The sequence below is a fragment of the Phyllobates terribilis genome, unplaced genomic scaffold (assembly GCF_046119375.1).
Source record: "Phyllobates terribilis strain yellow unplaced genomic scaffold, ASM4611937v1 Scaffold_14__1_contigs__length_39327217, whole genome shotgun sequence".
NCBI lineage: Eukaryota > Metazoa > Chordata > Amphibia > Anura > Dendrobatidae > Phyllobates > Phyllobates terribilis.
This window is the reverse complement of record NW_027362774.1, coordinates 36,932,881-37,077,059: the sequence shown is the minus strand read 5'-3', so window position 1 is coordinate 37,077,059 and position 144,179 is coordinate 36,932,881. Positions and strand designations below refer to the sequence as shown.

General features: G+C 46.0%; 1 long non-coding RNA gene across 1 annotated transcript; it reads left to right on the top strand.

Moving 5' to 3' along the window:
- The first annotated feature begins 30,832 nt into the window (after positions 1-30,832).
- On the top strand, positions 30,833-89,394 carry LOC141175975 (uncharacterized). Its single transcript, XR_012253079.1, has 4 exons — positions 30,833-30,947; positions 32,069-32,158; positions 86,746-86,824; positions 87,488-89,394. It is a non-coding gene; the product is annotated as an uncharacterized lncRNA (long non-coding RNA).
- Positions 89,395-144,179: the final 54,785 nt, after the last annotated feature.

The following is a 144,179-nucleotide window of genomic DNA, read 5'->3' as shown; positions in this document are numbered from 1 at the left end:
ACTGGTGTACGGTATATACTGGTGTATGGTGTATACTGGTGTATGGTATATACTGGTGTACGGTATATACTGGTGTATGGTGTATACTGGTGTACGGTATATACTGGTGTATGGTGTATACTGGTGTATGGTATATACTGGTGTATGGTGTATACTGGTGTACGGTATATACTGGTGAATGGTGTATACTGGTGTATGGTATATACTGGTGTACGGTATATACTGGTGTATGGTGTATACTGGTGTATGGTATATACTGGTGTATGGTGTATACTGGTGTATGGTATATACTGGTGTATGGTGTATACTGGTGTATGGTATATACTGGTGTATGGTGTATACTGGTGTATGGTGTATATTGGTGTACGGTATATACTGGTGTATGGTGTATACTGGTGTATGGTATATACTGGTGTATGGTGTATACTGGTGTATGGTATATACTGGTGTATGGTGTATACTGGTGTATGGTATATACTGGTGTATGGTGTATACTGGTGTACGGTGTATACTGGTGTACGGTATATACTGGTGAATGGTGTATACTGGTGTATGGTATATACTGGTGTACGGTATATACTGGTGTATGGTATATACTGGTGTATGGTGTATACTGGTGTATGGTATATACTGGTGTACGGTATATACTGGTGTATGGTGTATACTGGTGTACGGTATATACTGGTGTACGGTATATACTGGTGTATGGTGTATACTGGTGTATGGTGTATACTGGTGTACGGTATATACTGGTGTATGGTGTATACTGGTGTATGGTGTATACTGGTGTACGGTATATACTGGTGTATGGTGTATACTGGTGTATGGTGTATACTGGTGTACGGTATATACTGGTGTATGGTGTATACTGGTGTATGGTGTATACTGGTGTACGGTATATACTGGTGTACGGTATATACTGGTGTATGGTGTATACTGGTGCACGGTATATACTGGTGTATGGTGTATACTGGTGTATAGTGTATACTGGTGTATGGTATATACTGGTGTATGGTGTATACTGGTGTACGGTATATACTGGTGTATGGTATATACTGGTGTATGGTATATACTGGTGTATGGTATATACTGGTGTATGGTATATACTGGTGTATGGTATATACTGGTGTATGGTATATACTGGTGTATGGTGTATACTGGTGTATGGTGTATACTGGTGTATGGTATATACTGGTGTATGGTGTATACTGGTGTATGGTGTATACTGGTGTATGGTGTATACTGGTGTACGGTATATACTGGTGTATGGTATATACTGGTGTATGGTGTATACTGGTGTACGGTGTATACTGGTGTATGGTGTATACTGGTGTATGGTATATACTGGTGTATGGTGTATACTGGTGTATGGTGTATACTGGTGTATGGTGTATACTGGTGTACGGTATATACTGGTGTATGGTATATACTGGTGTATGGTGTATACTGGTGTACGGTATATACTGGTGTATGGTGTATACTGGTGTATGGTGTATACTGGTGTATGGTGTATACTGGTGTATGGTGTATACTGGTGTATGGTATATACTGGTGTATGGTATATACTGGTGTATGGTGTATACTGGTGTACGGTATATACTGGTGTATGGTATATACTGGTGTATGGTGTATACTGGTGTATGGTGTATACTGGTGTATGGTATATACTGGTGTACGGTATATACTGGTGTATGGTGTATATTGGTGTACGGTATATACTGGTGTATGGTATATACTGGTGTATGGTGTATACTGGTGTATGGTGTATACTGGTGTACGGTATATACTGGTGTATGGTGTATACTGGTGTATGGTATATACTGGTGTATGGTGTATACTGGTGTATGGTGTATACTGGTGTACGGTATATACTGGTGTATGGTGTATACTGGTGTATGGTATATACTGGTGTACGGTATATACTGGTGTATGGTGTATACTGGTGTACGGTATATACTGGTGAATGGTATATACTGGTGTATGGTATATACTGGTGTATGGTGTATACTGGTGTACGGTATATACTGGTGTATGGTGTATACTGGTGTATGGTGTATACTGGTGTATGGTATATACTGGTGTATGGTGTATACTGGTGTATGGTATATACTGGTGTACGGTATATACTGGTGAATGGTATATACTGGTGTATGGTGTATACTGGTGTATGGTGTATACTGGTGTACGGTATATACTGGTGAATGGTATATACTGGTGTATGGTATATACTGGTGTATGGTGTATACTGGTGTACGGTATATACTGGTGTATGGTGTATACTGGTGTATGGTATATACTGGTGTACGGTATATACTGGTGTATGGTGTATACTGGTGTACGGTATATACTGGTGTATGGTGTATACTGGTGTATGGTGTATACTGGTGTACGGTGTATACTGGTGTATGGTGTATACTGGTGTACGGTATATACTGGTGTATGGTGTATACTGGTGTACGGTATATACTGGTGTATGGTGTATACTGGTGTACGGTATATACTGGTGTATGGTATATACTGGTGTATGGTGTATACTGGTGTACGGTATATACTGGTGTATGGTGTATACTGGTGTACGGTATATACTGGTGTATGGTGTATACTGGTGTACGGTATATACTGGTGTATGGTATATACTGGTGTATGGTGTATACTGGTGTACGGTATATACTGGTGTACGGTATATACTGGTGTATGGTGTATACTGGTGTATGGTGTATACTGGTGTACGGTATATACTGGTGTATGGTATATACTGGTGTATGGTGTATACTGGTGTACGGTATATACTGGTGTATGGTATATACTGGTGTACGGTGTATACTGGTGTATGGTGTATACTGGTGTACGGTATATACTGGTGTATGGTGTATACTGGTGTACGGTATATACTGGTGTATGGTGTATACTGGTGTACGGTATATACTGGTGTATGGTATATACTGGTGTACGGTGTATACTGGTGTATGGTGTATACTGGTGTACGGTATATACTGGTGTATGGTGTATACTGGTGTATGGTGTATACTGGTGTACGGTATATACTGGTGTATGGTGTATACTGGTGTACGGTATATACTGGTGTATGGTGTATACTGGTGTACGGTATATACTGGTGTATGGTGTATACTGGTGTACGGTATATACTGGTGTATGGTGTATACTGGTGTACGGTATATACTGGTGTATGGTATATACTGGTGTATGGTGTATACTGGTGTACGGTATATACTGGTGTATGGTGTATACTGGTGTACGGTATATACTGGTGTATGGTGTATACTGGTGTACGGTATATATTGGTGTATGGTATATACTGGTGTATGGTGTATACTGGTGTACGGTATATACTGGTGTACGGTATATACTGGTGTATGGTGTATACTGGTGTATGGTGTATACTGGTGTACGGTATATACTGGTGTATGGTATATACTGGTGTATGGTGTATACTGGTGTACGGTGTATACTGGTGTATGGTGTATACTGGTGTACGGTATATACTGGTGTATGGTATATACTGGTGTATGGTGTATACTGGTGTACGGTATATACTGGTGTATGGTATATACTGGTGTATGGTGTATACTGGTGTATGATATATACTGGTGTACGGTATATACTGGTGTATGGTGTATACTGGTGTATGGTATACACTGGTGTATGGTGTATACTGGTGTATGGTATATACTGGTGTATGGTGTATACTGGTGTATGGTATATACTGGTGTACGGTATATACTGGTGTATGGTGTATACTGGTGTATGGTGTATACTGGTGTACGGTATATACTGGTGTATGGTGTATACTGGTGTATGGTATATACTGGTGTATGGTGTATACTGGTGTACGGTATATACTGGTGTATGGTATATACTGGTGTACGGTATATACTGGTGTATGGTGTATACTGGTGTATGGTATATACTGGTGAATGGTGTATACTGGTGTACGGTATATACTGGTGTATGGTATATACTGGTGTATGGTGTATACTGGTGTATGGTATATACTGGTGTACGGTATATACTGGTGTATGGTGTATACTGGTGTACGGTATATACTGGTGTATGGTATATACTGGTGTATGGTGTATACTGGTGTATGGTATATACTGGTGTACGGTATATACTGGTGTATGGTGTATACTGGTGTATGGTGTATACTGGTGTACGGTATATACTGGTGTATGGTGTATACTGGTGTATGGTGTATACTGGTGTACGGTACATACTGGTGTACGGTATATACTGGTGTATGGTGTATACTGGTGTATGGTGTATACTGGTGTATGGTATATACTGGTGTATGGTGTATACTGGTGTACGGTATATACTGGTGTATGGTGTATACTGGTGTATGGTATATACTGGTGTATGGTGTATACTGGTGTATGGTGTATACTGGTGTATGGTATATACTGGTGTACGGTATATACTGGTGAATGGTATATACTGGTGTACGGTATATACTGGTGTACGGTGTATACTGGTGTATGGTGTATACTGGTGTATGGTGTATACTGGTGTACGGTATATACTGGTGTATGGTATATACTGGTGTATGGTGTATACTGGTGTATGGTGTATTCTGATGTACGGTATATACTGGTGTATGGTGTATACTGGTGTATGGTATATACTGGTGTATGGTATATACTGGTGTACGGTATATACTGGTGTATGGTGTATACTGGTGTATGGTGTATACTGGTGTACGGTATATACTGGTGTATGGTATATACTGGTGTATGGTGTATACTGGTGTATGGTGTATACTGGTGTACGGTATATACTGGTGTATGGTATATACTGGTGTATGGTATATACTGGTGTATGGTGTATACTGGTGTACGGTGTATACTGGTGTATGGTGTATTCTGGTGTACGGTATATACTGGTGTGTGGTGTATACTGGTGTATGGTATATACTGGTGTATGGTATATACTGGTGTATGGTGTATACTGGTGAACGGTATATACTGGTGTATGGTATATACTGGTGTATGGTGTATACTGGTGAATGGTGTATTCTGGTGTACGGTATATACTGGTGTATGGTGTATACTGGTGTATGGTATATACTGGTGTATGGTGTATACTGGTGTATGGTGTATTCTGGTGTATGGTATATACTGGTGTATGGTGTATACTGGTGTATGGTATATACTGGTGTATGGTATATACTGGTGTATGGTGTATACTGGTGTACGGTATATACTGGTGTACGGTATATACTGGTGTGTGGTGTATACTGGTGTATGGTATATACTGGTGTATGGTATATACTGGTGTATGGTGTATACTGGTGAACGGTATATACTGGTGTATGGTATATACTGGTGTATGGTGTATACTGGTGTATGGTGTATACTGGTGTATGGTATATACTGGTGTATGGTGTATACTGGTGTATGGTATATACTGGTGTATGGTGTATACTGGTGTACGGTATATACTGGTGTATGGTATATACTGGTGTACGGGATATACTGGTGTACGGGAGATACTGGTGTATGGTGTATACTGGTGTATGGTGTATACTGGTGTATGGTATATACTGGTGTATGGTGTATACTGGTGTATGGTATATACTGGTGTATGGTGTATACTGGTGTACGGTATATACTGGTGTACGGTATATACTGGTGTATGGTATATACTGGTGTATGGTGTATACTGGTGTACGGTATATACTGGTGTACGGTATATACTGGTGTATGGTATATACTGGTGTATGGTGTATACTGGTGTATGGTATATACTGGTGTACGGTATATACTGGTGTATGGTATATACTGGTGTATGGTGTATACTGGTGTATGGTGTATACTGGTGTATGGTATATACTGGTGTACGGTATATACTGGTGTATGGTGTATATTGGTGTACGGTATATACTGGTGTATGGTATATACTGGTGTATGGTGTATACTGGTGTATGGTGTATACTGGTGTATGGTATATACTGGTGTATGGTGTATACTGGTGTATGGTGTATACTGGTGTATGGTATATACTGGTGTACGGTATATACTGGTGTATGGTGTATATTGGTGTACGGTATATACTGGTGTACGGTATATACTGGTGTATGGTGTATACTGGTGTATGGTATATACTGGTGTATGGTGTATACTGGTGTATGATGTATACTGGTGTATGGTATATACTGGTGTATGGTGTATACTGGTGTATGGTATATACTGGTGTGTGGTGTATACTGGTGTATGGTGTATACTGGTGTATGGTGTATACTGGTGTACGGTATATACTGGTGTATGGTGTATACTGGTGTATGGTATATACTGGTGTATGGTGTATACTGGTGTACGGTATATACTGGTGTATGGTGTATACTGGTGTATGGTGTATACTGGGGTATGGTATATACTGGTGTATGGTGTATACTGGTGTATGGTGTATACTGGTGTATGGTATATACTGGTGTACGGTATATACTGGTGAATGGTATATACTGGTGTATGGTGTATACTGGTGTATGGTGTATACTGGTGTATGGTATATACTGGTGTATGGTGTATACTGGTGTATGGTGTATACTGGTGTATGGTATATACTGGTGTATGGTGTATACTGGTGTATGGTGTATACTGGTGTATGGTATATACTGGTGTATGGTATATACTGGTGTATGGTATATACTGGTGTATGGTGTATACTGGTGTACGGTATATACTGGTGTATGGTATATACTGGTGTATGGTGTATACTGGTGTACGGTATATACTGGTGTATGGTGTATACTGGTGTATGGTGTATACTGGTGTATGGTGTATACTGGTGTATGGTGTATACTGGTGTACGGTATATACTGGTGAATGGTATATACTGGTGTATGGTGTATACTGGTGTACGGTGTATACTGGTGTATGGTGTATACTGGTGTATGGTATATACTGGTGTACGGTGTATACTGGTGTATGGTGTATACTGGTGAATGGTATATACTGGTGTATGGTATATACTGGTGTATGGTGTATACTGGTGTACGGTATATACTGGTGTATGGTGTATACTGGTGTATGGTATATACTGGTGTACGGTATATACTGGTGTATGGTGTATACTGGTGTACGGTATATACTGGTGTATGGTATATACTGGTGTATGGTATATACTGGTGTACGGTGTATACTGGTGTATGGTATATACTGGTGTATGGTATATACTGGTGTATGGTGTATACTGGTGTACGGTATATACTGGTGTATGGTGTATACTGGTGTACGGTATATACTGGTGTATGGTGTATACTGGTGTACGGTATATACTGGTGTATGGTGTATACTGGTGTACGGTATATACTGGTGTATGGTATATACTGGTGTATGGTATATACTGGTGTACGGTGTATACTGGTGTATGGTGTATACTGGTGAATGGTATATACTGGTGTATGGTATATACTGGTGTATGGTGTATACTGGTGTACGGTATATACTGGTGTATGGTGTATACTGGTGTACGGTATATACTGGTGTATGGTGTATACTGGTGTACGGTGTATACTGGTGTACGGTGTATACTGGTGTATGGTGTATACTGGTGTACGGTATATACTGGTGTATGGTGTATACTGGTGTACGGTGTATACTGGTGTACGGTATATACTGGTGTATGGTGTATACTGGTGTACGGTATATACTGGTGTACGGTATATACTGGTGTATGGTGTATACTGGTGTACGGTATATACTGGTGTATGGTGTATACTGGTGTATGGTATATACTGGTGTATGGTATATACTGGTGTATGGTGTATACTGGTGTACGGTATATACTGGTGTATGGTGTATACTGGTGTACGGTATATACTGGTGTATGGTATATACTGGTGTATGGTGTATACTGGTGTACGGTATATTCTGGTGTATGGTATATACTGGTGTATGGTATATACTGGTGTATGGTGTATACTGGTGTATGGTGTATACTGGTGTATGGTATATACTGGTGTACAGTATATACTGGTGTACGGTATATACTGGTGTATGGTGTATACTGGTGTACGGTATATACTGGTGTATGGTATATACTGGTGTATGGTGTATACTGGTGTACGGTGTATACTGGTGTATGGTATATACTGGTGTATGGTATATACTGGTGTATGGTGTATACTGGTGTACGGTATATACTGGTGTATGGTGTATACTGGTGTATGGTGTATACTGGTGTACGGTATATACTGGTGTATGGTGTATACTGGTGTATGGTGTATACTGGTGAACGGTATATACTGGTGTATGGTATATACTGGTGTATGGTGTATACTGGTGTACGGTATATACTGGTGTACGGTATATACTGGTGTATGGTGTATACTGGTGTACGGTATATACTGGTGTATGGTGTATACTGGTGTATGGTGTATACTGGTGTACGGTATATACTGGTGTATGGTGTATACTGGTGTATGGTATATACTGGTGTATGGTGTATACTGGTGTATGGTGTATACTGGTGTACGGTATATACTGGTGTATGGTGTATACTGGTGTACGGTATATACTGGTGTACGGTATATACTGGTGTACGGTGTATACTGGTGTATGGTGTATACTGGTGTACGGTGTATACTGGTGTACGGTATATACTGGTGTATGGTGTATACTGGTGTACGGTATATACTGGTGTACGGTATATACTGGTGTATGGTGTATACTAGTGTATGGTGTATACTGGTGTATGGTATATACTGGTGCATGGTGTATACTGGTGTACGGTATAATCTGGTGTATGGTGTATACTGGTGTACGGTATATACTGGTGTATGGTATATACTGGTGTATGGTATATACTGGTGTATGGTGTATACTGGTGTATGGTGTATACTGGTGTATGGTATATACTGGTGTATGGAGTATACTGGTGTACGGTATAATCTGGTGTATGGTGTATACTGGTGTACGGTATATACTGGTGTATGGTATATACTGGTGTATGGTGTATACTGGTGTATGGTGTATACTGGTGTGTGGTACATACTGGTGTATGGTATATACTGGTGTATGGTATATACTAGTGTATGGTGTATACTGGTGTATGGTATATACTGGTGTATGGTGTATACTGGTGTACGGTATAATCTGGTGTATGGTGTATACTGGTGTACGGTATATACTGGTGTATGGTATATACTGGTGTATGGTGTATACTGGTGTATGGTGTATACTGGTGTGTGGTATATACTGGTGTATGGTATATACTGGTGTACGGTATATACTGGTGTATGGTATATACTGGTGTATGGTATATACTGGTGTATGGTGTATACTGGTGTACGGTATATACTGGTGTATGGTATATACTGGTGTATGGTATATACTGGTGTATGGTGTATACTGGTGTACGGTATATACTGGTGTGTGGTATATACTGGTGTATGGTATATACTGGTGTACGGTATATACTGGTGTATGGTATATACTGGTGTACGGTATATACTGGTGTATGGTATATACTGGTGTATGGTGTATACTGGTGTACGGTATATACTGGTGTATGGTATATACTGGTGTATGGTGTATACTGGTGTATGGTGTATACTGGTGTATGGTATATACTGGTGTACGGTATATACTGGTGTATGGTATATACTGGTGTATGGTATATACTAGTGTATGGTGTATTCTGGTGTATGGTATATACTGGTGTATGGTATATACTGGTGTATGGTGTATACTGGTGTACGGTATATACTGGTGTATGGTATATACTGTTGTATGGTGTATACTGGTGTACGGTATATACTGGTGTACGGTATATACTGGTGTATGGTATATACTGGTGTATGGTGTATACTGGTGTACGGTATATACTGGTGTATGGTATATACTGGTGTATGGTGTATACTGGTGTATGGTATATACTGGTGTACGGTATATACTGGAGTATGGAGTATACTGGTGTACGGTATATACTGGTGTATGGTATATACTAGTGTATGGTGTATTCTGGTGTATGGTATATACTGGTGTATGGTATATACTGGTGTATGGTGTATACTGGTGTACGGTATATACTGGTGTATGGTATATACTGTTGTATGGTGTATACTGGTGTGTGGTGTATACTGGTGTATGGTATATACTGGTGTACGGTATATACTGGTGTATGGTATATACTGGTGTATGGTGTATACTGGTGTACGGTGTATACTGGTGTATGGTATATACTGGTGTATGGTGTATACTGGTGTACGGTGTATACTGGTGTACGGTGTATACTGGTGTATGGTGTATACTGGTGTACGGTATATACTGGTGTATGGTGTATACTGGTGTACGGTGTATACTGGTGTACGGTATATACTGGTGTATGGTGTATACTGGTGTACGGTATATACTGGTGTACGGTATATACTGGTGTATGGTGTATACTGGTGTACGGTGTATACTGGTGTACGGTATATACTGGTGTATGGTATATACTGGTGTATGGTATATACTGGTGTATGGTGTATACTGGTGTACGGTGTATACTGGTGTACGGTGTATACTGGTGTATGGTGTATACTGGTGTACGGTGTATACTGGTGTACGGTGTATACTGGTGTACGGTATATACTGGTGTACGGTATATACTGGTGTATGGTATATACTGGTGTATGGTATATACTGGTGTATGGTGTATACTGGTGTACGGTGTATACTGGTGTATGGTGTATACTGGTGTACGGTATATACTGGTGTACGGTATATACTGGTGTATGGTGTATACTGGTGTACGGTATATACTGGTGTATGGTATATACTGGTGTATGGTGTATACTGGTGTACGGTATATACTGGTGTATGGTATATACTGGTGTATGGTATATACTGGTGTATGGTGTATACTGGTGTACGGTATATACTGGTGTATGGTATATACTGGTGTATGGTATATACTGGTGTACGGTATATACTGGTGTATGGTGTATACTGGTGTATGGTGTATACTGGTGTACGGTATATACTGGTGTGTGGTATATACTGGTGTATGGTATATACTGGTGTACGGTATATACTGGTGTATGGTATATACTGGTGTACGGTATATACTGGTGTATGGTATATACTGGTGTATGGTGTATACTGGTGTACGGTATATACTGGTGTATGGTATATACTGGTGTACGGTATATACTGGTGTATGGTGTATACTGGTGTATGGTGTATACTGGTGTATGGTATATACTGGTGTACGGTATATACTGGTGTATGGTATATACTGGTGTATGGTATATACTAGTGTATGGTGTATTCTGGTGTATGGTATATACTGGTGTATGGTATATACTGGTGTATGGTGTATACTGGTGTATGGTATATACTGGTGTATGGTATATACTAGTGTATGGTGTATTCTGGTGTATGGTATATACTGGTGTATGGTATATACTGGTGTACGGTATATACTGGTGTACGGTATATACTGGTGTATGGTATATACTGGTGTACGGTATATACTGGTGTATGGTATATACTGGTGTATGGTGTATACTGGTGTATGGTATATACTGGTGTATGGTATATACTGGTGTACGGTATATACTGGTGTATGGTGTATACTGGTGTATGGTGTATACTGGTGTATGGTATATACTGGTGTACGGTATATACTGGTGTATGGTATATACTGGTGTATGGTATATACTAGTGTATGGTGTATTCTGGTGTATGGTATATACTGGTGTATGGTATATACTGGTGTATGGTGTATACTGGTGTACGGTATATACTGGTGTATGGTATATACTGTTGTATGGTGTATACTGGTGTACGGTATATACTGGTGTACGGTATATACTGGTGTATGGTATATACTGGTGTATGGTGTATACTGGTGTACGGTATATACTGGTGTATGGTATATACTGGTGTATGGTGTATACTGGTGTATGGTATATACTGGTGTACGGTATATACTGGAGTATGGAGTATACTGGTGTACGGTATATACTGGTGTATGGTATATACTAGTGTATGGTGTATTCTGGTGTATGGTATATACTGGTGTATGGTATATACTGGTGTATGGTGTATACTGGTGTACGGTATATACTGGTGTATGGTATATACTGTTGTATGGTGTATACTGGTGTGTGGTGTATACTGGTGTATGATATATACTGGTGTACGGTATATACTGGTGTATGGTATATTCTGGTGTATGGTGTATACTGGTGTATGGTATATACTGGTGTATGGTATATACTGGTGTATGGTATATACTGGTGTACGGTATATACTGGTGTATGGTATATACTGGTGTATGGTGTATACTGGTGTACGGTATATACTGGTGTATGGTATATACTGGTGTATGGTGTATACTGGAGTACGGTATATACTGGTGTATGGTATATACTGGTGTATGGTGTATACTGGTGTATGGTGTATACTGGTGTATGGTATATACTGGAGTATGGAGTATACTGGTGTACGGTATATACTGGTGTATGGTATATACTAGTGTATGGTGTATTCTGGTGTATGGTATATACTGGTGTATGGTATATACTGGTGTATGGTGTATACTGGTGTACGGTATATACTGGTGTATGGTATATACTGTTGTATGGTGTATACTGGTGTACGGTATATACTGGTGTACGGTATATACTGGTGTATGGTATATACTGGTGTATGGTATATACTGTTGTATGGTGTATACTGGTGTACGGTATATTCTGGTGTATGGTATATACTGGTGTATGGTGTATACTGGTGTATGGTATATACTGGTGTATGGTGTATACTGGTGTACGGTGTATACTGGTGTATGGTATATACTGGTGTATGGTGTATACTGGTGTATGGTATATACTGGTGTATGGTGTATACTGTTGTACGGTATATACTGGTGTATGGTGTATACTGGTGTACGGTATATACTGGTGTACGGTATATACTGGTGTATGGTGTATACTGGTGTACGGTGTATACTGGTGTACGGTATATACTGGTGTACGGTATATACTGGTGTATGGTATATACTGGTGTATGGTGTATACTGGTGTACGGTATATACTGGTGTATGGTATATACTGGTGTATGGTGTATACTGGTGTATGGTATATACTGGTGTACGGTATATACTGGTGTACGGTATATACTGGTGTATGGTGTATACTGGTGTATGGTATATACTGGTGTACGGTATAAACTGGTGTATGGTATATACTGGTGTATGGTGTATACTGGTGTACGGTATATACTTGTGTATGGTATATACTGGTGTATGGTGTATACTGGTGTATGGTATATACTGGTGTATGGTATATACTGGTGTACGGTATATACTGGTGTACGGTATATACTGGTGTATGGTGTATACTGGTGTACGGTATATACTGGTGTATGGTATATACTGGTGTATGGTGTATACTGGTGTACGGTATATACTGGTGTACGGTATATACTGGTGTATGGTATATACTGGTGTATGGTGTATACTGGTGTATGGTGTATACTGGTGTACGGTATATACTGGTGTATGGTGTATACTGGTGTATGGTATATACTGGTGTACGGTATATACTGGTGTATGGTATATACTGGTGTATGGTGTATACTGGTGTACGGTATATACTTGTGTATGGTATATACTGGTGTATGGTGTATACTGGTGTATGGTATATACTGGTGTACGGTATATACTGGTGTACGGTATATACTGGTGTATGGTGTATACTGGTGTATGGTGTATACTGGTGTATGGTATATACTGGTGTATGGTGTATACTGGTGTACGGTATATACTGGTGTATGGTATATACTGGTGTATGGTGTATACTGGTGTACGGTATATACTTGTGTATGGTATATACTGGTGTATGGTGTATACTGGTGTATGGTATATACTGGTGTACGGTATATACTGGTGTATGGTGTATACTGGTGTATGGTGTATACTGGTGTATGGTGTATACTGGTGTATGGTATATACTGGTGTACGGTATATACTGGTGTACGGTATATACTGGTGTATGGTGTATACTGGTGTATGGTATATACTGGTGTACGGTATATACTGGTGTACGGTGTATACTGGTGTACGGTGTATACTGGTGTATGGTGTATACTGGTGTATGGTGTATACTGGTGTACGGTATATACTGGTGTATGGTGTATACTGGTGTACGGTATATACTGGTGTATGGTGTATACTGGTGTATGGTGTATACTGGTGTATGGTGTATACTGGTGTACGGTATATACTGGTGTATGGTGTATACTGGTGTATGGTATATACTGGTGTATGGTGTATACTGGTGTATGGTGTATACTGGTGTACGGTATATACAGGTGTATGGTGTATACTTGTGTACGGTATATACTGGTGTATGGTATATACTGGTGTATGGTGTATACTGGTGTATGGTGTATACTGGTGTACGGTATATACTGGTGTATGGTGTATACTGGTGTATGGTGTATACTGGTGTATGGTGTATACTGGTGTACGGTATATACTGGTGTATGGTATATACTGGTGTATGGTGTATACTGGTGTATGGTGTATACTGGTGTACGGTATATACAGGTGTATGGTGTATACTTGTGTACGGTATATACTGGTGTATGGTATATACTGGTGTATGGTGTATACTGGTGTATGGTGTATACTGGTGTACGGTATATACTGGTGTATGGTGTATACTGGTGTATGGTGTATACTGGTGTACGGTATATACTGGTGTATGGTGTATACTGGTGTATGGTGTACACTGGTGTACGGTATATACTGGTGTATGGTGTATACTGGTATATGGTGTATACTGGTGTATGGTATATACTGGTGTATGGTGTATACTGGTGAATGGTGTATACTGGTGTACGGTATATACTGGTGTATGGTATATACTGGTGTATGGTGTATACTGGTGAATGGTGTATACTGGTGTATGGTGTATACTGGTGTATGGTATATACTGGTGTATGGTGTATACTGGTGAATGGTGTATACTGGTGTACGGTATATACTGGTGTATGGTATATACTGGTGTATGGTGTATACTGGTGAATGGTGTATACTGGTGTATGGTGTATACTGGTGTATGGTATATACTGGTGTATGGTGTATACTGGTGAATGGTGTATACTGGTGTACGGTATATACTGGTGTATGGTATATACTGGTGTATGGTGTATACTGGTGTACGGTATATACTGGTGTATGGTGTATACTGGTGTATGGTGTATACTGGTGTATGGTATATACTGGTGTACGGTATATACTGGTGTATGGTGTATACTGGTGTACGGTATATACTGGTGTATGGTATATACTGGTTTATGGTGTATACTGGTGTACGGTGTATACTGGTGTACGGTATATACTGGTGTGTGGTGTATACTGGTGTACGGTATATACTGGTGTATGGTATATACTGGTGTATGGTGTATACTGGTGTACGGTATATATTGGTGTGTGGTGTATACTGGTGTATGGTGTATACTGGTGTATGGTGTATACTGGTGTACGGTATATACTGGTGTGTGGTATATACTGGTGTATGGTGTATACTGGTGTACGGTATATACTGGTGTGTGGTGTATACTGGTGTATGGTGTATACTGGTGTATGGTGTATACTGGTGTACGGTATATACTGGTGTGTGGTGTATACTGGTGTATGGTGTATACTGGTGTACGGTATATACTGGTGTGTGGTGTATACTGGTGTATGGTGTATACTGGTGTACGGTATATACTGGTGTGTGGTGTATACTGGTGTACGGTATATACTGGTGTATGGTGTATACTGGTGTACGGTATATACTGGTGTATGGTGTATACTGGTGTACGGTATATACTGGTGTATGGTGTATACTGGTGTACGGTATATACTGGTGTATGGTGTATACTGGTGTACGGTATATACTGGTGTATGGTGTATACTGGTGAACGGTATATACTGGTGTATGGTATATACTGGTGTATGGTGTATACTGGTGTACGGTATATACTGGTGTACGGTATATACTGGTGTATGGTGTATACTGGTGTACGGTATATACTGGTGTATGGTGTATACTGGTGTATGGTGTATACTGGTGTACGGTATATACTGGTGTATGGTGTATACTGGTGTATGGTGTATACTGGTGTATGGTATATACTGGTGTATGGTGTATACTGGTGTACGGTATATACTGGTGTATGGTGTATACTGGTGTACGGTATATACTGGTGTACGGTATATACTGGTGTACGGTGTATACTGGTGTATGGTGTATACTGGTGTACAGTGTATACTGGTGTACGGTATATACTGGTGTATGGTGTATACTGGTGTACGGTATATACTGGTGTACGGTATATACTGGTGTATGGTGTATACTAGTGTATGGTGTATACTGGTGTACGGTATATACTGGTGTATGGTATATACTGGTGCATGGTGTATACTGGTGTACGGTATAATCTGGTGTATGGTGTATACTGGTGTACGGTATATACTGGTGTATGGTATATACTGGTGTATGGTGTATACTGGTGTATGGTGTATACTGGTGTATGGTATATACTGGTGTATGGAGTATACTGGTGTACGGTATATACTGGTGTATGGTATATACTGGTGTTTGGTGTATACTGGTGTACGGTATATACTGGTGTACGGTATATACTGGTGTATGGTATATACTAGTGTATGGTGTATACTGGTGTACGGTATATACTGGTGTATGGTGTATACTGGTGTATGGTATATACTGGTGTATGGTGTATACTGGTGTACGGTATAATCTGGTGTATGGTGTATACTGGTGTACGGTATATACTGGTGTATGGTATATACTGGTGTATGGTGTATAGTGGTGTATGGTGTATACTGGTGTGTGGTACATACTGGTGTATGGTATATACTGGTGTATGGTGTATACTGGTGTACGGTATATACTGGTGTATGGTATATACTGGTGTATGGTATATACTGGTGTATGGTATATACTGGTGTACGGTGTATACTGGTGTACGGTATATACTGGTGTATGGTATATACTGGTGTATGGTATATACTGGTGTACGGTATATACTGGTGTATGGTATATACTGGTGTACGGTATATACTGGTGTATGGTATATACTGGTGTATGGTGTATACTGGTGTACGGTATATACTGGTGTATGGTATATACTGGTGTATGGTGTATACTGGTGTATGGTGTATACTGGTGTATGGTATATACTGGTGTATGGTATATACTGGAGTATGGAGTATACTGGTGTACGGTATATACTGGTGTATGGTATATACTAGTGTATGGTGTATTCTGGTGTATGGTATATACTGGTGTATGGTATATACTGGTGTATGGTGTATACTGGTGTACGGTATATACTGGTGAATGGTATATACTGGTGTACGGTATATACTGGTGTACGGTATATACTGGTGTATGGTATATACTGGTGTATGGTGTATACTGGTGTACGGTATATACTGGTGTATGGTATATACTGGTGTATGGTGTATACTGGTGTATGGTATATACTGGTGTACGGTATATACTGGTGTATGGTGTATACTGGTGTATGGTGTATTCTGGTGTATGGTATATACTGGTGTATGGTATATACTGGTGTATGGTGTATACTGGTGTACGGTATATACTGGTGTACGGTATATACTGGTGTATGGTATATACTGGTGTACGGTATATACTGGTGTATGGTATATACTGGTGTATGGTGTATACTGGAGTACGGTATATACTGGTGTATGGTATATACTGGTGTATGGTGTATACTGGTGTATGGTGTATACTGGTGTATGGTATATACTGGAGTATGGAGTATACTGGTGTACGGTATATACTGGTGTATGGTATATACTAGTGTATGGTGTATTCTGGTGTACGGTATATACTGGTGTATGGTATATACTGTTGTATGGTGTATACTGGTGTACGGTATATACTGGTGTACGGTATATACTGGTGTATGGTATATACTGGTGTACGGTATATACTGGTGTATGGTATATACTGGTGTATGGTGTATACTGGAGTACGGTATATACTGGTGTATGGTATATACTGGTGTATGGTGTATACTGGTGTATGGTGTATACTGGTGTACGGTATATACTGGAGTATGGAGTATACTGGTGTACGGTATATACTGGTGTATGGTATATACTAGTGTATGGTGTATTCTGGTGTACGGTATATACTGGTGTATGGTATATACTAGTGTATGGTGTATTCTGGTGTATGGTGTATACTGGTGTATGGTATATACTAGTGTATGGTGTATTCTGGTGTATGGTGTATACTGGTGTATGGTATATACTGGAGTATGGAGTATACTGGTGTATGGTATATACTGGTGTATGGTATATACTGGTGTATGGTGTATACTGGTGTACGGTATATACTGGTGTATGGTATATACTGTTGTATGGTGTATACTGGTGTACGGTATATACTGGTGTACGGTATATACTGGTGTATGGTATATACTGGTGTATGGTATATACTGTTGTATGGTGTATACTGGTGTACGGTATATTCTGGTGTATGGTATATACTGGTGTATGGTGTATACTGGTGTATGGTATATACTGGTGTATGGTGTATACTGGTGTATGGTATATACTGGTGTATGGTGTATACTGTTGTACGGTATATACTGGTGTATGGTGTATACTGGTGTACGGTATATACTGGTGTACGGTATATACTGGTGTATGGTGTATACTGGTGTATGGTGTATACTGGTGTACGGTATATACTGGTGTACGGTATATACTGGTGTATGGTATATACTGGTGTATGGTGTATACTGGTGTACGGTATATACTGGTGTACGGTATATACTGGTGTATGGTATATACTGGTGTATGGTGTATACTGGTGTATGGTGTATACTGGTGTACGGTATATACTGGTGTATGGTGTATACTGGTGTATGGTATATACTGGTGTACGGTATATACTGGTGTATGGTATATACTGGTGTATGGTGTATACTGGTGTACGGTATATACTTGTGTATGGTATATACTGGTGTATGGTGTATACTGGTGTATGGTATATACTGGTGTATGGTATATACTGGTGTATGGTGTATACTGGTGTACGGTATATACTGGTGTACGGTATATACTGGTGTATGGTGTATACTGGTGTACGGTATATACTGGTGTACGGTATATACTGGTGTATGGTATATACTGGTGTATGGTGTATACTGGTGTACGGTATATACTGGTGTACGGTATATACTGGTGTATGGTATATACTGGTGTATGGTGTATACTGGTGTATGGTGTATACTGGTGTACGGTGTATACTGGTGTACGGTATATACTGGTGTATGGTGTATACTGGTGTATGGTATATACTGGTGTACGGTATATACTGGTGTATGGTATATACTGGTGTATGGTGTATACTGGTGTACGGTATATACTTGTGTATGGTATATACTGGTGTATGGTGTATACTGGTGTATGGTGTATACTGGTGTATGGTATATACTGGTGTATGGTGTATACTGGTGTATGGTATATACTGGTGTATGGTGTATACTGGTGTATGGTGTATACTGGTGTACGGTATATACTGGTGTATGGTGTATACTGGTGTATGGTATATACTGGTGTACGGTATATACTGGTGTATGGTATATACTGGTGTATGGTGTATACTGGTGTACGGTATATACTTGTGTATGGTATATACTGGTGTATGGTGTATACTGGTGTATGGTATATACTGGTGTACGGTATATACTGGTGTACGGTATATACTGGTGTATGGTGTATACTGGTGTATGGTGTATACTGGTGTATGGTATATACTGGTGTATGGTGTATACTGGTGTACGGTATATACTGGTGTATGGTATATACTGGTGTATGGTGTATACTGGTGTATGGTGTATACTGGTGTACGGTATATACTGGTGTATGGTGTATACTGGTGTATGGTGTATACTGGTGTACGGTATATACTGGTGTATGGTGTATACTGGTGTACGGTATATACTGGTGTATGGTGTATACTGGTGTACGGTATATACTGGTGTATGGTGTATACTGGTGTATGGTATATACTGGTGTATGGTGTATACTGGTGTACGGTATATACTGGTGTATGGTATATACTGGTGTATGGTGTATACTGGTGTATGGTGTATACTGGTGTACGGTATATACTGGTGTATGGTGTATACTTGTGTACGGTATATACTGGTGTATGGTGTATACTGGTGTATGGTGTATACTGGTGTACGGTATATACTGGTGTATGGTGTATACTGGTGTATGGTGTACACTGGTGTACGGTATATACTGGTGTATGGTGTATACTGGTGTATGGTGTATACTGGTGTATGGTATATACTGGTGTATGGTGTATACTGGTGTGTGGTATATACTGGTGTATGGTGTATACTGGTGTATGGTATATACTGGTGTATGGTATATACTGGTGTATGGTGTATACTGGTGTATGGTATATACTGGTGTATGGTGTATACTGGTGTATGGTATATACTGGTGTATGGTGTATACTGGTGTACGGTATATACTGGTGTATGGTGTATACTGGTGAATGGTGTATACTGGTGTACGGTATATACTGGTGTATGGTGTATACTGGTGTATGGTGTATACTGGTGTATGGTATATACTGGTGTATGGTGTATACTGGTGTATGGTATATACTGGTGTATGGTGTATACTGGTGTATGGTATATACTGGTGTATGGTGTATACTGGTGTATGGTGTATACTGGTGTATGGTATATACTGGTGTATGGTGTATACTGGTGTATGGTATATACTGGTGTATGGTGTATACTGGTGTATGGTATATACTGGTGTATGGTGTATACTGGTGTACGGTATATACTGGTGTATGGTGTATACTGGTGAATGGTGTATACTGGTGTACGGTATATACTGGTGTATGGTGTATACTGGTGTATGGTGTATACTGGTGTATGGTATATACTGGTGTATGGTGTATACTGGTGTATGGTGTATACTGGTGTACGGTATATACTGGTGTATGGTGTATACTGGTGTATGGTGTATACTGGTGTATGGTGTATACTGGTGTATGGTATATACTGGTGTATGGTATATACTGGTGTACGGTATATACTGGTGTATGGTATATACTGGTGTATGGTGTATACTGGTGTATGGTGTATACTGGTGTATGGTATATACTGGTGTATGGTATATACTGGTGTATGGTATATACTGGTGTATGGTATATACTGGTGTATGGTGTATACTGGTGTACGGTATATACTGGTGTATGGTGTATACTGGTGTATGGTATATACTGGTGTATGGTGTATACTGGTGTATGGTATATACTGGTGTATGGTATATACTGGTGTATGGTGTATACTGGTGTACGGTATATACTGGTGTATGGTGTATACTGGTGTATGGTATATACTGGTGTATGGTGTATACTGGTGTACGGTATATACTGGTGTATGGTGTATACTGGTGTATGGTATATACTGGTGTATGGTGTATACTGGTGTATGGTGTATACTGGTGTATGGTGTATACTGGTGTATGGTGTACACTGGTGTACGGTATATACTGGTGTATGGTGTATACTGGTGTATGGTGTATACTGGTGTATGGTATATACTGGTGTATGGTGTATACTGGTGAATGGTGTATACTGGTGTACGGTATATACTGGTGTATGGTATATACTGGTGTATGGTGTATACTGGTGTACGGTATATACTGGTGTATGGTGTATACTGGTGTATGGTGTATACTGGTGTATGGTATATACTGGTGTACGGTATATACTGGTGTATGGTGTATACTGGTGTACGGTATATACTGGTGTATGGTATATACTGGTGTATGGTGTATACTGGTGTACGGTGTATACTGGTGTACGGCATATACTGGTGTGTGGTATATACTGGTGTATGGTGTATACTGGTGTACGGTATATACTGGTGTGTGGTGTATACTGGTGTATGGTGTATACTGGTGTACGGTATATACTGGTGTGTGGTGTATACTGGTGTATGGTGTATACTGGTGTATGGTGTATACTGGTGTACGGTATATACTGGTGTGTGGTGTATACTGGTGTATGGTGTATACTGGTGTATGGTGTATACTGGTGTACGGTATATACTGGTGTGTGGTGTATACTGGTGTATGGTGTATACTGGTGTACGGTATATACTGGTGTATGGTGTATACTGGTGTATGGTATATACTGGTGTATGGTGTATACTGGTGTATGGTGTATACTGGTGTACGGTATATACTGGTGTGTGGTGTATACTGGTGTATGGTGTATACTGGTGTACGGTATATACTGGTGTGTGGTGTATACTGGTGTACGGTATATACTGGTGTATGGTGTATACTGGTGTACGGTATATACTGGTGTATGGTGTATACTGGTGTATGGTGTATACTGGTGTACGGTATATACTGGTGTATGGTGTATACTGGTGTACGGTATATACCGGTGTATGGTATATACTGGTGTATGGTGTATACTGGTGTACGGTGTATACTGGTGTATGGTGTATACTGGTGTATGGTATATACTGGTGTATGGTGTATACTGGTGTACGGTGTATACTGGTGTATGGTGTATACTGGTGTATGGTATATACTGGTGTATGGTGTATACTGGTGTATGGTGTATACTGGTGTACGGTGTATACTGGTGTATGGTGTATACTGGTGTGTGGTGTATACTGGTGTACGGTATATACTGGTGTATGGTGTATACTGGTGTATGGTATATAGTGGTGTATGGTATATACTGGTGTACGGTATATACTGGTGTACGGTGTATACTGGTGTATGGTATATACTGGTGTACGGTATATACTGGTGTATGGTATATACTGGTGTATGGTGTATACTGGTGTATGGTGTATACTGGTGTACGGTATATCCTGGTGTATGGTGTATACTGGTGTATGGTGTATACTGGTGTACGGTATATACTGGTGTATGGTGTATACTGGTGTATGGTGTATACTGGTGTACGGTATATACTGGTGTATGGTGTATACTGGTGTACGGTATATACTGGTGTATGGTGTATACTGGTGTATGGTATATACTGGTGTACGGTATATACTGGTGTATGGTATATACTGGTGTATGGTGTATACTGGTGTATGGTGTATACTGGTGTACGGTATATACTGGTGTATGGTGTATACTGGTGTATGGTATATACTGGTGTACGGTATATACTGGTGTACGGTATATACTGGTGTACGGTATATACTGGTGTATGGTGTATACTGGTGTATGGTATATACTGGTGTACGGTATATACTGGTGTATGGTATATACTGGTGTATGGTGTATACTGGTGTATGGTATATACTGGTGTACGGTGTATACTGGTGTATGGTGTATACTGGTGTATGGTGTATATTGGTGTACGGTATATACTGGTGTATGGTGTATACTGGTGTACGGTATATACTGGTGTATGGTGTATACTGGTATATGGTGTATATTGGTGTACGGTATATACTGGTGTATGGTGTATACTGGTGTACGGTATATACTGGTGTATGATGTATACTGGTGTACGGTATATACTGGTGTACGGTATATACTGGTGTATGGTATATACTGGTATATGGTGTATATTGGTGTACGGTATATACTGGTGTATGGTATATACTGGTGTATGGTGTATACTGGTGTATGGTGTATACTGGTGTATGGTATATACTGGTGTATGGTGTATACTGGTGTATGGTGTATACTGGTATATGGTGTATATTGGTGTACGGTATATACTGGTGTATGGTGTATACTGGTGTATGGTGTATACTGGTGTATGGTGTATATTGGTGTACGGTATATACTGGTGTATGGTGTATACTGGTGTACGGTATATACTAGTGTATGGTATATACTGGTGTATGGTGTATACTGGTGTATGGTGTATATTGGTGTACGGTATATACTGGTGTATGGTGTATACTGGTGTACGGTATATACTGGTGTATGGTGTATACTGGTGTACGGTATATACTGGTGTATGGTATATACTGGTGTATGGTATATACTGGTGTACGGTATATACTAGTGTATGGTATATACTGGTGTATGGTATATACTGGTGTACGGTATATACTGGTGTATGGTGTATACTGGTGTACGGTATATACTGGTGTATGGTGTATACTGGTGTGCGGTATATACTGGTGTACGGTATATACTGGTGTATGGTATATACTGGTATATGGTGTATATTGGTGTACGGTATATACTGGTGTATGGTATATACTGGTGTATGGTGTATACTGGTGTATGGTGTATACTGGTGTACGGTATATACTGGTGTATGGTGTATACTGGTGTATGGTATATACTGGTGTATGGTGTATACTGGTGTACGGTATATACTGGTGTATGGTGTATACTGGTGTATGGTGTATACTGGTGTATGGTATATACTGGTGTATGGTGTATACTGGTGTACGGTATATACTGGTGTATGGTATATACTGGTGTACGGTATATACTGGTGTACGGTATATACTGGTGTACGGTATATACTGGTGTATGGTATATACTGGTGTATGGTGTATACTGGTGTATGGTGTATACTGGTGTATGGTGTATACTGGTGTATGGTGTATACTGGTGTATGGTATATACTGGTGTATGGTGTATACTGGTGTACGGTATATACTGGTGTATGGTATATACTGGTGTATGGTGTATACTGGTGTATGGTATATACTGGTGTATGGTGTATACTGGTGTATGGTATATACTGGTGTACGGTATATACTGGTGTACGGTATATACTGGTGTATGGTATATACTGGTGTACGGTATATACTGGTGTATGGTATATACTGGTGTATGGTGTATACTGGTATATGGTGTATATTGGTGTACGGTATATACTGGTGTACGGTATATACTGGTGTACGGTATATACTGGTGTATGGTGTATACTGGTGTACGGTATATACTGGTGTATGGTGTATACTGGTGTACGGTATATACTGGTGTATGGTATATACTGGTGTATGGTGTATACTGGTGTACGGTATATACTGATGTACGGTATATACTGGTGTATGGTGTATATTGGTGTACGGTATATACTGGTGTATGGTGTATACTGGTGTATGGTATATACTGGTGTATGGTGTATACTGGTGTATGGTATATACTGGTGTATGGTGTATACTGGTGTACGGTATTTACTGGTGTATGGTATATACTGGTGTATGGTGTATACTGGTGTACGGTATATACTGGTGTACGGTATATACTGGTGTATGGTGTATACTGGTGTATGGTGTATATTGGTGTACGGTATATACTGGTGTACGGTATATACTGGTGTATGGTGTATATTGGTGTACGGTATATACTGGTGTATGGTGTATACTGGTGTATGGTGTATACTGGTGTACGGTATATACTGGTGTATGGTGTATATTGGTGTACGGTATATACTGGTGTATGGTGTATATTGGTGTACGGTATATACTGGTGTATGGTATATACTGGTGTATGGTGTATACTGGTGTATGGTGTATACTGGTGTACGGTATATACTGGTGTACGGTATATACTGGTGTATGGTGTATACTGGTGTATGGTATATACTGGTGTATGGTATATACTGGTGTATGGTGTATATTGGTGTACGGTATATACTGGTGTATGGTGTATATTGGTGTACGGTATATACTGGTGTATGGTATATACTGGTGTATGGTGTATATTGGTGTACGGTATATACTGGTGTATGGTATATACTGGTGTACGGTATATACTGGTGTATGGTGTATACTGTTGTATGGTGTATACTGGTGTACGGTATATACTGGTGTATGGTGTATATTGGTGTACGGTATATACTGGTGTATGGTGTATATTGGTGTACGGTGTATACTGGTGTATGGTGTATACTGGTGTATGGTGTATACTGGTGTATGGTGTATATTGGTGTACGGTATATACTGGTGTACGGTATATACTGGTGTATGGTGTATATTGGTGTACGGTATATACTGGTGTACGGTATATACTGGTGTATGGTGTATACTGGTGTATGGTGTATACTGGTGTACGGTATATACTGGTGTACGGTATATACTGGTGTATGGTGTATATTGGTGTACGGTATATACTGGTGTACGGTATATACTGGTGTATGGTATATACTGGTGTATGGTGTATACTGGTGTACGGTATATACAGGTGTATGGTATATACTGGTGTACGGTATATACTGGTGTACGGTATATACTGGTGTATGGTGTATACTGGTGTATGGTATATACTGGTGTACGGTATATACTGGTGTACGGTATATACTGGTGTATGGTGTATACTGGTGTACGGTATATACTGGTGTATGGTGTATACTGGTGTACGGTGTATACTGGTGTACGGTATATATTGGTGTATGGTATATACTGGTGTATGGTGTATATTGGTGTACGGTATATACTGGTGTACGGTATATACTGGTGTATGGTGTATACTGGTGTACGGTATATACTGGTGTATGGTATATACTGGTGTACGGTATATACTGGTGTATGGTGTATACTGGTGTATGGTATATACTGGTGTACGGTATATACTGGTGTATGGTATATACTGGTGTATGGTGTATACTGGTGTACGGTATATACTGGTGTATGGTGTATACTGGTGTACGGTATATATTGGTGTACGGTATATACTGGTGTATGGTGTATACTGGTGTATGGTGTATACTGGTGTACGGTATATACTGGTGTATGGTGTATACTGGTGTATGGTGTATACTGGTGTACGGTATATACTGGTGTATGGTATATACTGGTGTATGGTGTATACTGGTGTACGGTATATACTGGTGTATGGTGTATACTGGTGTACGGTATATATTGGTGTACGGTATATACTGGTGTACGGTATATACTGGTGTATGGTATATACTGGTGTATGGTGTATATTGGTGTACGGTATATACTGGTGTACGGTATATACTGGTGTATGGTATATACTGGTGTATGGTGTATATTGGTGTACGGTATATACTGGTGTACGGTATATACTGGTGTATGGTATATACTGGTGTATGGTGTATACTGGTGTATGGTGTATACTGGTGTACGGTATATACTGGTGTATGGTATATACTGGTGTATGGTGTATATTGGTGTACGGTATATACTGGTGTACGGTATATACTGGTGTATGGTATATACTGGTGTATGGTGTATACTGGTGTACGGTATATACTGGTGTATGGTATATACTGGTGTACGGTATATACTGGTGTATGGTGTATACTGGTGTATGGTATATACTGGTGTACGGTATATACTGGTGTATGGTATATACTGGTGTATGGTGTATACTGGTGTACGGTATATACTGGTGTATGGTGTATACTGGTGTACGGTATATATTGGTGTACGGTATATACTGGTGTATGGTGTATACTGGTGTACGGTATATACTGGTGTATGGTATATACTGGTGTATGGTGTATACTGGTGTACGGTATATACTGGTGTATGGTGTATACTGGTGTACGGTATATACTGGTGTATGGTGTATACTGGTGTACGGTATATACTGGTGTATGGTGTATACTGGTGTATGGTATATACTGGTGTACGGTATATACTGGTGTATGGTGTATACTGGTGTATGGTATATACTGGTGTACGGTATATACTGGTGTATGGTGTATACTGGTGTATGGTGTATACTGGTGTACGGTATATACTGGTGTATGGTATATATTGGTGTACGGTATATACTGGTGTACGGTATATACTGGTGTATGGTGTATACTGGTGTACGGTATATACTGGTGTATGGTGTATACTGGTGTACGGTATATACTGGTGTATGGTGTATACTGGTGTACGGTATATACTGGTGTATGGTGTATACTGGTGTATGGTATATACTGGTGTATGGTGTATACTGGTGTACGGTATATACTGGTGTACGGTATATACTGGTGTATGGTGTATACTGGTGTACGGTATATACTGGTGTACGGTATATACTGGTGTACGGTGTATACTGGTGTATGGTGTATACTGGTGTATGGTGTATACTGGTGTACGGTATATACTGGTGTATGGTGTATACTGGTGTATGGTATATACTGGTGTATGGTGTATACTGGTGTACGGTATATACTGGTGTACGGTATATACTGGTGTATGGTATACACTGGTGTATGGTGTATACTGGTGTACGGTATATACTGGTGTACGGTATATACTGGTGTACGGTGTATACTGGTGTACGGTATATACTGGTGTATGGTGTATACTGGTGTATGGTGTATACTGGTGTACGGTATATACTGGTGTACGGTATATACTGGTGTATGGTGTATACTGGTGTATGGTGTATACTGGTGTACGGTATATACTGGTGTATGGTGTATACTGGTGTATGGTGTATACTGGTGTACGGTATATACTGGTGTATGGTGTATACTGGTGTACGGTATATACTGGTGTATGGTGTATACTGGTGTACGGTATATACTGGTGTATGGTATATACTGGTGTATGGTATATACTGGTGTACGGTATATACTGGTGTATGGTGTATACTGGTGTACAGTATATACTGGTGTATGGTATATACTGGTGTATGGTGTATACTGGTGTACGGTATATACTGGTGTACGGTATATACTGGTGTATGGTGTATACTGGTGTATGGTGTATACTGGTGTACGGTATATACTGGTGTACGGTATATACTGGTGTATGGTGTATACTGGTGTATGGTATATACTGGTGTATGGTGTATACTGGTGTACGGTGTATACTGGTGTACGGTATATACTGGTGTATGGTTTATACTGGTGTATGGTATATACTGGTGTACGGTATATACTGGTGTACGGTATATACTGGTGTATGGTGTATACTGGTGTATGGTATATACTGGTGTACGGTATATACTGGTGTACGGTGTATACTGGTGTATGGTATATACTGGTGTATGGTATATACTGGTGTACGGTATATACTGGTGTATGGTGTATACTGGTGTATGGTGTATACTGGTGTACGGTATATACTGGTGTACGGTATATACTGGTGTACGGTGTATACTGGTGTACGGTATATACTGGTGTACGGTGTATACTGGTGTACGGTATATACTGGTGTACGGTATATACTGGTGTACGGTATATACTGGTGTATGGTGTATTCTGGTGTATGGTATATACTGGTGTACGGTATATACTGGTGTATGGTGTATACTGGTGTACGGTATATACTGGTGTATGGTATATACTGGTGTATGGTGTATACTGGTGTACGGTATATACTGGTGTATGGTATATACTGGTGTATGGTGTATTCTGGTGTATGGTATATACTGGTGTACGGTATATACTGGTGTATGGTGTATACTGGTGTACGGTATATACTGGTGTATGGTATATACTGGTGTATGGTGTATACTGGTGTATGGTGTATACTGGTGTATGGTATATACTGGTGTATGGTGTATACTGGTGTACGGTATATACTGGTGTATGGTGTATACTGGTGTATGGTGTATACTGGTGTACGGTATGTACTGGTGTACGGTATATACTGGTGTATGGTGTATACTGGTGTATGGTGTATACTGGTGTACGGTGTATACTGGTGTACGGTATATACTGGTGTATGGTGTATACTGGTGTACGGTATATACTGGTGTATGGTATATACTGGTGTATGGTGTATACTGATGTACGGTGTATACTGGTGTACGATATATACTGGTGTATGGTATATACTGGTGTACGGTATATACTGGTGTACGGTATATACTGGTGTATGGTGTATACTGGTGTATGGTGTATACTGGTGTATGGTATATACTGGTGTATGGTGTATACTGGTGTATGGTATATACTGGTATATGGTGTATATTGGTGTACGGTATATACTGGTGTATGGTGTATACTGGTGTACGGTATATACTGGTGTATGGTATATACTGGTGTATGGTGTATACTGGTGTATGGTATATACTGGTGTACGGTATATACTGGTGTATGGTATATACTGGTGTATGGTGTATACTGGTGTATGGTGTATACTGGTGTACGGTATATACTGGTGTATGGTGTATACTGGTGTATGGTGTATACTGGTGTACGGTATATACTGGTGTATGGTATATACTGGTGTATGGTATATACTGGTGTATGGTGTATACTGGTGTACGGTATATACTGGTGTATGGTATATACTGGTGTATGGTGTATACTGGTGTACAGTATATACTGGTGTATGGTATATACTGGTGTATGGTATATACTGGTGTACGGTATATACTGGTGTATGGTGTATACTGGTGTATGGTGTATACTGGTGTACGCAGGGCCGGCCTTTGGGGCGTGCCAGCTGTGCAACTGCACAGGGCGCCTCAAACTTGAGAGTGAAGGGGGGCGCTGCGCTGGCTCCCTCCCCGTCGGTATTTTTCTTATGGAAGAGCAGAGAGGGAGCGCCCAGCGTTTCTTCTGTGCTCAGGCGCCGGCGCCCCCTCTCTGCTCTGAAATGTCCGGCCGGGACCCGGGCGCGCTGCACTCTCTCCTCCTCACACACAGGGGCGGAACTACCGCCCGTGCAGCCGGTTCATTGAACGGGGGCCCCGAGGGAGAGGGGGCCCCTTCAGCCTCCAGCAGGGCCGCCATCAGGGCATGACTGCCCTGACTCCAGTATGGGGCCCGGCCGGTAGGGGCCCCCTTGGGGGCCCCCCTCTTGTGTGTCTCTCTCCTCATGGGGCCCCCGGCCCCATGCTAAGCGCCGGGGCCGGAACATCTCTGTCATGATTTCTCTGACTTCCGGTCATGTGACGGCACCGTCACATGACCGGAAGTCAGGAGAACCTGGTGTCATCGATTTGGACGAGGATTCTGCAGGGATCGCATGGGGGTAAGTATAACAAGTTTTTTTTTTTTTTTAAATACAATTTACTAGGAGTGGGGGGAATGGGAGGTGCACATGTGGGGGAGGGGAATGAGAGAGGTGCACATGTGGGGGAGGGGGATGAGAGAGGTGCACATGTGGGGGAGGGGGATGAGAGGTGTGCACATGTGGGGGAGGGGGATGAGAGAGGTGCACATGTGGGGGAGGGGAATGAGAGAGGTGCACATGTGGGGGAGGGGGATGAGAGAGGTGCACATGTGGGGGAGGGGGATGAGAGGTGTGCACATGTGGGGGAGGGGGATGAGAGAGGTGCACATGTGGGGGAGGGGAATGAGAGAGGTGCACATGTGGGGGAGGGGGATGAGAGAGGTGCACATGTGGGGGAGGGGGATGAGAGGTGTGCACATGTGGGGGAGGGGGATGAGAGAGGTGCACATGTGGGGGAGGGGGATGAGAGAGGTGCACATGTGGGGGAGGGGGATGAGAGATGTGCACATGGGGGGGATGAGAGAGGTGCACATGTGGGGGAGGGGGATGAGAGAGGTGCACATGTGGGGGAGGGGGATGAGAGAGGTGCACATGTGGGGGAGTGGGATGAGAGAGGTGCACATGTGGGGGAGGGGGATGAGAGAGGGGCACATGTGGGGGAGGGGGATGAGAGATGTGCACATGGGGGGGTGAGAGCTGCACATGGGGGAATTGGGAGAAAATGAGCTGCACATGGGGGAATTGGGAGTAGGGGGATAATGAGCTGCACATAATGAATGTGGGGTGGGGGACAGTAAATGATGATGGGGTGGGGAGAGCAGGACATGATATAATGAATTGGGGCAGGGGGTGCATGTAAATAATGAATGCGGGGAGCAGGAAGTATAGAGTAGGGGGCGTTGCGGATGCAGGAGTGTAACTGGTAACAAATTGGCGGAAAGAGTAGAGGTTCTAATTAAATTATATATTAAGTGCCTATTTACAGTTAATGGGGGCACCGTGGTGGATTACAATTTATATTTGGAATGGTAGGTTGTATAATAACTAACCATATATTGATGGTGGATACACGTCTGTATTCAGCTGCGTAATGTAGAAGTTGGGGAATGTGCTCTAGATAACTGTGTTATTTTATGCAGAGACGAGTCCTGGCTGGAAGACGTAATGGCGGTCTGTGCTGGATGAAGGAGAAAAGCGTAGCTGAAGGACTTCACCTAGAGACGTCACCAGTGAGTCAGTGTATTACATGTACACTTACACTATATACTATGTACCGGGCTCCTGTGTATAATGTCACTGGTGATCACTGTATTACCTGTACACTGACACTATATACAGAGCTCCTGTGTATAATGTCACTGATGATCACTGTATTACCTGTACACTGACACTATATACAGAGCTCCTGTGTATAATGTCACTGGTGATCACTAGATTACCTGGACACTTACATTATACATACCATGTATAGAGCTCCCGTGCATAATGACACTTATGGTAATATTAGTAATGTGGTGGTAATATTAGTAATGTGGTGGTAATATGTGGTCTGGTCATGGTGTGGCAGTTTTTCCCCCTTCTGTGTGGTATTATTCGGTCACTATGTTGTGGTAATATGTGGTCTGGTCATGGTGTGGCAGTATTCCCTGTATGTGGTATTATTGGTCATTTTTAAAAAAAAATGTATATGACACATTCCCTTAAAGAAAACTAAATAAAAATATATCTAAAAAGAGTATTGGATATTTTAAGAAAATTTTAATAGGTTAGAGTAGGGCCCTGCCAGAAGAGTCTACCTTATCGTGGTGGCGGCTTTAAAACTTTTCAACTTTTGTTGCTTGTTATTACTTGATCATTTGATTAATAAAAAATGCACTTGTTGTTTTCACCTACATGAGTTTAATTTTTTTTCTTTGGGGGGGGGCGCCAAGAGGGATTTCGCACAGGGCGCCATATACCCTAAGGCCGGCCCTGGGTGTACGGTATGTACTGGTGTACGGTATATACTGGTGTATGGTGTATACTGGTGTATGGTGTATACTGGTGTACGGTATATACTGGTGTATGGTATATACTGGTGTATGGTGTATACTGGTGTACGGTGTATACTGGTGTACGGTATATACTGGTGTATGGTGTATACTGGTGTACGGTATATACTGGTGTACGGTATATACTGGTGTATGGTGTATACTGGTGTACGGTGTATACTGGTGTATGGTATATACTGGTGTACGGTATATACTGGTGTATGGTATATACTGGTGTATGGTGTATACTGGTGTACGGTATATACTGGTGTACGGTATATACTGGTGTATGGTGTATACTGGTGTATGGTGTATACTGGTGTATGGTGTATACTGGTGTATGGTATATACTGGTGTATGGTGTATACTGGTATATGGTGTATTCTGGTGTATGGTATATACTGGTGTATGGTGTATACTGGTGTACGGTATATACTGGTGTACGGTATATACTGGTGTATGGTGTATACTGGTGTATGGTGTATATTGGTGTACGGTATATACTGGTGTATGGTGTATACTGGTGTACGGTATATACTGGTGTATGGTATATACTGGTGTATGGTGTATACTGGTGTATGGTGTATATTGGTGTACGGTATATACTGGTGTATGGTGTATACTGGTGTACGGTATATACTGGTGTACGGTATATACTGGTGTATGGTGTATACTGGTGTATGGTATATATTGGTGTACGGTATATACTGGTGTATGGTGTATACTGGTGTACGGTATATACTGGTGTACGGTGTATACTGGTGTATGGTATATACTGGTGTACGGTATATACTGGTGTATGGTATATACTGGTGTATGGTGTATACTGGTGTACGGTATATACTGGTGTACGGTATATACTGGTGTATGGTGTATACTGGTGTATGGTGTATACTGGTGTATGGTATATACTGGTGTATGGTGTATACTGGTATATGGTGTATTCTGGTGTATGGTATATACTGGTGTATGGTGTATACTGGTGTACGGTATATACTGGTGTACGGTATATACTGGTGTATGGTGTATACTGGTGTATGGTGTATATTGGTGTACGGTATATACTGGTGTATGGTGTATACTGGTGTACGGTATATACTGGTGTATGGTATATACTGGTGTATGGTGTATACTGGTGTACGGTATATACTGGTGTATGGTATATACTGGTGTATGGTGTATACTGGTGTATGGTATATACTGGTGTACGGTATATACTGGTGAATGGTGTATACTGGTATATGGTGTATTCTGGTGTACGGTATATACTGGTCTATGGTGTATACTGGTATATGGTGTATATTGGTGTACGGTATATACTGGTGTATGGTGTATACTGGTGTATGGTATATACTGGTGTATGGTGTATACTGGTGTACGGTATATACTGGTGTACGGTATATACTGGTGTATGGTATATACTGGTGTATGGTGTATACTGGTGTATGGTATATACTGGTGTATGGTGTATTCTGGTGTACGGTATATACTGGTCTATGGTGTATACTGGTATATGGTGTATACTGGTGTACGGTATATACTGGTGTACGGTATATACTGGTGTACGGTATATACTGGTGTATGGTGTATACTGGTGTATGGTATATACTGGTGTATGGTGTATACTGGTGTATGGTATATACTGGTGTATGGTGTATACTGGTGTATGGTATATACTGGTGTATGGTGTATACTGGTGTATGGTGTATACTGGTGTATGGTATATACTGGTGTACGGTATATACTGGTGTATGGTGTATACTGGTGTGTGGTGTATACTGGTGTGTGGTGTATACTGGTGTAAGGTATATACTGGTGTACGGAATATACTGGTGTACGGTATATACTGGTGTATGGTATATACTGGTGTACGGTATATACTGGTGTATGGTGTATACTGGTGTATGGTGTATACTGGTGTATGGTATATACTGGTGTATGGTATATACTGGTGTACGGTATATACTGGTGTATGGTGTATACTGGTGTATGGTATATACTGGTGTATGGTATATACTGGTGTATGGTGTATACTGGTGTATGGTATATACTGGTGTACGGTATATACTGGTGTATGGTGTATACTGGTGTATGGTGTATACTGGTGAATGGTGTATACTGGTGTACGGTATATACTGGTGTATGGTGTATACTGGTGTGTGGTGTATACTGGTGTGTGGTGTATACTGGTGTACGGTATATACTGGTGTACGGTATATACTGGTGTATGGTGTATACTGGTGTACGGTATATACTGGTGTATGGTGTATACTGGTGTGTGGTGTATACTGGTGTATGGTATATACTGGTGTATGGTATATACTGGTGTATGGTATATACTGGTGTACGGTATATACTGGTGTATGGTGTATACTGGTGTGTGGTGTATACTGGTGTGTGGTGTATACTGGTGTAAGGTATATACTGGTGTACGGTATATACTGGTGTACGGTATATACTGGTGTATGGTGTATACTGGTGTATGGTGTATACTGGTGTATGGTATATACTGGTGTACGGTATATACTGGTGTATGGTGTATACTAGTGTATGGTATATACTGGTGTATGGTATATACTGGTGTACGGTGTATACTGGTGTATGGTGTATACTGGTGTATGGTGTATACTGGTGTACGGTATATACTGGTGTATGGTGTATACTGGTGTACGGTATATACTGGTGTACGGTATATACTGGTGTATGGTGTATACTGGTGTATGGTGTATACTGGTGTACGGTATATACTGGTGTACGGTATATACTGGTGTATGGTATATACTGGTGTACGGTATATACTGGTGTATGGTGTATACTGGTGTACGGTATATACTGGTGTATGGTATATACTGGTGTACGGTATATACTGGTGTATGGTGTATACTGGTGTATGGTATATACTGGTGTATGGTGTATTCTGGTGTACGGTATATACTGGTGTATGGTGTATACTGGTGTATGGTGTATACTGGTGTATGGTATATACTGGTGTATGGTGTATACTGGTGTATGGTATATACTGGTGTACGGTATATACTGGTGTATGGTGTATACTGGTGTACGGTATATACTGGTGTATGGTGTATACTGGTGTACGGTATATACTGGTGTATGGTGTATACTGGTGTATGGTGTATACTGGTGTACGGTATATACTGGTGTACGGTATATACTGGTGTATGGTGTATACTGGTGTACGGTATATACTGGTGTATGGTGTATACTGGTGTACGGTATATACTGGTGTATGGTGTATACTGGTGTATGGTATATACTGGTGTATGGTGTATACTGGTGTACGGTATATACTGGTGTACGGTATATACTGGTGTATGGTGTATACTGGTGTATGGTATATACTGGTGTATGGTGTATACTGGTGTACGGTGTATACTGGTGTACGGTATATACTGGTGTACGGTATATACTGGTGTATGGTGTATACTGGTGTATGGTATATACTGGTGTATGGTATATACTGGTGTATGGTGTATACTGGTGTATGGTATATACTGGTGTATGGTGTATACTGGTGTATGGTATATACTGGTGTATGGTGTATACTGGTGTATGGTGTATACTGGTGTATGGTATATACTGGTGCATGGTATATACTGGTGTATGGTGTATACTGGTGTATGGTGTATACTGGTGTACGGTATATACTGGTGTATGGTATATACTGGTGTATGGTGTATACTGGTGTACGGTATATACTGGTGTACGGTATATACTGGTGTATGGTATATACTGGTGTATGGTGTATACTGGTGTATGGTATATACTGGTGTATGGTGTATACTGGTGTATGGTATATACTGGTGTACGGTATATACTGGTGTATGGTATATACTGGTGTATGGTGTATACTGGTGTATGGTATATACTGGTGTATGGTGTATACTGGTGTATGGTATATACTGGTGTATGGTGTATACTGGTGTATGGTATATACTGGTGTATGGTGTATACTGGTGTATGGTATATACTGGTGTATGGTGTATACTGGTGTATGGTATATACTGGTGTATGGTATATACTGGTGTATGGTGTATACTGGTGTATGGTATATACTGGTGTATGGTGTATACTGGTGTATGGTATATACTGGTGTACGGTATATACTGGTGTATGGTGTATACTGGTGTATGGTATATACTGGTGTATGGTGTATACTGGTGTACGGTATATACTGGTGTATGGTATATACTGGTGTACGGTATATACTGGTGTATGGTGTATACTGGTGTATGGTGTATACTGGTGTACGGTATATACTGGTGTACGGTATATACTGGTGTATGGTATATTCTGGTGTATGGTATATACTAGTGTATGGTGTATACTGGTATATGGTGTATATTGGTGTACGGTATATACTGGTGTATGGTGTATACTGGTGTATGGTATATACTGGTGTATGGTGTATACTGGTGTACGGTATATACTGGTGTACGGTATATACTGGTGAATGGTGTATACTGGTATATGGTGTATACTGGTGTATGGTATATACTGGTCTATGGTGTATACTGGTATATGGTGTATACTGGTGAATGGTGTATACTGGTCTATGGTGTATACTGGTGTATGGTATATACTGGTCTATGGTGTATACTGGTATATGGTGTATATTGGTGTACGGTATATACTGGTGTATGGTGTATACTGGTGTATGGTATATACTGGTGTGTGGTGTATACTGGTGTACGGTATATACTGGTCTATGGTGTATACTGGTGTATGGTATATACTGGTCTATGGTGTATACTGGTATATGGTGTATATTGGTGTACGGTATATACTGGTGTATGGTGTATACTGGTGTATGGTATATACTGGTGTATGGTGTATACTGGTGTATGGTGTATACTGGTGTATGGTATATACTGGTGTATGGTATATACTGGTGTATGGTGTATACTGGTGTATGGTATATACTGGTGAATGGTGTATACTGGTATATGGTGTATACTGGTGTATGGTATATACTGGTCTATGGTGTATACTGGTATATGGTGTATACTGGTGAATGGTGTATACTGGTCTATGGTGTATACTGGTGTATGGTATATACTGGTCTATGGTGTATACTGGTATATGGTGTATATTGGTGTACGGTATATACTGGTGTATGGTGTATACTGGTGTATGGTGTATACTGGTGTATGGTGTATACTGGTGTATGGTGTATACTGGTGTATGGTGTATACTGGTGTATGGTGTATACTGGTGTATGGTGTATACTGGTGTATGGTATATACTGGTGTATGGTGTATACTGGTGTATGGTGTATACTGGTGTATGGTGTATACTGGTGTATGGTATATACTGGTGTATGGTGTATACTGGTGTATGGTGTATACTGGTGTATGGTATATACTGGTGAATGGTGTATACTGGTATATGGTGTATACTGGTGTATGGTATATACTGGTCTATGGTGTATACTGGTATATGGTGTATACTGGTGAATGGTGTATACTGGTCTATGGTGTATACTGGTGTATGGTATATACTGGTCTATGGTGTATACTGGTATATGGTGTATATTGGTGTACGGTATATACTGGTGTATGGTGTATACTGGTGTATGGTGTATACTGGTGTATGGTGTATACTGGTGTACGGTATATACTGGTCTATGGTGTATACTGGTGTATGGTATATACTGGTCTATGGTGTATACTGGTATATGGTGTATATTGGTGTACGGTATATACTGGTGTATGGTGTATACTGGTGTATGGTATATACTGGTGTATGGTGTATACTGGTGTATGGTGTATACTGGTGTATGGTATATACTGGTGTATGGTGTATACTGGTGTATGGTATATACTGGTGTATGGTGTATTCTGGTGTACGGTATATACTGGTCTATGGTGTATACTGGTGTATGGTATATACTGGTCTATGGTGTATACTGGTATATGGTGTATATTGGTGTACGGTATATACTGGTGTATGGTGTATACTGGTGTATGGTATATACTGGTGTATGGTGTATACTGGTGTATGGTGTATACTGGTGTATGGTGTATACTGGTGTATGGTATATACTGGTGTATGGTGTATACTGGTGTATGGTATATACTGGTGTATGGTGTATTCTGGTGTACGGTATATACTGGTCTATGGTGTATACTGGTGTATGGTATATACTGGTCTATGGTGTATACTGGTATATGGTGTATACTGGTGTACGGTATATACTGGTGTATGGTGTATACTGGTGTATGGTATATACTGGTGTATGGTGTATACTGGTGTACGGTATATACTGGTGTACGGTATATACTGGTGTATGGTATATACTGGTCTATGGTGTATACTGGTGTACGGTATATACTGGTGTATGGTGTATACTGGTGTATGGTATATACTGGTGTATGGTGTATACTGGTGTACGGTATATACTGGTGTACGGTATATACTGGTGTATGGTATATACTGGTCTATGGTGTATACTGGTATATGGTGTATACTGGTGTACGGTATATACTGGTGTACGGTATATACTGGTGTACGGTATATACTGGTCTATGGTGTATACTGGTATATGGTGTATATTGGTGTATGGTATATACTGGTGTATGGTGTATACTGGTGTATGGTATATACTGGTGTACGGTATATACTGGTGTATGGTGTATACTGGTGTATGGTATATACTGGTGTATGGTGTATACTGGTGTACGGTATATACTGGTGTACGGTATATACTGGTGTATGGTATATACTGGTCTATGGTGTATACTGGTATATGGTGTATACTGGTGTACGGTATATACTGGTCTATGGTGTATACTGGTATATGGTGTATATTGGTGTACGGTATATACTGGTGTATGGTGTATACTGGTGTATGGTATATACTGGTGTACGGTATATACTGGTGTATGGTATATACTGGTGTATGGTGTATACTGGTATATGGTGTATATTGGTGTACGGTATATACTGGTGTACGGTGTATACTGGTGTACGGTATATACTGGTGTACGGTATATACTGGTGTATGGTATATACTGGTGTATGGTGTATACTGGTGTATGGTGTATATTGGTGTACGGTATATACTGGTGTATGGTGTATACTGGTGTATGGTATATACTGGTGTATGGTGTATACTGGTGTACGGTATATACTGGTGAATGGTGTATACTGGTCTATGGTGTATACTGGTATATGGTGTATACTGGTGTACGGTATATACTGGTATATGGTGTATACTGGTGTACGGTATATACTGGTCTATGGTGTATATTGGTGTACGGTATATACTGGTGTACGGTGTATACTGGTGTATGGTATATACTGGTGTATGGTGTATACTGGTGTACGGTATATACTGGTGAATGGTGTATACTGGTCTATGGTGTATACTGGTGTACGGTATATACTGGTCTATGGTGTATACTGGTATATGGTGTATATTGGTGTACGGTATATACTGGTGTATGGTGTATACTGGTGTATGGTATATACTGGTGTATGGTGTATACTGGTGTACGGTATATACTGGTGTACGGTATATACTGGTGTATGGTATATACTGGTGTATGGTATATACTGGTGTATGGTGTATACTGGTATATGGTGTATTCTGGTGTACGGTATATACTGGTCTATGGTGTATACTGGTATATGGTGTATATTGGTGTACGGTATATACTGGTGTATGGTGTATACTGGTGTACGGTATATACTGGTGTACGGTATATACTGGTGTATGGTGTATACTGGTGTATGGTATATACTGGTGTATGGTGTATACTGGTGTATGGTATATACTGGTGTATGGTGTATACTGGTGTATGGTATATACTGGTGTATGGTGTATACTGGTGAATGGTGTATACTGGTGTATGGTGTATACTGGTGTACGGTATATACTGGTGTATGGTGTATACTGGTGTACGGTATATACTGGTGTATGGTGTATACTGGTGAATGGTGTATACTGGTGTATGGTGTATACTGGTGTATGGTGTATTCTGGTGTATGGTATATACTGGTGTACGGTATATACTGGTGTATGGTGTATACTGGTGTATGGTGTATACTGGTGTACGGTATATACTGGTGTATGGTGTATACTGGTGTACGGTATATACTGGTGTATGGTGTATACTGGTGTACGGTGTATACTGGTGTATGGTGTATACTGGTGTATGGTATATACTGGTGTACGGTATATACTGGTGTATGGTGTATACTGGTGTACGGTGTATACTGGTGTATGGTATATACTGGTGTACGGTATATACTGGTGTATGGTGTATACTGGTGTATGGTATATACTGGTGTATGGTGTATACTGGTGTATGGTATATACTGGTGTATGGTGTATACTGGTGTACGGTATATACTGGTGTATGGTGTATACTGGTGTACGGTATATACTGGTGTATGGTGTATACTGGTGAATGGTGTATACTGGTGTATGGTGTATACTGGTGTACGGTATATACTGGTGTATGGTGTATACTGGTGTACGGTATATACTGGTGTATGGTGTATACTGGTGAATGGTGTATACTGGTGTATGGTGTATACTGGTGTATGGTGTATTCTGGTGTATGGTATATACTGGTGTACGGTATATACTGGTGTATGGTATATACTGTTGTATGGTATATACTGGTGTACGGTATATACTGGTGTATGGTGTATACTGGTGTATGGTATATACTGGTGTATGGTGTATACTGGTGAATGGTGTATACTGGTGTATGGTGTATACTGGTGTACGGTATATACTGGTGTATGGTGTATACTGGTGTACGGTATATACTGGTGTATGGTGTATACTGGTGAATGGTGTATACTGGTGTATGGTGTATACTGGTGTATGGTATATACTGGTGTACGGTATATACTGGTGTATGGTGTATACTGGTGTACGGTATATACTGGTGTATGGTGTATACTGGTGAATGGTGTATACTGGTGTATGGTGTATACTGGTGTATGGTATATACTGGTGTACGGTATATACTGGTGTATGGTGTATACTGGTGTATGGTGTATACTGGTGTACGGTATATACTGGTGTATGGTGTATACTGGTGTACGGTATATACTGGTGTATGGTGTATACTGGTGTACGGTGTATACTGGTGTATGGTGTATACTGGTGTATGGTATATACTGGTGTACGGTATATACTGGTGTATGGTGTATACTGGTGTACGGTGTATACTGGTGTATGGTGTATACTGGTGTATGGTATATACTGGTGTACGGTATATACTGGTGTATGGTATATACTGGTGTGTGGTGTATACTGGTGTACGGTATATACTGGTGTATGGTGTATACTGGTGTATGGTGTATACTGGTGTACGGTATATACTGGTGTATGTTGTATACTGGTGTGTGGTGTATACTGGTGTGTGGTGTATACTGGTGTATGGTATATACTGGTGTATGGTATATACTGGTGTACGGTATATACTGGTGTGTGGTGTATACTGGTGTGTGGTGTATACTGGTGTATGGTGTATACTGGTGTACGGTATATACTGGTGTATGGTGTATACTGGTGTGTGGTGTATACTGGTGTGTGGTGTATACTGGTGTATGGTGTATACTGGTGTACGGTATATACTGGTGTATGGTATATACTGGTGTATGGTGTATACTGGTGTGTGGTGTATACTGGTGTACGGTATATACTGGTGTACGGTATATACTGGTGTATGGTGTATACTGGTGTACGGTATATACTGGTGTATGGTATATACTGGTGTATGGTGTATACTGGTGTGTGGTGTATACTGGTGTACGGTATATACTGGTGTATGGTGTATACTGGTGTACGGTATATACTGGTGTATGGTGTATACTGGTGTATGGTGTATACTGGTGTGTGGTGTATACTGGTGTACGGTATATACTGGTGTACGGTATATACTGGTGTATGGTGTATACTGGTGTGTGGTGTATACTGGTGTGTGGTGTATACTGGTGTAAGGTATATACTGGTGTACGGTATATACTGGTGTACGGTATATACTGGTGTATGGTGTATACTGGTGTATGGTGTATACTGGTGTACGGTATATACTGGTGTATGGTGTATACTGGTGTATGGTATATACTGGTGTATGGTGTATACTGGTGTATGGTATATTCTGGTGTATGGTGTATACTGGTGTATGGTGTATACTGGTGTACGGTATATACTGGTGTATGGTGTATACTGGTGTATGGTGTATACTGGTGTATGGTGTATACTGGTGTACGGTATATACTGGTGTATGGTGTATACTGGTGTACGGTATATACTGGTGTATGGTGTATACTGGTGTATGGTATATACTGGTGTATGGTGTATACTGGTGTATGGTGTATACTGGTGTATGGTATATACTGGTGTATGGTATATACTGGTGTATGGTGTATACTGGTGTATGGTGTATACTGGTGTACGGTATATACTGGTGTATGGTGTATACTGGTGTATGGTGTATACTGGTGTATGGTGTATACTGGTGTATGGTATATACTGGTGTATGGTGTATACTGGTGTATGGTGTATACTGGTGTACGGTATATACTGGTGTATGGTGTATACTGGTGTATGGTGTATACTGGTGTACGGTATATACTGGTGTATGGTGTATACTGGTGTATGGTGTATACTGGTGTATGGTATATACTGGTGTATGGTGTATACTGGTGTACGGTATATACTGGTGTATGGTGTATACTGGTGTATGGTGTATACTGGTGTATGGTATATACTGGTGTATGGTGTATACTGGTGTACGGTATATACTGGTGTACGGTATATACTGGTGTATGGTATATACTGGTGTATGGTATATACTGGTGTATGGTATATACTGGTGTATGGTATATACTGGTGTATGGTATATACTGGTGTATGGTATATACTGGTGTATGGTATATTCTGGTGTATGGTATATACTGGTGTATGGTGTATACTGGTGTATGGTGTATACTGGTGTATGGTATATTCTGGTGTATGGTATATTCTGGTGTATGGTGTATACTGGTGTACGGTATATTCTGGTGTATGGTGTATACTGGTGTATGGTGTATACTGGTGTATGGTGTATACTGGTGTATGGTATATACTGGTGTATGGTGTATACTGGTGTATGGTATATACTGGTGTATGGTGTATACTGGTGTACGGTATATACTGGTGTATGGTATATTCTGGTGTATGGTGTATACTGGTGTATGGTGTATGCTGGTGTATGGTATATACTGGTGTATGGTGTATACTGGTGTACGGTGTATACTGGTGTATGGTATATACTGGTGTATGGTGTATACTGGTGTACGGTATATACTGGTGTATGGTATATACTGGTGTATGGTATATACTGGTGTATGGTATATACTGGTGTATGGTATATTCTGGTGTATGGTGTATACTGGTGTACGGTATATACTGGTGTATGGTGTATACTGGTGTACGGTATATACTGGTGTATGGTATATACTGGTGTATGGTATATACTGGTGTATGGTGTATACTGGTGTATGGTATATACTGGTGTATGGTGTATACTGGTGTACGGTGTATACTGGTGTATGGTATATACTGGTGTATGGTGTATACTGGTGTACGGTATATACTGGTGTATGGTATATACTGGTGTATGGTATATACTGGTGTATGGTGTATACTGGTGTATGGTATATACTGGTGTACGGTGTATACTGGTGTATGGTATATACTGGTGTATGGTGTATACTGGTGTACGGTATATACTGGTGTATGGTATATACTGGTGTATGGTATATACTGGTGTATGGTATATTCTGGTGTATGGTGTATACTGGTGTACGGTATATACTGGTGTATGGTATATTCTGGTGTATGGTGTATACTGGTGTATGGTGTATACTGGTGTATGGTATATACTGGTGTATGGTATATACTGGTGTATGGTGTATACTGGTGTATGGTATATACTGGTGTATGGTGTATACTGGTGTACGGTATATACTGGTGTATGGTATATTCTGGTGTATGGTGTATACTGGTGTATGGTGTATACTGGTGTATGGTATATACTGGTGTATGGTGTATACTGGTGTATGGTGTATACTGGTGTATGGTATATACTGGTGTATGGTGTATACTGGTGTACGGTATATACTGGTGTATGGTATATTCTGGTGTATGGTGTATACTGGTGTATGGTGTATACTGGTGTATGGTATATACTGGTGTATGGTGTATACTGGTGTACGGTATATACTGGTGTATGGTGTATACTGGTGTACGGTATATTCTGGTGTATGGTATATACTGGTGTATGGTGTATACTGGTGTATGGTGTATACTGGTGTATGGTATATACTAGTGTATGGTATATACTGGTGTATGGTGTATACTGGTGTATGGTGTATACTGGTGTACGGTATATACTGGTGTATGGTATATTCTGGTGTATGGTGTATACTGGTGTATGGTGTATACTGGTGTATGGTATATACTGGTGTACGGTATATACTGGTGTATGGTGTATACTGGTGTACGGTATATACTGGTGTACGGTATATTCTGGTGTATGGTGTATACTGGTGTACGGTATATACTGGTGTATGGTGTATACTGGTGTACGGTATATACTGGTGTACGGTATATTCTGGTGTATGGTGTATACTGGTGTACGGTATATACTGGTGTATGGTATATTCTGGTGTATGGTGTATACTGGTGTATGGTGTATACTGGTGTATGGTATATACCGGTGTATGGTATATACTGGTGTATGGTGTATACTGGTGTATGGTGTATACTGGTGTATGGTATATACTGGTGTATGGTGTATACTGGTGTATGGTGTATACTGGTGTATGGTATATACTGGTGTATGGTGTATACTGGTGTACGGTATATACTGGTGTATGGTATATTCTGGTGTATGGTGTATACTGGTGTATGGTGTATACTGGTGTACGGTATATACTGGTGTATGGTATATTCTGGTGTACGGTGTATACTGGTGTACGGTATATACTGGTGTATGGTATATTCTGGTGTATGGTGTATACTGGTGTATGGTGTATACTGGTGTACGGTATATACTGGTGTATGGTATATACTGGTGTATGGTGTATACTGGTGTATGGTGTATACTGGTGTATGGTATATACTGGTGTATGGTGTATACTGGTGTACGGTGTATACTGGTGTATGGTATATACTGGTGTATGGTGTATACTGGTGTATGGTGTATACTGGTGTATGGTATATACTGGTGTATGGTGTATACTGGTGTATGGTATATACTGGTGTATGGTGTATACTGGTGTATGGTGTATACTGGTGTATGGTATATACTGGTGTATGGTGTATACTGGTGTATGGTATATACTGGTGTATGGTGTATACTGGTGTACGGTATATACTGGTGTATGGTATATTCTGGTGTATGGTGTATACTGGTGTATGGTGTATACTGGTGTATGGTATATACTGGTGTATGGTATATTCTGGTGTATGGTGTATACTGGTGTATGGTGTATACTGGTGTACGGTATATACTGGTGTACGGTATATACTGGTGTATGGTGTATACTGGTGTACGGTATATACTGGTGTATGGTGTATACTGGTGTATGGTGTATACTGGTGTACGGTATATACTGGTGTATGGTGTATACTGGTGTATGGTGTATACTGGTGTACGGTATATACTGGTGTACGGTATATACTGGTGTATGGTGTATACTGGTGTATGGTATATACTGGTGTATGGTGTATACTGGTGTACGGTATATACTGGTGTATGGTATATTCTGGTGTATGGTGTATACTGGTGTATGGTATATACTGGTGTATGGTGTATACTGGTGTACGGTATATACTGGTGTATGGTATATACTGGTGTACGGTATATACTGGTGTATGGTATATACTGGTGTATGGTGTATACTGGTGTATGGTGTATACTGGTGTATGGTGTATACTGGTGTATGGTATATACTAGTGTATGGTATATACTGGTGTATGGTGTATACTGGTGTATGGTATATACTAGTGTATGGTATATACTGGTGTATGGTGTATACTGGTGTATGGTATATACTAGTGTATGGTATATACTGGTGTATGGTGTATACTGGTGTATGGTGTATACTGGTGTACGGCCGCCCCCTGCACCGGCCCCTGCGCTGCCTCCTCTCTCCTGATGTGGCCCCCAGTGTGCACTTGTTGTTGGGAGGTTGGAGATTTGCCAGACCCCAGGACACAATCCCACCCTTACCAGATGGGGGGTCCGTCCGCCGCTCCCTTTGGAGCCGCAGTTATTGGACATTGGACTCCACGCTGCGGTTTCCGCCGGGGCCATTTTGGCCTCTTTTGGTGCTTTTGGCAGTGAACACGGCGGCGTTGCTGCAGTACACGGAACGAGCTGATGACGGAGCCAGTTGAGGCGTCAGCGCGGAGACAGCAGCGACATCCGGGGCGGCCATGACTCCTCTGACTGCTCGCAGCCGCGGACAGTGATTTACTGCAGACATTTCCCGTCTTCCTCTGGTAATTTTTCTTTTCTGGGTGGCCAATGAGATGTGAATGGAGCCGACCAGGAAAAGCGGCAAGATGGCGGCCCCCGCGGTCTGAGAGCGACGCTCACATCTGGCTTTCATATTAGGGATAATTAATCGTCGCGCTCAGTGCGTGGCAGCCCCTAATTACTGGGCGAGGATGAGGGGCCGCTGCCTATGTGGCCGTCATTATGCTACCTGCGAGCCACCGCGCTGCCCCCACACTCCACAGCACAGATACAGTTTCAGCTTCATTACATTTTCCAGGATAGACCAGACTGTGTGTATATGGAGTGTATATATATATATATATATATATATATATATATATACCGGGGGAACAGCGTATAGACAGCTACACATTATACGGGGGGCAACATCATAATAATGACCCCACCAGAAGGAAAGTTATATAGCACGGAAATCCCCCTCTGGCCACAGCAAAGCCGCTGCCCCTATGCTTTATACTGCTGCTCTGCTCCATTAGTGCATGTTACTGATCCGGGTGGTGGAACCTCTGTGCTGGGATGCAAGAAGGGACCAGAGGGGCGTAACTAAGTACCTACTCGGACCGATCCAGGTCGCACGGCGGCTCAGTCGACTCCGTGAACCAGGGAGGAACCGGGCAGGTGAACCAGGAGCCACTCCGGCACCGACCTTGTGTGAGAGCAGGCGACTCCCACGGGTCAGGTGGCAGGAACTGACAGGTACAGCGGTTGAGCACGGCAGGCAGGCTGACGGGTGGTCCGGATAGATCAGCAGGCAGGTACGGCTGATAGCCAGACGGGTGCTCCGGGTAGGCGAGCAGGTGGGCACGGCGGATAGCCAGATGGGTGCTTCGGGTAGGCGAGCAGGCAGGTACAGCTGATAGCCAGACGGGTGCTCCGGATAGGCGAGCAGGCGGGTACGGCAGGTAACTGGCAGGTGCTCCAAGTAAGCAGGCTGGCGGGCATGACTGATAGACAGACTGGCGGGCAGGACTGACAGGCAGCGGGACCTGAGAGCTCAGGAAAGTGTTAGCACACAAAACAACAACTTTCCACAGGCACCTCCATATTGCAGGAGGTGCCTTATAAGGGGGAAGTCCTCCGGCCATTGGCCGGGGACTCTTTAGGACGACGCACGAGACCCCTTTAAGAGGGAGGGAGTGCGCTCCCTAAGCACAGAGCCCGGGAAGCTGCACGTGGTGCGCGCCACAGCAGCAGGGTGAGCAGGAAGACGCCGGACCAGGACAGCGGCGGTGAGGGGAACGGCGTTTCCTCCGGGCAGGAGGCAGAGACGCCGATGCTACAGTACCCCCCCCCTTTACGGCCCCTCTTCTTTAGGCCCGCAAGAAATTTAAGAAAATGAGGGGCATGGATGTTCTCCCGGGGCTCCCAAGTCCTCTCCTCCGGGCCAAACTGCTTCCAATCCACAAGAAAGAAAGTCTTTCCTCTTACCCTCTTGGTGGCCAGAATGTTCTCTACCTCATAGACGTCCTCAGCGGAGACCGGAGCAGGGGAGGTACCTGGATCGTCAGAGAAAGAATTAAGAACAACAGGTTTGAGGAGAGATACATGGAAGGAGTTGGGATCCGTAAGGTGACCGGGAGTTTCAGCTTGTAAGACACGGGATTGATTTGGTTCAGAACCTTGAGCGGACAGATGAACCGTGGACCCAACTTGTAGGAAGGTATCTTGAGACGAACATGTTAGGAGGAGAGCCAAACCTTGTCTCCTGGATGGAATTGAGGCGGATCCAGACATCTCTTATCAGGATGTCTCTTCATCCGCCCGGAGGACTGAAGAAGTGCGGATCTAGTGTCTTCCCAAATAGCCGAAAATTCGCTGACCAGAGACTCCGCGGCAGGATTGTCCACTGAAGAGGAGACGGGAAACGGAATCCGGGGATGTTGACCGTAGACCACAAAGAACGGGGATTTAGTAGAAGACTCGCTCTCATGGTTGTTATAGGAGAACTCGGCCGATGGCAGGAGATCCACCCAATCGGTATGGTGAGCGTTGACGAAGTGCCGGAGGAAGCTGGTAAGAATCTGGTTGATACGCTCCACTTGGCCATTGGACTATGGATGGTAAGCAGAGGAGAAATCCAAGGAGACATCCAGCAGCTTACACGTAGCTCTACAGAAGCGTGAGATGAACTGAACCCCGCGATCAGACACAATGTGGAGGGGTAGGCTGTGGAGACGGAAGATGTGATGGATGAAGTCCTTATCCAGCATAGATGCAGACGGAAGACCAGGCAGAGGGATGAAGTGGGCCATCTTAGAAAAGCGGTCAGTGACCACCCAAATGACAGTACAACCGGCAGAAACAGGGAGATCCGTAATGAAGTCCATTGCAATGTGTTGCCGCGGACCGGAAGGCACGGGAAGAGGAAGAAGACGGCCGGATGGAAGGTGCCTGGGAACCTTGTTGCGGGCACAGGAGGAACAAGCCGCGACAAAGTTCGAAACATCCTTGCGCAGGGAAGGCCACCAGTAATGTCGGGCAACGAGCAGAAAGGTCTTCCTCTGGCCTGCATGGCCGACTAGTTTGGATGATTGGCCCCAAAGTAGAACATTCTTTCAATCCGGAACCGCTACAAAGGTCTTACCGGGTGGAAGATGAGACAGGTCAGTCATTACCTTGGAGGGGTCGATGATATGCAGAGGTTCCTCCTCTTGGTCGGAGGACAGGAATGAGCGGGATAGAGCGTAAGCTTTAATGTTCTTGTCCGCTGGGCGGTAATGCAGAGTGAAGCAGAATCGGGCAAAAAATAGAGACCACCTGGCCTGACGCGGATTTAGTCTTTGGGCGTTCAGCAAATAAGCGAGGTTCTTATGGTCAGTGTAGATGACCACCGGGTGCAGAGACCCCTCAAGCAGGTAACGCCATTCCTCCAGCGCTAACTTGATGGCTAGCAGCTCACGATCTCCTATGGAGTAGTTGCGCTGGGACGAGGAGAAGAGTTTGGAGAAGAAGCCGCAGGTTACCATTCTCCCAGACGAGGATTTCTGGGTGAGCACCGCTCCGGCTCCGGAGGAGGATGCATCAACCTCCAGGAAGAACTGCTTGTTGCAATCCGGACGGTGCAGCACAGGAGCGGAGAAGGCTTGTTTAAGGGAGACGAAGGCCTCCTCCACTTCGGAAGACCATTCCTTGGGATTTGCTCCTTTACGGGTGAGCGCAGAGATGGGAGCAGTCCGGGAGGAGAAATGAGGAATGAAGAGACGATAATAGTTTGCGAAGCCCAGGAATTGCTGAATCGCCTTCAACCCCTCCGGTTGGGGCCACTTTAAGATGGCAGACACCTTCTCGGGATCCATCCGCAGACCAGTCTCGGAGATAATATAGCCCAGGAACGGCAGAGAGGTCTGCTCAAAGAGGCATTTCTTGTATTTAGCGTATAGGCGATTCTTCCGGAGCCTTAGCAGAACCTGACGAACATCCCTCGGGTGTGAGGGTAGATCCGGAGAGAAGACCAAGATATCGTCCAGGTACACCACCAAGCAAGAATACAGGAGATCTCGGAAGATGTCGTTGACCAGTTCCTGGAAGACGGCTGGAGCATTACAGAGACCAAAGGGCATCACCCAGTATTCATAGTGACTGTCCCGAGTGTTGAATGCCGTCTTTCACTCGTCTCCCTGGAGGATCCGGACCAAATTGTACGCCCCACGAAGATCGAGCTTGGTGAAGATCTTCGCGCCTTTAAGGAGGTCGAACAGCTCCGAGATGAGAGGCAGGGGGTACTTATTTTTGATGGTGATCTGGTTAAGGCCCCTGTAATCGATACACGTAGAGAGCCGTCTTTCTTCCTGATGAAGAAGAATCCTGCTCCCCTAGCAAGATTCTCTTCTATGTACTCAGAGGTGGCCCGGGTCTCGGCCAACGACAAAGGATAGATAGATTCGCCCACGGGGAGGAGAAGCACCAGCTACCAGGTCGATGGGGCAATCATACGGCCTATGAGGGGGTAGTGTCTCAGCCTCCTTTTTGTCAAAGACGTCCGCATAGGACCAGTGGGGTGCCGGCAGACCAGGTAGATTAGCCGGAGTAGACGGAGGTCGAGCAGGATGAAACGGAACCAGACAGGACTCATGGCATTCCTGACCCCAACGGAGGACTTCACCAGATCTCCAATTCAGGACGGGCTCATGTCTTGGTAACCAGGGTAGACCAAGCAAGAGGGAGTGAGAGAGACCGGACAGCACATGAAAGGAGATCTTCTCCGAGTGCAGCATTCCCACCTGAAGGGTTACAGGCTCAGTGACAAGCAAGATGGTTTCCGGGAGAAGCATCCCATCAACGGAGGCAACCGCCAACGGTTCAGCCAGACGTACGATAGGAATCTGGTAACACTCCACAACAGCCTGTTGAATGAGGTTCCCAGCGGCTCCGGAATCCAGATAGGCGGTCTTGAAGAAGCGTGTCTCACCACTGGAAATAGAAACAGACAGAGTCAAGGACAGAGAGGATTTACTCTTGCCTAGGATGACCTCTCCGAGCAGTCCTAGACACTGGAGTTTCCCGGCCGGCCTCACCTGGCAGGAACATATCAGATGCTCTTTACTGCCACAGTAGAAGCAACTCCCCTGGCTCCGTGTGTCTCCAGGCGAGACTTGACCATCCTGGTTTGGTCAATTTGCATAGGTTCTGACGAACTTGCCCGGGGGATTGCTGGTTGCGAGGCTGGCTTTTGGAATACAGGAGCGAGACACGGAAATCTTCTCTCTCGGGTAGTCTCCTTAGCACGCTCCAGAAAAAGGATGTCAATCCGGGTAGCTAATGACACCAGGTCATCCAGGGTGGTAGGAATGTCACGACCGGCTAGCTCATCCTTGATCCGTCCGGAAAGGCCTTCCCAAAAGGTGGATACCAGGGCCTCATTGTTCCAGGCAAGTTCTGATGCAAGGGTTCGGAAACTTATGGCATACTGGCCCACAGTGAGACTCCCTTGGCGGAGTTGGAGAAGTGAGGAGGCAGTAGAAAATTTTCGTCCGGGCTCATCGAAGACCTTCCAGAAAGCAGCGAGGAAAGCCGGAAGATCGGACACCAGGGGATCCCCTCTTTCCCACAGAGGGTTTAGCCATGCCAATGCCTCCCTGTTGAGGTGAGACATGATGAACGCCACCTTGGCATGGTCGGAGGGGAACTGATGTGCCAGGAGTTCAAAGTGTTGCGTTCACTGATTTATGAAGCCCCGACATAAGACGGGGTCACCACCAAAACGTGGAGGCGCAGAGAGTCGGGGTCCAAAGCCGAGTGCCACAGCGCCACTGGGTTGAGATGCCGCCGGAGCGGGTGCCGTTCGGGGTGGACAGCGCGTCGAGGTGGGAGTTGACTGTCCGCAGATAGGACAGGATAGTCTCCTGTTGGGATCTCTGGTGAAAGACCTCTTGATTCAGGTCTGAGAGCGAAGGAGCCTGGGAGCCACCGGGTTCCATAGCCTGTGCAAACTCGAGCCCGGGTGGTGGAACCTCTGTGCTTCGGTGCAAGGAGGGACCAGAAGGGCGTAACTAAGTGCCTACTCGGACCGACCCAGGTCACACAGCGGCTTAATCGACTCCGTGAACCAGGGAGGGACCAGGCAGGTGAACCAGGTGCCACTCTGGGACTGACCTTGTGTGAGAGCAGGTGACTCCCACGGGTCAGAGGGCAGGAACTGACTGGTACAGCGGATGAGCACGGAAGGAAGACTGACGGGTGGACCGGGTAGGCAATCTGGCGGGCACGGCAGGTTACTGGCAGGCGCTCCAGGTAGGCAGGCCGGCGGGCATGACAGTTAACAGGCAGGCTGCTGACAGGTTGGCGGGCAGGACTGATAGAGAGACTGGCGGGCAGGACTGACAGGCAGCGGGACCTGAGAGCTGAGGAAAGTGTTAGAACACAAAACAATAACTTTGCACAGGCACCTCCATATTGGAGGAGGTGCCTTATAAAGGGGAAGTCCTCCGGCCATTGGCTGGGGACTCTTTAGGATGGCGCACGCAGCCCCTTTAAGAGGGAGGGAGCACGCGCGCACCCTAAGCACAGTGCCCGGGAAGCTGCGAGCGGTAAGCACCACAGCAGCAGCAGGGGAGCAGGAAGACGCAGGACCGGGACTGCAGCGGTGAGGAGAACGGAGTCTCTGCCCATCATATGAAAGGTAGAGACATCAATAAGGGGAGGGGCATCAATAAGGGGAGGGGCCTCAATAAGGGGAGGGGCATAAACAAAAGAGAGGGGCATCAATAAGGGGAGGGGCTTTAACAAAAGGGAGAGGCATCAGTAAGGGGAGGAGAATCAATAAAATGAGGGCATCATTAAGGGGAGGGGCATCAGTAAGGGAAAGAGTCTGAACAGTAGATTTAAAAGTTATATTCTGCCATTTATTATCTAGAATGGTTTACAGAACATAAGGGAGAGCTGGGCTCCTGGTCTACAAGTCCTAGAATCCAGAATCTACTAATCCAATGCGATCATCACCCTGAACACATAATGCACAATAAGTCACCTGCAGTCCTATGTAACACCACAGATAACTTTCCACACTGAGATCCTTTGCTGTGTTGTCAGCTGTTTATGGACCAGAAAATGTCAGGAAAATCCTCCTGGATCAGCGACATTTTCTCTGGGGTTTCTATCAAAATCGCTGTAATGACGGCGGCCGAGCGTTGACTACTATGTAACATGAGGGGGAATGTGATCGGCTGATTCGGAGAACAACCTCAGCCCTGATTATAAGAGGGTGTGCAGACTTATGCAACCACATTATTGTATTTTTGTTGTTTTATTTTCACCCTCAGTTTGTTTCTCAATGGATTTGTACAGATTCTGGGCGACATTAATGGTGGAAAAAGTTCTGAAATGATTGTTCTTGGTTAGGATTTTCTTACCTGACAATAACCTGGGATTTTATCAGCAGCGCTGTCCCCCGCAACCTGCCGCCATAGGCACCGGACCACCTGTATCCACTGACCCACCAGGGCTGATGAGAGGAGCGGTTATCTGCTGCTGAAGGTTCAGGACTGACAGAGGACTCCCATCATCCACACGTGTCAGGCTGACCCCCATCAGGTGCCCCCATCGCTCTTGCGTGCCAGTCGCTGCCATCGTCTCACCTTCTGCTCATTGTGGTTCATTTACCGGAGATTTATCTACTGTAAATCAGGAAATTCTGAGGATCTGAAACTTTTGTGAGAAAGTGAAAAAAATGGGAAAAACGTCATCGCTGTGTGAACTCAACTTGAGACTAATTCATCTGAGAGGACGGGACCTTTAAATATTAAAGGGACAAGATGACGTCACAGAGATCTGGAAGACAATAGCTGCGTGATACATTGTGGCCTCCTCTCTTCCATCTTGATACATTGTTTCACATGAGATAGAATCTCTGGCCTGTGATTGGCAGACAGGATGACCTCGCATTCTTCCTCATCATCATCATCATTCAGATTGTCAGCTCTGGGGTCACAGATAGACTAATAGCCTTCCAAATGCAAAAAAAAGCCTGTTACTCTCTGGATCCCATCAGCGAGCTGCTGTTGACAGATCTAATTCATGTGATGTGTCTCTACCAGGTGTGAAGTATTTAATTGACCCAAGGGATTGTCCAAAAATAGAAAAACATGGCTACTTTCTTAATAAAACTGCACTGGTGAATGGTCCTGCACTGTAATACCACTCACAACCTGTGGGCAGAGAGGGCGCAGTTTTTCAAAATGTGGTAAATCTTATAGGAATGCTGGATGTGACTCCCCTGGACTGGAAGGAGAATGTCAGTCAGGGCGGAGGCGTCTCTTAAAGGGCAATTCAGCACAGAAGATTGTCTAGACTGGATGCGATTGCAGCAAACCCTCAGCGAAGAGCAATTTTAGCTCAGTACGGAAGTTTAGCCTCCGAATAAAAGTATAATATCTATTCACTGACATCAAGCAGAGAACTTAAAATAGGCATAGAAGGAATAAACACAGTCATTAGAAAGTTACTCATCGGAGACTGTACCGACCCTTTAAATGAAGGTTTCTTAAAGTGACAGTGTAGCAATTCCTGCTGTTACTTTCTGTGTGCAGGGGCAGAGGTGTTAATGCAGCTTGTCTACATGTGGAATGGGAGAAGAAAATGAGGCAGGAGTGAGGTGTCCCTGAGAGGAGCAGATGCTGCTGACTCAATGGAAAGGGCGGGGGCTGGGAGCTGAGGGCAGAGTGACAGGAAGTCTGTACAATCTCATAAATCAGGAGTTACTGACTGGGGGATTGTAGTGGGCACCACATCATGGATAGAATGTCAGGAGTGAGTCCAGAGCCCCCCGAGCCGCCCCTGCCAGCACCTGCCGGCCCACCCCTCAGCTACACCTCACCCCAATTACAAAGATGAAACTTGTACAAACTCTGGAAAAACTTCACAAAGACGGAACTGACTCAGTGCAGCGAGGAATGTATGTACACAGTGACTGCACCAGCAGAATAGTGAGTGCAGCTCTGGAGGATAATACAGGATGTAACTCATGATCAGTAATGTAATGTATGTACACAGTGACTGCACCAGCAGAATAGTGAGTGCAGCTCTGGAGGATAATACAGGATGTAACTCAGGATCAGTAATGTAATGTATGTACACAGTGACTGCACCAGCAGAATAGTGAGTGCAGCTCTGGAGTATAATACAGGATGTAACTCAGGATCAGTAATGTAATGTATGTACACAGTGACTGCACCAGCAGAATAGTGAGTGCAGCTCTGGAGTATAATACAGGATGTAACTCAGGATCAGTAATGTAATGTATGTACACAGTGACTGCACCAGCAGAATAGTGAGTGCAGCTCTGGAGGATAATACAGGATGTAACTCAGGATCAGTAATGTAATGTAATGTATGTACACAGTGACTGCACCAGCAGAATAGTGAGTGCAGCTCTGGAGTATAATACAGGATGTAACTCAGGATCAGTAATGTAATGTAATGTATGTACACAGTGACTGCACCAGCAGAATAGTGAGTGCTGCTCTGGAGTATAATACAGGATGTAACTCAGGATCAGCAATGTAATGTATGTACACAGTGACTGCACCAGCAGAATAGTGAGTGCAGCTCTGGAGTATAATACAGGATGTAACTGAGGATCAGTGATGTACTGTATGTACACAGTGACTGCACCAGCAGAATAGTGAGTGCAGCTCTGGAGTATAATACAGGATGTAACTCAGGATCAGTAATGTAATGTATGTACACAGTGACTGCACCAGCAGAATAGTGAGTGCAGCTCTGGAGTATAATACAGGATGTAACTCAGGATCAGTAATGTAATGTATGTACACAGTGACTGCACCAGCAGAATAGTGAGTGCAGCTCTGGAGTATAATACAGGATGTAACTCAGGATCAGTAATGTAATGTATGTACACAGTGACTGCACCAGCAGAATAGTGAGTGCAGATCTGGAGTATAATACAGGATGTAACTCAGGATCAGTAATGTAATGTATGTACACAGTGACTGCACCAGCAGAATAGTGAGTGCAGCTCTGGGGTATAATACAGGATGTAACTCAGGATCAGTAATGTAATGTATGTACACAGTGACTGCACCAGCAGAATAGTGAGTGCAGATCTGGAGTATAATACAGGATGTAACTCAGGATCAGTAATGTAATGTATGTACACAGTGACTGCACCAGTAGAATAGTGAGTGCAGCTCTGGAGTATAATACAGGATGTAACTCATGATCAGTAATGTAATGTATGTACACAGTGACTGCACCAGCAGAATAGTGAGTGCAGCTCTGGAGTATAATACAGGATGTAACTCAGGATCAGTAATGAAATGTATGTACACAGTGACTGCACCAGCAGAATAGTGAGTGCAGCTCTGGAGTATAATACAGGATGTAACTCAGGATCAGTAATGTAATGTATGTACACAGTGACTGCACCAGCAGAATAGTGAGTGCAGCTCTGGAGGATAATACAGGATGTAACTCAGGATCAGTAATGTAATGTATGTACACAGTGGCTGCACCAGCAGAATAGTGAGTGCAGCTCTGGAGTATAATACAGGATGTAACTCAGAATCAGTAATGTAATGTATGTACACAGTGACTGCACCAGCAGAATAGTGAGTGCAGCTCTGGAGGATAATACAGGATGTAACTCAGGATCAGTAATGTAATGTATGTACACAGTGGCTGCACCAGCAGAATAGTGAGTGCAGCTCTGGAGTATAATACAGGATGTAACTCAGGATCAGTAATGTAATGTATGTACACAGTGACTGCACCAGCAGAATAGTGAGTGCAGCTCTGGGGTATAATACAGGATGTAACTCAGGATCAGTAATGTAATGTATGTACACAGTGGCTGCACCAGCAGAATAGTGAGTGCAGCTCTGGAGTATAATACAGGATGTAACTCAGGATCAGTAATGTAATGTATGTACACAGTGACTGCACCAGCAGAATAGTGAGTGCAGCTCTGGAGGATAATACAGGATGTAACTCAGGATCAGTAATGTAATGTATGTACACAGTGACTGCACCAGCAGAATAGTGAGTGCAGCTCTGGAGTATAATGCAGGATGTAACTCAGGATCAGTAATGTAATGTATGTACACAGTGACTGCACCAGCAGAATAGTGAGTGCAGCTCTGGAGTATAATACAGGATGTAACTCAGGATCAGTAATGTAATGTATGTACACAGTGGCTGCACCAGCAGAATAGTGAGTGCAGCTCTGGAGTATAATACAGGATGTAACTCAGGATCAGTAATGTAATGTATGTACACAGTGACTGCACCAGCAGAATAGTGAGTGCAGCTCTGGAGGATAATACAGGATGTAACTCAGGATCAGTAATGTAATGTATGTACACAGTGACTGCACCAGCAGAATAGTGAGTGCAGCTCTGGAGTATAATGCAGGATGTAACTCAGGATCAGTAATGTAATGTATGTACACAGTGACTGCACCAGCAGAATAGTGAGTGCAGCTCTGGAGTATAATACAGGATGTAACTCAGGATCAGTAATGTAATGTATGTACACAGTGACTGCACCAGCAGAATAGTGAGTGCAGCTCTGGAGTATAATACAGGATGTAACTCAGGATCAGTAATGTAATGTATGTACACAGTGGCTGCACCAGCAGAATAGTGAGTGCAGCTCTGGAGTATAATACAGGATGTAACTCAGGATCAGTAATGTAATGTATGTACACAGTGACTGCACCAGCAGAATAGTGAGTGCAGCTCTGGAGGATAATACAGGATGTAACTCAGGATCAGTAATGTAATGTATGTACACAGTGACTGCACCAGCAGAATAGTGAGTGCAGCTCTGGAGTATAATGCAGGATGTAACTCAGGATCAGTAATGTAATGTATGTACACAGTGACTGCACCAGCAGAATAGTGAGTGCAGCTCTGGAGTATAATACAGGAGGTAACTCAGGATCAGTAATGTAATGTATGTACACAGTGACTGCACCAGCAGAATAGTGAGTGCAGCTCTGGAGTATAATACAGGATGTAACTCAGGAGCAGTAATGTAATGTATGTACACAGTGACTGCACCAGCAGAATAGTGAGTGCAGCTCTGGAGTATAATACAGGATGTAACTCAGAATCAGTAATGTAATGTATGTACACAGTGACTGCACCAGCAGAATAGTGAGTGCAGCTCTGGAGTATAATACAGGATGTAACTCAGGATCAGTAATGTAATGTATGTACACAGTGACTGCACCAGCAGAATAGTGAGTGCAGCTCTGGAGTATAATACAGGATGTAACTCAGGATCAGTAATGTAATGTATGTACACAGTGACTGCACCAGCAGAATAGTGAGTGCAGCTCTGGAGTATAATACAGGATGTAACTCAGGATCAGTAATGTAATGTATGTACACAGTGACTGCACCAGCAGAATAGTGAGTGCAGCTCTGGGGTATAATACAGGAGGTAACTCAGGATCAGTAATGTAATGTATGTACACAGTGACTGCACCAGCAGAATAGTGAGTGCAGCTCTGGAGTATAATACAGGATGTAACTCAGGATCAGTAATGTAATATATGTACACAGTGACTGCACCAGCAGAATAGTGAGTGCAGCTCTGGAGTATAACACAGGATGTAACTCAGGATCAGTAATGTAATGTATGTACACAGCGACTGCGCCAGCAGAATAGTGAGTGCTGCTCTGCAGTATAATACAGGATGTAACTCAGGATCAGTAATGTAATGTATGTACACAGTGACTGCACCAGCAGAATAGCGAGTGCAGCTCTGGGGTATAATACAGGATGTAACTCAGGATCAGAAATGTAATGTATGTACACAGCGACTGCGCCAGCAGAATAGTGAGTGCTGCTCTGGAGTATAATACAGGATGTAACTCAGGATCAGTAATGTAATGTATGTACACAGTGACTGCACCAACAGAATAGTGAGTGCAGCTCTGGGGTATAATACAGGAGGTAACTCAGGATCAGTAATGTAATGTATGTACACAGTGACTGCACCAGCAGAATAGTAAGTGCAGCTCTGGGGTATAATACAGGAGGTAACTCAGGATCAGTAATGTAATGTATGTACACAGTGACTGCACCAGCAGAATAGTGAGTGCAGCTCTGGAGGATAATACAGGATGTAACTCAGGATCAGTAATGTAATGTATGTACACAGTGACTGCACCAGCAGAATAGTGAGTGCAGCTCTGGAGGATAATACAGGATGTAACTCAGGATCAGTAATGTAATGTATGTACACAGTGACTGCACCAGCAGAATAGTAAGTGCAGCTCTGGGGTATAATACAGGATGTAACTCAGGATCAGTAATGTAATGTATGTACACAGTGGCTGCACCAGCAGAATAGTGAGTGCAGCTCTGGGGTATAATACAGGAGGTAACTCAGGATATGTAATGTAATGTATGTACACAGTGACTGCACCAGCAGAATAGTGAGTGCAGCTCTGGAGTATAATACAGGAGGTAACTCAGGATCAGTAATGTAATGTATGTACACAGTGACTGCACCAGCAGAATAGTGAGTGCAGCTCTGGAGTATAATACAAGATGTAACTCAGGATCAGTAATGTAATGTATGTACACAGTGACTGCACCAGCAGAATAGTGAGTGCAGCTCTGGGGTATAATACAGGATGTAACTCAGGATCAGTAATGTAATGTATGTACACAGTGGCTGCACCAGCAGAATAGTGAGTGCAGCTCTGGGGTATAATACAGGAGGTAACTCAGGATATGTAATGTAATGTATGTACACAGTGACTGCACCAGCAGAATAGTGAGTGCAGCTCTGGAGTATAATACAGGAGGTAACTCAGGATCAGTAATGTAATCTATGTACACAGTGACTGCACCAGCAGAATAGTGAGTGCAGCTCTGGAGTATAATACAGGAGGTAACTCAGGATCAGTAATGTAATGTATGTACACAGTGACTGCACCAGCAGAATAGTGAGTGCAGCTCTGGAGTATAATACAGGAGGTAACTCAGGATCAGTAATATAATGTATGTACACAGTGACTGCACCAGCAGAATAGTGAGTGCAGCTCTGGAGTATAATACAGGAGGTAACTCAGGATCAGTAATGTAATGTATGTACACAGTGACTGCACCAGCAGAATAGTGAGTGCAGCTCTGGAGTATAATACAGGAGGTAACTCAGGATCAGTAATGTAATGTATGTACACAGTGACTGCACCAGCAGAATAGTGAGTGCAGCTCTGGAGTATAATACAGGAGTTAACTCAGGATCAGTAATGTAATGTATGTACACAGTGACTGCACCAGCAGAATAGTGAGTGCAGCTCTGGAGTATAATACAGGATGTAACTCAGGGTCAGTAATGTAATGTATGTACACAGTGACTGCACCAGCAGAATAGTAAGTGCAGCTCTGGAGTATAATACAGGATGTAACTCAGGATCAGTAATGTAATGTATGTACACAGTGACTGCACCAGCAGAATAGTGAGTGCAGCTCTGGAGTATAATACAGGAGGTAACTCAGGATCAGTAATGTAATGTATGTACACAGTGACTGCACCAGCAGAATAGTGAGTGCAGCTCTGGGGTATAATATAGGAGGTAACTCAGGATCAGTAATGTAATGTGTGTGCACAGTGACTTCACCAGCAAAATAGTGAGTGCAGCTCTGGAGTATAATACAGGAAGTAACTCAGGATCAGTAATGTATGTACACAGTGACTGCACCAGCAGAATAGTGAGTGCAGCTCTGGAGTATAATACCGGATGTAACTCAGGATCAGTAATGTAATGTATGTACACAGTGACTGCACCAGCAGAATAGTGAGTGCAGCTCTGGGGTATAATATAGGAGGTAACTCAGGATCAGTAATGTAATGTGTGTGCACAGTGACTGCACCAGCAAAATAGTGAGTGCAGCTCTGGAGTATAATACAGGAAGTAACTCAGGATCAGTAATGTATGTACACAGTGACTGCACCAGCAGAATAGTGAGTGCAGCTCTGGAGTATAATGCAGGATGTAACTCAGGATCAGTAATGTAATGTATGTACACGGTGACTGCACCAGCAGAATAGTGAGTGCAGCTCTGGGGTATAATACAGGATGTAACTCAGGATCAGTAATGTAATGTATGTACACAGTGACTACACCAGCAGAATAGTGAGTGCAGCTCTGGGGTATAATACAGGAGGTAACTCTGGATCAGTAATGTAATGTATGTACACAGTGACTGCACCAGCAGAATAGTGAGTGCAGCTCTGGAGTATAATACAGGATGTAACTCAGGATCAGTAATGTAATGTATGTACACAGTGACTGCACCAGCAGAATAGTGAGCGCAGCTCTGGAGTATAATACAGGATGTAACTCAGGATCAGTAATGTAATGTATGTAAACAGTGACTGCACCAGCAGAATAGTGAGTGCAGCTCTGGGGTATAATACAGGATGTAACTCAGGATCAGTAATGTAATGTATGTACACAGTGACTGCACCAGCAGAATAGTGAGTGCAGCTCTGGAGTATAATACAGGAGGTAACTCAGGATCAGTAATGTAATGTATGTACACAGTGACTGCACCAGCAGAATAGTGAGTGCAGCTCTGGGGTATAATACAGGAGGCAACTCAGGATCAGTAATGTAATGTATGTACACAGTGACTGCAGTAGCAGAATAGTGAGTGCAGCTCTGGAGTATAATACAGGAGGTAACTCAGGATCAGTAATGTAATGTATGTACACAGTGACTGCACCAGCAGAATAGTGAGTGCAGCTCTGGAGTATAATACAGGATGTAACTCAGGATCAGTAATGTAATGTATGTACACAGTGACTGCAGTAGCAGAATAGTGAGTGCAGCTCTGGAGTATAATACAGGAGGTAACTCTGGATCAGTAATGTAATGTATGTACACAGTGACTGCACCAGCAGAATAGTGAGTGCAGCTCTGGAGTATAACACAGGAGGTAACTCAGGATCAGTAATGTAATGTATGTACACAGTGACTACACCAGCAGAATAGTGAGTGCAGCTCTGGGGTATAATACAGGATGTAACTCAGGATCAGTAATGTAATGTGTGTACACAGTGACTGCAGTAGCAGAATAGTGAGTGCAGCTCTGGAGTATAATACAGGAGGTAACTCTGGATCAGTAATGTAATGTATGTACACAGTGACTGCACCAGCAGAATAGTGAGTGCAGCTCTGGGGTATAATACAGGAGGTAACTCAGGATCAGTAATGTAATGTATGTACACAGTGACTGCACCAGCAGAATAGTGAGTGCAGCTCTGGGGTATAATACAGGATGTAACTCAGGATCAGTAATGTAATGTATGTACACAGTGACTGCACCAGCAGAATAGTGAGTGCAGCTCTGGAGTATAATACAGGAGGTAACTCAGGATCAGTAATGTAATGTATGTACACAGTGACTACACCAGCAGAATAGTGAGTGCAGCTCTGGGGTATAATACAGGATGTAACTCAGGATCAGTAATGTAATGTATGTACACAGTGACTGCACCAGCAGAATAGTGAGTGCAGCTCTGGAGTATAATACAGGATGTAACTCAGGATCAGTAATGTAATGTATGTACACAGTGACTACACCAGCAGAATAGTGAGTGCAGCTCTGGGGTATAATACAGGATGTAACTCAGGATCAGTAATGTAATGTATGTACACAGTGACTGCACCAGCAGAATAGTGAGTGCAGCTCTGGAGTATAATACAGGAGGTAACTCAGGATCAGTAATGTAATGTATGTATACAGTGACTCCACCAGCAGAATAGTGAGTGCAGCTCTGGAGTATAATACAGGAGGTAACTCAGGATCAGTAATGTAATGTATGTACACAGTGACTGCACCAGCAGAATAGTGAGTGCAGCTCTGGGGTATAATACAGGAGGTAACTCTGGATCAGTAATGTAATGTATGTACACAGTGACTGCACCAGCAGAATAGTGAGTGCAGCTCTGGAGTATAGTACAGGATGTAACTCAGGATCAGTAATGGAATGTATGTACACAGTGACTGCACCAGCAGAATAGTGAGTGCAGCTCTGGAGTATAATACAGGATGTAACTCAGGATCAGTAATGTAATGTATGTACACAGTGACTGTACCAGTAGAATAGTGAGTGCAGCTCTGGAGTATAATACAGAATGTAACTCAGGATCAGTAATGTAATTTATGTACACAGTGACTGCACCAGCAGAATAGTGAGTGCAGCTCTGGAGTATAATACAGGATGTAACTCAGGATCAGTAATGTAATGTATGTACACAGTGACTACACCAGCAGAATAGTGAGTGCAGCTCTGGGGTATAATACAGGATGTAACTCAGGATCAGTAATGTAATGTATGTACACAGTGACTGCACCAGCAAAATAGTGAGTGCAGCTCTGGAGTATAATACAGGAAGTAACTCAGGATCAGTAATGTATGTACACAGTGACTGCACCAGCAGAATATTGAGTGCAGCTCTGGGGTATAATACAGGATGTAACTCAGGATCAGTAATGTAATGTATGTACACAGTGACTGCGCCAGCAGAATAGTGAGTGCTGCTCTGGAGTATAATACAGGATGTAACTCAGGATCAGTAATGTAATGTATGTACACAGTGACTGCACCAGCAGAATAGTGAGTGCAGCTCTGGAGTATAATACAGGATGTAACTCAGGATCAGTAATGTAATGTATGTACACAGTGACTGCACCAGCAGAATAGTGAGTGCAGCTCTGTGGTATAATACAGGAGGTAACTCAGGATCAGTAATGTAATGTATGTACACAGTGACTGCACCAGCAGAATAGTGAGTGCAGCTCTGGAGTATAATACAGGAGGTAACTCAGGATCAGTAATGTAATGTATGTACACAGTGACTGCACCAGCAGAATAGTGAGTGCAGCTCTGGAGTATAGCACAGGATGTAACTCAGGATCAGTAATGTAATGTATGTACACAGTGACTGCACCAGCAGAATAGTGAGTGCAGCTCTGGGGTATAATACAGGATGTAACTCAGGATCAGTAATGTAATGTATGTACACAGTGGCTGCACCAGCAGAATAGTGAGTGCAGCTCTGGGGTATAATACAGGAGGTAACTCTGGATCAGTAATGTAATGTATGTACACAGTGACTGCACCAGCAGAATAGTGAGTGCAGCTCTGGAGTATAGTACAGGATGTAACTCAGGATCAGTAATGGAATGTATGTACACAGTGACTGCACCAGCAGAATAGTGAGTGCAGCTCTGGAGTATAATACAGGATGTAACTCAGGATCAGTAATGTAATGTATGTACACAGTGACTGCACCAGCAGAATAGTGAGCACAGCTCTGGAGTATAATACAGGAGGTAACTCAGGATCAGTAATGTAATGTATGTACACAGTGACCGCACCAGCAGAATAGTGAGTGCAGCTCTGGAGTATAATACAGGAGGTAACTCAGGATCAGTAATGTAATGTATGTACACAGTGACCGCACCAGCAGAATAGTGAGTGCAGCTCTGGAGTATAATACAGGATGTAACTCAGGATCAGTAATGTAATGTATGTACACAGTGACTGCACCAGCAGAATAGTGAGTCCAGCTCTGGAGTATAATACAGGATGTAACTCAGAATCAGTAATGTAATGTATGTACACAGTGACTGCACCAGCAGAATAGTGAGCACAGCTCTGGAGTATAATACAGGAGGTAACTCAGGATCAGTAATGTAATGTATGTACACAGTGACCGCACCAGCAGAATAGTGAGTGCAGCTCTGGAGTATAATACAGGAGGTAACTCAGGATCAGTAATGTAATGTATGTAGACAGTGACTGCACCAGCAGAATAGTGAGCGCAGCTCTGGAGTATAATACAGGATGTAACTCAGGATCAGTAATGTAATGTATGTACACAGTGACTGCACCAGCAGAATAGTGAGTGCAGCTCTGGAGTATAATACAGGAGGTAACTCAGGATCAGTAATGTAATGTATGTACACAGTGACTGCACCAGCAGAATAGTGAGTGCAGCTCTGGAGAATAATACAGGATGTAACTCAGGATCAGTAATGTAATGTATGTATACAGTGACTGCACCAGCAGAATAGTGAGTGCAGCTCTGGAGTATAATACAGGATGTAACTCAGGATCAGTAATGTAATGTATGTACACAGTGACTGCACCAGCAGAATAGTGAGTGCAGCTCTGGAGTATAATACAGGATGTAACTCAGGATCAGTTTATTACTCTATGTGTGGTTTGTACTTGCAGTTCGGCTCTGGAGGAATCTCACGTAGAATCAGTTCTCAGTCCTGTAAACTCCTGGAGTGTTTGAAGCTGATCCTTTTGTTTTGTGGCTCCCGTGGCCCAATATGGCGGTGCTCCTGACCCGCGCCTCGTGGCTTTGCTTTGCACATACGGTGGAGTTGTATTGAGGAGTTAATGAAGGACAGGGAGAGTTGGAGTGGTTGTTCCCTGTGGTGTTGCTCGGTCTCTCCCCACCCACCATGCACATTCCTGCTGATATTGGCCACTAAGTGGCTGTAATATAAGAATGTGCGATCCCTTAATAAATATGCCCCTTTTTATCCAAATATGCGGAGGCCGTGGCCATTGGCTCTGAGCATTGGAGGAGTGAGCCGCTGCGGTGGGGGGCGGCGAGATCTGAGGGCACAAAGTAATTCCTAAATAAATCAACTTAATCTCTGGACATTCGCGTAACGCACTGATCCCAACGCGCGCCGCTGGCGGAGGTGCGACCCCGCTACCATTTCACGTATAGAATCATTATACTCCAGAAAGTTCTGACACTTTCCAATAGATTTTATGTTTCTGTTCATCAGCATCAAGATCTCTGTGTGTAGTCAGTGAATGGAGCAAACACAGCGAATACTAATCACAGCTGGGACTTTGCTACAATTGTATCCGGGCTGCACAATCGTCTGTGATAAACTCTCCTGTCCTGATAGTCTGCAGTACCCGGGCCTACCAAGACTGGATCCAAAGGCAGACTGACTGCTCTTATGTCCCCATACACAGCCGTGGAGTGAGATAAAACCCTTACTAGAAGCAACAGCAGCATGGAGGACATTATAAGACTGAGCAGTGTAGCTGTGAATTAACACTGGAGTGAGATAAAACCCTTACTAGAAGCAGCAGCATGGAGGACATTATACAGTACTATTGAGCAGTGTAGCTGTGCATCAGCATTGGAGTGAGATAAAACCCTTACTAGAAGCAACAGCAGCATGAAGGACATTATAAGACTGAGCGTTGTAGCTGCGAATTAACACTGGAGTGAGTTAAAACCCTTACTAGGAGCAGCAGCATGGAGGACATTATACAGTACTATTGAGCAGTGTAGCTGTGCATCAGCATTGGAGTGAGATAAAACCGTTACTAGAAGCAACAGCAGAATGGAGGACATTATATAACTGAGCAGTGTGGCTGTGAATTAACACCGGAGTGAGATAAAACCCTTACTAGGAGCAGCAGCATGGAGGACATTATACAGTACTATTGAGCAGTGTAGCTGTGCATCAGCATTAGAGTGAGATAAAACCCTTACTAGAAGCAACAGCAGCATGGAGGACATTATATAACTGAGCAGTGTGGCTGTGAATTAACACCGGAGTGAGATAAAACCCTTACTAGGAGCAGCAGCATGGAGGACATTATACAGTACTATTGAGCAGTGTAGCTGTGCATCAGCATTAGAGTGAGATAAAACCCTTACTAGAAGCAACAGCAGCATGGAGGACATTATATAACTGAGCAGTGTAGCTGTGAATAAGCGCTTAAGTTGGATAAAACCCTTAGTAGAAGTATCAGCAGCATAATGGATATTATACAACAGTACTGAGCAGTGTAGCTATAAATTAGCAGTGGAGTGAGATCAAACTCTTACTAGAAGTAACAGCAGCATGGAGGACATTATAAGACGGAGCAGTATAGCTGTGAATTGAGCACTAGAGTGAGATAAAATCTTTAATAGAAGCAGCAGCACGGAGGACATTATACAGTAGTATTAAGCAGTGCAGCTGTGATCCAGCACTGGAGTGAGATAAAACCCTTACTAGAAGCTGCTTGCTAGTCTTACTAGAAGAAGACATTATGCAGTAGTACTGAGCATTGTAGATGTGAATAGAGCACTTGCATTAGATAAATAACTTATTAGAAATCATAACGGAGGATATTATCTAGCAGTACTAATCCGTGTAGCTCTGAATCCAGCACTGAGGTTAGATGAGACACTAGAATACAACAACAACATGGAGTCTAAAATAAAGCAGTGTTGAGCAATGTATATGTTAATCTCACACTGGGATGTGAAAAAACTCTTATTGAAAAATAGCCAGGATGGCATTATACATAATAACTGAGCAGTGTAGCTGGGAATCCAGTACTGGGGGGAAGATATCCTACTTGAACGCGGCAGCATGTAGGGTATTTTACAGCAGAACTGAGCAGTGTTGCTGTTGTCTCTCCTGCCTCGCTCTCACTGCGCGTCTTTTCCTCTTGACATATTTTTTTAAGCAGCTGTAATCTGATCCCTCAGTGAGCTGGCAATCCCTCTCATCCTGAGCATGATAGATTTTAGTAGTTTTTTTTATAGTGAATGATGAGTTCAGGAAGGAAAGGGGGGAAGACGAGAGGAGGAAGAAGCAGAATTCATTAGCAACACTCTCGGTTACTGAAAGCAAGCAGAGATGGTGGAAATGGCGAGGAGGTGAAGCACAAAGTCTGTTAGAAGGTTGCAGAAGTTTTCATTATACATTTCGTCATGGGGTCAGATATCTCCATCTCCTACCCTCATCCATCACCAGACAGATTTACCATGCAGGACTGCAGGAAAGCTGGGTGACCAGGTCTGTGACGGCTGTGGATGATGCAGAAAGGCGAAACTCTGTGAATCGCTGGCTGCGCCCACCGGACACTACCTGGGGGTCTAATGTGATAAACTGACACAATATTGAGGTGTGAGACGAGAGATGGGTAATGATATTCCCGTGATTCCCCTGATGGTGGCGCTATAGTGATCACTGGTTTATAGATCCTTTGTTTTATCTGTGCAGATCCTGACAGGGACCGCGCTCTGGGCAGATCTGCAGATCCTGATAGGGACCGCTCTCTGGGCAGATCTCCAGATCCTGACAAGTACCGCTCTCTGGGTAGATCTTCAGATCCTGATAGGGACCACTCTCTGGGCAGATCTGCAGATCCTGACAGGGACCGCGCTCTGGGCAGATCTCCCGATCCTGACAGGGACCGCTCTCTGGGCAGATCTGCAGATCCTGACAGGGACCGCGCTCTGGGCAGATCTGCAGATCCTGACAGGGACCGCGCTCTGGGCAGATCTGCAGATCCTGACAGGGACCGCGCTCTGGGCAGATCTGTAGATCCTGACAGGGACCGCGCTCTGGGCAGATCTGCAGATCCTGACAGGGACCGCTCTCTGGGCAGATCTCCAGATCCTGACAGGGACCGCTCTCTGGGCAGATCTGCAGATCCTGACAGGGACCGCGCTCTGGGCAGATCTCCAGATCCTGACAGGGACCGCGCTCTGGGCAGATCTCCAGATCCTGACAGGGACCGCTCTCTGGGCAGATCTGCAGATCCTGACAGGGACCGCTCTCTGGGCAGATCTCCAGATCCTGACAGGCACCACGCTCTGGGCAGATCTCCCGATCCTGACAGGGACCGCTCTCTGGGCAGATCTGCAGATCCTGACAGGGACCGCTCTCTGGGCAGATCTGCAGATCCTGACAGGGACCGCGCTCTGGGCAGATCTGCAGATCCTGACAAGTACCGCTCTCTGGGTAGATCTTCAGATCCTGATAGGGACCACTCTCTGGGCAGATCTCCAGATCCTGACAGGGACCGCTCTCTGGGCAGATCTGCAGATCCTGACAGGGACCGCGCTCTGGGCAGATCTCCAGATCCTGACAGGGACCGCGCTCTGGGCAGATCTCCAGATCCTGACAGGGACCGCTCTCTGGGCAGATCTGCAGATCCTGACAGGGACCGCTCTCTGGGCAGATCTACAGATCCTGACAGGGACCGCTCTCTGGGCAGATCTACAGATCCTGACAGGGACCGCTCTCTGGGCAGATCTGCAGATCCTGACAGGGACCGCTCTCTGGGCAGATCTACAGATCCTGACAGGGACCGCTCTCTGGGCAGATCTGCAGATCCTGACAGGGACCGCGCTCTGGGCAGATCTGCAGATCCTGACAGGGACCGCGCTCTGGGCAGATCTGCAGATCCTGACAGGGACCGCGCTCTGGGCAGATCTGCAGATCCTGACAGGGACCGCTCTCTGGGCAGATCTGCAGATCCTGACAGGGACCGCTCTCTGGGCAGATCTGCAGATCCTGACGGGGACCGCGCTCTGGGCAGATCTGCAGATCCTGACAGGGACCGCTCTCTGGGCAGATCTGCAGATCCTGACAGGGACCGCTCTCTGGGCAGATCTGCAGATCCTGACAGGGACCGCTCTCTGGGCAGATCTGCAGATCCTGACAGGGACCGCTCTCTGGGCAGATCTGCAGATCCTGACAGGGACCGCTCTCTGGGCAGATCTGCAGATCCTGACAGGGACCGCTCTCTGGCCAGATCTGCAGATCCTGACAGGGACCGCGCTCTGGGCAGATCTGCAGATCCTGACAGGGACCGCGCTCTGGGCAGATCTGCAGATCCTGACAGGGACCGCTCTCTGGGCAGATCTCCCGATCCTGACAGGGACCGCTCTCTGGGCAGATCTCCCGATCCTGACAGGGACCGCTCTCTGGGCAGATCTGCAGATCCTGACAGGGACCGCTCTCTGGGCAGATCTCCAGATCCTGACAGGCACCACGCTCTGGGCAGATCTCCCGATCCTGACAGGGACCGCTCTCTGGGCAGATCTGCAGATCCTGACAGGGACCGCTCTCTGGGCAGATCTGCAGATCCTGACAGGGACCGCGCTCTGGGCAGATCTGCAGATCCTGACAGGGACCGCGCTCTGGGCAGATCTCCCGATCCTGACAGGGACCGCTCTCTGGGCAGATCTGCAGATCCTGACAGGGACCGCTCTCTGGGCAGATCTGCAGATCCTGACAGGGACCGCTCTCTGGGCAGATCTGCAGATCCTGACAGGGACCGCGCTCTGGGCAGATCTCCAGATCCTGACAGGGACCGCGCTCTGGGCAGATCTCCAGATCCTGACAGGCACCACGATCTGGGCAGATCTCCCGATCCTGACAGGGACCGCTCTCTGGGCAGATCTCCCGATCCTGACAGGGACCGCTCTCTGGGCAGATCTGCAGATCCTGACAGGGACCGCTCTCTGGGCAGATCTGCAGATCCTGACAGGGACCGCGCTCTGGGCAGATCTCCAGATCCTGACAGGCACCACGCTCTGGGCAGATCTCCAGATCCTGACAGGGACCGCGCTCTGGGCAGATCTGCAGATCCTGACAGGGACCGCGCTCTGGGCAGATCTGCAGATCCTGACAGGGACCGCGCTCTGGGCAGATCTCCAGATCCTGACAGGCACCACGCTCTGGGCAGATCTCCAGATCCTGACAGGCACCACGCTCTGGGCAGATCTCCAGATCCTGACAGGGACCGCTCTCTGGGCAGATCTCCAGATCCTGACAGGCACCGCTCTCTGGGCAGATCTGCAGATCCTGACAGGGACCGCGCTCTGGGCAGATCTGCAGATCCTGACAGGGACCGCTCTCTGGGCAGATCTGCAGATCCTGACAGGCACCGCGCTCTGGGCAGATCTGCAGATCCTGACAGGGACCGCTCTCTGGGCAGATCTCCAGATCCTGACAGGGACCGCTCTCTGGGCAGATCTCCAGATCCTGACAGGGACCCCGCTCTGGGCAGATCTGCAGATCCTGACAGGGACCGCGCTCTGGGCAGATCTGCAGATCCTGACAGGGACCGCGCTCTGGGCAGATCTGCAGATCCTGACAGGGACCGCGCTCTGGGCAGATCTGTAGATCCTGACAGGGACCGCGCTCTGGGCAGATCTGCAGATCCTGACAGGGACCGCTCTCTGGGCAGATCTGCAGATCCTGACAGGGACCGCGCTCTGGGCAGATCTGCAGATCCTGACAGGGACCGCGCTCTGGGCAGATCTGCAGATCCTGACAGGGACCGCGCTCTGGGCAGATCTGCAGATCCTGACAGGGACCGCGCTCTGGGCAGATCTCCCGATCCTGACAGGGACCGCTCTCTGGGCAGATCTCCCGATCCTGACAGGGACCGCTCTCTGGGCAGATCTGCAGATCCTGACAGGGATCGCTCTCTGGGCAGATCTCCAGATCCTGACAGGCACCACGCTCTGGGCAGATCTCCCGATCCTGACAGGGACCGCTCTCTGGGCAGATCTGCAGATCCTGACAGGGACCACGCTCTGGGCAGATCTCCAGATCCTGACAGGCACCACGCTCTGGGCAGATCTCCCGATCCTGACAGGGACCGCTCTCTGGGCAGTACTCCAGATCCTGACAGGGACCGCTCTCTGGGCAGATCTCCAGATCCTGACAGGGACCGCGCTCTGGGCAGATCTCCAGATCCTGACAGGGACCGCGCTCTGGGCAGATCTCTAGATCCTGACAGGCACCACGCTCTGGGCAGATCTCCCGATCCTGACAGGGACCGCTCTCTGGGCAGATCTGCAGATCCTGACAGGGACCGCTCTCTGGGCAGATCTGCAGATCCTGACAGGGACCGCGCTCTGGGCAGATCTCCAGATCCTGACAGGCACCACGCTCTGGGCAGATCTCCAGATCCTGACAGGGACCGCGCTCTGGGCAGATCTCCAGATCCTGACAGGGACCCCGCTCTGGGCAGATCTGCAGATCCTGACAGGCACCACGCTCTGGGCAGATCTCCAGATCCTGACAGGGACCGCGCTCTGGGCAGATCTCCAGATCCTGACAGGCACCACGCTCTGGGCAGATCTCCAGATCCTGACAGGGACCGCGCTCTGGGCAGATCTGCAGATCCTGACAGGGACCACGCTCTGGGCAGATCTGCAGATCCTGACAGGGACCGCTCTCTGGGCAGACCTTCAGATCCTGACAGGGACCGCTCTCTGGGCAGATCTGCAGATCCTGACAGGGACCCCGCTCTGGGCAGATCTGCAGATCCTGACAGGGACCGCTCTCTGGGCAGATCTGCAGATCCTGACAGGCACCGCGCTCTGGGCAGATCTGCAGATCCTGACAGGGACCGCTCTCTGGGCAGATCTGCAGATCCTGACAGGCACCGCGCTCTGGGCAGATCTCCAGATTCTGACAGGGACCGCTCTCTGGGCAGATCTCCAGATTCTGACAGGGACCGCTCTCTGGGCAGATCTGCAGATCTTGACAGGTACCGCACTCTGGGCAGATCTGCAGATCCTGACAGGGACCGCGCTCTGGGCAGATCTCCAGGGCGCCACATTTTACAGCCGAATTGCCAAAATTCTTTGCACTTATTTATCCCCACACTTGGCCCCGTCGTCGCTTTTTCACTAGATTCCCACAGTCGCCGCCATCATGCTGCAGCCAATGGAACATCAGCGACCAATCAGCGCCCGGCAGAGGCAGCCCAGGGGAAGCCTGCGGACTGACCGCTGGCTCTGGGCCGGACCCCCGGCTCCATGTTCAGCTCTTTCCCAAAGTGTTTCTGTCCCATCCCGGAGCAGGTTGTGGCGCGATGACGGAGAAGAAGCCGTGATTCATTGCCATGGAAGGGTCCGACCCGGAAACGTGATTGTCGCATCCGACCGCGTCCTGAATCTCCCAGAGATAACAGACAGATGGCCGAAGTGTTTGTTCATACCCTCGGTGACAGTCATCGGGTCGGCGGTCAGGGTGAGACCGGGACATGAAGGCTGCGGCGCGATGACAGCTTCATGTGACCGTGCGTCTGTGCGCAGGTCCTGTATAGACTGGACGCAGCGACCGTGCAACCTGCAGAGCGTCTCATGCACGGCGGAGGCGACTGTACAACCTGCAGAGCGTCTCATGCACGGCGGAGGCGACTGTACAACCTGCAGAGCGTCTCATGCATGGCGGAGGCGACTGTACAACCTGCAGAGTGTCTCATCACAGCGGAGGCGACTGTACAACCTGCAGAGCGTCTCATGCATGGCGGAGGCGACTGTACAACCTGCAGAGCGTCTCATGCACGGCGGAGGCGACTGTACAACCTGCAGAGCGTCTCATGCACGGCGGAGGCGACTGTACAACCTGCAGAGCGTCTCATGCATGGCGGAGGCGACTGTACAACCTGCAGAGTGTCTCATCACAGCGGAGGCGACTGTACAACCTGCAGAGCGTCTCATGCATGGCGGAGGCGACTGTACAACCTGCAGAGCGTCTCATGCATGGCGGAGGCGACTGTACAACCTGCAGAGCGTCTCATGCACGGCGGAGGCGACTGTACAACCTGCAGAGCGTCTCATGCATGGCGGAGGCGACTGTACAACCTGCAGAGCGTCTCATGCATGGCGGAGGCGACTGTACAACCTGCAGAGTGTCTCATCACAGCGGAGGCGACTGTACAACCTGCAGAGCGTCTCATACATGGCGGAGGTGACTGTACAACCTGCAGAGCGTCTCATGCACGGCGGAGGCGACTGTACAACCTGCAGAGCGTCTCATGCACGGCGGAGGCGACTGTACAACCTGCAGAGCGTCTCATGCATGGCGGAGGCGACTGTACAACCTGTAGAGCGTCTCATGCACGGCGGAGGCGACTGTACAACCTGCAGAGCATCTCATGCACGGCAGAGGCGACTGTACAACCTGCAGAGCGTCTCATGCACGGCGGAGGCGACTGTACAACCTGCAGAGCGTCTCATGCACGGCGGAGGTGACTGTACAACCTGCAGAGCGTCTCATGCATGGCGGAGGCGACTACAACCTGCAGAGCGTCTCATGCATGGCGGAGGCGACTGTACAACCTGCAGAGCGTCTCATGGACGGCGGAGGCGACTGTACAACCTGCAGAGCGTCTCATGCACAGTGGAGGCGACTGTACAACCTGCAGAGCATCTCATGCACGGTGGAGGTGACTATACAACCTGCAGAGCGTCTCATGCACTGCGGAGGCGACTGTACAACCTGCAGAGTGTCTCGTCACAGCGCAACGTGAGGGCGACTGTACAACCTGCAGAGCGGTGTCATGCACAGTGGAGGCGACTGTACAACCTGCAGAGCGTCTCATGCACTGCGGAGGCGACTGTACAACCTGCAGAGCATCTCATGCACGGTGCAGGCGCTGTGGATACAATGTTGCCCCATGGGATGTTACGATTTGTATCAGTTCCGTTCTATTTATTTTCTGTTTCCTTTCATGTCGAGATGTCGGATACATTGTGTCATAGAATAAGAAAATAACCATGGAAACGTTTATGTCGCAGTAATAAAAAGAGAGGCTTGAAGAATAGGAGTTATATTCTCAGAAAGATCCTCTGTGCTGCAGAACTGCTGCTCCCTCACTTTTCCTTTTCATTCTTCATTGAGGCCCAGGATGAGCAGAGCTCATGAACCAGGAGGCCCAGGATGAGCAGAGCCGTAGATTCCGCTCTGATGAGGCAGTTACAGAGTGATGAGATTATTCCACATGATGTATCTACGGCTTGGACCTATAGAAGCTCCTGGAATAGCTATTTAAGCAATTGCCATGTTACCCCTCTCCTACCACGGCTCCGTCTTTATAGCTACTTCCTCTGCACTTATCTAGTATTCTGCAGTACAGATTTGGGGTGGGGGTCTCTCTATTACCTGCGGATGTCTGGGGGTTGTTCGCAGAGCGGTGGGTTCAGGTCATTTACTGGTGAAGAACTTTATCAATTGTTGGTGATTGTAGAGATCAGGTGTCCTCCATGGTGCAGCATGAGGACATGGGCATTGATCTGAGAGGTGTGTGACTACGGGTGGCTGCGGCTCCCACTATCACAGCAGCCTATATGCACCGGACCTGTCAGTAGACAGATCAGAAAAATAAACTGGAAGCCATCAGCATGCAGCTGTTGACTGATCTCATTATTCTCGCTCTTCTATCTCTTTTTGTGGCATCCAGGGAGGTTTACGAAGGATTTTTTGCCAAATTTCATCAAAAACTCCAAATTAAAAAAAAAAGTGTCTGTTTTTATTGACCTGAAAATAGCTCCTCAGCATAAATCATGTGGGTTGAGTTTTGGCCACACGGTCAGCCACAGCATGCGGCCACATCCTTAATATAAAAATAATAAGAGTCACCAGCCGGCTGATGGTCTCCAAAACAAATGTGTTACAGGGGTTGTCTCAAGATGCAGCTTTTGGAGCTCCCGGCTTTGTCAGTATCTCCTGGAGATTGACAGTTCCGACCATTCACATAGTCACAGTATAAACTGTGCGCTCCTGCCGGCTGCTAGCAGAGGTAACGTTACCTCTGCAGCATGGGAGAACGGTAGGGGCAATGAAGCTGCTCAAATCCAGTGATCCGGCTGGCTGCCGAGAGGTGTGAGCAAGCTGTAAGGCATCGAGCCTGCTCACACCCCATGCTCCTTGCCTGGGGAGTCGGCCATGCTGGGAATGCAGAGGTGTCAGATAACCCCGGCAACAAGCTGTACACAATAAAATGAAACATATCTCCGTTCCTTAGAATTTTCAATTTTACTCATTTATAAACTTGAAACAACCCCTTTAAGGAGGAAATAGATAGATAGACAGATACAGTGGCTTGTGAAAGTATTCATCCCCTTGGCATTTTTCGTGTTTTGCTTCCTCACAACCTGGAATTTCACTGTTTTTTGAGGGTTTGCATCAGTTCATGTAGAGAATATGCCGATGACTGTGAATATTTGGTTTATTATTTTATTGTGAAACAAATAACAAATAGGACAAAATAACTAAAAGCTTCAGTGTGCACAATTATTCACCCCCCTAAAGTCAGTACTTTGTGGAGCCTCCTTTTGTGGCAATTACAGCTGCAGTCGCTTTGGATAAGTCTTTGATCTTTCCACATTTTGTCACTGAGATTTTTGCCCGTTCCTCAGGGCAAAACTGCTCCAGCTCCTTCACGTTAGGAGTTTCCTCTGGTGAACAGCGATCTTCACGTCTGACCACAGATTCTCCATTGGATTAAGGTCTGGGCTGTGACTCGGCCTCTCCAGAACATTTACACGTTTCCCCTTACACCACTCGAGTGTTGCTTTAGCAGTAGCTTTGGGTCAGTGTCTTGTTGGAAGGTGAACCTCAGTCCCAGTCTCAAATTACTGCCGGACTGAAACAGGTTTTGCTCAAGAATATCCCTGTTTTTCACACCATCCATCTTCCCCTCAACTCAGACCATTTTCCCTGTACCTTCTGCCAAAAAACATCCTACCACCACCATGTCTCACTGTGGGGAGGGTGTTCTTCGGGTGATGAGCTGTGTTGGTTTGGTGTCAGACATAGTATTTATCTTGGTATCCAAAAAGTTAAATTTTGGTCTTCTCTGACCACAGCACCTTCCTCCATACATTTGGGGAGTCTCCCACATGTCTTTTGGTAAACTCAAAACGAGTAAAGGCTTTTTTCTGAACACTCTTCCATAAAGGCCATCTCTATGGAGTGTACGGCTTATTTTGGTCGTATGGACAGATACTCCCGTGTCTGCTTGGGAACTCTGCAGCTCCTTCAGGGTTACCTTTGGTCTCTGTGCTGCCTCTCTGATTAATGTCTTCCTTGCCTGCCCGGGCTGAGAGTTTTGGTGGGCGCCCTCTCTTGGTAGGTTTGCTGTGGTACCATGTTCTTTCCATTTGATGACAATGGATTAGATGGTGCTCCGGGGATCATCAGAGATTGGGATAATTTTTTGTAACCCAACTCTGACTTGTACTTCTCAACAACTTTGTCCCTGACTTCTTTGAAGATCTCCTTGGTCTTCATGGTGTTGTTTGGAGATCTCCTTGGTCTTCATGGTGTTGTTTGGGGATCTCCTTGGTCTTCGTGGTGGTGTTTGGAGATCTCCTTGGTCTTCATGGTCGTGTTTGGAGATCTCCTTGGTCTTCATGGTGTTGTTTGGAGATCTCCTTGGTCTTCATGGTGTTGTTTGGAGATCTCCTTGGTCTTCGTGGTGGTGTTTGGAGATCTCCTTGGTCTTCATGGTGTTGTTTGGAGACCTCCTTGGTCTTCATGGTGTTGTTTGGAGATCTCCTTGGTCTTCATGGTGTTGTTTGGAGATTTCCTTGGTCTTCACGGTGTTGTTTGGAGATCTCCTTGGTCTTCATGGTGTTGTTTGGAGATTTCCTTGGTCTTCACGGTGTTGTTTGGAGATCTCCTTGGTCTTCTTTGTGTTATTTGGAGATCTCCTTGCCCTTCATGGTGTTGTTTGGAGATCTCATTGGTCTTCTTTGTGTTATTTGGAGATCTCCTTGGCCTTCATGGTGGTGTTTGGAGATCTCCTCGGTCTTCATGGTGGTATTTGGAGATCTCCTCGGTCTTCGTGGTGTTGTTTGGAGATCTCCTTGGTCTTCATGGTGGTGTTTGGTTAGTGGTGCCTCTTGTTAATGATGTGGCAGCTTCCGTGGCCTTTCAGAAAAGGTAAAGTGTATATAGTGACAGAGGTGACATTAGATTGCACACAGGGGGACATCTGTCACTAAGCATGGGGAATTGCTTGCACCAGAAATATTTAGGGGCTTCATAGCAAAAGGGGTGAATACATATGCACATGCCAACTTTTAGTTATTTGATCCCGTAAATTTAATTTATGCCTATATTTTTTCTCACTTCACCAATTTAGACTATTTAGTGCTGATGCATCACACACAAATCGGATTACAAAAATATTTACACACAGGTTGTAATGTAACAAAATAGGTAAAAAGCCAAAGGGGAGTGAATACTTTCACAAACCACGATAGATAGATAGATAATAGATAGATAGATAGATGATAGATAGATAATAGATAGATGATAGATAATACACAGATAATAGATAGATAATAGACAATAGATAGATGATAGATAATAGATAGATGATAGATAGATAATAGATAGATGATAGATAATAGATAGATGATAGATAGATAATAGATAGATGATAGATAATAGATAGATAATAGACATAATAGATAGATGATAGATAGATGATAGATAGATAATAGATAGATAATAGATAGATAATAGATAGATGATAGATAGATAATAGATAGATAATAGATAGATAATAGATAGATGATAGATAATAGATAATATATAGATAATAGATAGATGATAGATAGATGATAGATAGATGATAGATAATAGATAATATATAGATAATAGATAGATGATAGATAGATGATAGATAGATGATAGATAGATAATAGACAATAGATAGATGATAGATAATAGATAGATGATAGATAGATAATAGATAGATGATAGATAATAGATAGATAGATAGATAATAGATAGATAATAGATAGATGATAGATAGATAATAGATAGATGATAGATAGATAATAGATAGATGATAGATAATAGATAGATGATAGATAATAGATAGATGATAGATAATAGATAGATAATAGACATATAATAGATAGATGATAGATAGATAGATAATAGATAGATAATAGATAGATAATAGATAGATGATAGATAGATGATAGATAGATAATAGATAGATAATAGATAGATAATAGATAGATGATAGATAATAGATAGATGATAGATAATAGATAGATAATAGACATATAATAGATAGATGATAGATAGATAGATAATAGATAGATAATAGATAGATAATAGATAGATAATAGATAGATAATAGATAGATGATAGATAGATAATAGATAGATAATAGATAGATAATAGATAGATGATAGATAGATAATAGATAGATAATAGATAGATGATAGATAATAGATAGATAATAGATAGATAATAGATAGATAATAGATAGATAATATATAGATAATAGATAGATGATAGATAGATGATAGATAGATAGATAATAGATAGATGATAGATAATAGATAATATATAGATAATTGATAGATAGATGATAGATAGATAATAGATAGATAATAGATAGATAATAGATAGATGATAGATAGATGATAGATAGACAATAGATAGATAGACAATAGATAGATAGATAGATGATAGATAGATAGATAGACAATAGATATGAGACATTTTACTATGGATACACAGATGTAACAAGAAGTATCTTTTTTGTATCTTTTCGCCGCTGTGGTTACTTTGGATCAGTCCCAGGTGAATAATATCTCTCACCCCTGGGGGGCACAGGTCGCATTTCTCTTACTCCTGGCAGTTGACCCCCATCTATTTTGGAGCCCCTCTCCCCTCCCCCATGTCACGGTTCAGGACGGCAGGTTCTCCTAATTCCTCAGCCAAATGGGGCAATTACAATCTCAGTTACCAAATGGTGAGCAGATGCTTCTCCTCTCCCCATGTAATGACTCCTGGGGTGTAACCTCGAGACGTCTGCGCCCACCTGTGAACCTCGCCCGTCTGGGTCACGCTTGTCCGGGAATCATCTTGTGGGGCGCACGCCTTACATGAAATATTACCCCATCAGTAGCACCATGAAGTCAAGAGGCTCCTGTCTGCATCAGTAAAGCCCCCAGTATCTGCAGATGGAGCAGACGTGGCCCAGCACTGAGACCCGCCACCCCTGTACAGAACAGCGAGAACACTCCAGAGATGGATCTTCTCTGAGCCCTGAATGGCAATCAACCTAGTAATGCAGCAATGAAGGAGTTAAAGGGTTATTCCCCAAATCACAATGAGATCCTATACTAATATACGGATAGCGTTATACATTTGTGCCAATATAACTCATTAGTAAATATCCCCTTCCCGGCTCTACTGACATCATTGCTCTGTTAATTGGTTTCTAGCAGAGCTGAACAATCCTGCATTCTGCTCTGCTCTGCCTGCACAGCAGAGCACTGCAGAGCTGACCCAAGCAGGGCTTGCTGCTGACAGATCAGTTATGTGAAACTGAAAATGCCTCTTTGTTGATGCATATGGCAGAAGATAATTATTTGCCATAGGCATCAAATGAAATCCACTTGCTCCACTTGAAGTTTTACATCATTGATTTGTCAGCATCATGCATCAAAAACAGCTCAGCCCTGCTGTTGTCCGCTCTGCAGTGCCCAGTTATTACAAGCTTCACTGTGGAGGCAGAGCATAATGGATTGCAGGGCAGTTGAGCTCTGCAGGAAACCAGCTAATAATGATGTAAAAACACACATGTGGCTACAGGAGATAAAATGGGTAACGTTTGTGATCCAGACCCTAAAGTGCACAGAATAGTGTGCATAGATTATCTGCAAAATATCAGTGGTAGCGGTAGCAGAGCTGAGCACAGCGGAGCAGAGCAGAGCACAGCGGAGCAGAGCTGTGCTGGAAGCCGGAGCTATTTTACACATTCATCAGTCAGCGGCTTCCAGCACAGGACTGAGTCATCCAGGCCTAGCGGGAAATGGAGGGAAGGATAGGGTTAACACTCCTCATTGTATAATTAGAAATTTTCTAACAGACCTGGTGATGCTGGGACTTGTAGTGTCACAGGTGGAGAGCTGCTGCTGGAGAATGTGTTTTTAGTGGATGAATTTCACATTGATTCTGGAGTTGAAATGGAAACATGGAAAATTTCCCCATTTATCGTACAGAATCCCGGCGGTGGCGGCGGTGAGCCCAGGACGGGTGCAGCCTGCGGATCAGGGAGGGCCCCGCTGCTCAATGTGAATCATGTCCTGTGGGAATTGGGCCCTCAGAAGGAGCCAGAAAATCTGTGTCCACCTGGGAGTAATTAGGAGCGCTGCTCCGTATGAATCACGGTACACTGCTGCACTGAATGCCTCATTGAAATCCATCAGGCGGATGATTGAACCCTGACCCTTCTCTCTGGCATCACTTAGCGCTCGCTGGACGCTGCGCCGGAGACTCCGAAGAAACTCGAAAAGAGGCAAAAAAGCGGCGGAAAACGCAGCCCCAGAACCTGCCAGAAATACCGCAAGGGTCCTGCACAGACTGGTGCGCAGGGGCCCGGAGCTGCGGGGAGCCCTGACTGCGCTGCGGGGAGCCCTGACTGCGCTGCCCCCAGCAGGAAGAAAGCGCCATCATCAAGAGTCCTGCCACTCCGCCGAGACTCTGTGCTTCATCTCCTCGCTGCCTCAGGAGCTCTGCTTGCTGTCAGTGAATGGGAAAATGTGTCTCACAGCTGAGGGTTTGCTACAATGGCACTTCCCCCACACATAGGATTGGACACTTTACACACAGGCACAATCTCCCTCTGCTATGTAACATCAGCACATAATTCTGCTACTTATCTGTCACTTCACAGCTGAAATTATCAGATTGCCCCAGCAAAATTCTGACCTCACTGATCTGGAAGCTGGGTCACGTCTGTCACTCCGGTCACCTCCAGAGCTGCACTCACTATTCTGCTGTTACATCGTGTCCTAACCTCCAGTCACCTCCAGAGCTGCACTCACTATTCTGCTGTTACATCGTGTCTTATCCTCCAGTCACCTCTAGAGCTGCACTCACTATTCTGCTCTTACATTGTGTCTTATCCTCCAGTCACCTCCAGAGCTGCAGTCACTATTCTGCTGTTACATCATGTCTTGTCCTCCAATCCCCTCCAGGGCTGCAGTCACTATTCTGCTGTTACATTGTCTTATCCTCCAGTCACCTCCAGAGCTGCAGTCACTATTCTGTTGTGACTGGAAGATCAGACACGATGTAACAGCAGAATAATGAGTGCAGCTCTGGAGGTGACTGGAGGATAAGACGTGATGGAACAGCAGAATGGTGAGTGCAGCTCTGGAGGTGACTGGAGGATAAGACGTGATGTAACTCGGGGTGAGTACGACTTCCACTTGTCTCTGGTGACATTCTTTGGAGATCTGACCTGTGGGATCTTCCTCGGCTCTTACACATAAGAACATGAACCACCCGCTGCCGTCACAAATCTACAATAAATCACGTCTCAATCGCTGGCGCCAAATTTTTGCTGTCACCAGAAGATTTCTTGTAAGAATATAAAGAATGTGACGAGGAATGGCGGAGACGGATATATATAGAAGACTCATGTATAAATCTGCCAGCAGCTCGGACGGAGGGCGACCTTCATCAGCAGACGGTAATTGCAGATAATTGCATCTGATTCGTCTGCACAGAGTGGAGCAAGAAAACCGCCAATGACGGCTCCGCCCGAGGAGCGAGAAAACCGCCAATGACGGCTCCGCCCGAGGAGCGAGAAAACCGCCAATGACGGCTCCGCCCGAGGAGCGAGAAAACCGCCAATGACGGCTCCACCCGAGGAGCAAGAAAACTGCCACTGACGGCTCCATCCGTGGAGCAAGAAAACCGCCACTGACGGCTCCACCCGAGGAGCAAGAAAACTGCCACTGACGGCTCCGCCCAAGGAGCAAGAAAACTGCCACTGACGGCTCCACCCGAGGAGCAAGAAAACTGCCACTGACGGCTCCGCCCAAGGAGCAAGAAAACTGCCACTGACGGCTCCACCCGAGGAGCAAGAAAACTGCCACTGACGGCTCTGCCCAAGGAGCAAGAAAACTGCCACTGACGGCTCTGCCCAAGGAGCAAGAAAACTGCCACTGACGGCTCCACCCGAGGAGCAAGAAAACTGCCACTGACGGCTCCGCCCAAGGAGCAAGAAAACTGCCACTGACGGCTCCACCCGAGGAGCAAGAAAACTGCCACTGACGGCTCTGCCCAAGGAGCAAGAAAACTGCCACTGACGGCTCCACCCGAGGAGCAAGAAAACTGCCACTGACGGCTCCGCACAAGGAGCAAGAAAACTGCCACTGACGGCTCCGCTCGAGGAGCGAGAAAACCGCCAATGACGGCTCCGCCCGAGGAGCAAGAAAACCGCCACTGACGGCTCCGCCCGAGGAGCGAGAAAACCGCCAATGACGGCTCCGCCCGAGGAGCAAGAAAACTGCCACTGACGGCTCCACCCGAGGAGCAAGAAAACTGCCACTGACGGCTCCGCCCAAGGAGCAAGAAAACTGCCACTGACGGCTCCGCCCGAGGAGCAAGAAAACCGCCACTGACGGCTCCGCCCAAGGAGCAAGAAAACCGCCACTGACGGCTCCGCCCAAGGAGCAAGAAAACTGCCACTGATGGCTCCGCCCGAGGAGCAAGAAAACCGCCACTGACGGCTCCGCCCGAGGAGCAAGAAAACCGCCACTGATGGCTCCGCCCGAGGAGCAAGAAAACCACCACTGACGGCTCCACCCGAGGAGCAAGAAAACCGCCACTAACTGCTCCATCCGAGGAGCAAGAAAACTGCCACTGACGGCTCCACCCGAGGAGCAAGAAAACCACCACTGACGGCTCCATCCGAGGAGCAAGAAAACTGCCACTGACGGCTCCATCCGAGGAGCAAGAAAACCGCCACTGACGGCTCCATCCGAGGAGCAAGAAAACCGCCACTGACAGCTTCACCCGAGGAGCAAGAAAACCGCCACTGACGGCTCCGCCCGAGGAGCAAGAAAACCGCCACTGACGGCTCCGCCCGAGGAGCAAGAAAACCACCACTGACGGCTCCGCCCGAGGAGCAAGAAAACTGCCACTGACGGCTCCGCCCGAGGAGCAAGAAAACCGCCACTGACGGCTCCGCCCGAGGAGCAAGAAAACCACCACTGACAGCTTCACCCGAGGAGCAAGAAAACCGCCACTGACGGCTCCATCCGAGGAGCAAGAAAACCGCCACTGACGGCTCCATCCGAGGAGCAAGAAAACCGCCACTGACGGCTCCATCCGAGGAGCAAGAAAACCGCCACTGACAGCTTCACCCGAGGAGCAAGAAAACCGCCACTGACGGCTCCACCCGAGGAGCAAGAAAACCGCCACTGACGGCTCCAACCGAGGAGCAAGAAAACCGCCACTGACGGCTCCAACCGAGGAGCAAGAAAACCGCCACTGACGGCTCCAACCGAGGAGCAAGAAAACCGCCACTGACGGCTCCGCCCGAAGAGCAAGAAAACCGCCACTGACGGCTCCGCCCGAGGAGCAAGAAAACCGCCACTGACGGCTCCACCCGAGGAGCAAGAAAACCACCACTGACGGCTCCATCCGAGGAGCAAGAAAACCGCCACTGACGGCTCCGCCCAAGGAGCAAGAAAACCGCCACTGACTGCTCCATCCGAGGAGCAAGAAAACTGCCACTGACGGCTCCACCCGAGGAGCAAGAAAACTGCCACTGACGGCTCCACCCGAGGAGCAAGAAAACAACGTTAGTCCACGGTCCCACTATCAGTATCAGGCCACGGCCCCACTATCAGTATTCGGTCAGTATTTTTTCTCAGGAGTGGGAGCCAAAACCAGGAGTGGGTGATAAATGCAGAATTGGTGACTTGTTTCTATTCTACCTTCTCTCTGATTGTTCCTCACCTGGTTTTGGCTACCAGTCCTGAGAAACAATACTGACCGAATACTGACCAAATACTGATAGTGGGGCCGTGGCCTTATACGTGTAACTGGGCAGGCTCATAAAGATCTCCATAGAAGCCTTGTTGTGTATGTGCCTGCGCCGTTAAGGAAAAAAACTTTAGAATTCTGTGAAATGAACACATTTCATCATTTCATGACTGATTTATCTGGTGATGACGAAGATCAATATTTTTAACTTTTTAATTTTCTTTTTTTTCATACTTCTTTTCTCTTTTCCTAAGTTTTTGTTTTTGACTTTTTTTGTTTTATGTTTTTATTTATAGTTTTACATGTTTTTATTTTTATTTTAGTGATGATGATTATTCTTATTATTATATTAGTTTAATGATGATTATTATTATATTATTTTAGCAATTATTTTATTAATATTATATTACTTTAGTGATTGTTATTAATATTATTATTATTGTTATGATTACTATTATTATTTTATTTTAGTGATTATTTTATTATTATCATTATTATTATTATATTACTTTAGTGATTATTTTATTATTATTATCATTGTTATATTATTTTAAGGATTATTTTAATATTATTATATTACTTTAGTGATTATTTTATTATTATTATCATTGTTATTATTATTATATTACTTTAGTGATTATTTTATTATTATTATCATTGTTATTATTATTATATTACTTTAGTGATTATTTTATTATTATTATCATTATTATTATATTACTTTAGTGATTATTTCATTATTATCATTGTTATTATTATATTATTTTAAGGATTATTTTATTATTATTATTATATTATTTTATCATTATTTTTATATTACTTTAGTGATTATTTTATTATTATTATTATCATTATTATTATTATATTACTTTAATGATTATTTTATTATTATTATCATTGTTATTATATTATTTTAAGGATTATTTATTATTATTATTACTTTAGTGATTATTTATTATTATTATTATTATTATTATATTATTTTAAGGATTATTTTATCATTATCATTATTTTTATATTACTTTAGTGATTATATTATTATTATTATTATCATTATTATTATATTACTTTAGTGATTATTTTATTATTATTATCATTGTTATTATATTATTTTAAGGATTATTTTTTATTATTATTATTACTTTAGTGATTATTTTTTTTATTATTATTATTATTATTATTATTATTATTATTATTATTTTAGTGATTATTTTTTATTATTATTATTATTATTACTTTAGTGATTTCATTATTATTATTATTATTTTAGTAATTGTTTTTTTTATTATTATTATTATTATTATTACATTCTATCACGTTATATTATTCGGGTCTCTTATTTTGCAGGTCGATGTGTCCTCTTCTGTATAATATGTGATCTCCACAGCGGCTCTTTGTTACCATCTTTTCACTCAGCCATTAAAAGGTCTAAACCACTGAGGACTCTCAGATTTTAATATTTTCTATAATTTTGCATTATATTTACATAGAATTTGCATTTATATATTTATATATATTTACCATGTTGTTGATTATTTGATGCTAAGAAGACCCGCCATTACATTACTGATACTATTATGACGCTTCGGCTTTGCTATTTTACGGCAGTGACATAATAGTTCGGTGCGATCCGCGGGCAGCTGTCAGCGCCGGACTCCACTAGCTGCACACAGACACTGACAGTGCAGTGTGCAGAACCCTCCTGCCCTCAGATCTCAGTAGTGTGAGCGCCATCTACTGGACAAAGACAGAACGACTGACAATAATAAAAATCCCTAAAACCTGAGGTCACAGCCACCCAAGAGCAGTAAACACACATCACCTCCTGGCGGTCACATTCCAGCAGTTTCCTAGTAAAAGCTGCATGACTTTATTTTCTTAAAAAGTTCATTAAAACTTTTGAGGAGATGCCAGTGGTGCGGTGTGAGGACAGTCAGGGCCCTGGATACTGAGACTCTGACATGTGAGAGGTGGCGGCTCATTCACTGGAACATAACTTTCTATGCACCAGTTAAAATTAGAAATGAAAAAAACTGTGGAAATTCACTAATTCTCACATTTTCTATCTTTTCACTTTTATAATGCAAAGAATAATACAGGATGAAGGTTGATGTATTTTGCCCTCCGGTGACTTATGGTTCCTTGATGGGAAAGTCTCTTGTTGGAAAAACCAAGGAGAAAAAATTGTAAAACATCAAACTTATCACGAGTTAAAACAATCAGCAAATAAGAAAAAAATCAAAAATCACATTTAATATTTACCTTACTGTGTATATTATTATTTCATTCTGCATGGTATACTCTCAGTCTCTAACCATTTCTATAGGGAAGAGATACAATAATAAAAGTATCATAGTGAGCTGAAACACAGATAAATGTATCATAGAGAGGTGATACAAAGATAAGACAATATCATAGGAAGGTGATACCAAGAGAAAAGTATCATAGGGAGCTGATACAGAGAGAAAAGTATCATAGTGAGCTGAAACACAGATGAATATATCATAGAGAGGTGATACAGTGATAAGACAATATCATAGAGAGGTGATACAAAGATAAGACAATATCATAGGAAGGTGATACCAAGAGACAAGTATCATAGGGAGCTGATACAGAGAGAAAAGTATCATAGGGAGCTGATACAGAGAGAAAAGTATCATAGGGAGCTAATACAGAGAGAAAGGTATCATAGTGAGCTGAAACACAGATGAATATATCATAGAGAGGTGATACAGTGATAAGACAATATCATAGAAAGGTGATACAAAGATAAGACAATATCATAGGAAGATGATACCTAGAGAAAAGTATAATAGGGAGCAGATACATAGATCAAAGTATGTGGAGGTGATACAGAAATAAAAGTATCATAAGGAGCAGAAACACAGATAAATGTATCATAGAGAGGTGATACAAAGATAAAACAATATCATAGGAAGGTGATACCAAGAGAAAAGTATCATAGGGAGCTAATACAGAGAGAAAGGTATCATAGTGAGCTGAAACACAGATAAATATATCATAGGTGATACAGTGATAAAACAATATCATAGAAAGGTGATACATAGAGAAAAGTATCATAGGGAGCTGATACATAGATCAAAGTATTATGCAGAGGTGATACAGAAATGAAGGTATCATAAGGAGCTGAAACACAGATAAATGTATCATAGAGAGGTGATACAAAGATAAGACAATATCATAGGAAGGTGATACCTAGAGAAAAGTATTATAGGGAGCTAATACAGAGAGAAAAGTATCATAGTGAGCTGAAACACAGATAAATATATCATATAGAGGTGATACAAAGCAAAAGTATTTTAAGGAGGTGATGAAAAGATAAAATATCACAGGGAGGTATTACAGAGATTAAAAAAAATATCATGAAGCTAATACAAAGAGAAAAATATAAGGAGGTGATACAGAGATAAAAAATATAGGGAGGTGAATCAGAGACAAAAGTATAGAGAGGTAACACACAGGTAAAAATATAATAGGGAGCTAATACAGAGAGAAAAGTATCATAGGAAGTTAATGTACATAAAAATGTCAGGAGGCGATACATAGATAAAGGTATCATAGGTTATACATGGATAGATACATAGATATAACGTCTGCAGAAATCCTGATGCTAAACAACGGATAATGAAAAGAACAATAAATTACATTTCTAATTCAATATTTAAGGAACTAAACAAAATACAAAACAACACAAGAAGATTTAGAAATATTAAATATGGAGAAACATAATGAATCTTTCTAGGATTACATTTTTGTTATTTTATTCTTTAAAGATTTATCAATAAAAAGAGTGTTAAATTATTTTATATCATTCTTGGCAGCCTCTGTATATATTAAAAGCCTAAGTCCAATTCATCTCAAGTCAATAAATATAATGTACGAATCATGAGTGATATAAAAAAGAGGAATTTTATGTTATGTTGTGATAGAAGATACCTGAACATTATATGTTTGATGTAAAGATATTACTCAGTCACCAAAGATGTTATTCATCATAATTACAATTATACGTATAACTCATATTATTATTATTATTGTTATTATGTGTTAAATTCCAATGATGTATTAACAAAAATTAAAAATTCTAAATAATTGTCCTTCATGTTGTGCTGTTCTGTTTTGTGTCCTGTCATCGACTTAAGATATCATGTATAATATTTTGTTAAGAAAGATTCTCAGCAGGATTATTGTGATGATGATGACGATGATGATTACTATTTAGATTTCTCTAAAAATCAAGAAAAAAATAATAGCATCTTTTTAATGATCCAGAAATTAGAGCAGAGAACACAGGATACAATGTGTATTTCCGGCAAGACATTACAATTAATACGTGAACTTTGAACTGATACATTTCTCACTAAACTTTTAAAATAAGAAACTCGTCACAAAGTTGCAATTCTCTCCAAAATAATGAAAATTGAAGAAAGAAACTAAGTTCTACCAATAATAATATAGAGAAAATAGTAATTACAGAAACCATAGATGTAATAATGATGATGGCAATGATAAGAAATATTGGTTTAATGCCAAAAAATAACCGATAATAATTGGAAAACTAATTTTTTTAAATGAAAATGCTTAAGTGCGACATCCAATATGAATTAATATCAGTTCTGGCAGATACTGAAGAGCCGATGGCGCATGGTGAGGGGTGAGGACTTACACTGTGGGATGGTTCTCTCTTTTTCTCTGTATTTGCAGAAAGTTAAAGTTTAGGATTTTGAGGATTTTGCAGTTTCCTTTTTTCGCTTTTCTTGCAGCAGCAGCCGAGGAGCCTTGAGTGAATGTGCAGAACTCCTGGAGGCAGCGGCTCAGTAATAATTCGCCTCTTACATAAGAACCTGATGGTGAAATGAAATGACGACGAAAACAAACGAAATCTGGAAGTTTAGTGTTTACGTTTCCCGATGAAGCGACGATCGTGTTATGTTTTCAGCTTTATTATTTACACACTAAACAGTTCAGTTGTGAAAGAAAAATAAGGAGAAAAAAAAAAAAAAAAAACCCTTTCCACTTTACAAGGAAAATACATCACCCCCTCCCCCACCTGCCAATCCAGGGGAATGCGGACAGACACAAGCAGGGGGAAAATGAGCCCCATTCTCGCCCTGGTCCCCCTCCAAACTCACACAGCAAAAGTTATAATATTAACATTTTTACATGGTGATGATCATTTTATTATTTTTTATTTTCTATTGGAGAATTCAGTAAAATTGCTTTTTTATTTTAGAAAACAAAAGTCTCTTTAACGGAATTTTTCAAAACATTTTCACATTTTTTTTTTGCATCAAAAAAACCCCAAATATTAACAAAAGAGTAAAGAGGGAATGATAAAATGACGAGCAAACATTGCAGTTTTTGAGACATTTTTTTGAATGTGTTCTGTTAAAGTTTTTTTGCCGATTTATTTTATGTTTTAGGTATGGAGTTTTCCAAGGACTTCTGTATAGAAAAAAAAAATATGTGAAAAAAAAAAGTCTAAAAAAATAAAAAACTAAATTAACAAAAGTTTTTGAAAGCAGCAAAAAAAGTCAGGAAAAAGTGCGTGAAGGAAGCTGTATAATACACATATAATATATATAACGTAGGGAAACCGTTACTACAACGGGGAGGGTTTCTCGTAAAGTTTAAATGTTTTATATCTTAACAGATTGGGGGGTAATGTAGCAGTTTTTTGTGGCAGTTTTGATGCAGTTTTTGGTGCAAATTGTTGAGCCAAGTACAGAATTAAATCCAACAGAAAAAAAAGTGTAAAGAAAAGACTGATACTTTGTTTCTCATTTTATATCCATTCCTGCGCTTGCCTAAAAAAACTGATCCAAAAACCGTCATGTGTGATTTCGGACATAGACGAGAACTTTAGGGAAGAGAAAGAAATTATAATTTCTAACTAAAATCTCGGAGATAAAAGTGTCATAAACAACTTACAAATAAAAATAGTATCAAAATAATTCATTATTATCGCTGATGTCATTTTAATATAATAAGTGAAACATAAACAAAATAATAACAAATTATTAAAAAGTGAATTTGAGAATGAGAAACGCCAAATATCCAGAGATTGGAGATACATTGTGGCATTTTATGTGACACTGAAGAAGTTGAATGACTCTTGGTGCCTTGGTGTCCGGTTTTCTTCCCCAGTAATGTAATTTTTCATTGACTTTTGCGGCTTTTTTCTCACTTGTTGTCTTTATAATCTGCTGACGTTTAGTCGCCGGTGGATTCTGCTCTTAGAATTCTAATATTAACCTAAAAAAAAGTGAATTCTTTAATAAAAAACATCCAACTCTGAAAATTTTTGTTTATTTTTCTCCCCCCCAGAAAGGACAAATCCTGAGAAGTGATAACATTGCAGTCAATGCCTCCATTCACCCGGTGGAGTTAATGCTCTTTTCACCTCGGGGGGCCACACAGAACAAGAATGAAGGGGGTGTAGAGGTGACTTTGCGGCTCATAGCATTTCCAGGATCCCGATGGGTTTACTGGAATCCTCTGCGGCTGTCACCGGTTTAGAGCGCTGCCGTTATTGCAATTTTTTAAGACTGGATCTAAAAATAATCAAAAAAGAGAAAAAAGAAAAAAAAAAAAACGAAACCAATATTTGACGACGTCTCCTCGGATGTAAATTGTAGGTTATTAGTGGCGGCGATTTACTGCCACCGCATAATCATATAATGCGCATTATAACGGAACATCATCATTATATCACAGAGGTTTTTCCACTGGGCCAGGAAAAAAGTATAAGAAAACAATTTCACATCTGTTCTATCCAACATCCCATAAAGCGCGTGATTCTCACATATGCAGCGTCGCAGTCCTTGCGGAATATTTTCTGTAGAATTGCGCATCAGAATTTATAATCAGTTTTTTTTATGATTTGTAATATTTAATACTTTGTGATTCTTTTATTATTATTTTGATAAATAAGGTACGGAATATTAATTGTAGCAAGCAGGCGCGGGAAGCTCCGGCGCTCCTCCTGATTGGTTGTTCCTGCGTTGCTGTTTAGTTCAGTGTTTATTTTCGGATTCCTGTGCCGCTCGGCTGGATTAATAAAGTATGGAACATGAAGGAGGCTGTGATAACCTCATGGAGAGCTGGTGTTGACGTACATCTTGCATAACAGGCTCGGTTTTGTTATTACGGCACCAGCCTCGTAGGGAAGGTCTCACCTCGCTTGGATTTGCTGCCACTTACAACACGTCCCTGCCCCGACCTCCCGCGGACCCCACAGCACAGCCGGGCCGTACCCCTCTGGTCCAAGTGCAAAACAGACCGGGTGTCCTGAGCATCGACCCAAAACGCGCCATCTGGGCCCCAATGTCTCGCTACGGACCACAAGATACCATGAATGATGGGAAATATGGACAAACCCAATGGTGGTGAAGAAAAGCAAAAATGTCATTGCCCATGTGGGAACCAATCTCTGCATTATTTCCTCTTGCTGTTTCCATTCTCGGGGGCGTCACTTGAAGCTCCAACGGGGCCCCAATTATTGCAAGTCTTTAATATCAATGGTCTTTTCATATGGGCCAAGGCAACCTTTTGGGGCTCCCCTAGGCTCCTATTATATTTACACCCCGTTCATTCTCTATGCAGCCCTAATAGAAGGCAGAAGAAACCATTAGGTCTCCACTGGGTCCATTAAAAACAGCGAAGAACCCCTTTAAATGTGTCTGCGCTGCACTTACTGTAAAGAATCCTTTCCATTATTTTGGGTTATAAACAACATTAAAGGATTCTGATATCAGTTTATGATGTTACCCCCTTTTTCCAGCCCATTCACTATCCTGGTGCCCTCTCTATAGACCGTAGGGGTTAATGGAGGACTCTGACGCCCCCGGGGTATGAAAACTGATTTGCACGTGAAAGCTGATCCTCTGCGATTTCACGGCGTCGTAAACTTGTCTTGCACACAGCGACTTTATATTTGCAGTGACACTTTAATGTGGCCAATAAAGTCCCCGAGCGGCGGCCGCCTCGTTACATGGCGGTAATTAGCGGCATTTAATATTCTGTTTGCCGCGGTGATTTCTAGACTTTATTTAATGAAACTCAAGTGGTGGAGAAAACCCATAAAAAGGAGCTGAGAACAAGCGCCATATTGATCCGCTGCTCGATACGTCGCACCAAGGAATTTGCACTCTCCGCGATTTTTTGCGACATTTGGCGCCATTGCCGCGCGCCCTTCCCCCAGTGACCAGGAATTCCTGCGCTCACCGGAGAGTTCAGCTGTGTCATCTTCTGAGATGAAGGTGGAGGAGACACTTGGCGTCTGATGTGAGTGACGGGTAATGTCCCCCCCCGGGACGCCGCGCTCCGAATTAACCTAATAAAACGCTGGAAAGAAATGTAGGAATCATGTGAAAAGTCAAATAAATGCCAGCGAGTTGTGTAACCCAACACCGGGCGAGAGCAGCAGCGCCAGGGCCCGGCCGCCCTGCAGCACTGCGCCATTAACCTGTTGTGTGCTGGAGACAATGAATATTGTTCATTATCACTTCTCAGGAGCGGAGGCCGAAGCCAAATACTGCCAAACACAAGGACAGAAGCCGAGAAGAAATATGGCTGACACTGCCGCCCATGAGGAGCCAATCTGTGACAATACTGACTGTTTCCCTCCATAGTGATCTATAGCAGTCACGCTACATGTCCTGCGAGGTTTCTGAACATTGCCTCCTTTGAGGACACCACACACCGGGGAGCGGCACCGCCAGCTTCTGTCTGTGCTCAGTGGACACTGTTACCATTCAATTAACTCTCTGCTTTATGTAAGAGCTCATCTAATAACCTTTCGTATGGAGTATGGAGGGCAGAAACCCTAACAGTGAGCCCCAGGCAGCACTGCTGCATATGAGCTCATCTAATAACCTGTGGTATGGAGTATGGAGGGCAGAGACCCTAACAGTGAGCCCCAGGCTGCACTTCCGGCTCCTGTCAGCCACCACCATCATTGTCTTTTAGGATTATTTCTCCCTCATAGCTGCTGCCTCTGTCTGATCAGTTGCGTCCTATATTTACAGCTGCAGCTGCTGATTTTTATTAACCATGACTGGCCACCCTGCCATGACACCATGTGCATCTCTCCAGATGTGGCACCAAGGCGGCTAATCACAGAGGAGCCGTGGATACCGGCAGGTGGGAGGAGGATCTCCGGCTCCGGTCCTGCGGCCACAGATCACTGACCGGTGCACCGGGGTCCTGCAGCCACAGATCACTGACCAGTGCACCGGGGTCCTGCGGCCACAGATCACTGACTGGTGCACCGGGGTCCTGCGGCCACAGATCACTGACCAGTGCACCGGGGTCCTGCGGCCACAGATCACTGACTGGTGCACCGGGGTCCTGCGGCCACAGATCACTGACCGGTGCACCGGGGTCCTGCGGCCACAGATCACTGACCGGTGCACCGGGGTCCTGCGGCCACAGATCACTGACCAGTGCACCGGGGTCCTGTGGCCACAGATCACTGACCGGTGCACCGGGGTCCTGCGGCCACAGATCACTTACCGGGGTCCTGCGGCCACAGATCACTGACCAGTGCACCGGGGTCCTGCGGCCACAGATCACTGACTGGTGCACCGGGGTCCTGCGGCCACAGATCACTGACCGGTGCACCGGGGTCCTGTGGCCACAGATCACTGACCGGTGCACCGGGGTCCTGCGGCCACAGATCACTGACCGGTGCACCGGGGTCCTGCGGCCACAGATCACTGACCAGTGCACCGGGGTCCTGTGGCCACAGATCACTGACCGGTGCACCGGGGTCCTGCGGCCACAGATCACTGACCGGTGCACCGGGGTCCTGCGGCCACAGATCACTGACCAGTGCACCGAGGTGCTGCGGCCACAGATCACTGACCAGTGCACCGAGGTCCTGCGGCCACAGATCACTGACCAGTGCACCGAGGTCCTGCGGCCACAGATCACTGACCGGTGCACCGGGGTCCTGTGCCCACAGATCACTGACCAGTGCACCGGGGTCCTGTGCCCACAGATCACTGACCGGTGCACCGGGGTCCTGTGCCCACAGATCACTGACCGGTGCATCGGGGTCCTGCGGCCACAGATCACTGACCGGTGCACCGGGGTCCTGTGCCCACAGATCACTGACTGGTGCACCGAGGTCCTGCGGCCACAGATCACTGACCGGTGCACCGGGGTCCTGCGGCCACAGATCACTGACCAGTGCACCGAGGTCCTGCGGCCACAGATCACTGACCGGTGCACCGGGGTCCTGCGGCCACAGATCACTGACCAGTGCACCGAGGTCCTGCGGCCACAGATCACTGACCGGTGCACCGGGGTCCTGCGGCCACAGATCACTGACCGGTGCACCGGGGTCCTGCGGCCTCAGATCACTGACCGGTGCACCGGGGTCCTGCGGCCACAGATCACTGACCGGTGCACCGGGGTCCTGCGGCCACAGATCACTGACCAGTGCACCGAGGTCCTGCGGATCGATGTGCTCATCTCTGATCCGTGGTCTCTTGTCTGGAGGACGTGGGTTGCTCAGGTTTTAGCAGGAGCATTTGAGGGGGGTTGTACTCAGGGCTGCGGCATGCAGGGGGATATAGACCCTCTACCTGTAATATCTGCACATTCCTGGTATTAATGATCCGGAGATCTGGGGTCTGAAACGTCATTCCCTGGAGCCGACCGGGAATTATCTCCCTGATGGATTGTTCTGTTACATCTCCGGCTTTCACTCCCCGAATCTCCAATCTCAGGAGGAGGAAAAGCTGAAGAACTCGCTCCCATCTACCCAGGATCTCAGAACCACAACCTGCCCCACTGCCGTCACATGCGTCATTTTACTACATTTACTCTGATCCTGTCTTATGCTCCATTCACCTCCAGAGCTGCGGTCACTATTCTGCTGTTACATCATGTCTTATCCTCCAGAGCTTCGGTCACTATTCTGCTGTTACATTGTGTCTTATCCTCCAGTCACCTCCAGAGCTGCGGTCACTATTCTGCTGTTACATCATGTCTTATCCTCCAGTCACCTCCAGAGCTGCAGTCACTATTCTGCTGTTACACTGTGTCTTATCCTCCAGTCACCTCCAGAGCTGCACTCACTATTCTGCTGTTACATAATGTCTTATCCTCCAGTCACCTCCAGAGCTTCGGTCACTATTCTGTAGTTACATCATGTCTTATCCTCCAGTCACCTCCAGAGCTGCACTCACTATTCTGTAGTTACATCGTGTCTTATCCTCCAGTCACCTCCAGAGCTGTGGTCACTGTTCTGCTGTTACATCGTGTCTTATCCTCCAGTCACCTCCAGAGCTGCAGTCACTATTCTGCTGTTACATCGTGTCTTATCCTCCAGTCACCTCCAGAGCTGCGGTCACTATTCTGTAGTTACATCGTGTCTTAACCTCCAGTCACCTCCAGAGCTGAAGTCACTATTCTCCTGTTACATCGTGTCTTATTCTCCAGTCACCTCCAGAGCTGCGGTCACTATTCTGCTGTTACATCGTGTCTTATCCTCCAGTCACCTCCAGAGCTGCACTCACCATTCTGCTGTTACATCATGTCTTATCCTCCAGTCACCTCCAGAGCTGCAGTCACTATTCTGCTGTTACATCATGTCTTATCCTCCAGTCACCTCCAGAGCTGCAGTCACTATCCTGCTGTTACATTGTGTCTTATCCTCCAGTCACCTCCAGAGCTGCAGTTACTATTCTGCTGTTACATCATGTCTTATCCTCCAGTCACCTCCAGAGCTGCGGTCACTATTCTGCTGTTTGCCTGGAGCTGGCAGCTCTGTTCCCACCATTTATGTAATTTTTTAAGGCATTCAGTTTGGTGATTGCACATTGAACTGAAAGGGAATCCACTAGGAATCCAGCAGAACTGTCAGTACAGCTTTGGATGTGACTGGAGTAAAATAGTATATTAGAGTTACGATTAATAAAAGATATGAGATTCTGTCTGGAAGCAGAATTGTGTCTATCAGGAAATCTTCGTCCTATAAAGTCTCCTTTCTACAAGACAGAAATCCTAACGTCCCACAGATGTGTGCTTCATTTCTGTGAGTTATATGTTATCTGCACTGATACATTGTAACAAACTCCTAAACAGCCAGAACTTCAGACTGATACATTTCACCTGCACGGACACACTGTAACAAATCCATCCAGGATTCCAGGACTGCACTGATACATTGTGACGACCTCTCAAGACAGTGAGAGATTTGTGTTGCTGATACAAGGATTGTCTAGACTGATACATTGTAACAAACCCCCTGCTGTGGGAATTATTAGGCGTGGATGTTGTTTTCATGCACTGACAGCAAGCAGAGATCTTATAAATGAGAAAATACTGAGAAGGTGTCATATCTTCTCTCGGCTGATTAGATTTGGCGGACGACGCGCAGTGGAGGAATCGGAGTCTTATTCCGGCTCCTCGGAGACGTCTTATAACATCTGACCCTAATATAAGACAATCATCTTCAGATTTCCCGGCGGAGCTTTTATCTCCGCACAGATCGCAGCAGAGGGGTCTCGTCCGCTGGGTGGTCCGAGATGAATCTGTGCACAGACCTTCCGCAGCTTCATTAAGGATGGAAATGTGGGGTCTGATGGTGAAGCCCCTGCACTGCGCCCCATGACCCCACTATGGCGGCCCCGTACTGCTCCGCTGGGGGCATTTGCTCCGCATTAGTGGAACATCCTGTTTGCCTCCCTCATTACTCTGGACTAATCTGCGGCCGCTGGAACCAGTGCGAGAAGTGACTGGAAGGAGTAAGTTTAATTGGGCTCAGTGTGAACAGCGCTCGTAAACTGCGTTCGCTCCTTTTATGGTGAAATGTGTGAAAATGGACAGAAGCTGAAATGATTCCCATCGGATCCGCCGCACAATGCCGAAATAGTGCAATATTAACAGACCGCGAACTGGGTGTGACTGGGACGTGACACTAAAGCCACGGCCCCACTATCAGTATTTGGTCAGTATTCGGTCAGTATTTGGTCAGTATTCGGTCAGTATTCGGTCAGTATTGTTTCTCAGGACTGGTAGCCAAAACCAGGTGAGGAACAATCAGAGAGAAGGTATAATAGAAACAAGTCACCAATTCTGCATTTATCACCCACTCCTGGTTTTGGCTCCCACTCCTGAGAAAAAATACTGTCCAAATACTGACCAAATACTGATAGGGTAGCCGTGGCCTTAGGCCATCTGTGGTACGGGGGACGGCGTCACGAGGCCACAGAGCAGGTTGTGTCCAGGAATGGAACCCCTAATCGCTAATAATAATAATTCTGCTCTAAAAATGTAATGATTTTCTGTCAGTAGGTCCCGAGGATGGGGTTCTACAAGAGATGGGTCCTACAAGAGATGGGGTCCTGCAGCAGATGGGGTCCTGCAACAGATGGGTCCTGCAAGAAATGGAGTCCTGCAAGAAATGTGTCCTGCAAGAGATGGAGTCCTATAAAAGATGGGTCCAGCAAGAGATGTGGTCCTGCAAGAAATGGGGTCCAGCAAGAAATGTGTCCTGCAAGAGATGGGGTCCAGCAAGAGATTGGGTCCTGCAAGAGATAGAGTCCTGTAAGAAATGGGGTCCTGCAATAGATGGGGTCCAGCAAGAGATAAGGTCCTGCAAGAGATGGGGTCCTGCAATAGAAGGGGTTCTGCAAGAAATGGGGTCCTGCAAGAGATTGGGTCCTGCAAGAAATGGGTCCTACAAGAGACAGTTCCTGCAAGAAATGGGGTCCTGCAAGAAATGGGGCTGGCAAGAATGGGTCCTACTAGAGATGGGGTCCTGCAAGAAATGGGGTCCTGCAAGAGATGGGGTTCTGCAAGAAATGGGGTCCTGCAAGAGATCGGGTCCTGCAAGAAATGGGTCCTGCAAGAGATGGGGTCCTGCAAGAGATGAGTCCTGCATGACATTGGGTCCTGCAAGATATGGGATCCTGCAAGAGATTGCTCTTGCAAGAGATGGGTCCTACAAGAAATGGGGTCCTGCAAGAGATGGGGTCCTGCAAAAGATGGGTCCTGCAAGAGATGGGGTCCAGCAAGAGATAGGGTCATGCAAGAGATGGGGTCCTACAAGAAATGGGGTCCTGTAATAGATAGGGACCAGCAAGAGATGGGGTCCTGCAAGAGATGGGGTCCTGCAAGAAATGGGGTCCTGCAATAGATGGGGTCCTGCAAGAAATGGGGTCCTGCAAGAGATTGGGTCCTGCAAGAAATGGGGTCCTGCAAGAAATGGGTCCTGCAAGAGACAGTTCCTGCAAGAAATGGGGTCCTGCAAGAAATTAGTCCGGCAAGAAATGGGGTCCTGCGAGAGATGGGTGCTGCAAGAGATGGGTCCTGCAAGAGATGGGGTCCTGCAAGAGATGGGGTCCTGGGAGACATGGGGTCCTGCAAAAAAATGAGGTCCTGCAAGAAATGGGGTCCTGCAAGAGAAGTGGACCTGCAAGATATGGGAGCTGCTGGGGTTCCTGAGTTGTGAATCACTTGCTGATTATGCTGCAGAGTCACTGATGTCTGGCAAAAGATGGGTCCTGCAAGAGATATGGTCCTGCAAGAGAGGGGTCCTGCAAGAGATGGGGTCCTGCAATTGATGGGTCCTGCAAGAGATGGGTCTTGCAAGAAATAGGGCCTGCAAGAAATAGGTTCTGCAAGAGATTGGGTCCTGCAAGAGATGGAGTCCTGCAAAAGATGGGTCCTGCAAGAGATGGGTCCCACAAGAAATGGGTCCTGCAAGTGATTTGTTCCTTCAAGAGATGTGGTCCTGGAAGATATGGGTCCTGCAAGAGATGTGGTCCTGAAAGAGATGGGGTCCTTCAAGAGATGGGTCCTGCAAGAGATGTGGTCCTGAAAGAGATGGAGTCATGCAAGAGATGGGGTCCTGCAAGAGATGGGGTCCTGCAAGAGATGGGGTCCTGCAAGAGTTGGGTCCTACAAGAGATGGGATCCTGCAAGAGATGGGTCATGCAAGAGATGGGTCCTGCAAGAAATCAGTCCTACAAGAAATAGGTCCTGCAAGAGTTTGGGTCCTGCAAGAGATGGAGTCCTGCAAAATATGGGTCCTGCAAAAGATGGGTCCCACAAGAAATGGGTCCTGCAAGAGATTGGTTCCTTCAAGAGATGTGGTCCTGCAAGAGATGGGTCCAGCAAGAGATGTGGTCCTGAAAGAGATGGGGTCCTTCAAGAGATGGGTCCTGCAAGAGATGTGGTCCTGAAAGAGATGGAGTAATGCAAGAGATGGGGTCCTGCAAGAGATGGCATCCTGCAAGAGATGGGATCCTGCAAGAGATGGGTCCTGCAAGAGATGGGATCCTGCAAGAGATGGGATCCTGCAAGAGATGGGTCCTGCAAGAGATGGGATCCTGCAAGAGATGGTTCCTGCAAGAGATGGGTCCTACAAGAGATGGGGTCCTGCAAAAGATAGGTCCTGCAAGAGATTGTGTCCTGCAAAAGATGGGGTCCGGCATGAAATGGTTCCTGCAAGAGATGGGGTCCTGCAAGAAATGGGGTCCTGCAAGAGATTGGGTTCTGCAAGAGATGGGGTCCTGCAAGAGATGGAGTACTGCAAGAGATGGATCCTGCAAGAGATGGATCCTGCAAGAGATTGACTCCTGCAATAGATGGGTCCTGCAAAAAATGGGGTCCTGCAATAGATGGGGTCCTGCAAGAAATGGGGTCCTGCAAGAGATGGATCCTGCAAGAGATGGGGTCCTGCAAGAAATGGGACCCTGCAATAGATGGGGTCCTGCAAGAGATGGGTCCTGCAAGAAGTGGGGTCCTGCAAGAGATTGGGTCCTGCAAGAGATGGGGTCCTGCAAGAGACAGTTCCTGCAAGAAATGGGTTCCTGCAATAGCTGGGTCCTGCAAGAGATTGTGTCCTGCAAAAGATGGGGTCCGGCAAGAAATGGGGTCCTGCGAGAGATGGGTCCTGCAAGAGATGTGTCCTGCAAGAGATGGGGTCCTGTAAGAGATGGATTAAGCAAGAAATGGGTCCTGCAAGAGATGTGGTCCTACAAGAGATGGGTCCTTCAAGAAATGGGGTCCTACAAGAGATGTGGTCCTGGAAAAGATGGGTCCTGTAAGAGATGTGGTCCTGCAACAGATAGGTCCTGCAAGAGATGTGGTCCTGCATGAAATGGGGTCCTGCAAAAGATGGGTCCTGCAAGAGATTGTGCCCTGCAAGAGATGTGGTCCTGCAAGAAATTGGGTCCTACAAGAGATGTGGTCCTGCAAAAGATGGGTCCTGTAAGAGATGTGGTCCTGCAAGAAATGGGGTCCTGCAAGAAATTGTGTCCTGGAAAAAATGGGGTCCTGCAAGAGATGGGAGCTGCCGGTGTCCCTGAGTTGTGTATCACTTACTGATTTTGCTGCAGAATCAATGAGGATTTGTGGCAAGATCCACGGCAGACACAATCACACATGACCTCACCATTAATCCGTCACTGCTGTTTTACCAAACTTTATACCGATCAATAAGGCTATGTGCCCACGATGCAGAAATGCTCCAGATTTTTTCCTGCATCTCCCTGGCAGAAAAAACGCATGCGGATTGTACATGCGGATTGTACATGCAGATTGTGCATGCGGATTGTACATGCAGATTGTGCATGCGGATTGTACATGCGGATTGTGCATGCGTTTTCCTGCCAGGGACATGCGGATGCGATTTTAGCATCACTTGGAAAGTGCTTGTCAACTTGGTCACACTTTATAAATCCATGCAACCGGCATATATAGTGTGACCGTAAAAGAATGGTAAAAAATAAAAAAATAAATATATACTTACCTTCTAATGGCCCCTGGAGTCTTTATTCCATCCGTCCTGGCTGCCGGCAGCTCACGGTACGCTGAAGGACCTGCCGATGTCAGCGGTCGTGTGACCCGTCACATGACTATGACGTCAGTGCAGGTCTTCCAGTCCACCGCGATCTGCTGGCAAGCGGAGAAAAGCACAACTCCGGGGTCTGACATCTCCAGTGTCTGACATCTCCGGGGTCTGACATCTCCAGGGTCTGACGTCTCTATGGTCAGACATCTGCGGGGTCTGACATCTCCGGGGTCTGACATCTCCAGGGTCTGACATCTCCGGGGTCTGACATCTCCAGGGTCTGACGTCTCTATGGTCTGACGTCTCTATGGTCAGACATCTGCGGGGTCTGACATCTCCGGGGTCTGACATCTCCAGGGTCTGACATCTCCGGGGTCTGACATCTCCAGGGTCTGACATCTCCGGGGTCTGACATCTCCAGGGTCTGACATCTCCAGGGTCTGACGTCTCTATGGTCAGACATCTGCGGGGTCTGACATCTCCGGGGTCTGACATCTCCGGGATCTGACATCGCCGGGGTCTGACATCTCCAGGGTCTGACATCTCCGGGGTCTGACATCTCCAGGGTCTGACATCTCCAGGGTCTGACATCTCCGGGGTCTGACATCTCTGGGGTCTGACATCTCTATGGTCTGACATCTCCTGGGTCTGACATCTCCAGGGTCTGACATCTCCGGGGTCTGACATCTCCAGGATCTGACATCTCCAGGGTCTGACATCTCTGGGGTCTGACATCTCTGGGGTCTGACATCTCTATGGTCTGACATCTCCTGGGTCTGACATCTCCGGGGTCTGACATCTCCAGGATCTGACATCTCCAGGGTCTGACATCTCCGGGGTCTGACATCTCTGGGGTCTGACATCTCTATGGTCTGACATCTCCTGGGTCTGACATCTCCAGGGTCTGACATCTCCAGGGTCTGACATCTCCGGGGTCTGACATCTCTGGGGTCTGACATCTCTATGGTCTGACATCTCCGGGATCTGACATCGCCGGGGTCTGACATCTCCAGGGTCTGACATCTCCGGAGTCTGACATCTCCGGGGTCTGACATCTCCGGGGTCTGACATTTCTATGGTCTGACATCTCCGGGGTTTGACATTTCTATGGTCTGAGATCTCCAGGGTCTGACATCTCCGGGGTTTGACATTTCTATGGTCTGACATCTCCGGGGTCTGACATTTCTATGGTCTGACATCTCCAGGGTCTGACATCTCCAGGGTTTGACATTTCTATGGTCTGACATCTCCAGGGTCTGACATCTCTGGGGTCTGACATTTCTATGGTCTGAGATCTCCAGGGTCTGACATCTCGGGGGTCTGACATTTCTATGGTCTGACATCTCCAGGGTCTGACATCTCCGGGGTCTGACATTTCTATTGTCTGACATCTCCGGGGTCTGACATCTCCAGGGTCTGACATCTCCAGGGTCTGACATCTCCGGGGTCTGACATTTCTATGGTCTGACATCTCCGGGGTCTGACATCTCCGGGGTCTGATATCTCTGGGGTCTGATATTTCTATGGTCTGACATCTCCAGGGTCTGACATCTCCAGGGTCTGATATCTCTGGGGTCTGATATTTCTATGGTCTGACATGTCCGGGGTCTGACATCTCCGTGATCTGACATCTCCGGGGTCTGACATCTCCGTGATCTGACATCTCCAGGGTCTGATATCTCTGGGGTCTGATATTTCTATGGTCTGACATATCCGTGATCTGACATCTCCGGGGTCTGACATTTCTATGGTCTGACATCTCCGGGGTGTGACATCTCCAGGGTCTGACATCTCTATGGTCAGACATCTCCGGGGTCTGACATCTCCGGCGTCTGACATTTCTATGGTCTGAGATCTCCAGGGTCTGACATCTCCGGGGTTTGACATTTCTATGGTCTGAGATCTCCAGGGTCTGACATCTCCGGGGTTTGACATTTCTATGGTCAGACATCTCTGGGGTTTGACATTTCTATGGTCTGACATCTCCAGGGTCTGACATCTCCGGGGTCTGACATTTCTATGGTCTGAGATCTCCAGGGACTGACATCTCCGGGGTTTGACATTTCTATGGTCTGACATCTCCAGGGACTGACATCTCCGGGGTTTGACATTTCTATGGTCTGACATCTCCAGGGTCTGACATCTCCGGGGTCTGACATTTCTATTGTCTGACATCTACGGGGTCTGACATCTCCAGGGTCTGACATCTCCAGGGTCTGACATCTCCGGGGTCTGACATTTCTATGGTCTGACATCTCTGGGGTCTGACATCTCCGGGGTCTGACATCTCCGGGGTCTGATATCTCTGGGGTCTGATATTTCTATGGTCTGACATCTCCAGGATCTGACATCTCCAGGGTCTGACATCTCCAGGGTCTGATATCTCTGGGGTCTGATATTTCTATGGTCTGACATCTCCGGGGTCTGACATCTCCGTGATCTGACATCTCCGGGGTCTGACATCTCCGTGATCTGACATCTCCAGGGTCTGATATCTCTGGGGTCTGATATTTCTATGGTCTGACATATCCGTGATCTGACATCTCCGGGGTCTGACATCTCCAGGGTCCGACATCTCCAGGGTCCAACATCTCCGTACTCTGACATCTCTGGGGTCTGACATCTCCAGGGTCTGACACCTCCGTGGTCTGACATCTCCGTGATCTGACATCTCCGGGGTCTGACATCTGCGGGGTCTGACATTTCTATGGTCTGACATCTCCGGGGTCTGACATCTCCAGGGTCCGACATCTCCAGGGTCCAACATCTCCGTACTCTGACATCTCTGGGGTCTGACATCTCCAGGGTCTGACACCTCCGTGGTCTGACATCTCCGTGATCTGACATCTCCGTGATCTGACATCTCCGGGGTCTGACATCTCCAGGGTCTGACATCTCCAGGGTCCAACATCTCCAGGGTCCAACATCTCCGTACTCTGACATCTCTGGGGTCTGACATCTCCAGGGTCTGACACCTCCGTGGTCTGACATCTCCGTGATCTGACATCTCCGGGATCTGACATCTCCGGGGTCTGACATTTCTATGGTCTGACATCTCCAGGGTCTGACATCTCCAGGGTCTGACATCTCCGGGGTCTGACATCTCCAGGGTCTGACATCTCCAGGGTCCGACATCTCCAGGGTCCAACATCTCCGTACTCTGACATCTCTGGGGTCTGACATCTCCAGGGTCTGACATCTCCGGGGTCTGACATCTCCGTGCTCTGACATCTCTAAGGTCTGACATCTCTATAGTCTGACATCTCCGGGGTCTGACATCTCTGGGGTCTGACATCTTCGTGGACTGACATCTCCAGGGACTGACATCTCCAGGGACTGACATCTCCAGGGTCTGAAATCTCTGGGGTCTGACATCTTCGTGGACTGACATCTCCAGGGACTGACATCACCAGGGTCTTTAGGGCAATGCTGTTAGACCTTCTCTCATTTTTGTCTCCACATTTTAAGTATGATCTTGGCTGAATAAAAATCTGCCTCCATTTAAAAGAGCCACAAACAATGATCACAACGATAAGGACACGACGCAGGCACCACATGGGCACAACGCAGGCACCACATGGGCACAACGCAGGCACCACATGGGCACGGAGCAGGCACGACATGGGCACGGCGCAGGCACAACATGGGCACAGCGCAGGCACGACATGGGCACGGCGCAGCTACGACATGGGCACGGCGCAGCTACGACATGGGCACGGCGCAGGCACGACATGAGCACGGTGCAGGCACGACATGGGCACGGCGCAGGCACGACATGGGTTGCCAACTTGACTTTTTGCTTTTTATGGACGGCTTATCAAAAAATCATGGACAGACAATATATTTTCGGACACATTGGAAGACGATAGTAAATGATCATTATCAGCGCTCCGTCTCCACGGCCCAGAATTGTGATGAGACGTCGGCTGCCGTCGCTGTAGGAGGATGAGAGTTACAGTCACAAAATCTGCACAAGTTTCTACATCTTCATACAAAATCACAGACACCTCAAGTTCTTTTTTACGGACTGGGCAAACAAATGGCGTATTTTATCGGGCGGACCTGTTAGTAACCCTGTGCTGGCATAACACGAGCGGACCCGGGGGTAACGTGATTAACCCAGAGTCTGCTGCCCTCAGCTTTGCCCGCAGAGATGCAGGTGTACAGGGCGGTAAGAAGGAGCCATTGTCTGCTCAGGACCGTGTCTGCGGCTTCCTGCTCCCTCTTCCTGGCTGTTCTCGCTCTGGGACCTTCAGCTCCAATGCAAAATGCATCTGCTGCTGGAAAAGTGACTTCTCCCCTGTTCAGGAATCCTGCAGGTCACCCTGGAAAAACAGAGAAAGAAGCGGAGTCAGGACCTCCCTGAAAAGCAAGATGTGCCTGACACATCACCCCGACTGCACCGCCTGACACATCACCCCGACTGCACCGCCTGACACATCACCCCGACTGCACCGACTGACACATCACCCCGACTGCACCTCCTGACACATCACCCCAACTGCACCGCCTGACACATAACCCCGACTGCACCGACTGACACATCACCCCGACTGCACCGCCTGACACATCACCCCGACTGCACCGCCTGACACATCACCCCGACTGCACCTCCTGACACATCACCCCGACTGCACCGCCTGACACATCACCCCGACTGCACCGCCTGACACATCACCCCGACTGCACCTCCTGACACATCACCCCGACTGCACCGCCTGACACATCACCCTGACTGCACCTCCTGACACATCACCCCGACTGCACCGCCTGACACATCAGCCTGACTGCACCGCCTGACACATCACCCCGACTGCACTGCCTGACACATCACCCCGACTGCACCGACTGACACATCACCCCGACTGCACCGCCTGACACATCACCCCGACTGCACCGACTGACACATCACCCCGACTGCACCTCCTGACACATCACCCCGACTGCACCGCCTGACACATCACCCCGACTGCACAGCCTGACACATCACCCCGACTGCACCGCCTGACACATCACCCCGACTGCACCGCCTGACACATCACCCTGACTGCACCGCCTGACACATCACACCAACTGCACCTCCTGACACATCACCCCGACTGCACCGCCTGACACATCACCCCGACTGCACCTCCTGACACATCACCCCGACTGCACCGTCTGACACATCACCCCGACTGCACCGACTGACACATCACCCCGACTGCACCTCCTGACACATCACACCGACTGCACCTCCTGACACATCACCCCGACTGCACCTCCTGACACATCACCCCGACTGCACCGCCTGACACATCACCCCGACTGCACCGCCTGAGACATCACCCCGACTGCACCTCCTGACACATCACCCCGACTGCACCGCCTGACACATCACCCCGACTGCACCTCCTGACACATCACCCCGACTGCACCTCCTGACACATCACCCCGACTGCACCGCCTGAGACATCACCCCGACTGCACCGCCTGACACATCACCCCGACTGCACCTCCTGACACATCACACCGACTGCACCGCCTGACACATCACCCCGACTGCACCTCCTGACACATCACACCAACTGCACCTCCTGACACATCACCCCGACTGCACCGCCTGACGCATCACCCCGACTGCACCGCCTGACACATCACCCCGACTGCACCGCCTGAGACATCACCCCGACTGCACCGCCTGACACATCACCCCGACTGCACCTCCTGACACATCACCCCGACTGCACCGCCTGACACATCACCCCGACTGCACCGCCTGACACATCACCCCGACTGCACCGACTGACACATCACCCAGACTGCACCGACTGACACATCACCCCGACTGCACCGCCTGACACATCACCCCGACTGCACCGCCTGAGACATCACCCCGACTGCACCGACTGACACATCACCCCGACTGCACCGCCTGACACATCACCCCGACTTCACCGACTGACACATCACCCCGACTGCACCGCCTGACACATCACCCCGACTGCAACGCCTGACACATCACCCCGACTGCACCGCCTGACACATCACCCCGACTGCACCGACTGACACATCACCCAGACTGCACCGACTGACACATCACCCCGACTGCACCGCCTGACACATCACCCCGACTGCACCGCCTGAGACATCACCCCGACTGCACCGACTGACACATCACCCCGACTGCACCGCCTGACACATCACCCCGACTTCACCGACTGACACATCACCCCGACTGCACCGCCTGACACATCACCCCGACTGCAACGCCTGACACATCACCCCGACTGCACCGCCTGACACATCACCCCGACTGCACCGCCTGACACATCACCCCGACTGCACCGCCTGACACATCACCCTGACTGCACCGCCTGACACATCACACCAACTGCACCTCCTGACACATCACCCCGACTGCACCGCCTGACACATCACCCCGACTGCACCTCCTGACACATCACCCCGACTGCACCGTCTGACACATCACCCCGACTGCACCGCCTGACACATCACCCCGACTGCACCTCCTGACACATCACCCCGACTGCACCGCCTGACACATCACCCCGACTGCACCACCTGACACATCACCCCGACTGCACCGACTGACACATCACCCCGACTGCACCGCCTGACACATCACCCCGAGTGCACCGCCTGACACATCACCCCGACTGCACCTCCTGACACATCACCCCGACTGCACCGCCTGACACATAACCCCGACTGCACCGCCTGACACATCACCCCGACTGCACCGACTGACACATCACCCCGACTGCACCGCCTGACACATCACCCCGACTGCACCGACTGACACATCACCCCGACTGCACCGCCTGACACATCACCCTGACTGCACCGCCTGACACATTACCCAGACTGCACGGCCTGACACATCACCCCGACTGCACCGCCTGACACATCACCCCGACTGCACCGCCTGACACATCACCCCGACTGCACCGCCTGACACATTACCATGACTGCACCGCCTGAAACATCACCCCGACTGCACGGCCTGACACATCACCATGACTGCACCGCCTGACACATCACCCCGACTGCACCGCCTGACACATCACCCCGACTGCACCGCCTGACACATCACCCCGACTGCACCGCCTGACACATCACCCCGACTGCACCTCCTGACACATCACACCGACTGCACCGCCTGACACATCACCCCGACTGCACCTCCTGACACATCACACCGACTGCACCTCCTGACACATCACCCCGACTGCACCGCCTGACACATCACCCCGACTGCACCGCCTGACACATCACCCCGACTGCACCGCCTGAGACATCACCCCGACTGCACCGCCTGACACATCACCCCGACTGCACCTCCTGACACATCACCCCGACTGCACCGCCTGACACATCACCCCGACTGCACCGCCTGACACATCACCCCGACTGCACCGACTGACACATCACCCCGACTGCACCGACTGACACATCACCCCGACTGCACCGCCTGACACATCACCCCGACTGCACCGCCTGAGACATCACCCCGACTGCACCGCCTGACACATCACCCCGACTGCACCTCCTGACACATCACCCCGACTGCACCGCCTGACACATCACCCCGACTGCACCGCCTGACACATCACCCCGACTGCACCGACTGACACATCACCCCGACTGCACCGCCTGATACATCACCCCGACTGCACCGCCTGACACATCACCCCGACTGCACCGACTGACACATCACCCCGACTGCACCGCCTGACACATCACCCCGACTTCACCGACTGACACATCACCCCGACTGCACCTCCTGACACATCACCCCGACTGCACCGCCTGACACATCACCCCGACTGCACCGCCTGACACATCACCCTGACTGCACCGCCTGACACATCACCCCGACTGCACCGCCTGACACATCACCCTGACTGCACCGCCTGACACATCACACCAACTGCACCTCCTGACACATCACCCCGACTGCACCGCCTGACACATCACCCCGACTGCACCTCCTGACACATCACCCCGACTGCACCGTCTGACACATCACCCCGACTTCACCGCCTGACACATCACCCCGACTGCACCTCCTGACACATCACCCCGACTGCACCGCCTGACACATCACCCCGACTGCACCGCCTGACACATCACCCCGACTGCACCTCCTGACACATCACCCCGACTGCACCGCCTGACACATCACCCCGAGTGCACCGCCTGACACATCACCCCGACTGCACCTCCTGACACATCACCCCGACTGCACCGCCTGACACATAACCCCGACTGCACCGCCTGACACATCACCCCGACTGCACCGACTGACACATCACCCCGACTGCACCGCCTGACACATCACCCCGACTGCACCGACTGACACATCACCCCGACTGCACCGCCTGACACATCACCCTGACTGCACCGCCTGACACATTACCCAGACTGCACGGCCTGACACATCACCCCGACTGCACCGCCTGACACATCACCCCGACTGCACCGCCTGACACATCACCCCGACTGCACCGCCTGACACATCACCATGATTGCACCGCCTGAAACATCACCCCGACTGCACGGCCTGACACATCACCATGACTGCACCGCCTGACACATCACCCCGACTGCACCGCCTGACACATCACCCCGACTGCACCGCCTGACACATCACCCCGACTGCGCCACCTGAAACATCACCCCGACTGCGCCGCCTGACACATCACCCCGACTGCACCGCCTGACACATCACCCCGACTTCACCGCCTGACACATCACCCCGACTGCACCGCCTGACACATCACCCCGACTGCACCGCCTGACACATCACCATGACTGCACCGCCTGAAACATCACCCCGACTGCACGGCCTGACACATCACCATGACTGCACCGCCTGACACATCACCCCGACTGCACCGCCTGACACATCACCCCGACTGCACCGCCTGACACATCACCCCGACTGCGCCACCTGAAACATCACCCCGACTGCGCCGCCTGACACATCACCCCGACTGCACCGCCTGACACATCACCCCGACTTCACCGCCTGACACATCACCCCGACTGCACCGCCTGACACATCACCCCGACTGCACCGCCTGACACATCACCCCGACTGCACCTCCTGACACATCACCCCGACTGCACCGCCTGACACATCACCCCGACTGCACCGCCTGACACATCACCCCGACTGCACCGCCTGACACATCACCCCGACTGCACCGCCTGACACATCACCCCGACTGCACCTCCTGACACATCACCCCGACTGCACCGTCTGACACATCACCCCGACTTCACCGCCTGACACATCACCCCGACTGCACCTCCTGAGACATCACCCCGACTGCACCGCCTGACACATCACCCCGACTGCACCGCCTGACACATCACCCCGACTGCACCTCCTGACACATCACCCCGACTGCACCGCCTGACACATCACCCCGAGTGCACCGCCTGACACATCACCCCGACTGCACCTCCTGACACATCACCCCGACTGCACCGCCTGACACATAACCCCGACTGCACCGCCTGACACATCACCCCGACTGCACCGACTGACACATCACCCCGACTGCACCGCCTGACACATCACCCCGACTGCACCGACTGACACATCACCCCGACTGCACCGCCTGACACATCACCCTGACTGCACCGCCTGACACATTACCCAGACTGCACGGCCTGACACATCACCCCGACTGCACCGCCTGACACATCACCCCGACTGCACCGCCTGACACATCACCCCGACTGCACCGCCTGACACATCACCATGACTGCACCGCCTGAAACATCACCCCGACTGCACGGCCTGACACATCACCATGACTGCACCGCCTGACACATCACCCCGACTGCACCGCCTGACACATCACCCCGACTGCACCGCCTGACACATCACCCCGACTGCGCCACCTGAAACATCACCCCGACTGCGCCGCCTGACACATCACCCCGACTGCACCGCCTGACACATCACCCCGACTTCACCGCCTGACACATCACCCCGACTGCACCGCCTGACACATCACCCCGACTGCACCGCCTGACACATCACCCTGACTGCACCGCCTGACTCCTCACCCCGACTGCACCGCCTGACACATCACCCAGACTGCACCGCCTGACACATCACCCCGACTGCACCGCCTGACACATCACCCCGACTGCACCGCCTGACACATCACCCCGACTGCACCGCCTGACAGATTACCTCGACTGCACCGCCTGACACATCACCCGACTGCATCGCCTGACACATCACCCCGACTGCACCGCCTGACACATCACCCCGACTGCACCGCCTGACACATCACCCCGACTGCACCGCCTGACACATCACCATGACTGCACCGCCTGAAACATCACCCCGACTGCACGGCCTGACACATCACCATGACTGCACCGCCTGACACATCACCCCGACTGCACCGCCTGACACATCACCCCGACTGCACCGCCTGACACATCACCCCGACTGCGCCACCTGAAACATCACCCCGACTGCGCCGCCTGACACATCACCCCGACTGCACCGCCTGACACATCACCCCGACTTCACCGCCTGACACATCACCCCGACTGCACCGCCTGACACATCACCCCGACTGCACCGCCTGACACATCACCCTGACTGCACCGCCTGACTCCTCACCCCGACTGCACCGCCTGACACATCACCCAGACTGCACCGCCTGACACATCACCCCGACTGCACCGCCTGACACATCACCCCGACTGCACCGCCTGACACATCACCCCGACTGCACCGCCTGACGGATTACCTCGACTGCACCGCCTGACACATCACCCGACTGCATCGCCTGACACATCACCCCGACTGCACCGCCTGACACATCACCCCGACTGCACTGCCTGACACATCACCCCGACTGCACCGCCTGACACATCACCCCGACTGCACCGCCTGACACATCACCCAGACTGCACCGCCTAACACATCACCCCGACTGCACTGCCTGACACATCACCCAGACTGCACTGCCTGACACATCGCCTCGACTGCACGGCCTGACACATCACCCCGACTGCACCCCTGACACATCACCCCGACTGCACCGCCTGACACATCACCCCGACTGCACTGCCTGACACATCACCCCGACTGCACTGCCTGTCACATCACCCAGACTGCACCGCCTGACACATCACACCGACTGCACGGCCTGACACATCACCATGACTGCACCGCCTGACACATCACCCCGTCTACACTGCCTAACACATCACCCCGACTGCACGGCCTGAAACATCACCCTGACTGCACCGCCTGACACATCCCCCGACTGCACGGCCTGAATCATCACCCTGACTGCACCGCCTGACACATCACCCCGACTGCACCGCCTGACACATCACCATGACTGCACCGCCTGACACATCACCCCGACTGCACCGCCTGACGCATCACCCCGACTGCACCGCCTGACACATCCCCCGACTGCATGGCCTGACACATCACCCTGACTGCACCGCCTGACACATCACCCCGACTGCACCGCCTGACACATCACCCCGACTGAACCGCCTGACACATCACCATGACTGCACCGCCTGACACATCACCCCGACTGCACCGCCTGACACATCACCCTGACTGCACCGCCTGACACATCACCCCGACTGCACCGCCTGACACATCACCCCGACTGCACCGCCTGACACATCACCCCGACTGCACCGCCTGACACATTACCTCGACTGCACCGCCTGACACATCACCCCGACTGCACCGCCTGACACATCACCCCGACTGCACCGCCTGACAAATAATGTACAGACAGCAGTATAAAGCAAGAGAGACAAAGTAGGAGATAGTGGATTTTAGACTGCTGCAATTAAGCTGGAGACAGGTGAGACCCTACGAACATCCAGGGACCATGAAGTCAGGAATATTCTCTGGGAGTTGGATGAGGACATCATGGAGGATAGCTGCGCACAGCGCTGGGATTGTTGGCAGCTCGGAGCAGCAGATAAATGTCTTCAGGGCTTGTCCTCCCCCTGCGCCATCACTGGCGGGGGTCCTACAGGCATATCGAGGGGGGGGGGAGACCTCCTTCTAATAATAAACCTCTGTAAGGATTTTAAGTCGATATTTTGACACGTTGTGACAGCTACACGGAGTCACTCAGGCAGACGGCGGCCGGGCAGGCACAGACACGACCGCCATGATCAGCCATGATGAAAAGTCAAGGCTGCAGGCTGCAGAGTGATAGGAGAACGACTGAGACTAAAACACTCAGCATGCCCCACCACGCTGGGAGTTGTAGTCTTGAACCTGCTGGAGTCCACTGCTCTGATGTACGGAAAGTAAAAAAAGAAGAAACGCTGCAAATCATAATGATTCGTATTGTGTACTCAGCTCCTGTGCAGACCAATGTGTCTCCATGGTTACAGTCTACAAAAAAAAAGCTCTGATCCTGCAGTAACAGATTACTGGATGGGAGCGAGAAAGTTTCCATTTACTGAGAGCAGAGACGTCGGCGATGAGCAGAAGCAGAAGGTCTACTAGAAGGGTGCAGAACGTTTCATAATACAAGGAGAGAAGTTTATAAAACTAAGGCTGGCGCCCAACGTTCCCAGGAGCAGGCGTTTTATTCCCAGTATTGGGGGCTACCTGGTCTTTTAACTCTTTGTGTGCCACAGTCTCCGTCAGGTGCGGACCTCCGGTGATCTCCAGCATTGTGGGAATTGCAGTGATGCATCCCTTTAAATCCCCTAATCCCCCCCCCCCCCTGCAGATCATCTCGTCATTCCTGCGATGCTCATCTCTTCTGCAAACAGGAATTACGCTGCGATCTCCCGTGTGGTTCTGACCTGAGCGCAGAGACGAGCGCTGACCCATCACCGCGGCGGCTCCTCACATGTCCAACAGCTGCAGGAGCCGAGACCTCACACCTGAGCCGGGACCACCGCCCCATTGTGCAGGAGGGTCCCATTCACTTACACTGGAGAAGAGAGCAGCAGGGGTCATCAGCGCAGAAGACGCTTATCCTGCCGTCCCGGACAATGGAGGGGAAAGTAATCAGCGCCAGAATGTAGGAGCCAGCAGAGAAGAGGGCGGGGGTAGGGTGGCAAGAAGAAGGGCGAGGGGCCCAAATGTAAGGGTGCGCAATGACGAGAGGACCCACACTAGACATCACCTAGCACTGTGCCACAGGAACTACCAGCATCCCAACCACTACCCGCCAATGCCACCCAAACTGGCAACATCCCACCCACTGCCCACCGATGCCACCCGAACTACCAACATCCTACCCACTGCCCACTGATGCCACCCAAACTGCCATCATCCCACCCACTGCCCACCGATGCCACCCGAATTACCAACATCCCACCCACTGCCCACTGATGTCACCCAAACTGCCATCATCCCACCTACTGCCTACCAATGCCACCCAAACTGCCAATATCCCACCACTGCCCACCGATGCCACCCGAACTACCAACATCCCACCTACTGCCCAGTGATGTCACCCAAACTGCCATCATCCCACCTACTGCCTACCAATGCCACCCAAACTGCCAATATCCCACCCACTGCCCACCAATGCCACCTAAACTGCCATTATCCCACCTATTGCCTACCAATGGCACCCAAACTGCCAATATCCCACCCACTGCCCACCAATGCCACCCAAACTGCCAATATCCCACCCACTGCCCACCGATGCCACCCAAACTGCCAATATCCCACCCACTGCCCACCGATGCCACCTAAACTGCCATCATCCCACCTACTGCCTACCAATGCCACCCAAACTGCCAATATCCCACCCACTGCCCACCGATGCCATCCAAACTGTAAATATCCCACCCACTGCCCACCGATGCCACCCAAACTGTCAATATCCCACCCACTGCCCACCAATGCCACCCATACTGCCAATATCCCACCCACTGCCCACCGATGCCACCCAAACTACCAATATCCCAACCACTTCCCACCAATGCCACCCAAACTGTCAATATCCCAACCACTTCCCACCAATGCTACCCGAACTACCAGCATCTCAACCACTACCCGCCAATGCCACCCAAACTGGCAACATCCTACCCACTGCCCACCGATGCCACCTGAACTACCAACATCCCACCCACTGCCCACTGATGCCACCCAAACTGCCATCATCCCACCTACTGCCTACCAATGCCACCCAAGCTGCCAATATCCCACCCACTGCCCACCAATGCCACCCAAACTGCCAATATCCTACCTACTGCCCACCAATGCCACCCAACTACCAATATCCCAACCACTTCCCACCAATGCCACCCAAACTGTCAATATCCCACCCACTGCCCACCAATGCCACCCAAACTGCCAATATCCCACCCACTTCCCACCAATGCCACCCAAACTGCCAATATCCCACCCACTGCCCACTGATGCCACCCAAACTACCAATATCCCAACCACTGCCCACCAATGCCACCCAAACTGTCAATATCCCACCCACTGCCCACCAATGCCACCCAAACTGTCAATATCCCACCCACTGCCCACCAATGCCACCCAAACTGCCAATATCCCACCCACTGCCCACCAAAATCATCCACATTGTGAACAACATCCCACCCTCTGCCCACCAATGCCACCCAAACTGTCACACACAGTCCAGACAATGCCCTCTCTAATGTCATCTACAAAACCCCAAGTGCCATTGATGCTGCACCTCAATATCCACACTGCCCCCTAACACTGGCAGTGCTACCCATACTGCCCCGATACGCCATGCATGTCGCCCCTCATGTGTCACGGGTGTGTCAGAGGTGACAGACAGTCGCTCTGCAGTGGGTTGCAGGAGATCTCTACGTTTGGCATTACAGACACCTTCTTAGAAGCTGTCTTTAGGATCCAGCGGCTACCTCCCTCTGGCTAATTAACACACTGGCCTGGGTGTATAGATACCTGCTGTCTGCTGGAGGGAGGTGCCGATGATACTCACATCACCCTTTGTGAAGACTCGGAGCAAGTGCATTACTTCATCCTCTCTTGAGCTATGAGGACGGGTGTTCATCTCTCTGAAGTTGACTAAAACTAAGCTATCTTCCCCTGTTTGTTCCCCCTTATTGTCTTTAGTGGTCAGTGGGGATCGACTAGCGCTCATCCCCCTCCCTTCCCTAGCCAGGGCCCAAGGCCAGGGAAAGATAGGGTGAGGTTCCTGTGCGGCGATTGGTGAAGAGCAAATATAGGGACGTTAGTGGAGACATGGTGATAATAGATCAGACTAGGAGGTCTCCACTCCCCCCTTTCCCTAGAGTCTGGGCTCCCTTTCCCTCTTCCCTCTGTGTTGCACTAAGTCTTTCCCACACCTTGCGTGACATCATGATACGGGTCAGATTGCATCCCCAGGTATCAGCCACCCAATGTGCACCAAGCTGTAGAGGCCAGAATGGCCCCGCAGCACCCAGACTGGTACAAGGCCCCATCCAGGGGGCAACTAGGACAGGCCGAGGATTAGAGCTGTTACCATGTCTGACATATTCAGATCTTCTCCAGCACCAGGGAGAAGCCTCACTACAGCCCTTCCAGGACCTTCCACGCAGAGATGCCCGAGCTCTGGCACAGGACGCCGATCACGGGGATCAGTCCCAGGTCTGAAGCCATTGAAGGAAGTGATCAGGGATATATTGTCTGAGGGTGATCAATTAATTCCAAGGCAGGAATACACCTTCATTCTCCACCTCATCCTAGATCTTCACCAGTCGAGTAGACTCCTGGTTGAAGCAAAGTCATCATGTTAGAAGGTTAATAGACTGGACTCTTAAAGGGAAGTTGTCCGTGTCATGGTGACGGGTCAGACTACGATGTGTTAATATTGGCCAGTGCATCCTAGAATGGTGACCCTCAGAATAAGGCTCCGGCTTTATATCCGGGACAAGGACGTCCCATAGTCACTGACAAATCAGGTGGACCAATCGATATCTGCCAGACGTTGAGTTATTTGTTACTATCCTTGGACCTGGTGAGGGTGGAGGAGGATTTAATATTTCCCACCTTCTCCGATGGCCTGATGGCAGCAATGGAGGAGACCTTCTACCTGCTCATCACAGCCACAAGTCCTGACCCAGATGAGGCAGAACCTCCCGTGAGAAGATACTTTGTAGTAGTCTCCTGTTTGCAATCTGTCCATTGTCTTCACCTGGCGACATAAGATACATCGTAACGCAATGACGTATGGAAAGTTCTGCTCATCTATCACCTGCTGTAGAGTGTAGAACCACAGGAAAACCGTGCACACTGCAGCGTCAGGAAACAACAGTGCACACTGCAGCGTCAGGAAACAACGCACAACACCTGTAACCATGCAAACCTCTATTGTGATGCACAATGTATCCTTATTGTTCCAGACGTATCAGCTGTGCATACAGGTGTTACCGGTCATTGTAATCCTTATCTCAAGAAATGAAACACTAGATAGGTAAAAGTACAACCAGTGCAGTGTTGGGTCGACGGGAGACATCAGACGATCCGTGAGGAGCAGTAATCGTCTCCATCTTATCCATCCCTATGGGGGCAGTGATCAGCAGCATGGGCGCCACTTATCTTACACAAAAGACTGAATGGGTTAAAATCCAACTAGCGTAGATGAGCGCGCTGTCTGCGGACCGTGGATGTGTCATTTCTGATCCTCTCCTCGTGAGCTTACAATCTAATTCTTGTGTCTTCAGACCACGGTCACCCGCAGGTATTGGGGTCACACTATAAGGATCACACGAGGAATCCGCAGATCATACTCGGAGGTGAACTCTATCTTAATTCTCTTGACTTGGCGCCAATCTATAACCGTCGCCCGCCTTTCACGGTGAACTGACTCCGGCGATTACAGTAAGGAGATAATCCAGATCTGAACAATGTGATAATCATGGCGTCCTCCCAGCTCCGGGGAATGATGGCGAAACTCCCAACATCATCCAGATGACATACGTATCAGATAATCATTAAACCGCCACTGACTCATCTAATGACCAAAACTGGGAAATAATAATTACCAGGATTTATTAGGAAGATCAACAAAACGTAGCAAATAATCAGAGGTTCAGAGCCGCGCGCAGGTTGTAATTACACGTGAAGCCATTAGCGACCTAATCCCACGTAAATCCAGAACATAAACATTGGCGCACACTAATGTCCCAGCCCGAAACGGGGCAGGAAAAGGCGGATTAATTCAATCTCCAGCTCAATATTTATTTATTCCATCTGTTATCCTGCAAAATAATTAGAAATAAAACTTCCGTCCGAGGAAGAAAAGGAGCGAACTTCAGCCGGACACCCAGAATTAGTCTCATTCATTCTTATCCAGAACAATTGATAACATTTCTTTATTATTTTATTTTCTATTTGAAACTTTTTTTTACTATTTGTAAATTCAGCTTTTTTTTTTTTCATTTTCTCTGATTGGAAAAACGTAAATGAAAAGTATCGAATTGCAATTAGAATATTAATAAATTAGAATAATGGAATTTCCCAGATATATTTCTGCATCAATTTCACCATTAATTTAATAATTAAACTCACGTTTTTTTTGCTGACAAATTTATGATGTTTTTGTTGCCACGGCCTCTTATAATAATTAATGTTATCATAATTAAGGAAATATCCCCCTCGCAGAGACTTCGCCTTTGATGATTTTGGGGGGGGGGGGGGATCTTAGATAAGTTACTTATTATGTGGGTTTCTTTTTATTGGTGTTTGGAAGTAAAACACATTTGTTATTTTTGTTCGTGTCGGTCAAGTGACATCAAAACCAGGGAATCTTTTTTATTTTTTTTTTCCGAAAGTGCGAGTCTTTTTGAACATTAATGGGCGGCTGATTTTGTATTTTTTTTTTTTTTTCACATGGTCGATGTTCTGTCAAACTACACAAAGAGGTTATGTGACAGCGCTCATAGAAGTTTAGCCAAATATCCTTCTGAAAGGCGCTCTCCGGGGACGGCCCCTCGCGGTGAAAAACGGCTGTAAGTTCATATAAATATTGGGGCAGGGAGCCAGAACAAACACGGCTCTGCAGTTTGCTTATTGCACAGAATTCCTCTTTTCTCCGCTCCCTGCAGCCATTTCTTTTCTGAGAAGCCAAATTCCTCTTTTTTTTTTTTGGGCAAAAATTGAATAAAATATTTGTGAAATATTTTGTTGCTTTTTTTTAAGAAAAAAAAATAAAGTTATTTATACACAGCGCAAACTAAAAAAAAAAAAAAAGGCCGATATTTCCCAGGGAGAAGGAAGTTAGATGACAACACGAAGAGTAATGAGGAGGATGAAACCCAAAAAAACAATAGACTAAAAAATAAATATAATGTATCACTTAGGATAAAAGTGACGTAGATGTAAATAGTGATTATGATAACGGCCCTGACGCATCGCACGGGCGTAGACAGGAATCTATGTGTCCTACAGAAGGTAAAGGGCGAGGTCCTCCCTTTCCTGATACAATATGGCGCCAACAGAAGCGATAGGGTTCTCCAGGACTCGGGATCGGTACTTCGGTGCCTGTACTTGTAGGTTTTGCGTTGCTTCCGTTGCTCCATATTATTCTTCACCTCTTTTCTCTTCTTGGCGGATCCTGTGGGACAAGACGAACCAGAGACTAAACAAAAACATAACAGCGGAGAATATGGCGACACGAGGGACCCGGACATGTCCATCACACTCACCGCGGCCTCAGCTCCGCTGTGTGCATATAGTATGTACTCTATACAGTAGAAGCCAGAAGTTTCCATCCACTTTATATAAAGACTCAATATCTGACATGAAATCAGAATAAACCTTTCCCGTTTTAGGACAATTAGGATTTTACCATAATGTTTAATATTTGCCAAATGCCGGAATAATGAGAGAGAGAGAAGGTTTAAGGCATTTTTATTACTTACTGCAAAGTCAGAAGTTTCCATACAGTAAGATTACTATGCCTTTAAACAATTCTGGACGGCCCATATGATGAGGTCATGTGTTTGAAAGCTTCATCCACTTTTTGGCAACATCTGAGTTAATTAGAGTCACACCTGTGGATGTATTTTAATGCACACCTGAAACACACTGCTTCTTTGTGTAGCATCATGGGAAAGTCTAAAGAAATCAGCCAAGATATCAGGAAGAGAATTGTGGACTTGCACTAGTCTGGCTCAATTTCAAGATACCTGAAGGCGCCTCATTAATCTGTACAAACAATTATACGCAAGTACAGACAAGATGGGAATGTCCAGCTATCATACCGCTCAGGAAGGAGACGGGTTCTGTGTCCCAGAGATGAACGTGCTTTGGTCCGACATGTGCATATCAACCCAAGGACAAAAGCAAAAGACCTTGTGAAGATGATGGCGGAAGCTGGTAAGATTGTGTCAATATGCACAGTGAAACGAGTACTGTATCAACATAGGCTGAAAGGCCACTCTGCCAGGAAGAAGCCATTGCTCCAAAAGAAACATAAAAAAGATAGATTAATGTTTCCAAATGCACACAGGAACAAAGACCTTAATTTTTGGAGACGTCCTGTGGTTGGATGAAAACTAAAATTGAACTTTTTGGGCATAATGACCATCGTTACGTTTGGAGGAAAAAGGGAGAAGCTTGGAAGTCTAAGAACACCATCCCAACTGTGAAACATGGGGGTGGCAGCATCATGTTGTGGGGTTGTTTTGCTGCAGGAGGGACTGATGCACTTCACAAAATAGATGGCATTATGAGAAAAGAAGATGATGTGGCAATACTGAAGCAACATCTCAAGACATCGGCCAGGAAGGTAAAGCTTGGGCAGAAATGGGTCTTCCAAATGGACAGTGACCGGAAGCATACTGCCAAAATGGTAACAAAGCGGCTTAAGGATAACAAAGTCAATGTTTTGGAGCGGCCATCACAAAGTACTGATCTCAATCCTATTGAAAATTTATGGGCAAAGCTGAAAAGGCTGCGAGCGCCGAGCAAGGCGACCTCCAAACCTGGATCAGGTACTACAGAGCAAGGCGACCTCCAAACCTGGATCAGGTACTCCAGAGCAAGGCGACCTCCAAACCTGGATCAGGTACAGCAGAGCAAGGCGACCTCCAAACCTGGATCAGGTACTCCAGAGCAAGGCGACCTCCAAACCTGGATCAGGTACAGCAGAGCAAGGCGACCTCCAAACCTGGATCAGGTACAGCAGAGCAAGGCGACCTTCAAACCTGGATCAGTTACAGCAGAGCAAGGCGGCCTCCAAACCTGGATCAGGTACAGCAGAGCAAGACGACCTCCAAACCTGGATCAGGTACACCAGAGCAAGACGACCTCCAAACCTGGATCAGGTACAGCAGAGCAAGGCGGCCTCCAAACCTGGATCAGGTACAGCAGAGCAAGGCGACCTCCAAACCTGGATCAGGTACAGCAGAGCAAGACGACCTCCAAACCTGGATCAGGTACAGCAGAGCAAGACGACCTCCAAACCTGGATCAGGTACACCAGAGCAAGACGACCTCCAAACCTGGATCAGGTACTCCAGAGCAAGGCGACCTCCAAACCGGGATCAGGTACAGCAGAGCAAGGCGACCTCCAAACCTGGATCAGGTACAGCAGAGCAAGACGACCTCCAAACCTGGATCAGGTACAGCAGAGCAAGACGACCTCCAAACCTGGATCAGGTACACCAGAGCAAGACGACCTCCAAACCTGGATCAGGTACTCCAGAGCAAGGCGACCTCCAAACCGGGATCAGGTACAGCAGAGCAAGGCGACCTTCAAACCTGGATCAGGTACAGCAGAGCAAGGCGACCTCCAAACCTGGATCAGGTACTCCAGAGCAAGACGACCTCCAAACCTGGATCAGGTACAGCAGAGCAAGGCGACCTCCAAACCTGGATCAGGTACACCAGAGCAAGACGACCTCCAAACCTGGATCAGGTACTCCAGAGCAAGACGACCTCCAAACCTGGATCAGGTACAGCAGAGCAAGACGACCTCCAAACCTGGATCAGGTACACCAGAGCAAGACGACCTCCAAACCTGGATCAGGTACTCCAGAGCAAGGCGACCTCCAAACCGGGATCAGGTACACCAGAGCAAGGCGGCCTCCAAACCTGGATCAGGTACAGCAGAGCAAGGCGACCTCCAAACCTGGATCAGGTACAGCAGAGCAAGGCGACCTCCAAACCTGGATCAGGTACTCCAGAGCAAGACGACCTCCAAACCTGGATCAGGTACTCCAGAGCAAGGCGACCTCCAAACCGGGATCAGGTACACCAGAGCAAGGCGGCCTCCAAACCTGGATCAGGTACAGCAGAGCAAGGCGACCTCCAAACCTGGATCAGGTACAGCAGAGCAAGGCGACCTCCAAACCTGGATCAGGTACAGCAGAGCAAGGCGGCCTCCAAACCTGGATCAGGTACTCCAGAGCAAGACGACCTCCAAACCTGGATCAGGTACAGCAGAGCAAGGCGACCTCCAAACCTGGATCAGGTACAGCAGCTCTATCAGGAGGAATCGGCCCAAATTCCACCAACTATTGTGAGATATGTCAGATATTGAGCAAAACCTGCAGATGTGTCTTTTTATATACAGTAGTGGATGGAAACTTCTGGTGTCAACTGTATATCATGCGCTGTATATATATCATGTGGTGGATATTATATTGTGCATGTTGTATCTCCGCTCCTCAGTACTGACATTACAGCACAAGAGGAGTGGATAATGGGGATGATGGGGATGATGAGGATCACAGGACAGAGACGTCACTGGTCTGTAACTGATGGAGATGGAGACAACATCCAAACATCTAGATTTCTTCAGTCCGAAGTAAGAGTTTTCTGTTCTAAAAATCTGTTTTTGGATTTCTCTTGCGCTCATCTTGTGTCAGTATTACATGTCTCTTGCGTTCATCTTGTGTCAGTCTTGCATGTCTCTTGCGCTCATCTTGTGTCAGTCTTGCATGTCTCTTGCGCTCATCTTGTGTCAGTCTTACATGTCTCTTGCGCTCATCTTGTGTCAGTCTTACATGTCTCTTGCGCTCATCTTGTGTCAGTCTTACATGTCTCTTGCGCTCATCTTGTGTCAGTCTTGCATGTCTCTTGCGCTCATCTTGTGTCAGTCTTGCATGTCTCTTGCGCTCATCTTGTCTCAGTCTTGCATGTCTCTTGCGTTCATCTTGTGTCAGTCTTACATGTCTCTTGCGCTCATCTTGTGTCAGTCTTACATGTCTCTTACGCTCATATTGTGTCAGTCTTGCATGTCTCCTCCTCTCATCTTGTGTCAGTCTTGCATGTCTCTTGCGCTCATCTTCTGTCAGTCTTGCATGTCTCTTGCGCTCATCTTCTGTCAGTCTTACATGTCTCTTGCGCTCATCTTGTGTCAGTCTTGCATGTCTCTTGCGCTCATCTTCTGTCAGTCTTGCATGTCTCTTGCGCTCATCTTGTGTCAGTCTTACATGTCTCTTGCGCTCATCTTGTGTCAGTCTTGCATGTCTCTTGCGCTCATCTTTTATCAGTCTTACATGTCTCTTGCGCTCATCTTGTGTGAGTCTTACATGTCTCTTGCGCTCATCTTGTGTCAGTCTTACATGTCTCTTGCGCTCATCTTGTGTCAGTCTTGCATGTCTCTTGCGCTCATCTTGTGTCAGTCTTGCATATCTCTTGCGCTCATCTTGTGTCAGTCGTACATGTCTCTTGCGCTCATCTTGTGTCAGTCTTGCATGTCTCTTGCGTTCATCTTGTGTCAGTCTTGCATGTCTCTTGCGCTCATCTTGTGACAGTCTTGCATGTCTCTTGCGCTCATCTTGTGTCAGTCTTACATGTCTCTTGCGCTCATCTTGTGTCAGTCTTGCATGTCTCTTGCGCTCATCTTGTGTCAGTCTTGCATGTCTCTTGCGCTCATCTTGTCTCAGTCTTGCATGTCTCTTGCGCTCATCTTGTGTCAGTCTTACATGTCTCTTGCGTTCATCTTGTGTCAGTCTTGCATGTCTCTTACGCTCATCTTGTGTCAGTCTTACATGTCTCTTGCGCTCATCTTGTGTCATTCTTGCATGTCTCTTGCGCTCATCTTATGTCAGTCTTACATGTCTCTTGCGTTCATCTTGTGTCAGTCTTACATGTCTCTTGCGCTCATCTTGTGTCAGTCTTACATGTCTCTTGCGCTCATCTTGTGTCAGTCTTACATGTCTCTTGCGCTCATCTTGTGTCAGTCTTACATGTCTCTTGTGCTCATCTTATGTCAGTCTTGCATGTCTCTTGCGCTCATCTAGTGTCAGTCTTGCATGTCTCTTGCGCTCATCTTGTGTCAGTCTTGCATGTCTCTTGCGCTCATCTTGTGTCAGTCTTACATGTCTCTTGTGCTCATCTTCTGTCAGTCTTGCATGTCTCTTGCGCTCATCTTGTGTCAGTCTTGCATGTCTCTTGCGCTCATCTATTGTCAGTCTTGCAAGTCTCTTGCGCTCATCTTGTGTCAGTATTGCATGTCTCTTGCGCTCATCTTGTGTCAGTCTTACATGTCTCTTGTGCTCATCTTGTGTCAGTCTTGCATGTCTCTTGCGCTCATCTTGTCTCAGTCTTGCATGTCTCTTGCGTTCATCTTGTGTCAGTCTTACATGTCTCTTGCGCTCATCTTGTGTCAGTCTTGCATGTCTCTTGCGCTCATCTTGTGTCTGTCTTGCATGTCTCTTGCGCTCATCTTGTGTCAGTCTTACATGTCTCTTACGCTCATCTTGTGTCAGTCTTGCATGTCTCTTGCTCTCATCTTGTGTCAGTCTTGCATGTCTCTTGCGCTCATCTTCTGTCAGTCTTGCATGTCTCTTGCGCTCATCTTCTGTCAGTCTTACATGTCTCTTGCGCTCATCTTCTGTCAGTCTTGCATGTCTCTTGCGCTCATCTTGTGTCAGTCTTGCATGTCTCTTGCGCTCATCTTGTGTCAGTCTTGCATGTCTCTTGCGCTCATCTTGCGTCAGTCTTACATGTCTCTTGCGCCCATCTTGTGTCAGTCTTACATGTCTCTTGCGCTCATCTTGTGTCAGTCTTGCATGTCTCTTACGCTCATCTTGTGTCAGTCGTACATGTCTCTTGCGCTCATCTTGTGTCAGTCTTGCATGTCTCTTGCGCTCATCTTGTGTCAGTCTTGCATGTCTCTTGCGCTCATCTTGTGTCAGTCTTGCATGTCTCTTGCGCTCATCCTTTGTCAGTCTTACATGTCTCTCGCGCTCATCTTGTGTCAGTCTTGCATGTCTCTTGCGCTCATCTTGTGTCAGTCTTGCATGTCTCTTGCGCTCATCTTTTGTCAGTCTTACATGTCTCTTGCGCTCATCTTGTGTCAGTCTTACATGTCTCTTGCGCTCATCTTCTGTCAGTCGTACATGTCTCTTGCGCTCATCTTGTGTCAGTCCTACATGTCTCTTGCGCTCATCTTTTGTCAGTCTTAGATGTCTCTTGCGCTCATCTTGTGTCAGTCTTGCATGTCTCTTGCGCTCATCTTGTGTCAGTCTTGCATGTCTCTTGCTCTCATCTTGTGTCAGTCTTGCATGTCTCTTGCGCTCATCTTCTGTCAGTCTTGCATGTCTCTTGCGCTCATCTTCTGTCAGTCTTACATGTCTCTTGCGCTCATCTTCTGTCAGTCTTGCATGTCTCTTGCGCTCATCTTGTGTCAGTCTTGCATGTCTCTTGCGCTCATCTTGTGTCAGTCTTGCATGTCTCTTGCGCTCATCTTGCGTCAGTCTTACATGTCTCTTGCGCCCATCTTGTGTCAGTCTTACATGTCTCTTGCGCTCATCTTGTGTCAGTCTTGCATGTCTCTTACGCTCATCTTGTGTCAGTCGTACATGTCTCTTGCGCTCATCTTGTGTCAGTCTTGCATGTCTCTTGCGCTCATCTTGTGTCAGTCTTGCATGTCTCTTGCGCTCATCCTTTGTCAGTCTTACATGTCTCTCGCGCTCATCTTGTGTCAGTCTTGCATGTCTCTTGCGCTCATCTTGTGTCAGTCTTGCATGTCTCTTGCGCTCATCTTTTTTCAGTCTTACATGTCTCTTGCGCTCATCTTGTGTCAGTCCTACATGTCTCTTGCGCTCATCTTTTGTCAGTCTTACATGTCTCTTGCGCTCATCTTGTGTCAGTCTTGCATGTCTCTTGCGCTCATCTTGTGTCAGTCTTGCATGTCTCTTGCACTCATCTTGTGTCAGTCTTGCATGTCTCTTGCGCTCATCTTGTGTCAGTCCTACATGTCTCTTGCGCTCATCTTTTGTCAGTCTTACATGTCTCTTGCGCTCATCTTGTGTCAGTCTTGCATGTCTCTTGCGCTCATCTTGTGTCAGTCTTGCATGTCTCTTGCACTCATCTTGTGTCAGTCTTACATGTCTCTTGCACTCATCTTGTGTCAGTCTTGCATGTCTCTTGCGCTCATCTTGTGTCAGTCTTGCATGTCTTTTGCGCTCATCTTGTGTCAGTCTTACATGTCTCTTGCGCTCATCTTGTGTCAGTCTTGCATGTCTCTTGCGCTCATCTTGTGTCAGTCTTACATTTCTCTTGCGCTCATCTTGTGTCAGTCTTGCATGTCTCTTGCGCTCATCTTGTGTCAGTCTTACATGTCTCTTGCGCTCATCTTGTGTCAGTCTTACATTTCTCTTGCGCTCATCTTGTGTCACTCTTACATGTCTCTTGCGTTCATCTTGTGTCAGTCTTGCATGTCTCTTGCGCTCATCTTGTGTCAGTCTTGCATGTCTCTTGCGCTCATCTTGTGTCAGTCTTACATGTCTCTTGCGCTCATCTTGTGTCAGTCTTGCATGTCTCTTGCGCTCATCTTGTGTCAGTCTTACATGTCTCTTGCGCTCATCTTGTGTCAGTCTTGCATGTCTCTTGCGCTCATCTTGTGTCAGTCTTGCATGTCTCTTGCGCTCAACTTGTGTCACTCTTACATGTCTCTTGCGCTCATCTTGTGTCAGTCTTGCATTTCTCTTGCACTCATCTTGTGTCAGTCTTGCATGTCTCTTGCGCTCATCTTGTGTCAGTCTTCCATGTCTCTTGCGCTCATCTTGTGTCAGTCTTGCATGTCTCTTGCGCTCATCTTGTGTCAGTCGTACATGTCTCTTGCTCTCATCTTGTGTCTGTCGTACATGTCTCTTGCGCTCATCTTCTGTCAGTCTTGCATGTCTCTTGCTCTCATCTTGTGTCAGTCGTACATGTCTCTTGCGCTCATCTTGTGTCAGTCTTGCATGTCTCTTGCGCTCATCTTGTGTCAGTCTTGCATGTCTCTTGCGCCCATCTTGTGTCAGTCTTGCATGTCTCTTGCACTCATCTTGTGTCAGTCTTACATGTCTCTTGCGCTCATGTTGTGTCAGTCTTACATGTCTCTTGCGCTCATCTTGTGTCAGTCTTGCATGTCTCTTGCGCTCATCTTGTGTCAGTCTTACATGTCTCTTGCGCTCATCTTGTGTCAGTCTTGCATGTCTCTTGCGCTCATCTTGTGTCAGTCTTGCATGTCTCTTGCACTCATCTTGTGTCAGTCTTACATGTCTCTTGCGCTCATCTTGTGTCAGTCTTGCATGTCTCTTGCGCTCATCTTGTGTCAGTCTTACATGTCTCTTGCGCTCATCTTGTGTCAGTCTTGCATGTCTCTTGCGCTCATCTTGTGTCAGTCTTGCATGTCTCTTGCACTCATCTTGTGTCAGTCTTACATGTCTCTTGCGCTCATCTTGTGTCAGTCTTGCATGTCTCTTGCGCTCATCTTGTGTCAGTCTTACATGTCTCTTGCGCTCATCTTGTGTCAGTCTTACATGTCTCTTGCACTCATCTTGTGTCAGTCTTACATGTCTCTTGCGCTCATCTTGTGTCAGTCTTGCATGTCTCTTGCGCCCATCTTGTGTCAGTCTTGCATGTCTCTTGCACTCATCTTGTGTCAGTCTTGCATGTCTCTTGCGCTCACATTGTGTCAGTCTTGCATGTCTCTTGCTCTCATCTTGTGTCAGTCGTACATGTCTCTTGCGCTCATCTTGTGTCAGTCTTGCATGTCTCTTGCTCCCATCTTGTGTCAGTCGTACATGTCTCTTGCGCTCATCTTGTGTCAGTCTTGCATGTCTCTTGCGCTCATCTTGTGTCAGTCTTGCATGTCTCTTGCGCCCATCTTGTGTCAGTCTTGCATGTCTCTTGCACTCATCTTGTGTCAGTCTTACATGTCTCTTGCGCTCATGTTGTGTCAGTCTTACATGTCTCTTGCGCTCATCTTGTGTCAGTCTTGCATGTCTCTTGCGCTCATCTTGTGTCAGTCTTACATGTCTCTTGCGCTCATCTTGTGTCAGTCTTGCATGTCTCTTGCGCTCATCTTGTGTCAGTCTTGAATGTCTCTTGCACTCATCTTGTGTCAGTCTTACATGTCTCTTGCGCTCATCTTGTGTCAGTCTTGCATGTCTCTTGCGCTCATCTTGTGTCAGTCTTACATGTCTCTTGCGCTCATCTTGTGTCAGTCTTACATGTCTCTTGCGCCCATCTTGTGTCAGTCTTGAATGTCTCTTGCTCTCATCTTGTGTCAGTCTTACATGTCTCTTGCGCTCATCTTGTGTCAGTCTTACATGTCTCTTGCGCCCATCTTGTGTCAGTCTTACATGTCTCTTGCGCTCATCTTGTGTCAGTCTTACATGTCTCTTGCGCTCATCTTGTGTCAGTCTTGCATGTCTCTTGCTCTCATCTTGTGTCAGTCTTACATGTCTCTTGCGCTCATCTTGTGTCAGTCTTGCATGTCTCTTGCGCTCATCTTGTGTCAGTCTTGAATGTCTCTTGCACTCATCTTGTGTCAGTCTTACATGTCTCTTGCGCTCATCTTGTGTTAGTCTTCCATGTCTCGTGCGCTCATCTTGTGTCAGTCTTGCATGTCTCTTGCGCCCATCTTGTGTCAGTCTTGCATGTCTCTTGCACTCATCTTGTGTCAGTCTTGCATGTCTCTTGCGCTCATCTTGTGTCAGTCTTGCATGTCTCTTGCGCTCACATTGTGTCAGTCTTGCATGTCTCTTGCGCTCATCTTGTGTCAGTCTTACATGTCTCTTACGCTCATCTTGTGTCAGTCTTACATGTCTCTTGCGCTCATCTTGTGTCAGTCTTGCATGTCTCTTGCGCTCATCTTGTGTCAGTCTTACATGTCTCTTGCGTTCATCTTGTGTCAGTCTTACATGTCTCTTGCGCTCATCTTGTGTCAGTCTTACATGTCTCTTGCGCTCATCTTGTGTCAGTCTTACATGTCTCTTGCGCTCATCTTGTGTCAGTCTTACATGTCTCTTGTGCTCATCTTGTGTCAGTCTTACATGTCTCTTGCGCTCATCTTGTGTCAGTCTTACATGTCTCTTGCGCTCATCTAGTGTCAGTCTTGCATGTCTCTTGCGCTCATCTTGTGTCAGTCTTGCATGTCTCTTGCGCTCATCTTGTGTCAGTCTTACATGTCTCTTGTGCTCATCTTCTGTCAGTCTTGCATGTCTCTTGCGCTCATCTATTGTCAGTCTTGCAAGTCTCTTGCGCTCATCTTGTGTCAGTATTGCATGTCTCTTGCGCTCATCTTGTGTCAGTCTTGCATGTCTCTTGCGTTCATCTTGTGTCAGTCTTACATGTCTCTTGCGCTCATCTTGTGTCAGTCTTGCATGTCTCTTGCGTTCATCTTGTGTCAGTCTTACATGTCTCTTGCGCTTATCTTGTGTCAGTCTTGCATGTCTCTTGCGCTCATCTTGTGTCAGTCTTGCATGTCTCTTGCGCTCATCTTGTGTCAGTCTTACATGTCTCTTACGCTCATCTTGTGTCAGTCTTGCATGTCTCTTGCTCTCATCTTGTGTCAGTCTTGCATGTCTCTTGCGCTCATCTTCTGTCAGTCTTGCATGTCTCTTGCGCTCATCTTCTGTCAGTCTTACATGTCTCTTGCGCTCATCTTCTGTCAGTCTTACATGTCTCTTGCGCTCATCTTGTGTCAGTCTTGCATGTCTCTTGCGCTCATCTTGTGTCAGTCTTGCATGTCTCTTGCGCTCATCTTGCGTCAGTCTTACATGTCTCTTGCGCCCATCTTGTGTCAGTCTTGCATGTCTCTTGCGCTCATCTTGTGTCAGTCTTGCATGTCTCTTACGCTCATCTTGTGTCAGTCGTACATGTCTCTTGCGCTCATCTTGTGTCAGTCTTGCATGTCTCTTGCGCTCATCTTGTGTCAGTCTTGCATGTCTCTTGCGCTCATCTTGTGTCAGTCTTACATGTCTCTTGCGCTCATCTTGTGTCAGTCTTGCATGTCTCTTGCGCTCATCTTGTGTCAGTCTTGCATGTCTCTTGCACTCATCTTGTGTCAGTCTTACATGTCTCTTGCGCTCATCTTGTGTCAGTCTTGCATGTCTCTTGCGCTCATCTTGTGTCAGTCTTACATGTCTCTTGCGCTCATCTTGTGTCAGTCTTACATGTCTCTTGCACTCATCTTGTGTCAGTCTTACATGTCTCTTGCGCTCATCTTGTGTCAGTCTTGCATGTCTCTTGCGCCCATCTTGTGTCAGTCTTGCATGTCTCTTGCACTCATCTTGTGTCAGTCTTGCATGTCTCTTGCGCTCACATTGTGTCAGTCTTGCATGTCTCTTGCTCTCATCTTGTGTCAGTCGTACATGTCTCTTGCGCTCATCTTGTGTCAGTCTTGCATGTCTCTTGCTCCCATCTTGTGTCAGTCGTACATGTCTCTTGCGCTCATCTTGTGTCAGTCTTGCATGTCTCTTGCGCTCATCTTGTGTCAGTCTTGCATGTCTCTTGCGCCCATCTTGTGTCAGTCTTGCATGTCTCTTGCACTCATCTTGTGTCAGTCTTACATGTCTCTTGCGCTCATGTTGTGTCAGTCTTACATGTCTCTTGCGCTCATCTTGTGTCAGTCTTGCATGTCTCTTGCGCTCATCTTGTGTCAGTCTTACATGTCTCTTGCGCTCATCTTGTGTCAGTCTTGCATGTCTCTTGCGCTCATCTTGTGTCAGTCTTGAATGTCTCTTGCACTCATCTTGTGTCAGTCTTACATGTCTCTTGCGCTCATCTTGTGTCAGTCTTGCATGTCTCTTGCGCTCATCTTGTGTCAGTCTTACATGTCTCTTGCGCTCATCTTGTGTCAGTCTTACATGTCTCTTGCGCCCATCTTGTGTCAGTCTTGAATGTCTCTTGCTCTCATCTTGTGTCAGTCTTACATGTCTCTTGCGCTCATCTTGTGTCAGTCTTACATGTCTCTTGCGCCCATCTTGTGTCAGTCTTACATGTCTCTTGCGCTCATCTTGTGTCAGTCTTACATGTCTCTTGCGCTCATCTTGTGTCAGTCTTGCATGTCTCTTGCTCTCATCTTGTGTCAGTCTTACATGTCTCTTGCGCTCATCTTGTGTCAGTCTTGCATGTCTCTTGCGCTCATCTTGTGTCAGTCTTGAATGTCTCTTGCACTCATCTTGTGTCAGTCTTACATGTCTCTTGCGCTCATCTTGTGTTAGTCTTCCATGTCTCGTGCGCTCATCTTGTGTCAGTCTTGCATGTCTCTTGCGCCCATCTTGTGTCAGTCTTGCATGTCTCTTGCACTCATCTTGTGTCAGTCTTGCATGTCTCTTGCGCTCATCTTGTGTCAGTCTTGCATGTCTCTTGCGCTCACATTGTGTCAGTCTTGCATGTCTCTTGCGCTCATCTTGTGTCAGTCTTACATGTCTCTTACGCTCATCTTGTGTCAGTCTTACATGTCTCTTGCGCTCATCTTGTGTCAGTCTTGCATGTCTCTTGCGCTCATCTTGTGTCAGTCTTACATGTCTCTTGCGTTCATCTTGTGTCAGTCTTACATGTCTCTTGCGCTCATCTTGTGTCAGTCTTACATGTCTCTTGCGCTCATCTTGTGTCAGTCTTACATGTCTCTTGCGCTCATCTTGTGTCAGTCTTACATGTCTCTTGTGCTCATCTTGTGTCAGTCTTACATGTCTCTTGCGCTCATCTTGTGTCAGTCTTACATGTCTCTTGCGCTCATCTAGTGTCAGTCTTGCATGTCTCTTGCGCTCATCTTGTGTCAGTCTTGCATGTCTCTTGCGCTCATCTTGTGTCAGTCTTACATGTCTCTTGTGCTCATCTTCTGTCAGTCTTGCATGTCTCTTGCGCTCATCTATTGTCAGTCTTGCAAGTCTCTTGCGCTCATCTTGTGTCAGTATTGCATGTCTCTTGCGCTCATCTTGTGTCAGTCTTGCATGTCTCTTGCGTTCATCTTGTGTCAGTCTTACATGTCTCTTGCGCTCATCTTGTGTCAGTCTTGCATGTCTCTTGCGTTCATCTTGTGTCAGTCTTACATGTCTCTTGCGCTTATCTTGTGTCAGTCTTGCATGTCTCTTGCGCTCATCTTGTGTCAGTCTTACATGTCTCTTGCGCTTATCTTGTGTCAGTCTTGCATGTCTCTTGCGCTCATCTTGTGTCAGTCTTGCATGTCTCTTGCGCTCATCTTGTGTCAGTCTTACATGTCTCTTACGCTCATCTTGTGTCAGTCTTGCATGTCTCTTGCTCTCATCTTGTGTCAGTCTTGCATGTCTCTTGCGCTCATCTTCTGTCAGTCTTGCATGTCTCTTGCGCTCATCTTCTGTCAGTCTTACATGTCTCTTGCGCTCATCTTCTGTCAGTCTTACATGTCTCTTGCGCTCATCTTGTGTCAGTCTTGCATGTCTCTTGCGCTCATCTTGTGTCAGTCTTGCATGTCTCTTGCGCTCATCTTGCGTCAGTCTTACATGTCTCTTGCGCCCATCTTGTGTCAGTCTTGCATGTCTCTTGCGCTCATCTTGTGTCAGTCTTGCATGTCTCTTACGCTCATCTTGTGTCAGTCGTACATGTCTCTTGCGCTCATCTTGTGTCAGTCTTGCATGTCTCTTGCGCTCATCTTGTGTCAGTCTTGCATGTCTCTTGCGCTCATCTTGTGTCAGTCTTGCATGTCTCTTGCGCTCATCCTTTGTCAGTCTTACATGTCTCTCGCGCTCATCTTGTGTCAGTCTTGCATGTCTCTTGCGCTCATCTTGTGTCAGTCTTGCATGTCTCTTGCGCTCATCTTGTGTCAGTCTTGCATGTCTCTTGCGCTCATCTTGTGTCAGTCTTGCATGTCTCTTGCGCTCATCTTGTGTCAGTCTTGCATGTCTCTTGCGCTCAACTTGTGTCACTCTTACATGTCTCTTGCACTCATCTTGTGTCAGTCTTGCATGTCTCTTGCGCTCATCTTGTGTCAGTCTTGCATTTCTCTTGCACTCATCTTGTGTCAGTCTTGCATGTCTCTTGCGCTCATCTTGTGTCAGTCTTCCATGTCTCTTGCGCTCATCTTGTGTCAGTCTTGCATGTCTCTTGCGCTCATCTTGTGTCTGTCGTACATGTCTCTTGCGCTCATCTTGTGTCAGTCTTCCATGTCTCTTGCGCTCATCTTGTGTCAGTCTTACATGTCTCTTGCGCTCATCTTGTGTCAGTCGTACATGTCTCTTGCTCTCATCTTGTGTCTGTCGTACATGTCTCTTGCGCTCATCTTCTGTCAGTCTTGCATGTCTCTTGCTCTCATCTTGTGTCAGTCGTACATGTCTCTTGCGCTCATCTTGTGTCAGTCTTGCATGTCTCTTGCGCTCATCTTGTGTCAGTCTTGCATGTCTCTTGCGCCCATCTTGTGTCAGTCTTGCATGTCTCTTGCACTCATCTTGTGTCAGTCTTACATGTCTCTTGCGCTCATGTTGTGTCAGTCTTACATGTCTCTTGCGCTCATCTTGTGTCAGTCTTGCATGTCTCTTGCGCTCATCTTGTGTCAGTCTTACATGTCTCTTGCGCTCATCTTGTGTCAGTCTTGCATGTCTCTTGCGCTCATCTTGTGTCAGTCTTGCATGTCTCTTGCACTCATCTTGTGTCAGTCTTACATGTCTCTTGCGCTCATCTTGTGTCAGTCTTGCATGTCTCTTGCGCTCATCTTGTGTCAGTCTTACATGTCTCTTGCGCTCATCTTGTGTCAGTCTTACATGTCTCTTGCACTCATCTTGTGTCAGTCTTCCATGTCTCGTGCGCTCATCTTGTGTCAGTCTTGCATGTCTCTTGCGCCCATCTTGTGTCAGTCTTGCATGTCTCTTGCACTCATCTTGTGTCAGTCTTGCTTGTCTCTTGCGCTCACATTGTGTCAGTCTTGCATGTCTCTTGCTCTCATCTTGTGTCAGTCGTACATGTCTCTTGCGCTCATCTTGTGTCAGTCTTGCATGTCTCTTGCTCCCATCTTGTGTCAGTCGTACATGTCTCTTGCGCTCATCTTGTGTCAGTCTTGCATGTCTCTTGCGCTCATCTTGTGTCAGTCTTGCATGTCTCTTGCGCCCATCTTGTGTCAGTCTTGCATGTCTCTTGCACTCATCTTGTGTCAGTCTTACATGTCTCTTGCGCTCATGTTGTGTCAGTCTTACATGTCTCTTGCGCTCATCTTGTGTCAGTCTTGCATGTCTCTTGCGCTCATCTTGTGTCAGTCTTACATGTCTCTTGCGCTCATCTTGTGTCAGTCTTGCATGTCTCTTGCGCTCATCTTGTGTCAGTCTTGAATGTCTCTTGCACTCATCTTGTGTCAGTCTTACAAGTCTCTTGCGCTCATCTTGTGTCAGTCTTGCATGTCTCTTGCGCTCATCTTGTGTCAGTCTTACATGTCTCTTGCGCTCATCTTGTGTCAGTCTTACATGTCTCTTGCGCCCATCTTGTGTCAGTCTTGAATGTCTCTTGCACTCATCTTGTGTCAGTCTTACATGTCTCTTGCGCTCATCTTGTGTCAGTCTTGCATGTCTCTTGCGCTCATCTTGTGTCAGTCTTGAATGTCTCTTGCACTCATCTTGTGTCAGTCTTACATGTCTCTTGCGCTCATCTTGTGTTAGTCTTCCATGTCTCGTGCGCTCATCTTGTGTCAGTCTTGCATGTCTCTTGCGCCCATCTTGTGTCAGTCTTGCATGTCTCTTGCACTCATCTTGTGTCAGTCTTGCATGTCTCTTGCGCTCATCTTGTGTCAGTCTTGCATGTCTCTTGCGCTCACATTGTGTCAGTCTTGCATGTCTCTTGCTCTCATCTTGTGTCAGTCGTACATGTCTCTTGCGCTCATCTTGTGTCAGTCTTGCATGTCTCTTGCGCTCATCTTGTGTCAGTCTTACATGTCTCTTACGCTCATCTTGTGTCAGTCTTACATGTCTCTTGCGCTCATCTTGTGTCAGTCTCGCATGTCTCTTGCGCTCATCTTGTGTCAGTCTTACATGTCTCTTGCGTTCATCTTGTGTCAGTCTTACATGTCTCTTGCGCTCATCTTGTGTCAGTCTTACATGTCTCTTGCGCTCATCTTGTGTCAGTCTTACATGTCTCTTGCGCTCATCTTGTGTCAGTCTTACATGTCTCTTGTGCTCATCTTGTGTCAGTCTTACATGTCTCTTGCGCTCATCTTGTGTCAGTCTTACATGTCTCTTGCGCTCATCTAGTGTCAGTCTTGCATGTCTCTTGCGCTCATCTTGTGTCAGTCTTGCATGTCTCTTGCGCTCATCTTGTGTCAGTCTTACATGTCTCTTGTGCTCATCTTCTGTCAGTCTTGCATGTCTCTTGCGCTCATCTTGTGTCAGTCTTGCATGTCTCTTGCGCTCATCTATTGTCAGTCTTGCAAGTCTCTTGCGCTCATCTTGTGTCAGTATTGCATGTCTCTTGCGCTCATCTTGTGTCAGTCTTGCATGTCTCTTGCGTTCATCTTGTGTCAGTCTTACATGTCTCTTGCGCTCATCTTGTGTCAGTCTTGCATGTCTCTTGCGTTCATCTTGTGTCAGTCTTACATGTCTCTTGCGCTCATCTTGTGTCAGTCTTGCATGTCTCTTGCGCTCATCTTGTGTCAGTCTTGCATGTCTCTTGCGCTCATCTTGTGTCAGTCTTACATGTCTCTTACGCTCATCTTGTGTCAGTCTTGCATGTCTCTTGCTCTCATCTTGTGTCAGTCTTGCATGTCTCTTGCGCTCATCTTCTGTCAGTCTTGCATGTCTCTTGCGCTCATCTTCTGTCAGTCTTACATGTCTCTTGCGCTCATCTTCTGTCAGTCTTGCATGTCTCTTGCGCTCATCTTGTGTCAGTCTTGCATGTCTCTTGCGCTCATCTTGTGTCAGTCTTGCATGTCTCTTGCGCTCATCTTGCGTCAGTCTTACATGTCTCTTGCGCCCATCTTGTGTCAGTCTTGCATGTCTCTTGCGCTCATCTTGTGTCAGTCTTGCATGTCTCTTACGCTCATCTTGTGTCAGTCGTACATGTCTCTTGCGCTCATCTTGTGTCAGTCTTGCATGTCTCTTGCGCTCATCTTGTGTCAGTCTTGCATGTCTCTTGCGCTCATCTTGTGTCAGTCTTGCATGTCTCTTGCGCTCATCCTTTGTCAGTCTTACATGTCTCTCGCGCTCATCTTGTGTCAGTCTTGCATGTCTCTTGCGCTCATCTTGTGTCAGTCTTGCATGTCTCTTGCGCTCATCTTGTGTCAGTCTTGCATGTCTCTTGCGCTCATCTTTTGTCAGTCTTACATGTCTCTCGCGCTCATCTTGTGTCAGTCTTACATGTCTCTTGCGCTCATCTTCTGTCAGTCGTACATGTCTCTTGCGCTCATCTTGTGTCAGTCCTACATGTCTCTTGCGCTCATCTTTTGTCAGTCTTACATGTCTCTTGCGCTCATCTTGTGTCAGTCTTGCATGTCTCTTGCGCTCATCTTGTGTCAGTCTTGCATGTCTCTTGCACTCATCTTGTGTCAGTCTTGCATGTCTCTTGCGCTCATCTTGTGTCAGTCTTGCATGTCTCTTGCGCTCATCTTGTGTCAGTCCTACATGTCTCTTGCGCTCATCTTTTGTCAGTCTTACATGTCTCTTGCGCTCATCTTGTGTCAGTCTTGCATGTCTCTTGCGCTCATCTTGTGTCAGTCCTCCATGACTCTTGCGCTCATCTTTTGTCAGTCTTGCATGTCTCTTGCGCTCATCTTGTGTCAGTCTTGCATGTCTCTTGCACTCATCTTGTGTCAGTCTTACATGTCTCTTGCGCTCATCTTGTGTCAGTCTTGCATGTCTCTTGCGCTCATCTTGTGTCAGTCTTGCATGTCTTTTGCGCTCATCTTGTGTCAGTCTTACATGTCTCTTGCGCTCATCTTGTGTCAGTCTTGCATGTCTCTTGCGCTCATCTTGTGTCAGTCTTGCATGTCTCTTGCGCTCATCTTGTGTCAGTCTTACATGTCTCTTGCGCTCATCTTGTGTCAGTCTTACATTTCTCTTGCGCTCATCTTGTGTCACTCTTACATGTCTCTTGCGTTCATCTTGTGTCAGTCTTGCATGTCTCTTGCGCTCATCTTGTGTCAGTCTTGCATGTCTCTTGCGCTCATCTTGTGTCAGTCTTACATGTCTCTTGCGCTCATCTTGTGTCAGTCTTGCATGCCTCTTGCGCTCATCTTGTGTCAGTCTTACATGTCTCTTGCGCTCATCTTGTGTCAGTCTTGCATGTGTCTTGCGCTCATCTTGTGTCAGTCTTGCATGTCTCTTGCGCTCATCTTGTGTCACTCTTACATGTCTCTTGCACTCATCTTGTGTCAGTCTTGCATGTCTCTTGCGCTCATCTTGTGTCAGTCTTACATGTCTCTTGCGCTCATCTTGTGTCAGTCTTGCATGTCTCTTGCGCTCATCTTGTGTCAGTGTTGCATGTCTCTTGCGCTCATCTTGTGTCACTCTTACATGTCTCTTGCACTCATCTTGTGTCAGACTTGCATGTCTCTTGCGCTCATCTTGTGTCAGTCTTGCATTTCTCTTGCACTCATCTTGTGTCAGTCTTGCATGTCTCTTGCGCTCATCTTGTGTCAGTCTTCCATGTCTCTTGCGCTCATCTTGTGTTAGTCTTGCATGTCTCTTGCGCTCATCTTGTGTCAGTCGTATATGTCTCTTGCTCTCATCTTGTGTCTGTCGTACATGTCTCTTGCGCTCATCTTGTGTCAGTCTTGCATGTCTCTTGCTCTCATCTTGTGTCAGTCGTACATGTCTCTTGCGCTCATCTTGTGTCAGTCTTACATTTCTCTTGCGCTCATCTTGTGTCACTCTTACATGTCTCTTGCGTTCATCTTGTGTCAGTCTTGCATGTCTCTTGCGCTCATCTTGTGTCAGTCTTGCATGTCTCTTGCGCTCATCTTGTGTCACTCTTACATGTCTCTTGCACTCATCTTGTGTCAGTCTTGCATGTCTCTTGCGCTCATCTTGTGTCAGTCTTGCATGTCTCTTGCGCCCATCTTGTGTCAGTCTTGCATGTCTCTTGCACTCATCTTGTGTCAGTCTTACATGTCTCTTGCGCTCATCTTGTGTCAGTCTTGCATGTCTCTTGCGCTCATCTTGTGTCAGTCTTACATGTCTCTTGCGCTCATCTTGTGTCAGTCTTACATGTCTCTTGCACTCATCTTGTGTCAGTCTTCCATGTCTCGTGCGCTCATCTTGTGTCAGTCTTGCATGTCTCTTGCGCCCATCTTGTGTCAGTCTTGCATGTCTCTTGCACTCATCTTGTGTCAGTCTTGCATGTCTCTTGCGCTCATCTTGTGTCAGTCTTGCATGTCTCTTGCGCTCACATTGTGTCAGTCTTGCATGTCTCTTGCTCTCATCTTGTGTCAGTCGTACATGTCTCTTGCGCTCATCTTGTGTCAGTCTTGCATGTCTCTTGCTCCCATCTTGTGTCAGTCGTACATGTCTCTTGCGCTCATCTTGTGTCAGTCTTGCATGTCTCTTGCGCTCATCTTGTGTCAGTCTTGCATGTCTCTTGCGCCCATCTTGTGTCAGTCTTGCATGTCTCTTGCACTTATCTTGTGTCAGTCTTACATGTCTCTTGCGCTCATGTTGTGTCAGTCTTACATGTCTCTTGCGCTCATCTTGTGTCAGTCTTGCATGTCTCTTGCGCTCATCTTGTGTCAGTCTTACATGTCTCTTGCGCTCATCTTGTGTCAGTCTTGCATGTCTCTTGCGCTCATCTTGTGTCAGTCTTGCATGTCTCTTGCACTCATCTTGTGTCAGTCGTACATGTCTCTTGCGCTCATCTTGTGTCAGTCTTCCATGTCTCTTGCGCTCATCTTGTGTCAGTCTTACATGTCTCTTGCGCTCATCTTGTGTCAGTCTTGCATGTCTCTTGCGCTCACATTGTGTCAGTCTTGCATGTCTCTTGCTCTCATCTTGTGTCAGTCGTACATGTCTCTTGCGCTCATCTTGTGTCAGTCTTGCATGTCTCTTGCTCCCATCTTGTGTCAGTCGTACATGTCTCTTGCGCTCATCTTGTGTCAGTCTTGCATGTCTCTTGCGCTCATCTTGTGTCAGTCTTGCATGTCTCTTGCGCCCATCTTGTGTCAGTCTTGCATGTCTCTTGCACTCATCTTGTGTCAGTCTTACATGTCTCTTGCGCTCATGTTGTGTCAGTCTTACATGTCTCTTGCGCTCATCTTGTGTCAGTCTTGCATGTCTCTTGCGCTCATCTTGTGTCAGTCTTACATGTCTCTTGCGCTCATCTTGTGTCAGTCTTGCATGTCTCTTGCGCTCATCTTGTGTCAGTCTTGCATGTCTCTTGCACTCATCTTGTGTCAGTCTTACATGTCTCTTGCGCTCATCTTGTGTCAGTCTTGCATGTCTCTTGCGCTCATCTTGTGTCAGTCTTACATGTCTCTTGCGCTCATCTTGTGTCAGTCTTACATGTCTCTTGCACTCATCTTGTGTCAGTCTTCCATGTCTCGTGCGCTCATCTTGTGTCAGTCTTGCATGTCTCTTGCGCCCATCTTGTGTCAGTCTTGCATGTCTCTTGCACTCATCTTGTGTCAGTCTTGCATGTCTCTTGCGCTCATCTTGTGTCAGTCTTGCATGTCTCTTGCGCTCACATTGTGTCAGTCTTGCATGTCTCTTGCTCTCATCTTGTGTCAGTCGTACATGTCTCTTGCGCTCATCTTGAGTCAGTCTTGCATGTCTCTTGCTCTCATCTTGTGTCAGTCGTACATGTCTCTTGCGCTCATCTTGTGTCAGTCTTGCATGTCTCTTGCGCTCATCTTGTGTCAGTCTTGCATGTCTCTTGCTCTCATCTTGTGTCAGTCGTACATGTCTCTTGCGCTCATCTTGTGTCACTCTTGCATGTCTCTTGCGCTCATCATGTGTCAGTCTTGCATGTCTCTTGCACTCATCTAGTGTCAGTCTTAAATGTCTCTTGCGCTCATCTTGTGTCAGTCTTACATGTCTCTTGCGCTCATCTTATGTCAGTCTTGCATGTCTCTTGCGGTCATCTTGTGTCAGTCTTGCATGTCTCTTGCATTCATCTTGTGTCAGTCTTACATGTTTCTTGCGCTCATCATGTGTCACTCTTGCATGTCTCTTGCGCTCATCATGTGTCAGTCTTACATGTCTCTTGCGCTCATCTTGTGTCAGTGTTACATGTCTCTTGCGCTCATCATGTGTCACTCTTGCATGTCTCTTGCGCTCATCATGTGTCACTCTTGCATGTCTCTTGCGCTCATCATGTGTCAGTCTTGCATGTCTCTTGCGCTCATCTTGAGTTAGTCTTGCATGTCTCTTGCGCTCATCTTGTGTCAGTCTTGCATGTCTCTTGCACTCATTTTGTGTCAGTCTTACATGTCTCTTGCGCTCATCTTGCGTCAGTCTTACATGTCTCTTGCGCCCATCTTGTGTCAGTCTTACATGTCTCTTGCGCTCATCTTGTGTCAGTCTTGCATGTCTCTTACGCTCATCTTGTGTCAGTCGTACATGTCTCTTGCGCTCATCTTGTGTCAGTCTTACATGTCTCTTGCGCTCATCTTGTGTCAGTCTTGCATGTCTCTTGCCGTCATCTTGTGTCAGTCTTGCATGTCTCTTGCCGTCATCTTGTGTCAGTCTTGCATGTCTCTTGCCGTCATCTTGTGTCAGTCTTGCATGTCTCTTGCCGTCATCTTGTGTCAGTCTTGCATGTCTCTTGCATTCATCTTGTGTCAGTCTTACATGTCTCTTGCGCTCATCTTGTGTCAGTCTTGCATGTCTCTTGCCGTCATCTTGTGTCAGTCTTGCATGTCTCTTGCATTCATCTTGTGTCAGTCTTACATGTCTCTTGCGCTCATCTTGTGTCAGTCTTACATGTCTCTTGCGCTCATCTTGTGTCAGTCTTGCATGTCTCTTGCGCTCATCTTGTGTCAGTCTTACATGTCTCTTGCGCTCATCTTGTGTCAGTCTTACATGTCTCTTGCGCTCATCTTGTGTCAGTCTTGCATGTCTCTTGCGCTAATCTTGTGTCAGTCTTACATGTCTCTTGCGCTCATCTTGTGTCAGTCTTGCATGTCTCTTGCGCTCATCTTGTGTCAGTCTTGCATGTCTCTTGCGCTCATCTTGTGTCAGTCTTGCATGTCTCTTCCGCTCATGTTGTGTCAGTCTTGCATGTCTCTTGCGCTCATCATGTGTCAGTCTTGCATGTCTCTTGCACTCATCTTGTGTCAGTCTTGCATGTCTCTTGCGCTCATCTTGTGTCAGTCTTACATGTCTCTTGCACTCATCTTGTGTCAGTCTTACATGTCTCTTGCGCTCATCTTGTGTCAGTCTTACATGTCTCTTGCTCTCATCTTGTGTCAGTCTTACATGTCTCTTGAGCTCATCTTGTGTCAGTCTTACATGTCTCTTGCGCTCATCTTTTGTCAGTCTTACATGTTTTTTGCGCTCATCTTGTGTCAGTCTTGCATGTCTCTTGCGCTCATCTTGTGTCAGTCTTGCATGTCTCTTGCACTCATCTTGTGTCAGTCTTGCATGTCTCTTGCGCTCATCTTGTGTCAGTCTTGCATGTCTCTTGCGCTCATCTTGTGTCAGTCTTACATGTCTCTTGCACTCATCTTGTGTCAGTCTTGCATGTCTCTTGCACTCATCTTGTGTCAGTCTTGCATGTCTCTTGCGCTCATCTTGTGTCAGTCTTGCATGTCTTTTGCGCTCATCTTGTGTCAGTCTTACATGTCTCTTGCGCTCATCTTGTGTCAGTCTTGCATGTCTCTTGCGCTCATCTTGTGTCAGTCTTACATTTCTCTTGCGCTCATCTTGTGTCAGTCTTGCATGTCTCTTGCGCTCATCTTGTGTCAGTCTTACATGTCTCTTGCGCTCATCTTGTGTCAGTCTTACATTTCTCTTGCGCTCATCTTGTGTCACTCTTACATGTCTCTTGCGTTCATCTTGTGTCAGTCTTGCAAGTCTCTTGCGCTCATCTTGTGTCAGTCTTGCATGTCTCTTGCGCTCATCTTGTGTCAGTCTTACATGTCTCTTGCGCTCATCTTGTGTCAGTCTTGCATGTCTCTTGCGCTCATCTTGTGTCAGTCTTACATGTCTCTTGCGCTCATCTTGTGTCAGTCTTGCATGTCTCTTGCGCTCATGTTGTGTCAGTCTTACATGTCTCTTGCGCTCATCTTGTGTCAGTCTTACATTTCTCTTGCGCTCATCTTGTGTCAGTCTTGCATGTCTCTTGCGTTCATCTTGTGTCAGTCTTGCAAGTCTCTTGCGCTCATCTTGTGTCAGTCTTACATGTCTCTTGCGCTCATCTTGTGTCAGTCTTACATGTCTCTTGCGCTCATCTTGTGTCAGTCTTGCATGTCTCTTGCGCTCATCTTGTGTCAGTCTTACATGTCTCTTGCGCTCATCTTGTGTCAGTCTTACATGTCTCTTGCGCTCATCTTGTGTCAGTCTTGCATGTCTCTTGCGCTAATCTTGTGTCAGTCTTACATGTCTCTTGCGCTCATCTTGTGTCAGTCTTGCATGTCTCTTGCACTCATCTTGTGTCAGTCTTGCATGTCTCTTGCGCTCATCTTGTGTCAGTCTTGCATTTCTCTTCCGCTCATGTTGTGTCAGTCTTGCATGTCTCTTGCGCTCATCATGTGTCAGTCTTGCATGTCTCTTGCACTCATCTTGTGTCAGTCTTGCATGTCTCTTGCGCTCATCTTGTGTCAGTCTTACATGTCTCTTGCACTCATCTTGTGTCAGTC